This window comes from Triplophysa dalaica, chromosome 9 (genome assembly GCF_015846415.1).
Source record: "Triplophysa dalaica isolate WHDGS20190420 chromosome 9, ASM1584641v1, whole genome shotgun sequence".
Classification (NCBI taxonomy): Eukaryota; Metazoa; Chordata; class Actinopteri; order Cypriniformes; family Nemacheilidae; genus Triplophysa; species Triplophysa dalaica.
Genome location: NC_079550.1, coordinates 21251992 through 21396170, shown reverse-complemented (window position 1 = coordinate 21396170; position 144179 = coordinate 21251992). Strand labels below are relative to the sequence as shown.

Here is a 144179-nt window from a genome sequence, read left to right as displayed (position 1 = left end):
ACATGCACTGTAACTCATCTATTACATTATTCCATCTATCGCATAACTAACTGCATCTACTCATCTATTGCACTATAGCTTCAATAACCACATTAACTCATCTACTGCACTGTAACTTTAATAGCTAATGTCTGTAACTAAGTCACTTGCACTATTGTATAGTCTATATTGTTATCTGTTCATAACCTCCTGTACATTAATGTTCACAATATATAGCCTTCTGTATATATTGTTCATGGTACATACCGATTGTCATATTTTCATATTACATGCCCATCGTAAATTATTTTCCTAATATTGTATTCTGTATTTATTCACACTGTATATCTGCACTTGCTAATTGCACTTCTGGTTAGACCTAAACTACATTTCGTTACACTGTACTTGTATATGTGTAATATCAATAAAGTTGAATCTATCTATGAGTAGGAATGTAGATTGACCGGTACATCGAGAGCTTCGCCTTGCGGCTCAGCTCCTTCTTCACCACGACAGACAGGTACAGCGACCGCATTACTGCAGAAGCTGCACCGTCTGTCAATCTCCCGTTCCATCCTTCCCTGACTCGTGAACAAGACCCCCAGATACTTGAACTCCTCCACTTGAGCCAGGAACTCTCCACCTACCTGAAGTGAGCAAGCCACCCTTTTCCGACTGAGAACCATGGCCTCAGATTTGGAGGTGCTGATTCTCAACCCAGCCGCTTCACACTCCGCTGTAAACCATCCCAGTGCATGCTGAAGGTCCTGGTCTGATGGGGCCAGCACGATGACATCATCTGCAAAGAGCAGAGATGAAATCATGTGGTCCCCAAACCCAATGCCCTCTGGCCCCTGGCTGCGCCTTGAAATTCTGTCCATAAAAATTATGAACCGAACCGGAGACAAAGGGCAGCCCTGCCGGAGTCCAACATGCATCGGGAACAAGTCTGACTTACTGCCGGCAATGCGAACCAAGCTCCTGCTCCGGTCGTACAGGGACCGGATAGCCCTTAGCAAAGGGTCACGAATCCCATACTCCCGGAGCACCCTCCACAAGATGCCGCGAGGGACATAGTCGAATGCCTTATCCAAATCCGCAAAACACATGTGGATTGGTTGGGCAAACTCCCATGAACCCTCCAGTACCCTGGAGAGGGTAGAGAGCTGGTCCAGTGTTCCGCGACCGGGACAAAAAACACACTGTTCCTCCTGAATCTGAGGTTCTATGAGGCCTATTGTTGTATGATGTTTAATGACATATCACTGTACCTATCAGAATTTGAGACCCGCGATCGCGATCGAAATGTTGTTAGGTATCTGATGCGTAAAATTGACAGTTTAACTGGAAATCTGTGAAGATCATGGCCTGCAACTTTACAACCAATTATTCCTAAAACAATGGCAGAGCATATTTCTTATCAAGAAATGCATTTTAATACATACATTAATACATTTAATGTTGTATGACACTTGTTGTTGTGGCAAAGTAAGAATAAAAGATTATATGATTTGCATATATTGCTTTTTCTTTTTGAAAAGTAAAACATTAAGGGGTGAAACCACTAATCTAAATAAATGACTGGATTGCTAATGACGTCATTACACTGAAGCCGCGCCGCGCCGCCATGTTGGTGTTCTATTAAAATAATAGCGAGTTATCAATTATTATTGATAAAACGGTAACTTGCAGTCCCTGTTTTTACATCTAAAGTCTAATAGTACATTCTAACGGGAAATTTCCTGTCTTATTAAATTTAGAGTTATGTTCATTTTCATTACAGCAGCGTATATCAGATCAGCAGACTAACTTGACGCCTCAACAAATGACAAATCTACTCTTCCTGAAATCTAAATACAGGCTGTATTTGTTTCTTTTTGTCATGTAGATTTATGTCTAAACATTTACACATGTGCCATTTCAACAATGTGGTATAAAAAAATCTACAATCTGATTTCTATACGTCGCTATTCTGCCCAAAATAAAGATAAATATTGGAAAAACATCAGTAGTATTAATAAACTTAAAAGACACATGTGAATTTAAAATGTATTGCGCTGTTAAAAAAAAGTTTTTTTAGATCAAGTCAATGAAGTCAAATGGTGCTCTCTGTTAGTTGGGCATAACAAGATGGCGGCGCAATCGGCTCAGGTTGCTTCACCTCCTGATGTTGGTTAAGCCTTATAGGCACAATCCAGTCTTTTATGTAGATTATTAGGGGAAACATAACTGTGAAAAGTAATTGGAGATATCTTTGCCTGGACTTCCACAATGGATACATGTGCCTCCCACTGACGGGCCACACCTGTAAAGTGGCACATAATCAGCTAATTCCATTAGTTTCTCTTTTAGATCGTTTTTTAAGTGGTCTGCATCATATATGTGAGTAAAAACAAAAGCTTTCATCCCTGTATGTTCTTTCAATTTCTGAAGACCTGATATAATATTTGTATTTTTGAGACAGCCATCAATGCAGGGAGAGAGTAATGTGTAGAAAATCACACAACCGTCCTCTCTGTTTTTCAACAAGGATTCCAAGGCTGATTCTTCTCCATTACGGGCCATCAGCAGAAGCTCTGAATGTTCATCTTCAGTAGTACCTGCTGCAATAAGCTCTTTACCGTTATAGATGTTATTGTTATCCTTCCCTATCTTACCTTTCACTTCTTCCCCTTTGTAATCTTTGAGAAAGGATGACTCATCATAACCTTCCTTACATTGCTCCTTTGGGACATTGATGGCTACTGCAAACTACCCACCTTGTTCATAACTCATGTTAGTGAAGATAAATCACAAATCAGAAATTTACGACAGAAATGTCTTTAAGAGCGGAAGTATGTATACTTTACATTTGTTCATATTAAAGGGATAAAAATGAAAATTCTGTCATCATTTACTAAACTTCGAGTTGTTGCGAATCTGAATAAATTACTTTGTTCTGATGAACACACAGAAAGATATTTGGAAGAATGTTTACAGCATGACAGATCTCGCCCCCTTTGACTCCTTTAAGAAAATGACTTTATCATTTTCTTGTACTGTTGGACACAAAAAAGTCATTTTGTAGAATGTAGGACAGCAAACAGTTCTGGGGCACTTTTGACAACCATTGTATTTCTTCCTACTTAGTAGTCAATGGGGGGCAAAATCTGTCTTGTTATGAGCATTCTTCTATATATCTTCTTTCTCTGTGATCATTAGAACAAGAACATTTTAACAGATTTTGAACAACACGAAGGTCAGTAAATGATGACAGAATTGTAATTTTTGGGTGAAGTATCCCTCTACGTTGATGCAAACATTGAAAAGCAGCTCAAATAAATGTGTTAATCTTAAGTGATTCTATAATCTCTTCAACAAGGTTACAAATGATTTTTTTTTTTAGATTAGATTCAACTTTATTGTCATTACACATATACAAGTACAGTGTAACGAAATGTAGTTTAGGTCTAACCAGAAGTGCAATTAGCAAGTGCAGGATATACAGTGTGAATAAATACAGAATACAATATTAGGAAAATACTATACAATGGCCATGTACTATGAAAATGTGACAGTCGGTATGTACTATGAACAATATAGACAGAAGGCTATATACTGTGAACATTAATGTACAGGTGGTTATGAACAGATAACAATATAGACTATACAATAGTGCAAGTGACTTGAGTGTGCATTAGTTACAGACATTAGCTATTAAAGTTACAGTGCAGTAGATGAGTTGGTGCGGTTATTAAAGGTACAGTGCAGTACATGAGTTAATGCAGTTATTGAAGTTATAGTGCAATACATGAGTAGATGCAGTAATACATTTACACTGCAGTAGATGAGTTAGTGCAGTTATTGAAGTTACAGTGCAGTAGATGAGTTAATGCAGTTATTGAAGTTATAGTGCAATAGATGAGTAGATGCAGTTAGTTATGCAATAGATGCAGTTATGCAATAGATGAGTTACAGTGCAGTAGAGAAGTTGGTGCAGTAGAGAGGTTGGTGCAGTTATTGAAGTTACAGTGCAGTAGATGAGGTAATGCAGTTATGAAAGTTAGTTACAGTGCAGTAGATGAGGTAATGCAGTTATGAAAGTTACAGTGCACTAGATGATGTAATCTAGTTATGAGAGTAGTCCATTAGTGCAAATGAGCATTCAGTATTATATTCCTTGTGTGCAAGTGAGCAGTATAGAGTGCAAATGATGCTGTGTGTGTAAACAGTCCGATAGAGCAGATACATATGAAGTACTGGTGTGTACAGTTCAGTCATGCATGGCAGCCCTGTAGTGCAATGTAAACAATGTAATAGCAGCATTAAAGTTAAAGTTATGAGAGGTAGTGAAATCAGCGGGGAGCAGAGTTCAATAATGAAACAGCTCTGGGAAAAAAGCTGTTTCTTAGTCTGCTGGTTCTTGTCCGGAGGCACCTGAAGCGCCTGCCGGAAGGCAGGAGAGTAAACAGTCTATGAGCGGGGTGAGAGGAGTCCTTGAGAATGCTGCGAGCTCGACGCAGACAGCGTTTCTTTTGGATGTCCTCAATGGAAGAGAGTGTAGTCCCTGTGATGCGCTGGGCTGTTTTCACCACCCGCTGCAGTGCCTTGCGCTCAGCAACAGAACAGTTCCCGTACCAGACTGTGACACAGTTGGTTAGGATGCTCTCTATCGTGCAGCGATAGAAGTTCACCAGGATAGTTGAAGACAGTTGGTTCTTCTTCAGTGTCCTCAGAAAGAAGAGACGCTGGTGAGCCTTCTTGACCAGGCATGAGGTGTTGGTGGTCCAGGACAGGTCCTCCGAAATATGGGTCCCCAGGAACTTAAAACTGGAAACACGTTCAACAGCCAAATGATGTGATCATTGTGACATGTTTTGACATTAATTCAACTCATCAAAAAAAGGGATTTCAATATTTGTATAGGTTACAGCAACTTATCACTTGGAAGATTTAAAATCGGAAGTTGAAATCCATTATACTTTTTCATAGTGAATGCTGAGAAGTGGTATAAAATATGTAAACATTGATGGAGATAAAGTTTTACATATGGGGTAGTAAAGGGGTGGCCAAGGCTACTTCAGGGGGTCCACAGACCATGACAGAAAATGTGTGTGTGTAACCCTGACCTGCCATCGAATTATAAATAAATAAATCCTATGATTGCTTATTAGAGGTACAAGTGATAATTTACTTCCCAGAGTTTGTCACAAATGTTACATATGTATACAAAACAATTGCACAACGTAATTAGATAAATGTTATTCTACATCTATGTAGATAAAATAAATGATAAAATATAAATAATGAAAATATTGAAAACATAGTTTAACCCTGATAACTTGTTTGATTTAAACAGAAACAAAGCAGCATCATAGGTGTCTTTAAACTGATGTGGATCAGTGCAGCACATACAGTGTCTGATAAAACATATAGTACTCATTCCATAGGACTGCAAGATTAAAACTAATTTATTGATGCAGATTATTTCCCATGATGTTGAAATCTTGATGATTACTTTCAGATATTAGAATACATTAACACTTTTTATGCTACAAAACAAGCTAAGAAGCATGTATGAATTATTTTATTGCTATATTGATTCTCAGGAACATAAAAATCTGTTTTTCACACAATAAATTAACAGAAAACAAAGAGCATCCAGCATCACTAAAACACTCAATGGCTTTAGGTTATACAGTAAAGAGTCTGACAACTAATGAATCTCTTTCTTACACCGTATGGTATCTGTATTCGGTTTTTATTTATCCACTTTGTAAGCGTGGAGAACTTCTTTTGCTTCTTTTCTATCTTTCCTTAGTCTTTCAAAATAAATCTTTGATTTTGTGCTATACAATCCATCGCACAACAACTTTCTTCTGTTCTAAACAAAGTAAAGATGCTGACTCGCTTGACTTTCATGCGCGGTGACTTCAAGTACAAGCACTGCCGCCAAACGTCAAAAATAAATGCTTTGTTCAACGAGAGGTGAAATCAGATGTCAATCAACATAAGTAGCCAATCAAATTTTAGTGTGGCAATTGGATCTCAGGGATGTTCAGTGCAACCTTGGACCCCCCTCTGGCTCCACCACTGTATGTATACTTGCCTGTAGTGAATAAATGTTTGAATCTTATAAAGAGTTGTTATGTCCACAGTATCATCAGGCAGGCAGCCAGGAAGCAGACAGATCACAAGAAGGAGCAACAGCACAGTGCACCCCTAACAGACCATAAATGCAAAATGATCAATAGTTCCAATTTATCAGCAAAACAGCCAAGTAAATAAGTGAAAGAAATACAGACCAGTATGATACTCCAACAATGAATATAAAAACCTTTGAATTTACCAAGGATTAAACAAATATTTATATAATATATATTTATTATATATTTAAAATATTCCATGAATGTGTAGTCAGCAAATGAGAAGGGTCTACTATAGAAGCACCACTATCTGTGAAACCAGAAAACAATTGTTCTGAAATGTTTTCATTGGAAAACTGAACTACTATGTAATTTCAATTTGAGAAATATTCAATTTCAAGTTCAATTTGAACACTTATAATTTTAGTAATTTAGTAATTAGGAGGCCTTATTTATGTCACTTTTGTGCAATTGCAGGGAGGCCGTTTTGTAGGAAACCCATTGTGAGTACAACTCACAGCATCAGCATGGAATAGTCTACTGTTACTGTTGCTTGTTCTCGTGGGGTTGTGAAATCGTGTAGACACAGTCTTTAATTGATGAAATAACATTGAGGTATTAAAAACTGAATTGAGAAATTGATTTCAGAAGTTGAATATATTCATATGGGAATAAAGCCTAAAATCTGTTTACATTATAAACTTTTGCAATGGACAAAACTATGTATCCTCTCTGGGTACTTTTGTCACTGTTAGTAACAGTTTATTTTTGGGGAAATAAATGTTATTTATGTTTATTTGGGGGGAAAAATGTAACTTGTCTGTTGCTAAACTGGCCAGTAAAATTTGCAAATTGGGGCTTATAGTAGCGTCAATAGTTTTTCACATCAGCATTTATTATTATTGATGTGTAGATGGTTTTACACAAAAGTAAGACATTAGTTTTGAAAGTTATTACTATGTCTTTTTGAAAGAAATGTCTGCTGTAGCTTAGAAACACAGCAGTTATGATATTTACACGTAAAATTATTAATTACTCAATCAACAAATGGATAATGAGATAATATAGGTGATGTACTGACGGTTAGGTTTAGGATGACAACAGTGTTTCCTACTAGTCACAAGGTCTCATTATTGGATGGTCACCAAATTCAGTGTCACACTTGTTTACTTGTCTATGACTTTGACTCAGGAAAGATCGATCAACCCTGACCTCATGGACAGGCGCAATTTACTGCATGCACAAGATGCTTCCACTGAGAGAACTGCAGAGCTACCTTATGTGAAAACATAAAAACATACTTTAAAGTTTTTTCACAGCAGGAAATGTTATGAAAAGTGTCTTATATGAGCTAGCACTCATTTGGTGCCGTGATGCGAGATCCAAGGGGAGTGGCAGTCCAGTTTGACACCTTGTAGCACTTAGTTTTTACTTTCATTACTGATCATTTTGTTTTGAGATTGCAGAAGATAAAAGATTAATACTGATGTTTGCTGCATTGTAAAACTTTGACGTGACTCACAGACCATCTATAAACAAGTTAAATTTCTAGATTTTCAATAGAGAAAGAAGCATTTTTTGGCAAAAGGAACTTAGAAAGTAAAAAGTGCAACTTCAGAAAGGTTTAAATCCGAAAGAAAATATTAGTACAGGTGTGACGAGTCACCCCTTGCACAATCAGTGTCGCCACGGAAACGGAGGTAATTAGAGCGGCACACCTGCCGCTCATGAGGAGACAAACTCAGCAGCCTTTAAAAGAAGGCTGCTGAGAAGAGATGGGTGAGCACCAACTCCACTCGAACAATCCTTACTCCTTACTCCATGCTTATGGATATGCTTTGTCTTTCTTTCTGTCAAACTAGGATCCGAAGAATAGGACAATCAAGCTACACCATTACTGGAAGCTACGAGCCCGCTAGACGGACCCATCCGGCTAAATTCCGCAGTCTCTGGTTCAACGTGGATACACTCAGGATAACCTCCGTCCTCCCGGGCTCTGGGTTGCTCACTCTTGCTCGTTTGTGCTCCAACTTTGTTTTGTTAATAAACTTACCCTCCGGGGTTGTATCTGCCACTTCCGGGTGTGTTGTTGTTCTGCCTGTCACAACAGGTGTGAAGAGAGTTCCTGAAAAATTTGCATGATAAATAAAGATTTTCCTATTTAAAGAAAGTTTTCTGTTTACTGAAGGACTGTCTGATTCTTACTGCAGATAATCTGTTGAACAGCTGTTCTTTCCTCTTCCGTCTCTTTTTTAACAAAGGTGTGGAACACTTTTAATAATATCCATATCCTGTATGTATTCATGTAGATGTGAGGATGAAGGAATTGGTCCTTGGTATGCCATGTTTCAATTGAAACAGGCCTCACAACAGAAGGGGCCACTGCTTACACTCGAAAAGATTGTTTTCACCTGCTAATGCACCACAGGAATTGTTAACGGGACTTGAGGGAAAAGTGTGATGTCACAAATATAAAAAAAAAAGAAATCTTCCCAGAGCTTTTGCAGCAATATTCTAAATGTCATAAGCGGGGTAAGTGGGATGATATGCTATTTGTGTTGTTTAGGGATGAATATTTTCTCCACCCACATAACTTTGGACAACATTTTCGATCTTTATATCTTAAATTATTTTTTAACAAAATCATGGTCAAAATATTTGCTCGTTTTTTTCCTAACAAATCATCCATAAACAATAAAACAGCGCTATGACAAACCCGTTTATATTTAACCTGTAGTTAAGTTGAGGCTGAGACTAGTGTTTTGTTGGCAAACGGCGTGTACATGCATAATGTAAACAACTCAAACTTATAGTGAATCAATAAGATGATGTATTATTTGCTTGTGCTTTAGTTCCGTCCCCCCCCCCCTGCAGGCTCTCGTCATTTCCAGAAATAATCGTACAGCTGTATCTGTCTTTTATAAATTTGATGAAACTAAATACTGCATGTGTTACCTCATCTTTTAGTCTCCCCAACCAGAAACTGACGAGGGTTCTTCCTGTTAAATAGAGCCCAAAGGCTTTATTTCTAACTTCACAACATGGATAAAGTATCCCTTAAAGAACAGTGTGTAATAATGAAATAATGAAAACAATGGCAGAGCCTATTTCTTATCAAGAAATGCATTTTAATACATACATTAATACATTTAATGTTGTATGACACTTGTTGTTTTGGCAAAGTAAAAAATAAAAGTTTATATGATTTTGCATGTCATGATTTGCATGTCTGTAACCTATATTTGTATAGGTTACAGAAACTCATCACTGGTTGCCAAGATTTAAATATAGATCGTTAGGGGAAACATAACTGCGGAAAGACATGGGAGCTATCTATGCCTGGACTTCCACATGGGACACATGTGCCTCCCACTGACGGGCCACACCTGTAAAGTGGCACATAATCAGCTATTTTCATTAGTTCATCTCTTAGATTTTTTTTCCTTTCGTCATTATCATATATGTGAGTAAAAACAAAAGCTTTAATCCCTGTATGTTCTTTCAATTTCTGAAGACCTGATATAATATTTGTATTTTTGAGACAGCCATCAATGCAGGGAGAGAGTAATGTGTAGAAAATCACACAACCGTCCTCTCTGTTTTTCAACAAGGATTCCAAGGCTGATTCTTCTCCATTACGGGCCATCAGCAGAAGCTCTGAATGTTCATCTTCAGTAGTACCTGCTGCAATAAGCTCTTTACCGTTATAGATGTTATTGTTATCCTTCCCTATCTTACCTTTCACTTCTTGCCCTTTGTAATCTTTGAGAAAGGATGACTCATCATAACCTTCCTTACATTGCTCCTTTGGGACATTGATGGCAACTGCAAACTGCCCACCTTGTTCATAACTGAAAAAAAATATGTTAGTGAAAATAAATCAGAAATCAGACATTTACGACAGAAATGTCTTTAAGAGACTGGAGATGGTGGTCTAGTGGGTTAAACCACTGAAATGGTAAATCAAAGGTTGCTGGTTCGATCCCAGCAGCCACCACCAGTGTGTCCTTGAGCAAGACACTTTACTCCATGTTGCTCCAGGGGGATTGTCCCTGTAAATAGTGCACTGTAAGTCGCTTTGGATAAAAGCGTCTGCCAAATGACTAAATGTAAATGTAAGAGTGAAAGTATGTTTACTTTATATTTGTTCATATTAAAGGGATAAAAATGAAAATTCTGTCATCATTTACTAAACTTCGAGTTGTTGCGAATCTGAATAAATTACTTTGTTCTGATGAACACACAGAACGATATTTGGAAGAATGTTTACAGCATGACAGATCTCGCCCCCTTTGACTCCTATAGTAGGAAAAATGACTTTATCATTTTCTTGTACTGTTGGACACAAAAGAAGTTGTTTGGTAGAATGTAGGACAGCAAACAGTTCTGGGGCACTTTTGACAACCATTGTATTTTTTCCTACCATGGTAGTCAACGGGGGACAAAATCTGTCTTGTTATGAGCATTCTTCTATATATCTTCTTTCTCTGTGATCATTAGAACAAGGACATTTTAACAGATTTTGAACAACCCGAAGGTGAGTAAATGATGACAGAATTGTAACTTTGGAGATAAAGTTTTACATATGGGGTGGCAAGGGGTGGCCAAGGCTACTTCAATTGCACAACGTAATTAGATAAATGTTATTCTACATCTATGTAGATAAAATAAATGATAAAATATAAATAATGAAAATATTGAAAACATAGTTTAACCCTGATAACTTGTTTGATTTAAACAGAAACAAAGCAGCATCATAGGTGTCTTTAAACTGATGTGGATCAGTGCAGCACATACAGTGTCTGATAAAACATATAGTACTCATTCCATAGGACTGCAAGATTAAAACTAATTTATTGATGCAGATTATTTCCCATGATGTTGAAATCTTGATGATTACTTTCAGATATTAGAATACATTAACACTTTTTATGCTACAAAACAAGCTAAGAAGCATGTATGAATTATTTTATTGCTATATTGATTCTCAGGAACATAAAAATCTGTTTTTCACACAATAAATTAACAGAAAACAAAGAGCATCCAGCATCACTAAAACACTCAATGGCTTTAGGTTATACAGTAAAGAGTCTGACAACTAATGAATCTCTTTCTCTTTTCTTACACAACTTATTTATCAACTTTGTAAGCGTGGAGAACTTCTTTTGCTTCTTTTCTATCTTTACTTAGTCTTTCAAAATAAATCTTTGATTTTGTGCTATACAATCCATCGCACAACAACTTTTTTCTGTTCTAAATAAAGTAAAGATGCTGACTCGCTTGACTTTCATGCGCGGTGACTTCAAGTACAAGCACTGCCGCCAAACGTCAAAAATAAATGCTTTGTTCAACGAGAGGTGAAATCAGATGTCAATCAACATAAGTAGCCAATCAAATTTTAGTGTGGCAATTGGATCTCAGGGATGTTCAGTGCAACCTTGGACCCCCCTCTGGCTCCACCACTGTATGTATACTTGCCTGTAGTGAATAAATGTTTGAATCTTATAAAGAGTTGTTATGTCCACAGTATCATCAGGCAGGCAGCCAGGAAGCAGACAGATCACAAGAAGGAGCAACAGCACAGTGCACCCCTAACAGACCATAAATGCAAAATGATCAATAGTTCCAATTTATCAGCAAAACAGCCAAGTAAATAAGTGAATAACAACAATGAATAAACAAACCTTTGAATTTACCAAGGATTAAACAAATATTTATACAAAATATTCCATGAATGTGTAATCAGCAAATGAGAAGGGTCTACTACAGAAGCACCACTATTTGTGAAACCAAAAAACAATTGTTCTGGAATGTTTTCATTGGAAAGCTGAACTACTATGTTATTTCAATTTGAGAAATATTCAATTTCAAGTTCAATTTGAACACTTATAATTCTAGTAAGTGTCCAAATTGCCACTTTTGTGCAATTGCAGGGAGGCCGCTTTGTAGGAAACCCATTGTGAGCACAACTCACAGCATCAGCATAGAATAGTCTACTGTTACTGTTGCTTTTTCTTATAGGGTTGTGAAATCGTGCCGCGCCGCATAGTGTGGACAAAATGTAATATTATAAAGAGTTCTAATGCATTTTATTGCCTTTTGTCACATCGTGCTGCACCCGGTGTAGACTCAGTCTTTAATTGATGAAATAACATTGAGGTTTTAAAAATTGAATTGAACAAAATTGAATTCAGAAGTTGAATATATTCATATGGGAATAAGGCCTAAAATCAGTTTACAATATAAACTTTTGCAATGGACAAAACTATGTATCCTCTCTGGGTACTTTTGTCACTGTTAGTAACAGTTTAGTTTTGGGGAAATAAATGTTATTTATGTTTATTTGGGGGGAAAAATGTAACTTGTCTGTTGCTAAACTGGCCAGTAAAATTTGCAAATTGGGGCTTAGAGTCATGTCAATAGTTTTTCACATCAGCATTTATTATTATTGATTATAGATGGTTTTACAAAAAAGTAAGAAATTAGTTTTGAAAGTAAATACTATGTCTTTTGACAGAAATGTCAGCAGTTATGATATTTACACGTAAAATTTGTAATTACTTAGGCAATCAGCAAATGGATAATGAGGTGATAGATCAAAACATTCAACAAGCTTTTACTAATGTAGTCCCAATATGGATATAACACCACTGAATGTTGTTTCTGGAAGACAAAAATAATAATAACCTTCCCTCAACATCAGAATACAATCGGGTCACAATAAGAATATGAAGAATAAACATCCACAAAGAGATTAACAGGCAGACGTAGAGCTGTTACCTACCATGATGCTTGTTGTAGACCGTCTAGAGAAGATGTGATGTGGAAAGTTGGCTCCTATTCAGACAGTGTTTATTGGGAGAAGGAAATTAATCGTATTTATTGTGCCTTTATGCAAAAATGAAGGCGCGGTTCAGTGAAATAGTTCAACATTTGCAAATAATTTGATTGATTCAACAGTAGTAACTGCAATATATGCAAAAAGGATTAGATTACTTCAATCTTTTCAGTCTAAACCAAGCTACTTTCTATATTGTAGGAATATCATTAGCAAAGACTATTGGATTCATCAACAGACTATCAAAGTGGATATAACATGTATATTAAAACAGTCATTTATAGTTATATAAAGCTTATGAACGCTTCAGCTCACATTTACATGCCTTCTCTGCATGGTTGTCATACTGGGATGTATACAGTAACTAGCAATTTCTAACTGTTAAAAATCAAATTATTTGCAAATGTTAAACAGTTCACCAAACCGCATGAAAGATTAAAAGTACTCTATCAATCCTATTTGCATAAGAGCTATCCCACAAGACGAATAAATGTGATATACAACTTTGATAGTAGAATGAAACGTTTTATTATCGAGCAGCCTACTGATGTGTGCTGCAGTGCATATTTAAAGTAAGTGCACAAATAGAGAGGCAATCTTGGACCAAGTTAAAAAACAGACAAAAGGAACCAAGAAAGTCAAAAGTCTTAAGTGGTTAAAAATATATATCATTTACATTTAGGCATTTGGCAGACTCTTTCATGCAAAGCGACTTACATTGGTTTATTCTATAAATTTTACATAGGTATTTGCAATCCCCTCAAACCCACAACCTTGCTTTGTTAACGCTATGCTCTTACCACTAAGCTACAGGAAAGCCTACATCATAGCCAAATATATTAGTAGTAGATGTGACGAGAAGCTCCTTAGTCCTGACAAAAGGAAAGTTGCAATTCCAATAAAAAGAAAACATTTTCTTATTTAAAGAAAACTTTCTGCTACAGCCAAACTTGCAAATATCTGACTCTATATGATATGTATATATATGAATATATGACCTGTCTTTAACATCTGTTCTTTTCTCTTGAAATGATGCCTTTTTGTGAAAGTCATATCCTGTGTTATATTCATCCAAATGTGAGGATAAAGGAATGGGTTTCATTTTGAGGTTTTATCGGACGGCAAACCAAAACTATTTGCCACACTCAGATTATGTGGACACAAAAATGTATAGGCTACATGTGCATAATTCTGTTTTGTAGAATGATCATAGATATATCATTGTTATATTCCTGTGCAACCACTATGACTACAGACACACACTGATCAAACTTTTCCCTGGCAGTCTTGTCGAAGTACCACATGTGTTACAAGTCACTACAAATTATTACACATGTCACCAAAGATTTCCCCCAAGCAATGGCAAAAAACAATTTGTTTTAAATCGGAATAGTTTTAAGCTTAAAAAAGTCCAAGTCCTTAACCACATTTGTACCACAACAGCTCCAAAAGGAAATAATTTTAAATGTGTTCAGTGTTTTAAATCGGAATATTGTAATTGTTTAAATAACACAGGTTTAGTATCAACAACAGAAGAATATTTACTGTATCTCTCATGGCTATGTGGCATAAGATACTGAACATAAACATTTCCCTTTTGCTGGTTTACAAGTTGTCACGCTCCATGTTCGTTTGTACATTCGGTTTCAAACCAATTAAGCTCTTTGCGACTGTTATGTTTTGAGCCTAAACTAACTCAGATAGACATAAATATATGCCTTTACGTGCTTAATTTCTGGAAAAAAAACGATATGTAAATTAAACATTAAAATTGATTAAACAATTTAACTTAGTGACATTAACATATAAAAGCAGTACTAAAATGTTTAGAAAAACATGACTGGTATTGCACAAGGCTCCGTTTTTGGAAATAATGTTACCGGAACGAACCACACCTACACCAGGCGGGCATCGAACCGGGTCGGGCGCTCTAGCGAGGAGGCTAAAGACCGCAGTCTCTAGCGTCTGTCGCTAGATAGTCTTTGAGGTCGGGAAGTGAGGTTTACATACTGCACAGCTCTATACTAGCTTGCCTCCGTTACAATAACATGTTATGTATTTTATAATAATTGTATAACTTTTAATGTATTTAATTACATAAATCGATTAAACGACAACAGAATTTGAGATAAAGGTATAAAACCAACTGTAGTGTATTCAGAGCATTATTATCTATGATGCACATAGCTTTTTATACATGGTATACTGATTCCTTTTTATATACGTTTAACATATTTTACCTATTTAAATCCATTAAACTCTGACACAGTTTCAGGTAAAGGTATCAAACCAACTGTAATGTATTCAGAGCTTGTGTCTTAAACACTTGTGTCTGAAAGGAGGCTATTTCATTTTTTGTCCAGGGCCAGCAGGTGAGGAAAAAATCTCTGCTCTTCCGGACAGTGAGACTGTGTAGAGAGCTTTTGGTCGGACATCCTTCGTCTGTACTCTCTGTCCACTGCCCCATCAGACGCAGACACTCGGAGTGCTCTGCAGTTATACTTTTTTTTTTTCTGTTTCCTGCTTATAATAAATTATATTTTTTGCACTATCATGCATCTGAGGCCTGTCCCGTGACAGAACATACCCACACAGATACATAATACATATATACAATATGTATAAAGGTATTGTTAGCATAAATTTTGTTTTCCACTATTCTATTCATAATTGTACTAGTCACTGTTTCATAGAAGCACTTAACACTTAAACTTTCTCTAGCCTATATGCATGTTCATAACTCTCATCTTCGGTTGCCATGAGGATGTTTCTATATCTTCATTAATTTACATCATCTATGCTTTGTGCAGAATAGGGCAATATGCTATCAAGAGAGATTCAGAGTGAACAGAATCCCTTTTTATTGAATTACCTCGAGCTAATGTGTGTATGTGATAACACGTACGATACCACATTTCTTTTTTTGGATAAAATGTTTTATTTGGTAAGGCAGTAAGCAGTCTTGATGTCATAAACAAAGTTGTTAACAAAGCAGAAGTATTACAGTTTATGCATCTTTCATTCATTTTATTAAGCAAATAGAAATCAAGCATTTAAAGAAATTGTAATTGTCATGCATCTAAGACTCTTACAGGTCTTTCAGGAGAACACATTCAGCTTTGTTTTCCTCACACTAAAATGGCAATCTGTGTGCTATTGTTCTCAATCTTTTTCTCAGACATGTGATGTTTTCATGCCTCCAGACCTGTTTAAAAGCAAGGGCTTTAACTCCCCTGTAATTTTGCAACTTTGTGAGGCTGCTTTTAATTGTATATTCCCCATCCACTGCTAGACATGTTTTTAAACAGGGTGAATTTACGGTGAAATAAATCACACATCCATCTGTTACAGTCATGATCTCTTTCAGATAATTCATCAGGCGATACTCTGAATGCTCTGTCGTGTTTACACCCTTCAGAGGTTTCGCAGCTATGAGATTATCGCTTTTGTAAACCTCATTTTTCTTAATCGTTTTCTTCACGTCATCTGTTATTAAGTCTTGACCAGAATAGTTGGAATCTAAACATTTCTCCTTCTCGACTCTTAAGGCTACAGCGTGTTGTGCGGCTTTACCCAACCTAGAAACATAAAGCAGAGAGTATTAAGTTTGTGTGCAATTCTATTGTATTTCATAAATTTTTGCTTCAACTACTATCTTTTTGAGTGTATGGGGTGCTTACTTGGCCTGAATTGCTTTTACAATATTTGCAAGAGTTTTTGTGTTCACATGTTGCGCATTTAGAATACAGAGATGAAGCAGGACGATCAAGATGAGGCTCCTCTGTGCCACAGTGAGAAACTATAGACCAAACAGATGCAGAAAAACAGAAACAGGAAACCAATGTAGAAGTTTAAGATATCCTGGCTATAAGAGCTGATTTTTGGTATGTATTTAATGTATACTGATCTTAATAAACGCTTATTGTATTGCTGTTGCTCAAACGAATGCTGTGCTATGTCACGAATGCATGTTGTATAAAAGTGTTTACTAATGGTGCATATGAATATTACTGTCAGAAAGGTTTTGTGGAAGTTAACTTAAACAAATGTCTTAATTCTATAATATAAAATTACATGTATTGCATGAGGATTAACATTTCCACAGTTCTCTGAATGTGAAACAATTAACAAGTTTAAAGAATTTTCATGTAAATTTTGAATGTATAAATAAAATTAATTTGTTATCGTAAGTTGCTTCCCATTATGGTGTAGCAAAGTTCTTTGAAGATGTTAGAAGATGAGTTTCCTCTGGGATGATGAGAGACGGGGTTATTGATCCCACAGAAATCACGTGACTATATTACACAACTCGCAACATTCTTGAAAAAAATACATACCAATATATGAGGATATGTTATCAGTATACTGGATATTGCATTACTATAATAGCTTTCTCACATAGCTATTTTTATATTACTATGAATTTTAGCTTTTGCAGTGTTGCAAAAAGCACTGAATAATGTAGATCTAGATGTGAACAACTGTTAACATTTATGCATTTCAAAAACAGATGGGCAAAAGGACAGACAGTATTCTGTACAAAAAAAGGAGGAAACATTTAGAGGAGTTTATCATCTGTTTTTCACTTAGTTTGGCAGGTGTGAATGACCAGGTAGTTTTTAGGCAGTGGTTAGAGGAGTGTGAAGACACAAGCGCAAAAACACTGATACGCTTCAGGCGCCTTACGCAATATGTCATAACTTTTGGGTTTTTAATAACTTTATGGGTTTGAGTCAATAGTCCAATGTGTTGGCTAGCCAAAAATATCCAGCTCCTTTAAGCACATTAGCTGAGAGGAAGATTATGTGAAGTGTTTCAAATCTGAATATTGCTTAACTAATAAGAGTTATATCATCATCAAAAGCATTTTTACTGCATCTCTCATGTATGAAACATCAGAAACTGAAACCTAAGCATTGCATTTCTCTTGCCGGTTTATATATAATGCAATTGATTGTCTGATTTAAAGTTGTTGAACAAGAGCTTGACTCTCCATCCACAAACAGACAGTAGCTACCTGTAAATAGTTTCTAAAACAGTAATTAAAATTGTTTCTAATATTAAATGTTAAAAGGAAAGACTGATTAAAGTGTGAACATAATTTAAAGTGTGCAGAATCATGCACAAAACTGCTATTAACAGGAAAGGTTTATTGATGTTACACTTAAAAGTTGCAAAACAATACAACGTTTAGAAAATGTAACACATGCTATATTACGGGTAAATCCCAATATACCCATCCCTGTTAATTCTTTTGGGGCGCCTTAGTTAATTTAGCATATTTAAGTTGTGTTTAAAAACATACTTTACAAAAAACATTACTGGTGTGCATCTTTAGACAAAACAATTCCACTTATATATTTTAAGATATGCCAGTGTAAATTTTCTTCGTTTAAGACGCCTCTAACATTTCAGTTAGTCTGGGACTTAAGCACTGTCCGGGAAATTGCCCCATAATGTTATTAGCTCAAACAAGGCGAGATCTGACTCATCATGCTGGGTAACCAACAGTTTGCTGTGTCTGAAATGTGTTTTATTTTGATAACACTTTGTACAGCAATTTAGTGAACAATTGTTGGATTAAAGAAGTGCTCTGTAAATAAACTTTAATTTGATGTTTGAGAATAAAAAAAGGTGCAAAACAGTAACGCAATGTGCAAGTTTAAATGGTTGACAAGTTGCAACACAAAGCAGGGTGGTTAAAAAAGATTTGTTATAGAAATATAGTGAAGATTAAAAATGAACAAACTGCAGTTTTTAGGCGTGTTGATTAGCAAGCTAACGTATTAAATCCTGTTTAAAACACATCAGGAAGACAGTACCCATTCCTCACATTTATTTATTTATTCATTTATTATTTACTAAGCGTTGTGATGCGTTTTGTGTGTGGATTTTAGCTGGAGGAAGAAAGATCCCTCTGACCACATTATTAATGCTATGGACTTGAGCAGCACGTATTGTTCACTTGCTTTTTGAGAACGACTCGGAAAAATCTGAAATTTAACATGTAATGTCACTCGCTGTCTAAGACCATGATTGATTTGAACAAAAATTGACTATAACGCATGGAATCTGGCCGACCTGCACACGCTCACGCAATGGATCCAGAGACGAACTGACATGATTACCTCCAGTTAAGAGGCCTGAAATCTACACCAGCCAGAGAAACCAAGTGTTTATAGTAAAGATTGAACCGTGACCATATAGATCTATAGATGCCTGCATGTGGCGAACGTTAGCAAATGCATTTACTTGAACACAAACTTGAAGCATAAAATGATCCTTCTCAATGCTCCCTTTATACTAATGATCTTGCGACAACTAAAAACTATTTTATGTTTAGTTTCTGGCTGATAGTTAACTGCTAGTTGTATAACTAAAAAAGTAAGCTATCATACCCTATACATTCAAAAGTTAACGTTATGTGAAAAATAACTGTAGTCAAATAGTCCTGTTTTGTATGGAGGGAGCAAAATCTGACCGGGATGCAGGGCATCTGTAAGCATATGCCAGTCATGCTCGCAAGATTGCCGTATTTCTACCTAATTCACTGTACGCCAATGCCAATGCATGAATGTTTCAATAGCTGTACACTCCATTCCATTCCATTTTCTACCGCTTATCCGAACTATCTCGGGTCACGGGGAGCTTGTGCCTATATCAGGATTCGTCGGACATCAAGGCAGGATACACCCTGGATGGAGTGCCAACCCATCGCAGGGGCTGTACACTCATCTTCTGCAAAGTGAAACAATCATCTTGGGGGAAATTACCGATATCATTACCGATGCTTTACTATTTATCATTTATAAACTGAGTTTTTCTTGTGTTTGAATATCAGTATATTCGACCGGTGCTTAACAGCAAGATCTCCCTCGTCTCTCATCTGCCAACCTAAACAAAACTGTCAAGACTTCGTCACGATTGACGTGAACTCGTAATGGTTGTTTTAATCTTTGCAAATCAGACCTTAAGTGTTCACTGAAGTTTCAGTGACATTTATAAGCTCACTTCACATCATCGCATACCTGCTCTTGGGCGGTCCCTGGCCAGAAAGCGAACAAGTTCCCAGATTTCAGTATCAGGTTCTGGCTACACGAGACTACATTCGATCACAACCAGAACTTCCTTTTGCCCTTGCTCAAGGAGCCGACCTGAGCATGAGACTGCCTCTGTTCTCGGCTCCGCCGGCCACCTCCCTACACGATGGCATCTGCCGCTCCGACGGCATCCCACCAAACGCCCTGCTCTGGACCTCAGCTCCTCAGCACCACTTAAAACCTCCAGACAGCTTCATTAAAGGATACCTAAGCAGAAAATGCTAAACTTCACAAGCTCATGTATGGCTCACCAACCCCAGCAATAGCCAGCTCTCAGACATTGATACTCATCAAAGGCATTGAAAGAGCCCAGACCCTAGAAAATCAATCTGGAGTCATTAACTAAATGCATCTATACTGCAAGGTGTTGAAGATTTTAAAGCCACAATAATCCCTTATATGTATAAACTAGTGGTGGGCCGTTAACGCAGTGAGACTATTATCGCGCGATAAAAAAAATGTCGCCGTTAATCTATTCTCAAAGCTGGGTTGGGAGCTGGGTCTATACTACGCAAGCTATGATGACTTTCAGCTTGATATTTAGCGCGGATGTATACCAGCTTAACTGCACTGTACGGGGCGAGAACAGATTTTTCAACTCGCGTGATTCGCGTCATTCGCGGAAGCAGAAGCCGCCTCATCATCTCATAACCAGGGCTTCATTCGCGGGATTCGCGCAGCAAGTAGGTCTATTGGCTCTTTGCATTAACATATAAATCACTCGCGCTTGCCGCGCCATTCGCGTTTGTTCTGAACACAACATAACGTTACTGTGAAATGACCGCATCAAACGTGACGTGCTAACATGGATGCAGCTATGAAGCCGCCGGGTTTGCTTCAGGGAATATTAATTTTTAAGACGCTTCCCAATGGAAACATCGACAAGACTAAGGTTGTTTGCACCTTGTGCAATGCGGAATTGGTTTAAAAAAACACTTTCTCTCAACAGGTAGTGGTTTATCTTTAGTTGAAACCAGTAACTTTGTATTGAGATCTAATGTATTATGGCTCCTGTATGACATATCGCTTGTTGCTCCCTAACTCTTTGTAAGTCACTTTGGATAAAAGCGTCTGATAAATGACTAAATGTAAATGTACTGTAGGAGCTCTTCCAGTCTCAAGTACCACATAAACGCAAAGCATCCCTTAGCTAATGCGAAAGTAAACACAAGTACATCTTATTGAACATAATTTATTTTCATAACCAATTATCATAGTAGAACAGCTTTCTCAAGCAGTTTGTGATGCATTTTGGAAACAGGAGATGAGCCCCTGGTCTAATGCGCCACCTGGCTTGAGAAACCCGTTCTCAAAGACTTACTTTTAGTCATTATTTGGGTAGCACACATATTCTGAATGCCTTCGGCAGAATTCAAATGAGACATTTTAATCTAGATTAATTCCAAGATTAATCTAGATTAAAAAATAATAATCTATGCCCACCACTAGTATAAACTTATTCTACTTTTATGTATTTGAATAATTCTATGCAATGTAGTTTTCTATGGCTGCATGTATGGAGGATGGAAGAGAGAGAGTGTCAAACCAGGATGCGAAAGAATATGCCATTTAGAGTAATGGTACTATATAGAGTAGGCTGTAAGAGAATAGAACCCTTCTTCCTACTTCAACCCAAAACTCCACACAATCATCTGAGACCCTTAAATGTTACATCAAAACAATCTTCTATTAAGCTCTGCAGCAGCAGACACCAGCCCAGCCACTTCCCCAAGCCCATGCTCTGCCGCAGCAGACACTTACACAAGCCCATGCTCTGCCGCAGCAGCCACTTCCCCAAGCCCATGCTCTGCCGCAGCAGACACTTACACAAGCCCATACTCTGCCGCAGCAGCCACTTCCCCAAGCCCATACTCTGCCGCAGCAGACATCCCCTCATCCTCCACCACTTCCCCTTATTTCTACACTCCACCGCTCAGTAAGCACCAATTCAACAGGACTTTTCTCGGCCTCCTTTTGAAATCATCATGGCGGCAGGCTGAATAAGGTCTATACTGGTCCAAAGTGCAATTCTGCTCTACCAAGCTCTGGCATTTTTCAGACTTCTGACAGTCTTGTGCACTTACGTATTTTCATATGAATGATGAATGTATGAATGAGGCGTCTTTATAGTGCTTTATTATGTATTGCTGTACACCCAAAGAGGTTTACAATCATATGAGGGAGGTCTCTTGGATGCATCCACTTGGATGATTCGACTGCTGCCACAGCACAACGGCGGCAGTGGACTCACCAAACACCAGCTATCAGTGGAGAGGAGAGAGAGAGAGAGAGAGAGAGAGAGAGAGAGAGAGATAGAGCCAATTCAGAGGGTGGGAAACATTAGAAGGCCATGATTGACAAGGGCCATTGGAAGGAATCTGGCCAGGACACCGGGGTTACACCCCTACTCTATACGAGAAGTGCCACAGGATTTTTAATGACCACAGGGAGTCAGGACCTCGGTTTAACGTCCCATTCGAGAGTCATACACTTTCACAATGAATAAATAACATTAAAACTGTTATTTTAAAATGATTACTTTATATATTTTACATTTGGCATACAGACATTTTTTCCAAAGCGACTTGCAGTGCATTCAATCTAAACATTTACAAACTGTTAATTCATAGATTCTATATATTTAACACTGTTTCTTAGGGTAATTAAACTCATGACATTTGCATAATATAATGCTCTACCAAATAAACTACAGGAATTCATTGAGGAACCAAAAATTGTTCTTCTATTGGTATTGCGGTTTTAAAATGTTACAGTATAAAAACAAATTATCTTAAAAATTGGACTCATTTTAAAGACATTTTTTCTACAACCACAATTCATTAATTCATTTTTTGTACTCATTTATTTTCATTTATTCATTTGACAGACGCGTTTATTCAAAGCTATTTACAAGTAATAGAGCATGTGACATTTTGTTATTCTGTTAAGAGATTGTGGTGATTTGGAGGAGAACATGGATCACATTTATTCTGCTCGTGGACCAGTCGTTATGGAAAAATCTATATAGAGAACATACTTTTAATCTGTGTTTGGTAAACTGTTTAAAATGTGCAAATATTTGTTTTTACAGTTATAATTTGCAAATTACTATAATAAACCAAGTAACTTTCTATATCGGAGGAACATCATAAAAAGAGTATTTGTTGCAGTCCATCAACAGATTCTACACTATCAAAGCGGACATAAAGCATATTAAAAATGTTATTTAAAAAGTTCCAGGCTTAAATTGTAAAAAGCTTGAACATTTATGGACTATTATATATAATGACCTTTGCATTTCTAATTCAGTGCTGAACCAAATGCAAAACACAAGGGGGGTCAAGATGACACATATTTAATAAGATTTTTTATGATTTGGCCTTTTCTATGTTGAATAAACATTTTTAAGCTAGTGTTAAACTCTAAAAAAATGTGAAATTTTGTAGATGGGAGGGGGCCTTGGAGTATTTGTAAATACAATGGGTGCTCTTGCAGTAAAAAGGTTGAGAAACCCTGTTCTAAACAGTTAATTGTGAAATAAATAAATCTACGGCACCAATAATATAATGGGATGGTTAGGTATGAGAATGATATGGGAAGGCAAACATGACAAAGCCGACTGTTTAACAACAGAGTGGATAAAGATTTTAGAGATGCTCACTTCTTAACTTTGGTGAATTCTGCTGTTTTAAATGAAAACTTGTCACATAAGGTAAGATGTGAAGCATAATGTGCATTCAATTTAACATGCCTAAAAACACAGATAGCGTACTGTTAATATTCTATATAGTTTATTGAAGCATACTTATTGAATGTTTTCTCTTGCTAACTTTTGTTTAGACTTGCATGTTGACTCAAAATCTGATGTAAAGCAATAGTTTTTAGTAGAGTCTAGTCACATCTGTAACGAAAGAGCAGGCGAAGCAACAGATCCATGTGCAGTCAAGCTACTTTAATAAAAGACAAAGTAAAAATAATCTAAGAAGCAAGGAATTGAAATAATCCAAAAACCACTGGGACCAATACCAAACATACAACTCACACTAGACAAGGGAAACAGTGCTTTAAATACACAGAAATTAACAAGATCACAAGACACACCTGGAGGAACTAATAAACACTAAAAACTACAAAGGACTACAAAACATGGCACAGAACAGGAAGAAACAGAAACACAGGGGAAACACGGACTGGGATTGGGACAACACCTTGGCAGTATTTAATGCTCTTGTATAGGAAATCATTCATAAAAGTAGGAAGTCATCATCACCCACAGACTTAAAACAGGGTGAAACTTTAATCTTTGCCTCAGTTCATGATCAGTAAAGTGTCATTTACAAACAGTTCAAATAGATTACCCTACATTACTGACATGTTTAGGCAGGCTTTTATGAATAATTCTGATGTCTATTTGTTGCTTATACTGCACTGGCCTTTATTGTTTAATGTTTGTTGTTGAATTGGCTTTGCTGTGTGTCTTTAAAGGTCCTTCGAAACATTTGTTTCTAAATTGTGCCGTTATACGCCTTATTAAACCAGTTTAGACTGCAAAGAACACAATAGTGTAGCACAAAAATCTTAGTGAAGTTTCTCAAAACTTTGACGACATGATACAGTGAAGTCACAATGTTGGACGGAAATGCATTATAAATCGCAAATGATCTTGAAAATTGTTACAATGTTTCTGATCTCTGCCTTGTAAATGCCCCCTTATTAATATCATGACCATATAAAATTGCTCAAATTTAATGTCCTATGCTTGAAAATGACTTTTCAACACTATTTCACATAGGACATTTCACAACACAACCCGCACCAATGGTTAACATGTGGTCAGGGGCGGCGTATTCGCATTGCAAGTACGGTAAAAAAGTTAATGCATCTGGGATGTCCTCATGTAAAAATTGTATATGCTAAGTACATAAGGTGCATGGTGAGTTAGAGTGAAAACAGAATCATTTTAAATCATTTATAAATCATTTATAATAATCACTGCAACACTGTGTAAAACACTTAGAATTTTCCTGTTTGATTGCTTGGTGACTTAAAGGGTTTGAGTCAAAAGTCAAATGTGTTGGCTAGCCAAAAACATCCAACTCCTTTAAACTTATTATCTCCAGAGGAAGATTATGTGAAGTGTTTTAAATCTGAATATTGCTTTCCCAACGTAAGTTATATCATCAGGTAACACATATTTACTGCATCTCTCATGTATGAACCATCAGAAACTGAAACGTAAGCATTGCATTTCTCTTTGTCGGTTTATATATAATGCAATTGATTGTCTGATTTAAAGTTGTTGAACAAGAGCTTGACTCTCCATCCACAAACAGACAGTAGCTACCTGTAAATAGTTTCTAAAACAGTAATTAAAATAGTTTCTAATATGAAATGATTTTTCAAACTATGTTAAAAGGCTATTAACAGAAAAGTTTTATTGATGTTACACTTAAAAGTTGCAAAACAGGTCTACGCTTAGAAAGATAAACACATTTATTTTGAGAAAATCCCAACATATCCATCCCTGTTAATTCTTTAGGGGCGGTTTCCCGAACAAGGTTTAGTTTAAACCAAGACTAGGCCTTAGTAAGATTAGCATGTAAATTGTGTTAAAAACATACTTAACAAAAAACATTACTGGCGTGCATCTTGAGACAAAACAATTTGCACTTATATATTGTAAGATATGCCAGTGTACATTATTTTGTTGAAGACGAACAGGTGAGATCTGACTCATCATGCTGGGTAACCAACGTTGCCAAAAATAAAGAATACAAAAAGCTACAATGTGAACGTTTAAGAGGTTGATAAGTTGCAGCACAAAGCATGGTGCTTAAAAAAATATGTATTAAAGAAATACAGTGAAAATACAAAATAACATGCTGCAGTTTTATTCGCTTGTTGATTAGCAAGCGAAAGCATTTAAAACACATCAGGAAGATAGTGGCCATTCCTCACATTTATAACATTTTATATCAACTCCATAACACAGATAAAGAGGCACTATCCTATTCATCTTATGAATTTCATCTGAAATTTTGGCTTATTATACTACCATTGTCCCAGAATGGATCATTTTCATTGACAGAATGGTTTTACAGTATATCATACATATGTTAACATACAAACAAATTGTTTACGTATGGTTAATAGAAATGTTGTAAATGTTACAACAAATGGTGTTTACATATACCAGTTCATCCACATGAAGCCAAAGAAGAGCAGAACATTTTTTTTTTCCTTTATCTTGCATTCATATAAACAGCAAATATAAACTGATATGGTTTGATTGTACAGTTGTCTTTTAAGATCACTGAAACGACTAAAAAAACGACTACATGGAATTTGTTTGTTGTGGCTTGTATAATAATATTAAAGACTTGTGTAAGATACATAATGATTTACTCAGTATGAATTATGACGTGAAACTGAAACAAGAGAGAGAAACATTAGGACAGACAGTGATCATCGACTTTATTAACATTTGGTCCTCCACAGGCATAACACCGATTGTCATATATACAGTGGAAGAGGGGAACATATCTTGTAATATTCCTCAGTGCATTTTGTAAAACTTCTTATCTATTATCATGTCTCCAGATAGGAGGATCTTATAATTATTGGTACTATTGAGGCACATATGAGCACAGGGAGAGTAAAGGCTGTAAAGAACCGTGCAGCTATTTCTTCTTCTCCTCAGAAGGTTTTGTATAATGAGTCTTTCTTCGGTCAGAATAGATAGTGTATCTCCTCCGTTCAACTCCTGCTGCTATGAGCTCTGTACCTTCATAAACAGGACCTTGTGCCTTTGCAATGTCCCTTCTCACATCTTTTGCACCATCATTAGTTAGAAAGTTGTCCTGTGAAGGCTGGAATCCATCTTCATAATGAAGTTCATTTCTATTTTCATCAACCCTCTTATAACTGAAATACATTAAATTGCAGTTATAAGGCAATAACAGATAACAAATCGCTGATAATCTTTTGTGATGAATCAGAAAGACCAACAGGACGCCACTCAAAGATACTGTGAACTGTTAAAATCACAAAATAAAACACAATCAGGAACTCACATAAACTTGAATAATAGTGCAATGTACTGTGTATGTGAGGGTTGAACAAAACAGATCAAAAATATTTTTTTACCAATTAACGACTAAAGATTTTTCTGTAAAAAGTGCTACATTGCGTAATACAAAAAGAAAGTTGTTCATTTATAGTTTTGAATGTGACTTACCATGGTGTCTGTGTAAGATTAGTGTGTGAATCTCAACAGTAGCAATGTGGTTTAGGAAGCAGATGAGATGAAGTACTGTAAAGTGTTTAATACGTCAAGTATTTATACTGGTTTTGATCAGACTTCTTCTGGATTTTTATTTGCTGCAAATCATTGTTAAAAAACTCACTGTAAAAAAAATTCTGAAGGCTGACAGTCCTCCCTCACATATAATGTTATTAAACATTCTTCAGCTACATTAAAAGTTATAATACATTTACGTGTGTAGCATTTCTTGATACTTTGCATTGTTGTCATTATCCACTTAGATGAAACTTCAGATGTACCCTTATTAAAACACATTGTATATGTTCGCCAAAGCTATCACTTATTTTACAACAAAAAACGAATTTTTCGAGTAGTTGTTCACCCCCAAATGAAAATTCTGTCGTCATTTACTCACACCTTCTCATTTCAAACCTGTATGAGTTTCTTTCTTCTGCAGAACACAAAAGAAGAATGCTGGGGACAGACAACAGTGTGTCCATATTGACTTGCATTGGTTTTGTGTTCAAACAATAGAAGTTAATAGGGACTGATGATGTCACAGTCACCAGCTGGAGTGCCCTCTTAAATCCACTAGAGGGCACTCCCCTCATCCCCCGGACTGTCATTGCACACTACACTTCCCATAACCCACTGGCCGGACTCACTGAACACTGATCATTCTCACCTGTGTGTACTTATCTCATTACCTCTGTCATTATAAGCCTTGTCTGTACTCTCACTCATTGCAAAGTCTTGTTTTTGTGTTTCACTGAATTTCTGAGCACTCTAGTCTAGTGGATTACATGTGTTTGACCTTGTACTGTAGTCCTACTGCTGTTTTTGATGAACCTTTGCTGCCTGCTTCGACCATTGCCTGTGACCTCGTTTCTGCCTGTTTTCTGCCTGCCCTGACCAGGAAGAGTGTTTTTGCTTCCTACAATGATTATCAAAAGTACCTCTTGAAACATTGCAGCTAACAAAAAATCTGTTATTAAATGTTTATTATTTGCGTACTAAATGCTTTGACACCCAACTACAATAATATTTGAATGCTAAATTCAATTTCATCTATCCCACCTGATAAGAATCTTTGATGACAATGGGACACAGTACACTTTATAACACCTATAGAAGGGTTGTACTCCACTTCATGTCTTTTAACCTTTTATTTTAGGACACTAGAAAATAAAATTGTTCATCTGCTGTGTCACATCTGTGTAATGTTAATATCTTCATCCTTGAGGTTTGGTGGAGCATCCAAAGACCACTTGCTCTTTATGGATACACAGCTGGATCCAGGAGAGTTTGATCATACCGACTGGATGAAACTTTAGAAAACAAAAAATCCTTGTGTTTTAAATCCTGTGTTCACATCACAAAATAGTTTGCATTTGCAAATAAGGTAAACTACTCACCTCTTGAAGGCAGGATCATTATATTGATTATGATCAGTTTGTGTATGATGTGTTGTTGCTTTAGTCTCTTGTCTGCAGTGCATCTTCTCTGAATGTGAGACTGTCACAATGGACCCCTTTTATTGTCATAATGCTCCTCTGATAATCAAAGACATGTTTCCAAAATGCTCATACTTCATTTTTTTGAGCATTTCTCAGCAACACCCCCTCCAAAGGTTAATATGTGGTCAGGGCGTGTTATGGGTATTTCTAATAAAGTACAACTACGGTAAATAACCTTCCCCAGAAGTCAGTTGAAGCATCTGGGATGTCCTCATGTAAAAATGTTTATAGTTCAAGTAAATAAAGTGTTTTTTGCTATGGTTTGAGTGACAACAGTGGGAGTCTTTGCATTGTCTTCATTTATACCATAAAAAATGTGTGTGTTCATAAATGTTGGATTGTAGTCATCACATCTTCAGACAGAAGCTCAAAGTTTGCCAAGAAGATTTATTCAATTTGCTTTGAATACACTATTTGTTAAATTACCCAGCAAGCATATTGTTAGTCTTAAAATATAGCATTTTTCCAACTTTAAAGTGGGCAAAGTAATTCTGTATAAAAGCAATGCATCAGCCAGGAGTTCATATCTTTTAGTTTTGAACACAGTGATCATGAATAGGAAGATTATTTCTCCCACCACAGGGGCGACACTCAGTGTCACTACAGCGATATAGAGGAACATAGTTTGCAATCCTCTGCAGTGCACTTCTTAATGTATCTATCGATCCTTCACCTATGAAGATGTGTTTAAAGACAAGCGCTTTAATGCTGTTATGTGCACTCCAGGTTTCAATGTTGGGAAGGATTTTATTTGGGCTGTTCTCATTGAGGCAGGTTTTAGAACATGGAGAGTTAAGGCTGAAGAGAATAGTACAGCTGTTGTCTCTACTATTCAGAAGGTTCTGCATGGGTGTTGTGTGTATTTCTACAGTAGGGTTAAGCAGGAGACGCTCAGAGTGAATAAAGCTATTGGTACTAATTTTTTTAACTCCTGCTGCTATGAGCTCTGTACCTTTATAAACAGGGTATGCATTATTAGTAATGTCTCCTTTTACATCTGTTGGATTCTCTTCAGTTAGAAAGTTGACCAGTGAAGGATTGAATCCAGCTTCACACTGAACCGTCGGTACGTTGATGGCTACAGCATATTGAAGTTCCTGATTATTATTATATATCTTATACCTAAAAAACATTAAATAACATTTTTTAGAGCAAAAAGGAGTACATTTACAAAATCACTGATATTTTATTTCTTTAGTTTTTTTAACCATGCAAACTGATGGAATGTATAACACCAAAACCTACTTTTCCTCAATGAAGGTGATAATACGAGCAAGAGTATTACTGTCGATCTGTCCATCAACACTCTTCAGTGTCGAGTGATGCAGCAGAAAGAGCAACAGGACGCCACTCACAGATACTGTGAACTAGAATCACAAAATACATCACAAACACACATAAACATGAGTAACAAAGCATGTGCTGTGTATGTCAGGATTGATGTGATTCAAGAAAACAGAGCAAAAAAGTGTCTTTTTAACAATTAATGTCAAAACATTCTTCAGTAAAGAGTGCTCTGCTAAATCAATAAATCAATAATCTGTGTTGAGTTATAGTTGTGAATATGACTTACCATGGTGTGTGTGTCAGAGATGAGTTGTGTGTGAATCTTCACAGAAGTTTTGATCAATGAAGCAGATCAAGTAAAGTATTGTGTGTAATGATTGTGAAGTATTTATACTAGATTTGATCCGCCTTCTTCCTGGATTTTGTTTGCTGCAAATCATTGATGTAACCCCCAAAACTGCAGAAGTCTGCCAGTTCTCAATCAGATGTACAGTAGTTATAATAAACATTCTTTAGTTATATTGTAATTTCAATGACATTTAAAAGTTGTATCATTTCTTGATACTATACATTGTTGTCCATATCTGCCAGATGGATCTTCAGATGTACCTTTATTACAACATACTGAATACAAAGTCATTAAAACACATTTTTTTACGCAAGACATAAAATAATACAAAACTTCAATAGGCAAAAACTAAAATATGTTTAAATAGCAAAAAGTTATTATTCTTTGACCAAACAAAAATAATTAAAACATCCAGACGCATGGGATTATAGGATATTTTAGGTTTTGGGAATTTTAAGAGAACATTGTGTTTTAGGAGAGATTTTTGTCTCTTTGACGTTGTTGTTTACAACACCCTGTGATATTTATTTAAGGTTTAAAACAGACATCAGACATATTTGTGTGGAAAAGCTACTCAGCTCTCTAACTAATCTTGACACTTTTTTATGTTTCTGAGATTTGGGCGGCTGTGACTCTGCCTTGAACTTTGATAGTGTAAACGCTCATGACATGCTTGTTATTTCTCAACCATCTATGCACTTTATTCCTGTTCTCGTACCACTGAACATTAGCTTTGATAACTCAATATTTGTATTAAGTAATAATTATATAAGTTATAATTATAATTATCAAACATGTTATAATTATTTGTATTGGAATCTATTTGCAATTGGAGTTTGTATATGATTTCAGATGTTTTGTCTTCTCTTAACTTCTCAGACTTTATTCTGTATAAACATACGATAGACGGACAGGTTTTAACATTCGCGCACATCTCCTGTGTCTGCAGCTCCTACCCTGATAGCATCCAAATTTGGGCCATACGCGAAAATCATCCCTCACATCTAGCCTTGTTATGGCACGGCTGAACATATGTGGGCAATATTGGTTTTTCCATAACTTTTAAATTGAGGGAATATTCAATCAGTTCACATCTTGTTTTTGGGGTATATGAACACACGAGAACCACATATTTTTGAGACATGCCACACAGTGTGAAACATCAAGTTGTTGTACTTGGAAAAACAAATGAGATTTCTGCAGAAAATTAAGTACGTCCTGCAGTCCACACGGCAACTTTCTTTGCCTTCCTCATAACCTGTCATGTGATGATTTGACATTTTATTGAAATATGAAGCATTTTGTATCGCTATTGAATGTGATTGAGGATTTTTTAATTGTTTCATTGATAAAGCTATAAAATTCACAAAAAATCTGGGGTTTCCTCAGCGATAATGGTTTAATGATGATATAACATTCATTCGAATTTTTTTTCTAAAGATGGACTCTCCACTCTCCAGACAAATCAAACTAGGCTCAGTTGATTAATACATATTTTACCGAGCAGATTTAGTCTTTTAATTGTTGTTTAAATTCTTATGTGAATGTCTTTACCAACAAATTCAGTGTTCAAATGAAGTATGCAGCAATGTAAGAGATGTCTAATGTCAGTATATAATTTTCCCTACAGATTTTCCTTTAAATTATTATAGCCTTTGGAGAAACCTAAGAAGGAGAACTGTTAAAGGAGTACATGATGACTTTTAATCACACGATTAGTGATGTAACTAGTTAATTTACTCTTAGAATGTTAGTTTACCGGTCACATGTTTTCTTGTACAGAAATGCAAGAAACTCTTTGAATGTTACATATTATAAAAAAACTGTTAACAAATGAATACAGAGTACCCATAGATATTGATGTTACATGAACGAAACAAATGATTTTAGTGTAGTTGGGCATTTGGATAATCTGAAATTAAAAATCAAATGAGAATTAGTGTTTAATATTGTTTGATTGTGTTTATTGGAAATTTTTAATACAAAAATGTTGTGGTGTAAATATGGTAAAATTCTTGCTTTTGGTCTATTACCCACATGTGGCCCATATACTGTAAGTCCTTTACTGAACTCAGCCAAACCAAAATGACATATAAAGTCTACATATGGACCACATCATTCTTTATTATGTGGCTTACTTTTGCCTTTTGGCTCACAAATGGCACATCTTTGGTTGAATTGTGACTAAGAAGATGTTGACCAGATCTGGGCCTGGAAACACTTTCTTCACAAATTTGGTGACTGGTTAATGTTTACGGCGTTTCGTGCTGCCAGCTTTGGGCGCAGCTGAACAGCAGCTGAGCTAACTGTACAACAGTACAGTATAGAAATTGCAAGTACAAGCAGTCGGCTGTTATCATGAAATAAACCCCTTCATTGTGATCACACTGTCAGGGTTTATTTCTGCTATAACAACCGGCTGCCTGTACATTATCACCTAAATATAAAACATGTTTACAAAAGCATACAAAAATCTCATACATGCTTACATTTTGCATTTTTATCCATTTAATTTAAATAATTGCAATACAAATTGGCTGTTTTACAAATAAATCCCTTATTAGATGCAGTACCATTAGTCTTAAGAATGTGTGTCTGCTTCTTTAAGAGTTTGGGCCTCTGCTCTTTGACTTTTTATGAAATCCTGTGATGTCATATAATAGACACGAGAGAGTTGACTTCTATTGACATGATAGACATGAGACATGAGCAACATAGACATGAGAGAGTTGACCTCTATTGAGGTAAAACATATTAGAAGTGTGATTAATACTTGTTGTATTTATTTTTTCCCAAACACTTTTTCTAACCAATGTTTCTTGGTCAGAGTTGATTTGCTCATGACGTGCAGTTCTCAACCTCCTCTTTATTCAAACTTCTTCAAATCTTTCAAGTTTTGGGAAATTTAAATTTCCCGGATTTCATGTAAACCTACACATACCTTAAACTTAGCCTAGACATAAAGAGGTATATATCTCACATTATTCCTCAGTACATTTTTAAAACATTCTAGTCCTCATATTGCATCGTCTCTCCAGATATGTTTAAAGACAAGTGGTTCGGCATTCTTCCTGGATTTTGTTTCTACAAACCATTGATGCAACCCGCAACTCGTATAAAAAAAAATGCTGAAAGTAGACAGTCCTCACTCAGATTTAATATTATTAAACATTCTTAAGCTCAATTGTACATGAAGTAACATTGACATGTTTATCATTTCTTGATAGTATACTGTACATTGTTATGATTTTAGATGATCATTTATTAAAACATATTGAATATGTTCACCAAAAGCCAACACTGATCCCTTGAAAGACATCTTTACCAGGCCTACGTTTGACAACAAAACTTTAATATTAAAAACAAATAAAAACTTCATGACCTCTTATTAACAGTTGTTTCAATGCCAAACAAGGTTTTTTCTTTGACCAAACAAAAATGATTAAATTAGCCAGACACAAGGGAATATAATGTTTTGTGAATGTCAAGAGAACAACATGTTTTAAGACAGATTGTGTAAACTTTCTTGTTTATTTAAGGTGTGAAACACACATCATAGCAGAAGACATAAAAGATGCGAGGTGGACTATTCGTGTGGAAAAACTCAGCCATTCTCCAACTAATCTTGACACTTTTTTGATGTTTCTGAGAGTTTGGCAGCTGTGACTCTGCCTTGAACTTTGATAGTGTAAACGCTCATTACACGCAAACCAAAACTGTTTCCACATCTACTAAGATATAGCAGACACACAAACCCATGAGATCTGCCTTGCAGAAATATAGTTTAATCTCAAAATGTTTTGATGACATCAGTCGTGTTGAAGCTGGACACATTTGAAAAGCCAGTCCTAGATGTGGCCAATGTGTTTCACCGACAAACAGCAAAAAACATTCATTCATTCCCAGCCCTTGAGATCTCAAAGGATCAGACATTCTTTAAGTCTAGTATTCAACTGTATATCTTTGCTTTAAATGTATTATAATGTAATTCATTATAATTATAATATACATTTTATAATTTTTTGGGGGGATATGCTTAAAAAAAAGGCCAGACAGATGCAGAAAACCAAACCCCATATGTATTTATTTGGTCATGCAGTATAGCAGTTCTGATCATATTGAGGTTGTGAAAGCATTATCAGTGTTACAGGTTACTTTCACATACAATACTTGTATCCAATCATTAACTCATTGAATGTAACCCTTTTTTGCTACATTATAAACAATATATCATACTGCTTAATCCACTAAATTTTGTCAATACATGTTTTTTTACAATTTAATACTGATGTTCATTAAACTTCATTAAAATCGTGATGTTTTTATTTCAATTTTTTTATTCTTTGTGCCTAGAAAATATTACATTCACATTTACATTTAGTCATTTAGCAGATGCTTTTATCCAAAGCGACTTACAGGTGGGGTAAGCAATGGAAGCAATTGGGACGGCATAAGGACAACAAACCAGTGGTGGTCTTGTAGGCCAGGAGCAGAGTCAGAGTCTTTTCCCTTTTAAAATCAAAATGTTGGCAGGCTGAATAAGGTCTATACTGCTCCAAAGTGCGGTGTCTACAAAGCACTGGCATTTTTCTTATGTACTTACATATTGTCATACACTTTCAAAATGAAAAAACATCACAACTGTTATTTTAAAATGATTGCTTTATATATTTTACATTTGGCATGCAGACACTTTTTCCAAAGTTACTTGCAGTGCCTTCAATCTAAACATTTACAAACTGTTAATTCATAGATTCAATATATTTTATTTAGTTATTATTTTCCTCAGGGTAATTAAACTCATGACATCTCCATAATATAATGCTCTACCAAATAAACTACAGGAATATGTTCTAACAGGTTCATTAAGAAACCAAAAATGGTTATTCTATGACATTGCGGTTTTAAAATGTTATAAAAGCAAATGATCTTAACAATTGGATTCATTTTTAACACATTTCTTATACAACCACTATTTTTTAAAGACACTTGATAAATATTGCTGTCGTTTATTAACAAAATACATGATGGTATATACCACTTTATTCACATGCTTTAATCACTCACTCATTCATTTTATTTATTTTGTACTCTTTCATTTACATTTATTCATTTGGCACACACGTTTATCCAAAGCAACTTACAAGTAGGAGAGCATGTGACATTTTGTCATTCTTTATTTTATCTATAAAGTATTTTGTTAAAGTGCCACATAGAAAAAGATCATCAACAAGTATTGATGGTTGCTGCATTGCATATTTAAAGAAAAAAATTAACCTAACTTTAAAAACCATCCTTAAACACGTTTCTGTAGAACACAGAACAAGTGCACGAAAGTTTTCTCCTGTAATAAAATATATGAGGACTGGTGTGAAGACACAAAAAGGGCTGTTAGCAATTTAAGAAAGCTTTCTATTACAGTTAAATTTGCATGACTGTCTGATTTTTACTGTAGATAATCTCTGTTTAACAGTTCCTCCTCTTCTGTCTCGACTCTCTTTTGTAATGAAGCGCTTTGTGACAAGTTGTGCAAGACCTTAAAGATATTCTCAAGGACAAATATCCATACATTCATCCAAATGTGGATGGGTGTCAAAAGAAAACTATTTGCTAAGGTTTTGTTGGGACATAAACTCATGAAACTGTCATGCAGAATTGTCATATAACTTGTAGGAGAAACTTTAATGCTAAACTCTTTCATTTCATCAATTTCCTTTTAAGAATGTTTGACTACAAATAAGGAAAAATCCACGGCCGTGCATTAAAGGATTTTAACGCACAACGTTGAGGTCAAGAACAACTCGACACGAAGCCACTGCAAAGTGAATTAAAATTGCACCGCTAGCCGTGGATTATCACGCTTATACCATGGTCATTTGCCAAGTTAAAGCTGTTATTAACGTTTACAGTATCATTTTGTTCACACAGGTTCAAATGACATCTGTTTTCCTCAGTTCATTTCACATGTTGATCAAACTGACTGGAACTACCGGTTTATAATGGTTTTAATTCACACCTTCCAGCCAATCAAACAGACCATGGTGTAATTATTTTGTATTTCTTTGTAGTTAAATGCATCTCTCAGCTCTTCATTGACATTCATTCATCAATCTATCTTCAGTTTTTCCAGTTTATAATCTGAATGCTCTTGTAGGGCAGTGAGCAGCTTCTTTGCTGGACCCAGTTTGTTCCCGGAAAGGTCCAGTTCTCTGAGGTGGGCGGGGTTTAATCTGAGAGCTAAAGCCACATCAGCACCGCCCCTTTCTGTGACATCACAGAATGACAACCTGCAGAGAAATCAGGTGTAGAGCTATTTTTTGAATTTTTTGCACATATTGAGAAAACAACGTTTTGTTTTCCTTAAAATGAATTTAATGAGTCATAAATAACCAACATTTAATGTAAAGAGAAAGTGTGCATAAAAGATAACATGCATTACAACGAGCATAAATTACTTTTATTACATGGAAACAGTCATGGCTGCCAGGTTGTGAGGTTATTTCTATCATAAGAGGAAAAAGTGTAATTTAAAAATAGTATTGAGATTATTTATTGTATGTACTATTTTTGGACCCAAAAGATTTCAACTTGGAGCGTAAGTCTAAAGGCAATATGTGTTAAAAAGTGTTTATCATCTCTCAATAAAACACAACAAATATATTTCTGTTTTCTTATTCACTCACCTCAGTTTCTCTAGTTTACACTGTGGCTCCTTCAGTAAATTAGAGATCATCTTCACTCCTGAGTTTTGTATCTTGTTTCTGTTCAGACGGAGTTCAGTCAGATGAAGAGAGTTTGATCTCAGAGCTGAACACAGACCTCTACAGCCTTGTTCTGTGACACCACAGTCCTCTAAACTGCAGACAGGGGGCGACAGAGAGCCAAATAAGGCACATGTTAAAACCTAACCCTGCTTTAAACCCCTTTAAAGGTGCATTGAAATTCTTTCCTCCTTAACAGACTTTAACCCCTAAAGAAATGAACAGTCATTTTAAAATGTAATGTAAATTGAGCAGGTCAACCGATGTGGGTACGCCTGTTTAGATCGAGACCAGCCGGATTCCTTATCCACCTGTAATCACACTTGTTGAATTAACCGTGAGTACCTTAGAGTTTTCAGTTTACAGGAAGGACTCTTCAGTCCATCACATAGAAACCACAAGCCTGAATCCATCAAGTTATTTTTACTCAAGTCCAGATCCACGAGAGCGGAGTTTCTGCTCAGAGCTTCAGCCAAAGATTTACAGCTCTCTGCTTTAAGACCACAGCTCACCAGTCTGTGAAAAAAAACACTCAACCTGTCTTTAATATTTAAATGTTTTAAAACAGTATACCGAAGCTACTATGAGAGATGGGTACAAACATTAATTTCTGTAGTGCACAGTTTGGCTTCTTCAGTATTCGTGATAATGTTTTCACTCCTGCATCTCCAGTTTGATTGAAGGTCAGGTCCAGCTCCATCAGATGGGAAGGGTTTGAGTCAAGAGCCTTTGATAAAGATGAACAATCTCCAGGAGTTAAACCACACTCGGATAATCTGTGTTAGAAAAAGATGGAAGTGTATTAAAAACGTCACACAAATAAATCTAATGAACGTTGAAAACCAAGTTAACAAATTATTGAAACAATCGATCTTACTCCAGTGTCTCAAGTTTACAGTGCAACTGCTGCAACCCTTCCGAAAGAATCTTCATTCCTGGACCACTGAGTCTATTTCCACTGAGTTTCAGCTGTTTGAGAGAGGAGGACTTTGAGCCGAGCGCTGACCTCAGTGCCTGAAAACCTTTGGAGCGGAGATTGCAGTGTCTGAGTCTGAAGAAAGACAACAAAGTGAACTTCGGGGAACACTTTCACCTAAAACTGAGCCAGCCCTAAAAACGGATAGTTGACAAATAAAATGGTGTGGCAGCAAAAATTTAGAAAATAAATTATTACACGGTGTGTCCAAAAAAAGAGAGACACACTAATATTTTGTTGGACCACCTTGCCTTTAGCTTATTACAAAACGCATTCGTTAGGTATTGTTTCGATAAGCTTCTGCAAGTCCAGAATGTCCATCTTCATATTTTTTTTGCCAATATCTTGTATTGATGATGGGAAAATCAGTCTTCTCCGGCATGTCCAAAATATTCTCAATGGGGTTAAAGTGTGGACTCTATGGTGGCCAATCCATGTGTGAAAATAAGTCTCATGCCTGAACCACTCTTTAACAATTTGAGCCCGACCAATCCAGGCATTGTCATCTTGGAATAGTCCCGTGCCATCAGGGACGTAAGTACCCATAGATGGAATAACCTCATTCAGTATATTCAGATAGTCAGCTGACCTCATTCTTCGGGCACATTACAGTGCTTTACCTAGACCTCCAATCCAATGGGAGGCTCTTACCTATTTGCTGAGTTTAATTCAGATGGTGACTTTTTGGGGGATGTGCTGTGCACTGTATGTTATAGTATTTACATTTATAATAAAAAATACTAATAGAGAGATTTAACTTGATTGTACATTTCATCTTTAACTAAGTCAAACCAAAGAACACAACTGCGGTTTATTTGTCAACTTCCCAAGTATGTTTATTTCAAGAAGTGGTCATAATTGTAACACAACGGCTCGTTTGTATTCTCAAAATCTGTTTATGAGCAAATACTGTATCTACTAACTCAGCTGTTTTGGCTTCCATGACAACAGGTAACATCTTCTCCAGACATTCATCTGCATCGTTCTGACTGTATTTCCTGAGGTCAAACACATCCAGTGTGTTTTCAGACGACAGAAGGACAAACACAAGAGCCGCCCACTGCGAAGCAGACAGTTTGGTTTTCGAAAGTTTTCTGCTTTTTTGGAAATTTTGTATTTCCTCTACTAAAGAAAAGTCGTTGAGTTCGTTAAGGCAGTGAAACAGGCTGATATATTTTTCTGAGGGGAGATTCATCCTGATTCGAATCTTTATGTAGTCTGTGGTTTCTGTCACACTATCGGTAGGAACAGGTGATGTCTGTGGTAGTATGTGATGCAGAAGAGCCTGGTTTGAATCAAGTGAGAGACCCAAGAGGAAGCGGAGGAAAAGATCGAAATGCCCTTTCTTGCTTTGCAACATCTTGTCCACAGCAGTCTTGTGTAACTCAGAAATGGTAGAACATTTGAACAAGGTTGCAATGTTGGATGTTTTCCAGTAATAAAGAATGCCCGTGTCTCCACGACGGAAAGATGTGTGCACATAAAGAGCTGCGAGATGTTCTTGTATGGTCAGATGAACAAAGCAGTAAACTTTCCCCTGATACAAGCCAAACTCCTCTCTGAAGATCTGAGTGCACAATCCTGAGTACACTGATGCTTCTGCTACATCAATGCCACACTCTCTCAGGTCCTCATCATAGAAGATCAGGTTCCCTTTCACAAGCTGCTCAAAAGCCAGTTTGCCCAGTTTGAAGATCATGTCTTCATCATTCTTCACTTTCTTCTCATAGTCCTTCTGATGTTTGATGTTTGTCTGAATGATCAGGAAGTGTGTGTACATTTGAGTGAGAGTCTTGGGGATCTCTCCTTCACTCTCTGCTTCACTCAACATTCTCTCTAGAACAGTGGCTGAAATCCAGCAGAACACTGGGATGTGACACATGATGTAGAGGCTCCTGGATGACTTCAGGTGTGAGATGATTCTGTTGTTCAGACTCTCATCACTGATTCTCTTGCTGAAGTATTCCTCCTTCTGTTTGTCAGTGAAGCCTCGTACCTCTGTGACTCGATCAACACACTCAGAGGGGATGAGATCAGCTGCTGCTGGTCTGGAGGTGATCCAGATGAGAGCAGAGGGAAGCAGATTCCCCTTCATGAGGTTTGTCAGGATCACGTCCACTGAGGCTGATTCACTGACATCACACAACCTCACACTGCTGTGAAAATCCAGAGACACACGACACTCATCCAAACCATCAAAGATGAACAACACTTTATATTCACCGCTGGAGATTTCCATTTCTTTTGTCTCTGGGAAGAAAAGATGAAGAAGATCTAATAGACTGAGTGTTTGGTTCTTCATCAGGTTGATCTCTCTGAAAGGAAGTGGAAAAATGAGGTGGACGTCCTGATTCTCTTTCCCTTCAGCCCAGTCCAGAATGAACTTCTGCACAGAGACTGTTTTTCCAATGCCAGCGACTCCCTTTGTCAGCACACTTCTGATGGGTTTGTCTTGTGCAGGTAAAGCTTTAAAGATGTCGTTGCATTTGATTGGTGTGTCCTCTGTTGCTGTTCTCCTGGATTGTGTCTCAATCTGTCTCACCTCATGTTCATTACTGATCTCTCCACTTTCACTCTCTGTGATGTAGAGCTCTGTGTAGATCTCATTCAGCAGTGTTGGGTTTCTCTGCTGTGATGTTCCCTCATACAAACACTCAAACTTCTTCCTAAGATGTGATTTGTAGACCTCATTACACATTTGCCCCTGTAGAATCTCGGTGTCCTTATCTCCAACCCATGGTTGGTCTAAACTGTAAAATATTAATGATAATGTTCTTTAGTATTATTATGATCAGTTACTAGAAACAGTGTGATTTTGCTGCTTTGAATGGATCTCATTGAAATGCTTTAGACTGAGTTTTATGTTCTAAAGAATCAGCAAATACAGACATCTATAGTGACAGCAACACCTAGTGGTCAAATGTTATACATCAACAGTATTAAACAAAATGTTTAACTTATAAAAATAAATAAATATAAATATAAATTGTACATTGATATTATAAATTGATCAAAATAAGGTGCAGCAGGGATAAAATACTAATCTCATCTGAAACATGTTCAATGGCTCTCACACTGGTTCTGTTGGATGTTCTCCCTCAAATTTCAACGGGGGATCCATAGAATGGTTACTCTTCATGGACAAACAGCTAGGAACTGGTGAGAGTGAACCACTTCCCCCCGACAGGACTGAACTGAGATCAGAGAGGTAAAAACACAGTAAAACAGAGTTAACACAACTGTACTGGTGTAGGCTACATTTAAAAATCTGTTGCAACAAGCTCACAACAGTGTTGCTTTTGCCTAGGGTGGAGTTGTATTTAGGGATGCTCATTTCAGTTAATTTCCCTAACCGAGAACAAACGCTTGTTACCTGAACATTAATCGTTAACTAATACGATTTTAATATTAAATTGGAATGAAATAAAAATCATGCTGCGTTTCATTTCGAAGGCTGCGTCCTCGGAGGTCGCGTTTGTCCATCGCATACGCCTTCGCATGCAACATCTGGAGGACGCAGACTTCGAAATGGGAGACAGCTCGGTGTCCTCATCTTCAGCCTCTAGTTGGTCCAACGTGTCAAGTGTTAATGATAATGTTGGATTAATGAGAAGTTACTGTGAGTGTGATTAAGCTGCTCTGAATGGATCTCACTGTGTGAGTTTTATGATCTCATGAGCTTCCCAATCAGCAAATGCACACATCTAGAGTGACAGCAACACCTAGTGGTCAAATGTTACACAACAGAATTAAAAAAAAAACTTAACAACTCAACTCTACTTAACTTAACTTTAAATAAATATTAAATGTATACTGAAATTATAAATGAATCCAAATAAGGTGCAGCAGGCATCAAAAACTCTCGTCTGAAACATGTTCAATGGCTCTCACACTGGTTCTGGTGGACGTTCTCTCTCTAATTTCAACGGGGGATCCATAGAATGGTTACTCTTCATGGACAAACAGCTAGGAAACAGTAAAACAGAGTTAACACAACTGTACTGGTTTAGGCTACATTGGAAAATCTGTTGCAAAAAGCTATCAACAGTGTTGCTTTTGCCTGGCGTATAATATATCTGAACAATTGGCAGAACCTCTTCTAAATTAACACAGCCTTAACATATACATATAAGGGCATTCGAATGTACAAATAATTTCACCACTTAATGTTTTAAACCTAAAGGAATACATAATGTGGACTAATAGCTTTAAAATGATGTCGTCGTGTTGCATGCAGGTGTTTCGCCCTCATCTGCTGCCAACATTTTGAGATCACATGATCAGCAGAATAAAGCAGTCAAAGCACCTCTGGTATTTATAAAATGGCATCAATAATCAGAAACTTGGTTTTGTGTGATGCTCTATTCCTGTAGAATAGATGTTTGATGTTTTGTATTTTTCAGGGTATCCTAAAGGGGGCCCCGCCTTTAAAACAAACATGCTAGAAAGTCTAAGCTAATTATACACCAAAAAAGTAAAAGGATGTGCATTATTTTGCCAGAAAAGAGGGCCAGAAAATTGTGTCACCTGTGTGTACTGTTTCTATCTTTATCCTGGAGCTCTGGTGGTGTAGGCAAAGACCTATTGCTCTTCATGGATACACAGCTGGATCCAGGAGCGTCTCTTCGCATTGACTGAATACTACTTTAGAAAACAAAAGGACCCAAATAGTATTGAGTCCTTCCGTGTCAACTCAACCATAGGTCCCTTATTTTTCCTTATTACAGAAGCAAGACCGACATCATTAGAGATGGAAGCCAAAATATGATAGTTATTAAGTAATCACTTAGTTTGTAGAGGGAGGTACAAATGACAATTTTCACTCTAGATTTGGAGCCAAATTAGAGGAGGTGAAAAATGAGAAATATGCAAGCATCATTATTTTATTTTTACACAAAGATCAGTTTATTTGTTAGTAAATATGTTAATTATACAAATAATAGAGGCATTTTATGCCAATGTGACATTTAAAAAATGAAGAAAGGGCATTTTTGGACTATAAAGGGAATAGGGACTATAAAGGGTTCTTGCTAATTTATCTGAGACAGTATTTTCCTTTGAAACTATAATATCTTTTAAATTAACTATTGAGACCAAGTTATTGTTCCTCAGCTTCGCTAGTCCATTAGCAATTTCAGTTGTTTTGTAACAAGAAGTTGTTCAAATGTTTATGTTCAATGCAGTTGTTTTAAAAGAACGAAAAAACATATATTTCTAGATTCAAAACTATTTGTTCTTCAGACATTCCTCTTTAAAAGAAATGAAATACCAGATTTTTCAAAAGATGTCCCACATTTGGTTTTTGATGACTGAAAATGTGTGCATTTTAACCGTTTTCTCACGAAGCCACATTTAGATCCTCATATCTCTAGGACTGCACCTAACAGGGCTTTAAAAATGTAGTTCCCAAAAGAGAAGTTGGTCATGAACAAGAATCTAAAATGACATTAAGGTATCTCTAACGGTTCTTGAGTTAGAGGCACACATATTTAGTAAAAAGAACACCAAAATGACATTTCTTCGTTTTTGAGCTGTCACCATTGGCATTAAATGCATTCTTAAAATTAACAGATTTACTAACAGATAAACTGATCTTTGTGTAAAAAATAAATAATGATGCTGGCATATTTCTCATATTATTTTTCACCCCCCTGTCATTTTTACTTCCCTCTACAAATTAATTGATTACTTAATAACTCTTCACCGGTGGCATTTCATTATTATTGTTTACATCACACCAGATGTTGGTCTTGCCTCTGTAAAAATCAATCAATATTCAACATTTGATTGATTCAACAAGATGCAAAACTAAATTTCATGGTATCCTAAAGGTGGCCCAGCCTTTAAAACAAACATGCTAGAAAGTCTAAGCTTATGACACACCCAAAAAAAAAAGGATGTGCATTATTTTGCCAGAAAATTGTGTCACCTGTGTGTACTGTTTCTATCTTTATCCCGGAGGTTTGGTGGAGCATCTGCAGACAGATTGCTCTTCATGGATACACAGCTGGTTCCAGGAGCGTCTCTTCGCATTGACTGAATACAACTTTAAAAAACAAAAATCATTGAGGTTTAAATCCGGTGTTCATGTCACAAAAAGGACCCAAATAGTATGCATTTGCAAATAGGCAAACTACTCACTTCTTGGAGCCATGATCATGAAGATCATTATGATCGGTTGTGTTCTCTGATGTCACAGGATCAGTTTGTGTATGATGTGTTGTTGCTTTAGTGTCTTGTATGGAGTGCATCTTCTCTGAATGGGAGTATTGTATATTGGGTGTCACAACGGACCCCTTTGTATTCATGGTGCTCCTATGATAAACAAAGATATGTTTACAAAATGCTCAGTAGCCTACTTCAATTTTTAGTTTAGTGCATTGTAAAATACAACACAACACAACACAACACAACTCACCCCGCCCTACCAAAGGTTAACATAAGATTAGCTTGATATTAAATATTTTACCAAGTGTACACGGTGGCATTATTCAAAAACTCTACGTAATAGTTAGCTAGTAGGATCTAAACATTATACTTCATTATGACCATGATGTGTGTGAATAAAATGCGCAAAAACGATGTGCAACCGACAATTTTTGTCACAAAGTCTGAAAACAAAACGCAACACAGTAATCATCCGGGCTTTAAATCTATTTAAAGATGTTTATACTCTCAAGCAGTTTACTCACGTGTCCCTAATCCCTCGAGGGACAGAAATATTCACATTTCATTCTTGTTTTTGTGTTCGTGAAGCGACTTGAGTTTCGTTTCGTTTCCTGAGTTTGACTCCGCCCACAGCTACACGTCACGAGGCAGGTGCACTTCAGTCACGCTTTGAGAATGTGTTTCTGCTTAGATGCTTTTGTAATATTTTGTGTAAAAATCGCGCAACGTCAGTCATTTGAAACCCTGAGTCACGGAGAGATATGTGTTTGTGTCGTTTAATTGTTATTCCCTGCGTTGACTTCTCACCTTTGCCCTCAATGACCCCTGAGAAACGCAGTTCGCACGAGACGTTAACCAGCGGCGGCTCAAGGTGAGTTTGTGCTCCCAAAATAAACATATTTTAATATTTTACATAATATATAATATTTTAATACAATCTGTCCATGCATCCTACGTTTCTTGTGGACTTTTCAGTGTTGGACCGTGTTTAATCGATTTACGGGTCGCATTAAGGGACAAACAACATCAAAGTGATATTGAAATGCCTTCAACCTAACGTTACTGTAAAATAGCCTTGCTAGCAGTAACCAAACATTGCTTTATAATATTGTTCATTCAACGTATGTTTTTCAAACACTTTGATATCAAATCAACCTACCACAAGTGCACAAGATAATAATGTTGCAATAAATGACAATTTCCACAACAGAAATAAAGCACAGATACAGTAGAAGTAATGTTGAATATTGTTTAATAATACACTGCTTGTTGTGTTCCCGTGTTAGAGACATTGGTCTCCATTTCAGGGCCGTGAACAGTGTATTTTTGGTTAAATTTATGCTTCGTTATAATAATAATATATGCTGTGGTTGATAAAAAAAACTAATTTTATTCAATATCTTTTTTGGCTGATATGAGTTAACTTTGAATATCAGACAAAATCTGATATGTCCTTATGTAGAACACTAAGCAAGATGGTCCAGAAGCCATGGGCGAAACTAGTTGGTTGTATTTTGTTCAAACAGTCCTGTAGTGTTAAAAGTAGTTTGATTTATTGCCAAACAAACCGGATTTCTTAATGTAATGTTTGTTCAGTTAATACAAAAAATCTCAAAAAAAACAAAAAAATTCTACACTGCCATTAAATCATACAAAGACATAAAGAGAATGTGAGTCAGTGATTAGTTATCAGGCAAATTAACTACAACTCATTCCTCATTGTTGTTTTTGATGGGACACAGTTCTCATCAATGGCGGTGTTTTGTTCACCTTTACAAGCATAGCACACGGTGTCGCTCACACAACGATAGAGAGGCACACAAAATGCGATGAGCTTAAATCTGCTCTGCAGATCTTTTTTTGTGTCACGGAAATAGAAGTTTTTGAAAACAAACGCTTTAATTCCACTGAGTTTTCTCCAATCAAGAGCTTTGATTATATTGTATGGGCCTTTCTCATCCAGACACGTGCCAAAACAGGGAGAGTTAAAGGTGTAGAAAATACTGCAGTTTTGATTATTTCTGTGCAACAGGTTTTTCATGAGTGAGGTGTCAAGAGGGTATAATAAAAGACGTTCAGAATGTACAGTATAATTGTTTTTCTTCTTTTTCTTCTTTTCAGTTCCTGCCGCTATAAGCTGATGACCCTTGTAAATAGGGTGGGACTCATCAGCAATAGCGTTTTTCACCTTATTTGCATATTCCTGTGTCAGAAAGTTATCCTGTGAAGGATAAAAGCCCAGCAGACATTGAGATTTTGGTACGTTGATGGCTGTGGCGTACTGATGGGGTTGTCCATTAGCATCAATTCTGTTATAGCTGGAAAACAGGATCGGACAATTATTAAAAGAGTAAAGAAAACAAAATAGTTTGTATTTTGTGGCAGGTGTTGATGAAAGAGATGTGTCTTTAATCATCTGGTTGAAATGAAGTGATGGGAGTCATAGTAGTGATGGGAAAAGCAATGTTTGCGAATGACCGATCATAGGGAAGCCAGTAGTGGTCGAAGCACAGAGTAGTAACATAAAGTAGTAATGTATAGTGAAATACATAATTTCTATAGAATGAAAAGTATGCTTTTAAGGCACTGGCTGTCTCTACTCTTTATCCACTTTCCTTTAATGCAAAAAAATCATTCTTTACATTGCTACGATCCTTTTGTGTTTCTCAGAAGCAAGAAAATCAGGCTTGGAAGAATGTGATGACTTGTTTAAACGATGGAAGAATTTTAAGTTTTGTTTCCCAACCTGTTTACTTTAAGATGATAGTCAAATCCTAATGGTGAAATCATGTTTCTGTTAATGAACTTATTCTTTTGCATTATTGACTCAATCCATACTCACTTCTGCTCAAAGAAGTTTATAATGCGGGCGAGAGTATGAAGGTCCACTGACTCTCCCGAACTTTGTATCCAACGGGGAAGCAGAAAAATCAGCAGAAGACCACTCAGATACACAGTAAAATTCTACAGACACACAACACACACATTTCTATACTTGTCATCGCAGGAACTTTTCCATTTTTTTATTAGTTAATCTAAGATTGATGTTTTCTATTTGATTCAATTATTTCCATTACTAAAGTTTCATCAACAGAAATTCTGAGTAAATCATTCTAAAACGTGACTTACCATGTTATCTGTTGTCCTGAAACTGATGATGTGCGACTCTCCTCACAGACTTTACAGTAATGTTGAAAGTCTGGAATTGTGAGGTATAGTAGACGTGTCAGCTGTACATTACATGTTTTGTTATGCAAAACAATCATTCTGCATTTACGCAGAAGGTGTCTGTCATGTCTGTCCTGCTGTAATAATAGTGTCCAAAGGTTCTTTGCTTGAAATAGTATTAATTTATATTTATAAAACGTTCAGTTCTGGTGCTTGATTCTAATTGGTTGAGCCGAGTTCTAAGCCGTTATAAAATACTCAGATTCATAACTGCTTACCGCATTACATAGCCTAAATATTACTTTACTTTATTTTATGAAACCTTGCTACGCTTATGGAATGGCCGTTTTATAAAAGCAATAAGCCCTGCAAAGTTATGGATTACAAGTGCATTTTATAACACCTAATATGGCTTTAGGCACAACACGAAACACCCCACCTCTCATAAAATCTACTGTAACCCACTGCTTCTTCGGGCTCATTGCTTTATTAACTATAAAATATATATATGTAGTGGTGGGCCGTTAACGCAGTGAGACTCTTATCGCGCGATAAAAAAAATGTCGCCGTTAATCTATTCTCAAAGTTGGGTTGGGAGCTGGGTCTATACTACGCAAGCTATGATTTTTACCTTGATATTTTAGCGCGGATGTATACCACCTTAACTGCACTGTGCGGGGCGAGAACGAGATTTTTCAACTTGCGTGATTCGCGTCATTCGCGGAAGCAGAAGCCGCCTCATCATCTCATAACCAGGGCTTCATTCGCGCGATTGGCGCAGCAAGTAGGTCTATTGCCTCTTTGCATTAACACATAAATCACTCGCGCTTGACGCACCATTCGCGTTTGGTCTGAACACAACATAACGTCACTGTGAAATTACCGCATCAAACGTGACGTGCTAACATGGATGCAGCTATGAAGCCGCCGGGTTTGCTTCAGGGAATATTAATTTTTAAGAAGCTTCCCAATAGAAACATCGACAAGACTAAGGTTGTTTGCACCTTGTGCAATGCGGAATTGGTTTAAAAAAAAAAAAAACTTTCTCTCAACAGGTAGTGGTCTAGCTTTAGTTGAAACCAGTAACTTTGTATTGAGATCTAATGTATTATGGCTCCTGTATGACATATCGCTTGTTGCTCCCTCACTCTTTGTAAGTCACTTTGGATAAAAGCGTCTGCTAAATGACTAAATGTAAATGTACTGTAGGAGCTCTTTCAGTCTCAAGTACCACCTAAACGGAAATCTTCCCTTAGCTAATGCGGAAGTAAACACAAGAACATCTTATTGAACATAATTTAATTTTCATCACCAATTATCATAGTAGAACAGCTTTCTCAAGCAGTTTGAGATGCATTTTGGAAACAGGAGATGAGCCCCTGGTCTAATGCGCCACCTGGCTTGAGAAACCCGTTCTCAAAGACTTACTTTTAGTCATTATTTGGGTAGCACACATATTCTGAATGGCTTCGGCAGAATTCAAATGAGCCATTTTAATCTAGATTAAAAAAATTAATCTATGCCCACCACTAATATATATATATATATATCGTATAGTCTTTCTATTTTTAATTTAGCAGATGATTTTATCCAAAGCTACATTTTTTTTGAAGGAATAGAAAAGAGTAAAGAAGAGAAAATAGTTTGTATTATTTTGTCAGGTGTTGACAAAAGAGATGTGTCTTTAATCGTCTGGTTGAAATATAAAGGTACATCTGTATAGCAGTGATGGGAAAAGCCATGTTTCCTAATGACCGATCCTAGGGAAGCCATGGATATAGGGAAAAGTGTAGAGGTCCAAGCACAGACTAAAATAGTAACATAAAGTAATGTTTATATTACTTTTTATTTTATATAAAAATTATACTTGGTATAACACTGGTCTCTATGGACTTTCTTTTTACACAAAAAGCAGAAAAATCAGGCTTGGAACAATGTGATGATGACATGTTTAAATTATGGCAGAATTTTCAGTTTTGTTTCCCAACCGGTTTACTTTAAGATGATAGTTAAATCCTAATGGTGAAATCATGTTTCCGTTAATGACCTTATTCTTTAACATTATTGACTCCCTTTTTGTTCTCATTGCCAAGTTATTTTTTTGTAATCCATATCAATAAAGTTTCATCAACAAAATTCTGGGTAATTTATTATTCTAAAACATGACTTACCATGTTATCTGTTGTCCTGAAACTGATGATGTGCGACTCTCCTCACAGACCTATAGTATAGTAATGTTGAAAGTGTGGAATGGTGAGGTACAGTAGACGTGTCAGCTGAACATAACAAGTTTTGTCATGCAAAACAATCATTCTGGATTTAGGCAGAAGGTGTCTGTCATGTCCAAAAGTGCTTTACTTGTCATAGTATTTATTTATATTTATAAATGTTAAGTTCTGGTGCTTGATTCTGATTGGTTGAGCCGAGTTTGAAGCCTGCTAACCGCATTACATAGCCTAAATATAACTTTATTTACTTAATTTTAAGAAACCTTGCACACATATGGAATAAACGTTTCATAAAAAGCAATAAGGCCCATGAAGTTATGTGGTACAAGTGCATTTTATAACAGCTGGGGGGGTTTTAGCCACGACATGATACACCCTTAGCTGTTATAAAATGCACTGTATCCCATTGCTTTATTACCACTGTGATTTAATGAGTCTTGAGATTTTACTGAATCAGAGACAGAATGACATGTCATATATGTTTATATATACAGAGTGAACAAGGTTTGTAGAATGATATTAACCTTTAAAGATTTGTCTGTGGCTGTGGAGTAAAAAATAGGACTGTCTGAAAACAGGTTTTTATTCCACTATTCCACAAAAGAAGATCATTTGAAAAATGTTGGTCCCCATTGACTTCAAAACTAATGCAAGTCAATAGCGACCAACACTGTTCTGTTACCAACATTCGTTTTGTGTTGTGTTGTGCAGAAGAAAGAAAGTCATACAGGTTTGAAATGACAAGATGGTGAGTAAATAATGACAGAATTTAAATTTTTTAGGTAACTTTGTACTTTAACTGTGCATAACACCGTAATGTAGCCTTAAATGAGAATTTCCATAACAGGTTTTTCATTAGAACTAAATGTGAACAATTGTGTGCTTTTTGCTTTCACGCTTTGATATTTATAGCATGCACAATATATTTTATTCATTACGCTTTGTTATAATAACACTTGTCTGTTCAGAATTTTAAGGTACAATTAATCTGACAAAAATGTGCACGCTTTCCCACATAACCACTTTTGTCTTGTGGATAAATGAACTATAACTCTTGTTTTGTTGTTGGTGGAATACTGTTCCTATCAATGTTTTTTTTCCAGAGAAACATTCTTTACATTGTTTCTCTGTTTCACTAAAGCAGGAATAAAAGGCTTGGAAGAATGTGACAGTTTGTTGAAATGCTGAATTTAGATTTTTGTGTGGACTGTTTCCTTTAAGATTAAATCACATTTCTGTTGATGTCTTCCTGACCGATGCTTGTACATTATTCACTCTCTATCTGTTCTTATAGTAACATTATTAAACATACTTAATAGTTTATAATGCAAGGAAGAGCCTGAATGTCCAACACACACACGTTTGACGTTATCAAAAATGTTCCCAGGCAACGAACTACATCAAAATGTAATGGGCAAATATTTTATTTAATAATGTGCAATGTTACCTAACGTCATGCTCATATTGCTTTAAAGGATTCACAGGAAAAAATGTAAAAGCTTTACTGTAAATGACTGTAAAACCGCCACTGAAATGTATGACTGTTTGCAGATCTATGGAAATAGGTTCTACAGTAAGATTTGTTCATTTTGCAGTGATAATACTCTAAAAACGACCAAAAATTGTTACAGTTGAGCACTGAGAAGATCTGTCTGTCTATCGACATCAATATTTTTGTCAAGCAGGAAGGTTTCCTTGTTTTTGATTGGCTATATGTGTTAAAGTATTTAGGTTTGTTTTAATACTAAACATTTTTACCTTTAATATTTAAAAATCCTTGTTCTAAAACACATTAATTCAGGTGCAGTATGGCATGTTATGCTGGTTGGTGAATATTCAATGATGTCCCATTATTAACCCATAGGTAATAGAGGCAGTTCACAACAATCAACATTAATTCACAAAAAACGTTCTTCGTGTGACCATTTTTAATTCAGGTTCATTGAATGATGCAAAACGTCTTCAGTACAAAGTGATTTCAAGAAGATGTGAGTGAGGGAGATTTATTTACATCTCCGAATGAGAATCAACACAATGAAAATTATTTTGTTTCTTCGAGCTAAGCATAAACACATTTCCCCCATCAGCACTTTTCATTTTGCGGCAAATAAACTAGAGTTCACTGCGGTGTCTTATGATTGGTGGTGGTGGTGGGAGACAGTTCTCATTAATGGGGGCGTCTCCTTCCCCGTTACAAGCGTAGCACTCGGTCACGCTCACACAACGATAGAGAGGGACACGTGATGCGATGAGCTTAAATTTACTTTTAAGACCTTTCCTTGTGTCATGCTTCCAGAACTGCCTGAAAACAAAAGCTTTAATTCCATCGTGTATGCTCCACTTATCAAGAGCTTCCAGAATATTGTATGGACCTTGCTCATCCAGACACGTTCCGAGACACGGGGAGTTAAATGTGTAGAAAATACTGCAGTCTTGTTTATTTCTGTTTAACAGGTTTGTCATGAGTGAGTTGTCAGGAGGGTTCAGTAAAAGATACTCAGAATGAATATTGTACTTTCCAGTACGTATAGTTCCGGCTGCTATAAGCTGTTGACCCTGGTAAACTGGGTTGGACGCATTAGCAAGATAATTTTTCACATTATTTGCATTTTCATGAGTGAGGAAGTTGTTCTGATTAAAGCCGGCTTGACATTGAGCCTTTGGTACGTTGATGGCTGTCGCATATTGAAGGGGGTATCCTTTAGCATCAACTCTCTTATAGCTGGAAAACATTAAGCAAACTTTAGCAGACACTTAAAAGAGACTCATTGACTGATTTCTGTTTGTTTATTTCATTGCACACTTACTTTTGCTCAAAGAAGTTTATAATGCGGTCAAGAGTTTGAATGTCCACAGCTTCATTTTGCACACTTTCTGTCCAATGAGGAAGCAGAAAGATCAGCAGAAGACCATTTAGAGACATAATGAACTTCTGCAGAGACACAATATAACTCACAAACGAACACACAGTGATACACGTATAATTGCAGAGAATTTTTCATTTATAATATTGATATCATTAGACGACACAACTGATACAAGTTACAACAATAATCATTATGTGTACATATTCTTGAATGTGACTTACCATTGTATCTATTGTCCTGAAACTGTATGTTCGGAGATCTAGTAATGTTGACAGTCAGGAGGTGTCTGTATTTATTCTCTCAGTAAAAGGGATGGGCCTGTGTCGCAATCATATAGTACATATTTTTGTCATAAGCAGGAAGTTTACCTCATATTTGAGTGGCTATAAATACATACATGGAAATATTAGGGTAAAACTAAAAAGGGGATTTTGCTTGGTGATAGTATTTCTACGTACGTTTACTTAAATCTTCGTTCTAAAATTCAGAACGACAAATGGATGTTGGTGTATAATCTGTGTGTATATATATATATACCAACAAGTCTATGTACACTCATAGGACCACAATGGTTGTTTACAGCGTTCCCCAAATACGATCCCCTGGAGCGTTTCCTAAACAAGGTCCAATATTAACCTTAAAGTAATAATAAGACAGAACAATGAACATTACTTCACACAAAAAAAGAACATTTAGAATACGCCATTTTGATTCTTTAGTACTTGGATGCCTGTCACATACTGACCGGACGCCCATCACCATCAACTCTCTTATTGCTGGAAAACATTAAATAGGACAAAACAGGACTACGGTTTAGGTCACACAAAAATGACTTTTTACATTACATACGCACATCTCTTGACACGTTTTTTTTCATAGTAAACATTCCTAACATTCTTTCTTTGTTTCACAGAAGCAGGAATATCAGGATAGGAGCAATGTGACGGTTTGTTGAAATAACAGATTTTTGTGTTTCCTTTAAGATTAAATCACATTTCAGTTGATGGCTTCCTGACTGATGCTTGTACATTATTCACTCTGTTTCTTTTCTTCTTGAAACATTATAAAACATACTTTATAGTTTATAATACGGGCAAGAGCCTAAATATCCAACACATTTGATGTTATCAATAAAATGCTCCCAGGCAACGAATTACATAAAATTTCAAGAGAAAATATTTTATTTAATATTGTGCAATGTTACCTAACGTCATGGTCAAAATTGCTGTAAAAGTGTTCACAGGAAAAAAAATTAAAGTATGACTGTTTACAGATCTATAGCAACCTACTGTTGGTTCTACAGTAGAGATTTGTTCATTGTGCAGTAATAATACTGTAAAAACGACAGAAATGTGTTACAGGTAGAGCACTGAGAAGATCTGTCTGTCGCCATTGACGTATTTTTGTCAAGCAGAAAGGTTTCCTTATTTTTGATTGTCTATGCGTGTTGAAGTATGTGGATTTGTTTTAATACTAAACATTTTTACCTTTAATATTTAAAATCCTTGTTCTTAAACACACTGTAAAAATTTGCTGTAGTTTTTGCAGCAGGTTTGCCATTAACTTACTGTAGATTTAATTACTACTCACTATACTTTCCAATTTGTACTGTTTTCAATTACTTTAATAATAAAAAAATTACTTTGACTTTTGAGGCTCAAAATGAACAAGAAGAGACTGGCATTAGCACTGCAACACTGCAAAAAATACATTCTTCCTTAGTATTTTTCCCTTGTTTTCTGTAAAAATATTTAAAACTTTGTAAATTACGATACATTTACATAACAAGAAAAGTGACCCAAGATATTTAGTCTTGTTTTAGCAAAGATATATCTAAACTAGGTAAGTTTATGCTTAAAAAAAATTGCACATTAAATCTACAGTAGATTACTGGAAACCTTTTATAGTGCACATTTATTCAGGTGCAAAATGGTATGCTGGTTGGTGAATATTCACTGATGACCCATTATTAACCCTCAAGTAATAATCAGGCAGTTCACAACAATCAACATTAATTCACAAAAAAAACTTTCTTCATGTGATTATTTTTATGTGCATTCGATGATGCAAAACGCCTCGGTCTCGCTCACACAATGATAGAGAGGCACACGAGACGCGATGAGCTTACATTTGCTCTAAACATCTTTTTTTGTGTCAAACTTCCAGAAATCCTTAAAAACGAAAGCTTTAATTCCACGACGTGTGCTCCAGCCACCAAGAGCTTCCAGAATGTTGTGTTTGCCTTCTTCATCCAGACACGTGCCGAAACACGGAGAGTTAAAGGTGTAGAAAATACTGCAGTTTTGATTATTTCTGTTTAACAGGTTTGTCCTGAGTGAGGTGTCAGGAGTGTTCAGTAAAAGAGACTCGGAATGAATATTGTACTTTGTCATATTTCGGAGTCCTTCCGCAATGAGCTGTTGACCCTGGTAAATTGCACTGGAGTCATTAGCAATAGCAATTTTCACAATCCGTGCATTTTCCTCAGTTAGAAAGTTGTTCCTTGAAGGAATAAAGCCGGCTTGACATTGAATTTCTGGTACGTTGATGGCTGTGGCGTACTGACGGGGTTGTCCATCAGCATCAACTCTCTTATAACTGGAAAACATTAAGCACCCTTATATCATTGGATACATTTCTATTTGTTACAACACAAACCATCATCAAATCAATCTAAAATGCAGCTGTTCTCCATAGACTTTCTTTTTGTTGTAAAAATCACATTTGACACAAAGTTTCATGTAAAGGCGATTAATTGCGTTTTTAATCACGGTTCTGTTAAAAAATACTTGAACAATGCATTTGAAAGTCTTTACTCCCTCTGTTCTCAACGCATACTTACTTTAGCTCAAAGAAGTTTATGATGCGAGTCAGAGTATTGACGTCCACAGTCTCATCCACTCTTTGAGTCAAACCAGGAAGGAACCAGAAAGATCAGCAGTAGTCCACACAGATTCACAATCTAAACGGACACAACACATTCACACAGACTTTAAATTGTCTGTTTTGTACTGAATTGTAATTATATAAAGTTAACGATATTGATATTTTCTATGATTTATTATCACTTCTCTTTAAATGATCAAAATAATCAATGGTACCATAATTTCTGTTCTCCTAAGATTGTAAATTCAGAGTCAGAGATGATGTGCGGCTCTCTTCACAGAAGAAAGTCTGAGATGAAGTGTGTGCTATTATACCTTCACTGGCGGGGTCAGGTCAGTAACAGCTGTCACGTAAAGGCTTGGTCATGTAAAAGTGAATGCAGAAGTATTGAGAAATGTTTCTGATTGTAAAAACAAACCAGGAAAGTTTCATGTGATAAGCAGAAGTGCGTGTGAAATGTTTCCCAATGTGATTTTTTTTATTGTTTTGTGCACTCCATCAGAACTTTTTGTTGTGACCATCTTATTGAAATGATGGACGGAAGGGATACAAAATCCTACCACTTGAAGTTATCAGATGAACAAATAATCTAGCACTGACTTCATATGAAAAAGGAACAAACTCATGTAGTTCTATTTTCCTCATAATAAGGCCTATCTTGGACCATTAGATATTTTTAGATGATGTCCTTAAACAGAAAACTATTAAATTCAGCAGGGCCTGCCTTCCTTTTACGTGACTGTTAGCTTGTTCAGTTGGTCATACGTGCAATAATGGAATTTTTTCATTTGTAAATCCACTTCTGTAAAAGAACCTTATAAAAAAGTGCGTGTGAAGTAAACGTCAAAGATAGAAAGAACTAAGAAATAACTGTTCAATCTGTTGTCTTACGAAAATGAGTTTATATCAGCTGGTTTCTTTAAAAAAATATATACAAATAACTTCTATATATATTCCATTTTTTTTAATACATTATACAGATATATCTAAACTAAGAATTAGAGCTGAACATAATATTCTGATCAATTGAACATTAAATGACACATTAAACAAACGCACAGCAAGATAAAGGACCTTGACCCACTTTTGAGAACTCACAAATAAAAGATGTGGTTGATTCAATAAAACAGTAACTCAGCGAAATCATGTTCCTCATTATACGACAGACTGCAGTTATTTAAATTAAAGAAGAATCAACAACAATTTAATATGATTCCTTGATACAATATGTGCATCAAAACACGTGTTTGAAGACCAGATGAAAAACAGATCAGTCTGCAGATTTATTTTCATCTGTCTGAACCGTCTTTCTATTTCCTATTGTCAGGAACATGCGGGATAGTGAACTTTTAACTTTGACCCATCAGATGATGGAACAGGGGGAAGGTTGTGGGGAACGTTTACCAGCACATTCTGGGTGTTAAACAGAGCCTTGGAGAGAAAGAGAATCACAAAAAAATGCACAGCCTAAAATAAAACATTTTTTTTAGTTTTCTCAATATTCGTTATTTAAAAAACAAAGTCTATTTTCATACAATTGTTTTATTAAGAAAAATATCTGATACAAATATACACACAAGTACACAAAATAAATAATTCAAACATTTTGAGTCGTGTTCTTGCTTGAATTTCTGATGACTATAGGTAGAGCTGAAGAAAACCAACAAAATGGTTTTTGTAGGATGTTTTTTGAAAGCAAGCAATTTCAATTTCAGGCATACCTGAAAAATCAAACCATTATAAAAATATATATTTAAAAAAAATTAAAATAAAAATTGTGCCGCCTATCTACACCCACAAATTACATTTACACAACTATGGAATAAAGTTGATGAGAAAAGTAACATATTTAAAATGGTTTCGAAGTCCCTTGGAAATATTCTTCCAGGAATTTTTCCACCGTCCTTATTTATGAAAGCAAAAACATCCCTTACGCAATAGGGAATGTGCTGCGAAACAAAGCTGTATAAAAACACTCTGACTGACTCGTTGTCCTCCTACAAACATTTGTCTTTTATTTACAACATATGAGCAGAGAAAGATGTTTGCAGCCCAGCGCTTTGGTTTGCCTTCGTATGCACGCTCATGTTTCATGATGACACCGCTGATCCTGAAGATCAAACGTCTGGAAATGTTTCTAGCTCTTATATTGCACTTCAAGATATCAAAAAATGAAGATTTCATGAAATTATCTTTTTAAACATTTCATAAAAATCTTTTGGTTTTTATTCAGTATATTTTGTTGTGTTAGAAAGATTTTCGTTGAGCAGTTTATAGCAAAATGTGTTATTCTTCTGATCCATTTAAAGTATGTGAACATATTCCAACCATTTGCAATAACAAACATTTTGTAATGCCGTTTTTTACACTCTGTCATAGTTTTTCTCAAATCCACGTTTCTAAGAGAGGTGGGAAAACATCAGACTCTGGAATGACTTCAGGCGATTTCAGGTCTCAGATAATGAAAGGAATCTGTCAGAAAAGGAAGAGTAGTGTATTTAAGTCTTTCAAATATAACACAAAAAATGTAAATATAAATGTCAGAACAAAGAAATGAACATTTAATATATTCAATACATAATGAAGGAAATCCCTATTCAAACGTCAATCTAACAGTGTCTCATTTCTTCATAAAGGGTTAAATAACTTCTCACAAAGGTTGACATAACTTCTCAACATGATTGTAATATATGAGGCATTCAAACATCTCCATATGTATCTGCACCATGATTTCTGGAGTAATATGAAGCTTTTGTTGGAGTTGATTCAGCCGCTGAACTTTGCATGTGCCTTCCATTTGATACAGCAATCAGATTGAGAAGCGCTTGGTCTACCCTTAAGAGTCATTAAAGTGCGAGCCGCGGTCATTTCATCTCTGTGGAACTGTAGAGTCGACCGTGACCTGCTATAGTGAGCTAGACAAGCTCAGCTGTTTCTAATCCTAATACTGCCACAGGAGATTACCGTCCAACCGTAACATGCAAACACGGTCCACATATTAGACCTCTGAAAATCAAACATAGGCTTACTATAAACCAGAATCAATATCTTAAGTTTTTACACGCTGCAAAGTTATAGATGTGACGTGCAAAGTTGAATCCTCAGAATGTGTGTACAGCTATTAAAATTGTATTAACGTAGCGACATTTCACACATCTTACAATTCACACAGAGCTCAAAGTGCACTTGGAACTTGGGTTTATTGAGTCCAAGGAATGAACTTCAAGGTGAGACGGAATGGATTTACAATTGTGAAACCGGTAATACAGCTCTGGAAAAAATTAAGAGACTTTAAATTAAATTAAGAGTTTTTTTACTTGAATAATCTAGCATTTTTATTTGGAAGAAATTAAACAAAACAAAACAATAAATTTACCTAAACTAAAAATTTTGTATTAAAACGAAATTATTAAAATTCAGGTAAAGTGAAAGTTAGTTTATGCTCGAAACAAACAATAATATATTTTAGTGGGTTAATAAAAATATCTTATATGTTATTTATTATTAAATTAATTAAAGTTTCAACTTAATGCATTTTTTTACCCCACTAGCAGATATTTGTGCTGGTTTTAAGCAATAAGCATTTTCACATAAAAAAAGAAGAAAAATGGATCTTAATTTGAGAATATTACACGTGTTCTGTAAAACAACACAAAAACACTAAGAAAGAGATTTATTTTTGATGTGTAAATTTTTCATAGCTATAAATATAGCGAGATTTTCGGCATCTATGATTTAAAAAATTTCATTCCTACTATGGTTTCCCCACGGCCATATTTCGGTCGCCACTAATTTCACAAATGGAGCGAGATAACTAACCAGCAACCAAATACTGTATGTGTCCTTACTTTGTCCATACTGGGTGTAGTGGTAGGGGGCGCTGTGCTCCACGCTGTAGAAGGACGGGGGACCGTAAGACAGAGCTTCAACACGCTGGGAACAGGTACCGGGAGGGGAAGTGCCCGACTCCAGAGAGGACAGAGAAAACTCGGTCTGGTGTGGAACTCCACCTGGGGCTATCAGTCCCATAACCTGCAGAGAGAGAGAGAGAGAGAGAGAGAATATAGTCACCAAAATGTATGCAAGAAAGGGGGCGGGACTACCTGTTTGCTTAACTTATAGTAGATGCATTCAGAGATATTATTTTTGCATTTATTTAAGTTTGGTGAAATTTGTGACATGGTCTGCCTTTAAAAAATGCGCACCCTATGTGACCTGCAATTGTTCAGACGTGATATAATTGAATTCAGGGAATTGTTTAATCTGATTCTTTGAAAGAACTACGCCGCAAGGTAAACACAGTGTGTATATAGACAGCGTATGTTTGTTTGTCTACGTGCACTAAGGTGTGTGTGTGCTCATTGCTTTTTAACCTAGAAAACACTGCACTGCATTACAGGAAAGTTGCATGTGTGCTCGGGGGATAAAAGTTCCTAAACCATAATTTAATCTCCCAATAGAATAAACACATGCTTTGGTTGCCGTACCAAACAAGCACCTTAATATAGAACCAGAAAAGAGAAAAGCATGTCTCCAAGGCAACAAGATCTTATTACAACAGCAAATGCAGTCGAAACGATACAACACACATACAGAGCTCACGGTCACGCACATGGACTCGCTTAAACCTCTTTTACATAGAGCAGAGAGACATGTGCTGAATCCTGGAGAGATTCTGTTTCTGAATCTCTGGACAGAGCACTTACAGTTATACTTTTTATGAGCTCTCTGGACGGTCCATTTAAACTTGATTTATGAATTTTCCTAAAACACAACATCACAAAGGTATTTGGTAGTCGCAAACTTATCAACAGACATACGTGCAAAACATTGCAATAATAAAGTATTCTGAGAAGTGAACGTTAATGTGTGTGCCTTGAATCGGCGATAGTTCACACAAAAAAATGAAATTTCTATCATCATTGATAGAAATGACGATAGCCTGATAATCCAAACCTGTTTGACTTTCATTCATCAGCAGAACACAAAAGAGGATATTTTGAAGAACGTTGGAAAACAAACAACGCTGAACCCAATTGACTTCCATTGTATGAACACAACAACAACAAAAAATCTCAAAATTTGTTTTTGCAACAAATGCATTAACACTACAAAATCTTGACACCGAGCTGAGAATGTGAAAGTACAACACACACACACTTGTCAAACTTGTAATTTAGTGTGTCCTGTCAATGTGTTTGACAAACGCCCCCAGTTGAGGCATTGGTGTGCTCCTTTTACAAATGAGAAACATATGGGGGTCAGCCATACCATCTATCACACAGAGGGGGGTGATAGTATCGGTGCGTGTGTTCTGTTGTTGTTCCATTGGAAAGCATGAGATAACCGAGTGAAAAATGGCCCGTGGATGGCCTGAGATGGTGGAATTAATCCGTGTGATGTGACGTCTTGAAGTGTGTAATAGTTTCTACAGAAGCCAGAAGACATCCATTAAACTGACACTCAAACATGAGCCAACAGGTGCGAGTCACTTTGAACTAGACTGGATTTTATTTGTGACTATTTTTACTAATCCACGGTTTAAAAATCTGAACATGAAAGACGGCTATAAAAGATCAAAACCAGAAACGTGAGGCTTGTAATTCAGTTAAAGAACTAAACGAATTTTTAGATTTTCAAAGAAAGTTTACTTTGTTTTCTTAATAGTCTACGGCCCGGTTTCACAGACCAGGCTTAAGGCATGTTTTTCCATTCCATTTTCTACCGCTTGTCCGAACTACCTCGGGTCACGGGGAGCCTGTGCCTATCTCAGGAGTCATCGGGCATCAAGGCAGGATACACCCTGGATGGAGTGCCAACCCATCGCAGGGCACACACACTCACTCATTCACTCACGCACTCACACTCTACGGACAATTTTTTCCAGAGATGCCAATCAACCTGCCATGCATGTCTTTGGACCAGGGGAGGAAACCGGAGTACCCGGAGGAAACCCCCGAGGCACGGGGAGAACAGGCTTAAGGCATGTCTCAAACAAAAAGGAATGTGTGACCTCCTCAGCTGAATATAACTTGCCACGAAATATCTTAAAATATATTAGTGCCATTGTTTTGTGTCAAGATGCACACAAGTAATGTATTCTTCCAAGGCATTTTGAAAAAAAAATGTATATCTTACCTCAACGAAGGCATAGCCCTTGCTTAAACTAAGCCGTGTCTATGAAACCGACCCAATAATAATACTGTAGTAAACAGTAGTACAATTCTATAGTGTTTTTGAGCCTTACTTTAGTAGATAGTATACTATAAGTATACTACGATTTATCAAGTCACTGTAGTTAGAATTAGAAATGTCAAAATAAACCAGTTTTGACAATAGCCATGATATTAAAAACTGTGATTATCAATATCGTGTTAATTCTTCAAAATGTGTTCAACAAAACAGTATAATACAGTATACTCCAAATTGCTTCAGGATTTTTCCATGTGGCTATTTATGAAGAGATAACCCCACTCCAATTCCCACCATTGGTTTGGCCAAAAATTCACACTTCAACTTCTTAAACATGTTAAAAGAGATTTTTTACACAGCATTGAAACAAATATCCCATTTACCTGTGAAGATAAGCCATTATTAATGGTAGAGTGCGTGGGACTGTTATGAGGTCCAAAGCTCTCCGAGTATCCCGCGTAACCGTGCCGACTGGAGAGACAGTAAGAAGCCCCGCCCTCTTGCCCCGGCCCTCCAGAACTCTGATGGTTTGAAGGTGGTGGAAGGGGCTGCGGTCTGTGGACAGTACTTGAATCTATAAAACAAACACATTAATCCCATTAAATATTGTAAAATGCAATGTAAATGTAATTTTCAGACTTTAATTTACCTTGAGAAAGGCCAGCAGGTGAGTACGGGCTCTCTGACAGCGGATACGGGGACAGACTTGACATCGCCGGGTGGGAAAAACCAGCGGGAATCAGATGATTAAATGCCATGAGCTGATTGGCTCCCGCTTGTTTCCTCCAACGAGCTCGTCTGTTACTGAACCACACCTGAAATAGAGAGTTTAAAAGAAAGAGTGATCCTTCATATCATTATGAACAACTTGTGCTTTTGGAAACATTTTTGGTACTTCCAACATATAAAGATATTTAAATTGGCTGAAACATGTTTTTTCTTTAGTTCAATACCACGCACATGTTTCTGTGATGGTTAGGCATTAGCATGATATGAAATGAATGGAAGTGTATGAAATGATGTCAGTAGTGTTTACCTGTACTCGTGCCTCTGTGAGTTTAGCTCTCTGTGCGAGCTCTTCTCTGGTGTAGATATCTGGATAGTGAGTGCGTTCGAAAGCTCTCTCCAGCTCATCCAGTTGTTCTACGGTGAAGGTTGTGCGACTGCGTCGTTGTTTTCGTCTCAGCGGCAGGTCAGGTTCTGACTCCACGTCTGATCCTTCCCCAGACAGACTCGCTGAAACACAAACACCACAGAGACAAATTTACTGACAAATGTGTCGAAAAACCTTCACTTAAAAAAGAAGAAATAAACAACTGGGACCGGATTCACAAAACATTTTTAAGAAGAAAATTCTTCTTAACTGACATGATTTTTCTTATATTCGAATTGAAGAAAAAAAGTTTTGAATATTATGTATTTCCGAAAAAAACTGTTTAAGAGAGTTCTTAATAATTTGCTCAAAATTAAGAAGAATCCAAATTCTCGAAACAAACATATATTTAAACATACATCTTATGGGTCTATTCATAATCTGAAAGCTGAAAAAATAAGCTTTATATTGATGTATGAGTTGTTAGAATAGGACGAAGTATGTAGAAAATTGCTTTTGAAGTTGTAAATCAGGGCACTGTGGCAGGCCAACCACTCACAGAAATAAAGTTTTATATATTTAAGGTTATAAAGTTACAAAATATCATCACGGCACATTATCTTTCCTTAATATCCTAATGATTTTTGGCGTAAAAAAATCTATAATTTTGACCCATACAATGTGTTTTTGTCTTTTACAAAAAATGTTCCCGTGCTACTTAAGACTGGTTCTGTGATTCAGGGTCACATATTTGGTTGTTTCACTTGTGACGTGTATCGTTTTGAGCAAGAATCATAATTTTGACGTTTACTTGCCATTAAGGAATATTTATTTTATATAATAATGATAAGGTCTAGATACCCTTTCTGGGACAAAGTGACTCGTAACAGAGAGGTTCACAAGTATTATGCCGTAGTAACAATTCATTTTTGAAATGTATTTTAGACCTGTATTTTTCAATATTCAACGCTTGCGGACATATTACCTAACATGCGGTCGTAAATGCTGTTTTCTGATAATACAGTGTATGTATATATATATATATACAGTATATGGTATAGAAGTATGCAATGTGCTTGTTAATTACATAAAGTTTATTAGATAAACATCTATCTCACGATCATTCTTACAAACTTCCTATAATTTATCTTAAGAACCATCTTAGATTTTGTCTTAAGAACAGTCCGGCCCCTGATTCCTAAATAAACCACATTGTGTTTTTATTCTAACACATACATGCATACTCACACACTCAAAATCTGACTGCAGGAAATCATATAACACACAAGAGCAAATCAAGATACAGTAAACATGGTAACTAAAAGTAAACTACAAAAGTAAAAGCTGGTCATTATAAATTTCAGGTTACACTCATATTGTTATTTTATTATTATTGGTCTGTTTACATTTAGCTATATGTGCATCTCTCTCTCTCTCTCTCTCTCTCTCTCTTTCTCTCTTTGTTGGACTGATTTCTGATTTACATCCTCCATCTGTGGAATCCGTCATGTTGGCCAGGACCCTCAGTGGAGGCCGTCACCTGACCTGGAGGGGGTGTAGGGGGCATAAGGGCCAAAGGTGGGCGAGTGGCAGGGGGAAAATGAGAAAGAGAAAGGGACGGAGTAATTTAAGTCTATCTCTTCTAAACCCAGTAAAGAAACAGTTCACCCAAAAATTCTGGCTACATTTCCTCAATCTCAAGTTGTTCTAAATATGTTTACATTTCTTTGTTCGGATGAACAAAGATAAAGATATTTGGAAAAGCGCTTGTAAGCAAACAGTATTCTAAGTCACCATGGACTACCATAGTAGGAAAAATTTCCAGTAAATGTCTTTGTTCTGTTCTGTAAATGTCCTTAAAGGGACAGCTCACCCAAAAATAGAAATTCTGTCATCAATAACTGTGTAAATGTCTTTGTTCTGTTGAACGCAAAAGAAGATATTTTGAAGAATGTTTGTTACCTAATAGTTCAAATGTGCCCCAGAACCGTTTGCTCTCCTACATTCTTCAAAATATCTTCTTTTGTGTTCAACAGAACAAAGACATTTACACAGTTATTGATGACAGAATTTCTATTTTTGGGTGAGCTGTCCCTTTAAGGAAAGCCCAAGAAGTTATGAAACAACAAATTCAGCCTGGACAAGAATAATACAAAAAAATAAATTGTTTTAAGTTACCACAGTGCTACATAAATACAGACATACAACAATGGAGTACAACAAGAATAAACTATATAACTTACCTAATAATTTACTGAGAGAGTAAATTACTTAATCTAGCTGACTGATCTTGCTAAAAACATTTTACAACATTAAATTTCTCTCTCAAGTAACTTCACACAAATAATACATTTTATGCCGAACCACACATGACTCCATGCTTAACCATATGAGCTGCAGGGACACAAGAAACCGTGCATTTTCAATTTGTGCGTTAAATCTCATAAACCGTGCATTTTTACATTCTTGCTGACGAATGAGAAGCCATGCAAGTAAACTAAAAACACACAGACAGGCAGGATCTGGTCAGAAGACCCGGTCCACATGCTTCTAAACACACAATCTCAAAAAAATGAGCGTCTCAAGAATCTATTCAGGGTTGTTCTGCCTTCTGTAAATACACAGAGCGTGTGTTTGTGTGCTTTGCAGAATATAAATCACATGTTTGTGCGTGCTGATATTTAAGGTCTTTGGCATTCAAAGTTAGCGTGCGTTTTAAGGTCCTGCTCAGACACTTTAGCTCTCCGCTATGTAAACTGTGCGGTCACTAAAAGCATCTCTATCCGCCGGTTCTTTCAGCTCCGGGCCCTCGGCTCTTATTAAATCTTCCAATCCCAAATATCGCCGCGAGCACATTTACCTCATGCATTCGTGGACACAGAATCCACCTAAGACGTTTCATTAACACTGGGGGACAGCGTACATTCACACACTTTGGACTTTGGTTCAAGGTAAAACCATATGTGCATGTGTGCGTTTTGCAGCATGTGCGTGTGAGATCCGATTCTCTTGGGGGCAGGTATTGAAGAGGGCTAATTGAGCCAATGACGTGCCCCCTCGCCATCAAAAAACGGGAGAGAAGAATGACAAAGAATGGCACAAAAGAAAGCTCGGGAACAAATGCAGCGTTTCTGCGACGGGTTCTTTTCAGCGCCGGGTTTGGCTGAGTGACTGGCCGACTACATTAAGCAGTACATAGAGAGCTAACAGATGCTGGAGATAGAAAGGATGAGTGACAGCTCGTGGGCCCATCTGCCCCCCGGCGTTCAGGAGAAGAGAGAAACAGGGGGAGGACTTGACTTACTAAAGAGTGACTGTGACCCTCGCAGCTGCCCCAAACAGACTCGACTTCAAATGTGCTATTTATCTCCTGAGCCTCTTTTGAATCACTTGAAAACTGTTTTCACATCTAAAATGTTGCTGTCTGATTTTGGAAACGAACAGAGGCATGCTCACAGACAACTACTGTATGTCGAATAGTATACAGCGTCTATAACATTTCTTACAGTAACAAGCTACATTTGTAACATCATGTAACATTACTACATGCTATATTGTGAACATAGTGTCTTTATCCTGAAGGAAGCCGGTATCAAAACAGGAAGTGCTCACCTGCTCTAAACAAACATCAATGTGACCTTTGCTCACCGGAGGTCAAACACTAATGACCTCACACTGACCTGTTTAACAAGTGAAAACACATACATACAAACACATATAGGTGTTTGTTATCTACAGTATGACTGTTTTTTGTTTTTGCTGAAACATCCACACTGTAAACTGAAGTTAAACAGCTTCACTGTTTTCAAGTTAAATCAAATTAATTTAATGAGTCAATTAAACTTAAACTAGTTGTATTTTACAACTCGATTTTTTATGTCAGTTCAATATAATAAGATTTACATTTACATTATTATTTTTGTCATTTAGCAGACGCTTTTATCCAAAGCAACTTACAAGTAGAGTAACCATTGGAAGCAATTGGGTCAACATTAGGACAATAAAAAGTAAAAGTGCAGTAAAAAGTGTCTATACTACAGTGTACAGAGCTATTTATATATATATATATATAGAGTGGAAAAGATATAGAAATATTATATAATCAGATGATAATTAAGGTAAATTGACTCATAAAGCTAATTTTATTTCACTCAAAAATTTAAGGCAGCTGAAATTGGTGATTTTTTTACAGTTTAGTTGGAAAAAAATAAGTCTTTGTCATTTTTCTTATATAGCAATTTAAGTAAACAGAGAAAATTGAGCCTTTCACTCTTCTAGAGCTCAACAATGTTTCCAACTTTGTTCAGATTTTCCCAAGACACAAAATCAAAGATCTCAATGTGGTCTCATTAAATTCTGTCAAGAACACAAAGAACTAAAGCTTTTTGTATGTTATTAAAATCCATTTCCCACCACTTTACCAACAAAGGGCATTTCCCTCATTATTTTATTTTATCTTTTAATATTTTCCCCTCATGTCATTATAAACCTGTATGACTTTTTTGAAGAACACACAAGAAGGTCATTTAAAGAACAATGACCAGAATCGGTCCCCATTGATTTAAGACATTTCTCAAATTATCTTCTTTTGTGTTTAACAGAAGAAAGACAGGTGACTTAAGGGTGAATACATTTGTATTTTGGGATAAAGTATCCCTTTAAAAATTTGATGAGACTTAAAAGAGACATAACTGAGATCTATGCTAACTTGAATGCATGACAAAATATACGAAACATTGATTCATTGGCGCATTTATCAAAGAAGTCGTAAGGGTTCATTCATGAAGTATCATATAAATAACAGCTCTCCTGAACTCTCTCTGCCTTCTCTTCTCTCGCTATCTGACATGCACATTGAAATTTTGCCTTCAGGGCCGGAATGCAGGGGAACACAGATTTCTCAGTCTGCTGACCATCACGCTGCACGACGATGAGATGATGGTTCGGGGATTTCCCTCATTGTCAGTTTTACTGTCTCAATGTCTTAAGAAAGATGAAACGATTTTATTTTCACTTTTATTCTTGACAAAGCCAACATGCTCTTACTGTACAAGTTTAGATTTTCTTTCAAATTCTCAAAATTTCTTTTGTAATAAATTGCAACCACAACTGTGCTTTAATGACCTCTCAGAACACCATAGCAACCGCCAAGCATCACTACACTATGCCCTAACAACCACAATAAACCAAGCTCATCGTACAAGCGAACAGCCTTTCGAAACTACATCTCTCGGGCGACATAAGCTTCATTTTAAACACAAGTTTTGTCGTAGCTCGTCTTCAGTGCAACACTGCACAGCTTTTGCAACTTTCAACAGTTTTGTGCATGGGTCAGAGTTTTTTTCTAAACTTTCAGACAGGGCTTTGTCAAGCCAGCATTTGAACTGTGGCGGCACAAACATATGTTTGCATCGACTCTCAGAACAAATTAAGACCCGTTGACTGCACACTCCATGGTGCCACACAAACTCTGCCACACCAGGCCAGTTGGCACTTACCACTACTTGCGTATGCATGTGTGCGTGCATGCTTGTGCAAGTGCATATGTTTAACAGGGAGTCCATATGTGCATTCAAACGTATACATTTACTTTTTGTCTTTCATTATATTTCAGCAAGAAATAAATATGACTCACATCATTGTTTTGAAAGGGCAATTTCAGAGCACACCACACAGTCCAGTGAGATTTCATAAGCTACAGATTCCCCTCACAGTCGCCAGTATCTTTAAAGATGAAATATGGAGACAGTGTAAAGGAAGAGGTCAGGAATCAAGCCATGGCCAATTCAAAAGAAGGTTGTAAATACCGAACTCAACTTGCCTGTCTGTGTCTCCCAGAGAAGGAGGGGTGTGGGAATACGAGATTCGGACAACGGCCCACAGATATAAACCCCAAATGTGCCGCAGGCCAAGAGAGAAGGAGAGGTAGAGCAGGGCATAAGGAATGAAAAAGAGAGAGGCGTGTTTGACTCACTGGCTAGATGAAAGTGAAGTTCAAATAAAGAGCGTGATTTAATCGGCTCGGGGACTCGTTTTTTCTCGGATCGCGGGACGGGCAGAGCGTGACGGACAGGCTTTGTGGCTGCGCGCATGACAAGAGTCTAGCCCCCATTGTGACCGCCGCTCCAGGCCATGAAGGAACGGCCGAGGAGAACACTGGTCTCTATTGAAGGAAAGAGCCTTTAATAAACTCCTGTCGTCATTAAGTGTGACACTGCGCTGGGATCAGTATTATTGAGACGGCTCAAGTAGTGTTAGCTGGGCATCTGTGGCGGTCGTACAGCATTCACCTCAATTTGTCACGCAGGGACGAGCTGTTAGCTCATTACAGAACATCAAAACAGAGTCACTACAGATGTTAGCCTCTGGGCAGCAAGAGGGCAAAAACAACTTTTCAACTTCTATTGGGCCTCTTAGCACCAAAATAATACAGCAGTCACAAACTCCACATAACAACATGTCCCAAAACTGAACATAATGCAGCAATTAACATTAATAAATGCACCTTTGTTTAAACCCACATTAAATAATATATCTTATTTTTATATTTACTCTCCCTGTCCATCCGATGCAGTGCATGCTGGTTAATGGAAAATCTTTTCCTCAGGTATAGGCTTGAACAGAATGTGAAACTATATTGAATGTGAATTACTTTTTACAATTAACCAACACTACGTTTTACTTATTTTACCTAGTATTTTAATTAAACCCATATTTACATTAGCAATGACAAGAAAAAAAGTATATCAACATGTTGACAGAATTAAAAACTAGTGCTTTAATTTAGTCCATTTACATCTTTTTTAACAACTTACTCCAGGACCTTGTTGAATTGATCTAGGCCATGTTAACCCTAAACTCTTTTCCAAAAAATTCTGTCATCATTTGCTCACCTTCCAGTTGTTAAAAATCTTTATAAATGTCTTTGTTTTGATGAACACAGAGAAAAATATTTGGAAGAATGCTTATAACCAATAATCACGCCCCCCTTTGACTCATAGTAGGAAAAATTACTTAATCATTTTTTATTCTGTTGAACACAAAATAAGACATTTTGAAGAATGTAGGACAGCAAACAGTTCTGGGGCTATTTTGACTACCATTATATTTCTTCCCACTATGGCAGTGAATGGGTGGTAAAATCTGTCTGGTTATGCATTCTTCCAAATATCTTTCTCAGTGTTCATCAGAACAAACAAATTTATTCAGATTTGGGACAACAGGAAGGTGAGATAATGATGACAGAATTTCATTTTTGGGTGAAGTATCACTTACTGACATTTTAATGTTCTTCATGGCTGGACCGGTGGGAAGCAGTGCGCATTTGTCACTTAAATTCATACCCAAGCGCGCACCTGTGCGCTCGAACAAATGTTTATTTTGCTGCTTAAGTCTTGTGCTCGTGTGCGTTGTGCTATAATTTCTATCTCAAGACGTGTTTTATTAAGTGATAAATTGGAAGCTAAACTAGTAAATGAATGAAGAGAAACTGCCTTTAAGTTTAATTTAAATCGGAAATTTTGCCTGAATCTGTTTCATTCAAATTTCTGCTATTCATTCCCAGTCAAACATTTTGAAAAAACGCATATTTTATTGATCTTTATTAAATATTTACTGAAAATAACCCAAAGGAACACACATTCACTCGTTACCAGAATCATCTACAAATAACTTTCTGTCTGAACACTTGGTAACTACTTTCCTTATATCTTGTCCAGCTCGTCCATAAAAAATAAAATTATATATTGAGAATATTTTAAAGAAAAAGAAATTGGAGAGGCATCTTTCCAAGAACTTTAGATTACACGAACCACTTAATTCTGAACTCGATCAAATAGTTTGTATATATAGTAAAGTAGGCTTCACTTACATCTGTCTGCCAGAATCCCGTCGATGCTGTGTCCGCTCCTGTGCGCGTGCTCTTCTTGCTCGCACTTTTCCTCTTCGTCCTCATCCTCATCGTCACCTTTTGCGCCATATTTCCTCTCAAAGTGGCTTATTGAACTGACTAAATAAGAGGTGAACAGAACGCGTAAGTGCTCAACTCATCATTCCCATCAAAATCATTCCCATAATTTAAAATGAAAAACAAATGCAAAGTAACATAATTATAGTATAATTATATAAAAACTAGTAAAATGCAAATATTTTCCATTTATGTTCTATATACCCTACCTGATGGTACGTTGTTTCGGTCACAAATTCCCTCTTTAAGCAATTTATCCCGGATTTCCCAACTGAATATTCCTGGATTATCCCGTTTATATTCCTCAATGCGCTTCTCCACCACTGGAGATGAAGTCTGTTCAACATGTTAAAAAGTTGCAAAATAGTCAATAAGGTGGTTTCATTCAAAATACTCTATTTTAAATTCAGAGTGACATCTGACAGACAGTTCAGCGCTCACTGACATCGACCTGTTGCTTCGAGTTAACTCTCTTTTCCCACAAAATTCCTTGGAAATATCCGTGAGCACAGCAGTAATGGATGAATCCGTACTTTCATGCTTCCCCCAGAAGGCCTCACCTTGGTTTTCGTACCGCCGACAGCTCCGGGCCGAATGGATCCGGTCTCCTGATAGCGGCACAGGATTTTGGAGACGCAGCCGTGAGAGACTCTGAGCTGACGGGATATCATGCACGGTCGGATCCCGTGATGGGCCATCTCCACTATCTTGTGTCGAATATGATTGGGTAAAGGCCGACCGTTAATGAAAACTCCTCCGAGCTGGTTGACTCGACCCTGGCCCATTGGAGTGGAAACTGCATTAAAGAAAATCCAGTTATGAAGACAGTGAGGAGATTGTTATCAAAGCGTTGAATAAACTTGTTTAGATATTCGCAAGGCTGTGCAAACAAATCAAAAAACAAAAAGTGTAATCCTGAATTGGGTTTCTAATACAGGGCGAGACAGTTTACTTGGCCTTTAGGCTACATGTGCATCTCATTCCCGGACATATATCATGTGTTCCTGTGTTTATGCTTTTACGCATTATCTTTTTAAGTTCTCCTTAACGTTTAGGCTACAGACAAAATAAATAAAAACACATCTGATTAAATTATGCACATGCACTTTTAAAATAGATTAGATAGATAAGGTCCGAGCTCATTTACATTGCAAGTTTCAATACATTTTCAAGTTATGATTAGAAAACCATTCATGTAGTTTCAAAGAACCCAAACCAATACAATGACCTGAAGAATTTATAATTTAAATAATATATATTTTTAGATTTCATAAGTGAACAACCAAATCTATTGAAAATAATTAATCATATTATACAGTTCTTTGCAAAAACAGCTGAATAAATTGAAGTATTGAACAAATATTGAACAAAAACAAATGAAGTAAAAACATAATCAAAGCATGTTATTAAGCAAAAAGCTAATATGCCTATTTAAATTGTTTCTTAATTTGTTACTTTATGTAAAGTGAAGTTTAGTGCTGCATCCATCCAAACATTTGTCTCTTTGTCAAAGTTAAACGCAGTTCGGCTAGAACAAAGATTAGCCTAAACAACAGTACAAAAAGTTGACATTAAATGTTTTATATAATTAAATTATAGCCTATATTCTAATGTATATTTTAAACGTTTACCCTCCATTGGGAATCCGCCGACATAGTTGTGAGAGAGAGATGGACGCATCATCCTGGGAACGAGAACTAAACCATACAAACGCACAGACCAGCAGAGCTTTGTTAATGAAGAGAAATATTTCACGATATAAAACAAAACAAAATAAAGTTCCACAGGTTTTTATCCGCCAAGGAAAAAGTCGAGGATGAAATAAAAATGCTTCTTCTCTCACGTCTTTGTGATCTTTAGTTGTTCACATTACTAGCTCGAATTGATGCGACAAGAATTATCATCCTTATTGTTTTTAACATTCGTTAAGCACGAGCGCTTCTTCTCAAACTACTGAGACATTTAAGAGTTTGCAGATGCCTCCTTGTCTGTAACGCGAATGACGCGTTCTGATTGGTCCAAGGGATCTTGTAACCGAACTCTGATTGGTCAAAGCAGTGAACTTTTGCTTTCAGACGTGAAGGCTGACTCCAAGACATGTAGCAACTTTTTAAAAACGAGAATGAAGTGTCTGTTTTCTAGCAAACGACTAAGTGCTCGTTTAATGTAATTTATACAGCGCAGAAAAGGTTAATACACTTTGTATTGAAGAGTGAATTAAGGTGACGTTTTGAAATTGGGATGATTGTAAAAAAGTTATCCAATTTATATAAATCAATACTTTTTCGGTGGAGCGTAATATAAAAAGAACAATAAAATAAAGTATACTACTTATATATTTGTAGTCCATGCATCCAAAAAACAACAATAGAATTGAATAATATGCATATAGCCTATATAGTATCAAAGTCACATGCACCCACGAGAAAGAAAACTGTTTAAATGGACAACTGTTCACTTATAGGATTATATTGACCTATTAACTACCACAGTGCTCTAGTAACTATTCTCTCTCTCTCTCTCACACACACACACACACACACACACTGACTTCAATGACATGTGGCTCTTTTGTTGGTCTAAAAAGAAACTTCAAATGTTTTCTTTTTGCCTGCGCGCGGGGACAATGGCGCGCACGCGGGGGAAGCACGCGGGGGAAACGGGGGTCTTTCACGTGCAAAACACTTGATTATCCTCTCTTACTTAAAAAGTTAAATCAACGCCTTTAAAAGCCCGGATCCTTTCATACAGCCATGAGATGTTAACAATGCATCTGTGTGCGTGCGTGTGTTTAATAAACATATTTAAATAATTTTTAGTTCACATTTTGTAACCACTACGCATTGACTTGAATTCTTTATGTGGGGTTTTTAACAGCAAATGTTACATTTATTTTTCTATAGTGGGTGTCACACCCCTTTAAAGTGCAAATGTCAAGAATTGAAAGAATTGTATTCTTATTGTTGTAGAAAGTGTTGTTGAACATTTCCCTTATTATTATCATCAACAAAATCTCAATACATTTTTAAATCAAAGTTATGGATAAAATATATATATATTTGAGTATTGTTTCATCTTTGCGTTACTTTCTGTTGGATTCGTTAAGAGGCCCATTCAGCATTAAACTTCAAAAACAGACGCCGGTTGGTGAAAAGGTAAAGACTGATGCATGATGTATGTTTCGGCCTTTTTGAAGCACCAGATCTGCGTGTCGAATCCATTATAGAGAAGAGATCTGAACACACAAGGGGGCTTAATTAACTACACTGACAAAGGGTCAAATATCAATATTTTCCAAGCAAACAGTGTCAAACTGATTTGACTAAGATGTAGAAAAAAATATGTTTCAAAATATATACATTTGCAGGATGATAAGCAATCTGATTTCTCTCTTTCACACAAACACACACACACACACACACATATAATTGACCATTTACCTTCCAACAGTGCATGTTTTGTTTGTGTCATTTGTCTTGTGATGTGTCTTGTCTAGCCTGCAAAAGGTCACCATCCTTTTAACCTCAATTAGATTGGGTTCAGTTAGAGAAAACTTAAATCCCCCCGCAGACAACTTCAGAACAAAATCATCTGTCCCACATTCCACAAGCATCCCTCAACTCCAGGCTTCAGCTATCTTAGAGAACCTAGCAAAGTTATAAGGCATTAATGTCGTAAATGCTCTAGAAACAGCAAGGAACTGTGAAATTCAGTGTTATATTTAAAAAAAAAAAAACAGGTACATCACTGTTCTTCAGACTTCAACAATAATTCTTGTCAAAACTAATTTTTTTAAATAATTTATTAGCCAACCAAAAGGTGTGTTTTTATATGTAAACAGAACAATTTCAATGTGCAAATACAGTTGAAACAAGTTTCACAACAATTATTAAGCCATAATATTAAAAAGACACATTTTATAATTTCTAATCTAAACATATGACAGCAGAGTATAAGGGCTGTTTATAAAGCCCGTGACCCTTTAGTTACTAACAGGAGTGCATTAAGGGAAACATCTCATTCCAGACAGTCCCTGGGTCAATGCATGATCCAAACACTTACAGCTACAGTTTCATGAAAAAGGGAGAAGGTCACATAGAGCAGCATTGTAAATATGAATAATTTTTATGAGAACATTACAAGTGTATGTAGTATGTGTGTTATACCATTAGGACTGGATCATACCCTGTTCATTATAGTTTGGTCCTTATTGAGTTAATGTTTTGGGTTTACACCAATTCTCACTTTCTGAGAATCTAAACCAGAACAGAAGACAAGTACAAGGATTCAGACTGACCAGCGTTTTTTAGCTGGTGAACAACACAGCTATACTTGTTTACCACCATAAACCAGAATATTCATATTAAGGATCAAGCAGGGCAGTAAACCAAAGTCCTGGTATAGAATAATATCATGACATAGATGTTGTCTAATCTGGCAGGAGAAGCTGTAAAGCTGGTGACTACATAACACCGCTGCACTACACTAATTCCTGTACAAGTGCTGCTTTGTACCATTTATTTTCTTACCGACAACAGCATCAAACAGTCTACATTTTAGCACGTTCCCCGGCTGTCAAAATCACCATTGCATTAGTTCAAATACCCCTCACACACACACATTTTCAGTTTTTATACCTTCGTTACAAAAATGTAAGCAATAGCCCACAACACACAAATGATTGCACTACACAAGCACCACCAGCAGGGGGCCGACTTGAGTTGATCATCACATTTCCTTACAACAACAACAACAACAACAGCCTAAAATACTAAACGGTAAACCCATATAAAATCCCATCGATCATTTCTAATAAAATGTCTGTTTCCTCCATAAACAGACGAATAAATAAAAAGGAAAGGCACATAAGAGCTAATTTCAGAGAGCAGTTCACCCCAAAATGAAACTTCTGTCATTTAAAAACTTATTTGCCATGGAAAAGAGATTTTTTTTTTGAGTTTTTGAATGTCTCATTTTGGGTTTTTCAGATATGCGAGGGTTTCGGGTTGACTTAAGTAATGCAGAATTACATTTTTTAGGTGAAATGTTCCCTCAAGAGATACGGATCAAGTTTGGTTACCATTCCAGAGAATGACTTTTACACTACAAAGGGAAAAATAAAGGCTATCAAGTGTCTCAGCTATCATTGTAACAAAACTCCAAAACAGATAATCTGAATAGTATATATTTATTAATACTGCCAGATGGCTACTAAGAACGTGTGATTGCAAGTTAACCAGACACGTTTGGCTTCATGAATAAGTTTTGCACATTCGGGACAAATGACTAAAGGGAAACTTATGATTTCATAAGTGGGTCAGTAAACACTGGACAGTGCTAGACACTGACTTCCAAGTGTGAGTCTTTATCATTGATTTTTGCTGCTGCATCCCATCAGAACGAGGACACTGCAAAACTCGAACTGCTTCTAGGATATCACATTTCTCCTTGCTTCACCTCTGTGCATTTTTTTCTTAACAAATCTTTAACAGCGATCTGTTTCAGTAACTTCAGTATCTGTGGAGCTCTGCACCAACACTCGTTCTCATTCATGTGCACATGCACGAAAACCCAGATCTGTGTGAAGTTCCCAGCGCAATCAACTACAGATTAGACAATCCTTGATGATAAAAACAGCAAGTATGATTTAAGAAGCTCTCAAGCAAGGAAGGAAGGTCTCTAACATACCGAATTGGCTCCTACATCTACTCTGTATCATGCAGGTTTTTTTTTCTAAACTAGGTACCCAGGTAGACTGCTTCACAGGTTTGTGTCATACACAAATTCGATCAATGACTAAAAGATGAAGTGAGCACTAAGGTTAATGTATCGTGATGCAGTGCATGTCAAAGCACACAAAGACGACAGCAAAAAGAGATTGTCAGTTGGTTGTCAGATGACACGGTTTCACCGTGACAGATGCATAGGTGAATTGGAGAACAAGGAGGTGGTATAAAACACAATTTCATATTAAAGCTATTGCTCCATATGAAGAAAAGCGTCTCTCTGTCACAGGCTGAATGGCATATAATACAGCGAGAGGATATACCCATCGGGTGAGAGACCCATTCATCAGCCGTTATATGGCCGTTTGGAGATTATCAGCCTATTTTCTGCCTTTTTAAGTATATGGGTGTAAAATAATTATTTCCTTTCAGTTCAGGAATTTTGCATACTGCATGATATACAGTGGCAACCAAAAGTCGGAGACCTCGAAACAGATAAGTCAAGACATAAAACGTACAAAAATATTCATAATATGCACTACTTCTGGAATGTGAGCAAATATGTGAAATTGAGTAAAACGTTTCTGTAGTTTTGCTACAGGTTTGTAACTTACTGTAGATTTAATTTACAATTTTGTCTTAAACATAAACTTACATATTTATTTTATTTTATAAAATTTTACATTTTATCTTAGGTTATACCGTATTATGACGTTTCAAATATTTTTACTAAAAAACAAGACAAAAATGCTTAGGAAGAATGTATTTTTTTGCAGTGCTGCTGTGCTAGTATTTTCTTGCTCTTTTTGAATCTCAAAAGCCAAAGTGTTTTAATTATTAATTTAGTTTAACTCAAATTGAAAACAGTACTAATAGGAAAATAATTCAATCTACAGTAAGTTACTGGCAACCTGCTGCTCAACTACAGCTAAAAGTTAAGATTACCTTTCTTCAACTGATGCACGAAAGATGCTCTTTGAAACAATCTCAAAACATCATAAAAATGATAAATGCTTTAATTTAAATTAACACTTAGATGGTATTCATTTTCTGATTCATATGTGAAGAAAACTGCCTTATGGAATTACTAAAAATACTACAAAAAGGGTGCATCCGTGGTCTCAGATTTCTGGCTCCAACTGTATATCGCATCCTCACAAAATATTTGAACATATTTTGACGTGGACTTGTTAAGTTCACACAGGTTTCCAGCAGAGTAACATGGCTATATCCACTAACATTTGACAAATACTGTATTCTTAACATTTTACATGTTTCTTTTTTTATATATATATTTAAATTCGAACTAATATCAGTTCTGAAATGTTTTGCTTGAAAAGTGCTTCCTTTAAAACAAATGCTTGCTCACATTTTTTGAAAATTGGACTAAAGTGCACAAATACATTGTTTATCTGCATTGTGTGCGCGACCCTGCTGTCTAGACATCGGTTTTGTCATCAGCCATTGCAAAACTCAAACACACACGCACACATGAACAACAATAATTTCTGTCACGCGTTTCTCCTGTTCGCGTTGGCAGTGGCCGATGCGCGGCCGGTCTCGTGCTCCGGTCTGTATTTGAGCCAGCAGAGGAGCCACGTAACCACCACGGAGACCATGGCGAGGATGCTCGCGACAGACAAGCACAGAGGTCCCGCGGGCGAGGGCGGCCCGCCGTGGCTGTGCACGAATATCAGGCCCATGAACAAGAGCACGAGCATGGAAAGGAAAGAGAAGATGACGCACACGCATCCAGCGGTCAGCGCGACCCGCCTACAGTTGTGGCAACTCTCGTAGCGCGAGACGGAGTCTTGGGACAGCGTCGTCGCGGTGGACAGCGTCGTGGTCGACGGTGTCGCGTGTCCCGCCATGGACGCACCGGACGCGTCCTCTTCGCGTCTGAGCGCCACGAGCGCCGGATGCAGGGGAGGCGGGTGGGGCGGCAGCGCATCTTGAGGCAAAGGGTCCAAGTCGATATAGAGAGGGAAGTCCTCGGTGACCTTGGTGTTGTTGGGCAGGTTCTGTAACCGATAGTCTGGCACGGGCGTCCGGTGACGGCACACCGGGCAGCTGATACGCCACGGCCGCTCCTCGCGCAAGTGCAGCGCGTGCAGGCACTCCTCGCAAAACGTGTGCAGGCACTCCAAAATTTTCGGCGCCCTACGGTCGAGGTCGAAATAGTTGTAGCAGATTTTACACTCGTACTCCTCGTAGGGAAAGACCGCGGACGCCGGTGTTCCGGGCGGCTCTGGCCCGTTAGCTGCTACATCCGCCGCTGCCATGGCATCCCGCCTCACATCATCACCGACAACACAATGAGCGCGAGCCAGTCACCCACCTTTCTCTTTATCCTCTCGGTAAAAAACACGTGCTTCCGTTAAACCTGGTGCCTACGGGCATGTTTGTGTCAGGCCTTCAAAACGCGTTTCGGTCGGTCCATAAAGTAAATAATTAACCGATATCTTTGTCAGCCAAGGAGGTGATGTAATGACAATCGCGTGGACTGCTGCTGATGCAGCCGACCTCACAGAATCCCGGTTGCTTCCCAGATACGTTGACGGGGACGCGGGAATCACGCCGTGGCCGCGTCATCATCCTTGCACGGCACGATCAAAGCATCGCTAAATCAATGGGTCAGGCGCGCGTCCGGGTCAAACGACACGCGCCGTTCACAAATCTGCGGCGCGGCTGGAGGACGCAGTGAATGTGTAAGTCAGATTTAACTCTTCTTTTGCTGTCCAGATTTATTTATTCATTGGTCCTTCTTTAAAACATACCGGACTCTGTGTGGGTTAATGTTGGTCATTTAGTCATACAGCTCTTCTCGTCTGTTGTCTATTCTGAGTCAATACCTTTCGTTACCATGAAACTAATATCATAGAAACCTGATGACTTCAGGAAGGTGCTATTGTATTGTAAAGGTGCCTTTGAGTAGTCCACATTCCTCATAAACAATATAAATACTGTTTGGACTCAAATAATAGGCTTATTGACCTGGATTTCTATGACGTACATTTTTTACTTCCTATCACTCTATATGTAGCCTAGCTATTAAATGAAAATATGAAATGAAAATGCATCACACATTTGAAAGATGAAAATGTATTTAATTTATTTGAAATCAACAATAAACAATAACAAGTTACTTTGTAATATTTTATTTAAATATTAATGTTTTATATACGTATTAGTGTACATTTTATATATAGTGTCATATTATTATATGAATCATACCACTTTTCATTGGTTTCGTTTTTTGTAACATCCATTTACCAAAAGACTAAAATGACGTCATGCGACAGAAAAGGACAACACAACTGTCACTAGGCTACTACAAAATGCTTTTTAATTTGGTTTGCAGACACAAGATACCCTGCGATGGGTTGGCACTCCATCCAGGGTGTATCCTGCCTTGATGCCCGATGACTCCTGAGATAGGCGCAGGCTCCCCGTGACCCGAGGTTGTTCGGATAAGCGGTAGAAAATGGATGGATGGACACAAGATACATTATATAATTGTACAATGAACTAACTGGTGGCCTTAACATTTTAGACTTTAAAACGTTAAACAATACATTAAAAGTTTAGTAGATTGGGCAACTTCTTAGAAATCCTCTCCCTCCATATTTTCACTCAGTTTGGTAGCATACATTTCTTTCTTGTTTGTAACTATGGTATCAACAAAAAACAAGCACTTTTTCTTGGAAATTAATTAACAAACATCATTTTTTACCACAGGTATTTTACATGAAACAATAAGGACATTTTAAATAAACAAAAAACAGTTTTCTTTAGGAACTGGTTTCAGAATAATATTGTTCTGGGTAACCAGTTATTTGACAATTATGGTTATCTCTTATTAGATAGCCTACATTTTTGAAGCAACAGCCCTGTTCCACCTTGAGGATTTGCAAAAGTCTTTGGTGCGATCCCTGCAGGTGTTTGTATGCGATCTAAACAAAAGAGAAGACTCAACAACCCCCCACCTTTATACCCAAACACCCCTTTTGGGCAACATGTTTCCTTCTCATGGACATAATAATAATAAATCAATAAGAACTATATTCCAAAAGGACATTGTTTCACGTTAAATTGTGAATGATGTCAATTGGAAGAAAGTTTAGCTTTTGGCTAACTGTTATTTTGTTACAAACAAAGATAAATAGGTGACCCTTAAAAGTATTCACAGAATATTCCCGGTTAAGTGTTTTCTATTTTAAAAGTTGAAAAAAGATAGGCTATAGATGTTCAGTATGTACTGTAATTCCTGTAAAGAGGCCGCTGTTCATTTATTTTGGTGATGCGCTCTGGTTGCTGTTTTATGGCAAAATGTAGTTGACTTTCTGGTTGAAAATATTGATAGAAGATTCATTTTACAATGGAAACATGTATTGTTAGGTCTGTTTGTCAATTAGAAAGACAAACAAATCTATACCTATTTGATTAATTTTATTATTTTAAGTATTCAATATTCATAAATGAATATTTTCTTTGCTTTAACCATGCTTTTAGGAAGAAAAAGTGTACCATGTTAACTTAATCTTACCGTCCAAAAACCAGAAAGCTTGTCATATTCTGCAGGCAACTATTTTCATGGATTTATATAACTTTGCTTGTTCCCTAGTAAAATACGTTATAAAAAATATAGGTATATATGTTTTTATTATATTTTTATCTTTATATATGGTTACACTTAGTGTGGTTACAAAAATAATGTTATTCAATAAAAAAATGCAATTATTTATGAATTCTGTGATATTTTATGGTCATCTTCCTACACTCAGATCTACATAATTATATAACTAAATAAGCTTAATAAGGCATAGATTTTCTGAAATTAGTGAATCACTCCATATAGTATAATCTAGCTTTAAATAGTTTATTTGTTTTATTTACTAACACTTCTTTAAATTAAAACATATTCATTTTTCGAGTTAGCGTCAACCCGTATAACAGGAAAGACTCACCTGGGACAGTAATTTTCCGCAAACAGACCTCAGGTACACACAGCCAATCAAAACGAGCAAAAAATCATTACGTCAGCATTGACTGAATGAACGTGCATGTTCACGCTCTGTCACCTCCCGCTGGAAGCACACCTGTGCGCGTTGGCCGGGCAGGTGCAGAACAAGTCAAAGCTCGCGCGGCCATGTGGGGGGTCATCTCGTACCTGCAGAGTCCGGAGCTCGTGGCCGGTTTCCAGCGGTTATGCGGACTGGTCCCGGTTCCGACAGAGACGTGCTCGAGCCCGACTCGAAACGGATTCGTGGAGGCCAATGATGACTCAATGGAGACTCGTCGGCGCAAAGCGGAGCATGTGAACGGGAAGCCCGCCTCACATGACAGTAACTCCAACTATAAGATCGACACTTCACAATGTGACAACAAAACCAGAGTAAGTAATTAAGGTTTCATTTAAACGACTTGTCGGGTTTTTCCTAAAGCAAAGCAATTGAGTTTCTGCTTTTTACAACAGTAATACCAGATGACAGGAATTTCCCGTTCTTCGGGTTGGTGTACTTTTGGGAATCGTGTTTCAAAACCTAACCACAGCCTATAAAACTAGCTTTCCACATGAATGTTTGTATTGTCTGGGTTAATATTTACACTTACATATTATTTATAGGAGCTGTAAAATATTGTAATGTCTAGTTACAGATGAAAGTTGTCTTTATAGTATTGCAAAATCTTACTTTCATGTGTTTAATAGTAAATAGGTACACTGACTGGCCCCACTTAAATACATTAAAAGTGAATATATGTCATGAGGTTAGATAAAAATTAAGTTAAAGATAAGACAATCAAACAAAAAAGTTTGCTAGTTTTTGAACCATAAAACGTTTTATTTATAGCCTACTACACTAAATAGGTATTTGGACATGCTTTGTGTTGTCTATGGCTTAAAGTGTCAACACACTTGAAAAAGTGACTAGGTTACTATTTACAAGTCATATTAATTGAGGGTTCACACGGTCTTAATGTAAACCACCTAAACAAGAAAACAACATTCCTTATCAGCGCCAAGTCATGCCAATTATGAGGGCAGAGAAAGTACAACTAGTTCCGTCCATTATCAGATGGCTTAATACCTGCTCACTCATGCAAAAAATAGATCATCAGACCTTCTCAAACGCTGAATGTCATCTTGATTTCACACATAATAGACTAGAGTGATAGAAATACAAGCCACACAGAACTATAGGAGGAGAAAATCAGATTTTTTAAATGATGGATGATAGTTGAATTCGTGTCATAGTGAAAATAAGAGGCCTCTTTGCCCCAACAAGATCTCTTAATCTCTTAAACATTTGAACTGTACAAGGTTTAAACTAAGGCTTAATTGTAATTTAGAATTGAAGTAAATCATTTTATACAGCTTCGTCTATTTTCTGTGTACAGGAGCATCCTCTGCCTCATTATGAGGTGAAAAACAGGATTCTCTATTTCCTGTTTCTGTCGTCAGCCATGCTGGGGCATGAAGTGTTTTACATCACTTGTCTGCCCTGCATCCACTGGAACCTCGACACGTTTCTGTGTAGGCGCCTTGTCAATGTGTGGGCTGTGAGTATCTCTCTCTCTCACACACACACACACACACTATGCAAATTAATGTATACACATGCAAATGAAAACTAACATGTATGGGTCGTGTTTTAAAGTCTTCATACTGGGCTTCAATATGTAAAAAAAAAAAATTAGAACTACTGTAGAGTAAGAGTTATTGTAATTCATTGTAACGCTATTCTATTTTAATACATTTAGTGTAATATTCCTTTCTGAATTATTCTGTAAACTTATTACTGATATTTTTACTGTAACATAGTGTCAGTCGGTGTACCATGGTATTACCTTCTTTGCACTATTTTTGTTTTAGGGTACAACTCCAGCAAATTTTCCTCATTTAAAAAAAATCATTATTCTGTCCATGTCTGCAGGTTGTGATGTATATTGGTCAGGCCATGAAGGATATTTTAAAGCTCCCTCGGCCTCCAGCTCCCCCTGTGGTCAAACTGGAGACGCGCGTGGACGCTGAGTACGGGATGCCGTCCACGCATGCCATGGCGGCCACTGCCATCTTCTTTGAGCTCCTGCTCAGTGCTCAGGAAAGAGTGAAGGTGAGGTGCTTAACAAACTGAAGGGGGCGGGGGATCAGCGTCCATCAGTCACTGGAAGTCCCTCCCACACATCTGCTCTTTGGCTTTATAATGAACTCTCAGTTAATGATTGTCAATCAATGTCGGCTGTAGATGGATGCATTTGTCGATCAGTAAGTCCAGCTTGGATGTCATCAATGTTATCGATTAATAATAGACTATATAAAATATTTCAAAATATCTGCCAGCTTCCTTATAAACACCCCGTAAATACTTTTGTTTATTACCTCAGTGCCAGCTTACAGTTGGACTCTTCTCAGAAATATATTCCATTTTGTCATCGTAAACACAGACCTATACTAACAAATTTCCCTTTATTACAAGATGTTAAAATGATAAACATTATAGAAAATAATTTTTAATTTTAGCTGAAGTATCCCTTTAAGGGTGAACTGATTTGTAAGAGATCACAGTAGCTAAACGATTTGTTTGTAAAGGATCGCCCATCACCCTGTATATGTGATTTATGGAGAATTCAATTATACATGAGGTCAAGTGACCCGGAATCCTTTGAGCTTATTCAGGAAGCGTTCTTCATTAACTTCCTGTGAAAGACCTCCGGCTGATAGAGGCGGAGAGTGAGAGATGGACAGATGGAGGGAGGAGGAGATGGAGAGGACGAGATAGAAAAGAGGAGGCGTGGCCACTCATGAATGCGTAAAGATGCTTCCAATGTTGTCAGTGATTAACAGAGTCCCGAATTAACCCTGTGGGAAGAGAACACGTCAGGGAGGAGATGAGAGGATGTTGTTAGAGAAGCATCTATACGTCATGTGTGACAGACAGAGTGGATGGAGACTACAGTACAGATGGTTCCTCGTAGGGAGAGAGAGAAGATGGATGGGAGGGTGTTTTTTGATGAATGAATGAAACCCTGGAAGGAAGACGGTCATATAATTTTTTATCATAACTGTGATTTTAAAAACTAATAATTCTGTGGAACATTGAAGCAGTGTTTCTCCCCCAAAAAATGTCCTGGCGGTTTTTTAAGTCAAATCCCAAAAGGAATATGATGAAATAATAATATAATTTGATCATTTTGTTCTTGGACCTCAGGAACAGTTATACTCTTAAAATAAAGGTACTTAAAAGGTTTGTTACAGCGACACCATAGAAGAACCATTTTTGGTTCCACAAAGAACCATCTCTTTCTTACTTTTTTTATAATCTAAAGAACCTTTTTTTCAGACGTTAAAGGTTCTTTATGGAACTAAAAGTTCTATGGCATCAAAGAACCTTTGAAAGCACCTTTTTGAAAGAGTGAAGATAAAAAATATTTGAATTCACTGTATATTGCGAAGATAAAAGCATCAGATTCATAAATATAGCAAACCATACAACTATTTTCTTTCCGGAAAAGTTAATATTTGCAAAAACACATCTCAGTCTCGAGACATGAAACGGCAGAAGTGTTTAAATGATGTCAACATTTTGCTGTGAACTATTCTTTTTAAAGGTGTTTTTTCCTTTCACATTAGTTTCAGTTTGAAGTTGGATTGACTGTTGCCGCGGTTCTGTCTGCACTCGTGTGCTTGAGTCGTCTTTACACTGGCATGCACTCGGCTCTGGTAAGTCTACAGTATGTTTTTCGTGATTCTGTAGACAAGCTAGAATAAAAGAGGAAGGCTCTAAAAGCTACTTATAAAAATAAAACATTCACGCTCCTGTATAATGCATGCAGACTGGCTTATCTCCATAGATCTTCCCATAGATTGTTCCTTTAACACGGCATAGTTTTACTGATGTTTGCTTAGGCAAGGCACCTTCAGCATTAAACTTGTAATTCAACCTGTGCCATCTGTGTGGCTCTTAAAGATTGGACTTGAAATATTACCCTGGTAAGCAGTGCAATGAGTCCGAAAAATCACACTTTCATTGAAGGTGGTACTCTATATGTAGTTTATCATTTCTATCATGTTTTTCAATCAAAATCAAGGTTTATCTTATCGCAACAAAGATATAAATTCTTTACCGCATTTCTTATGAGGTAAATTAGTACATTTACATTTACATTTACATAGTACAAATGACAGGAATGTGAACTGAAGGACTCTCGGTATGTTCCCTCCTCTCAGGATGTGATTTGTGGAGCTCTTATTTCAGCCGGCATCATAGTCGTGTCGCACCCTTTCTGGGAAACATTCGACCGAGTGCAGCTCCACAACCCCATCTCCCCTGCAGTGGCGCTGATACTGCCACTTTTCCTGTGTTACAAATACCCCGAACTGGACCATTACAGCACCACTCGAGGAGACACCACCATTATTTTAGGATGCGCGGCTGGAAGTTCCGTCGGATACTGGGTGAATGAGAGATTGGGGCAGACCTTCGAACTAGTCGGGCCTTTTCCGGTCACTCTTTCACCTCTGACTCCTACAGCGTTGGGCCACGGTGTCGCACGTTTCCTGGTTGGGGTTGGGATGCTGGTGCTGACCCGGCAGGTGTTCCGCTGGGCGAGCCTGCGGGCGCTCTGTCTCGTGTACGGAGCATCTTTGAGTGATATTGATGCTCGCAGAAAGAAGGAGATCGAGGTGCCGTATAAATTCATCACGTACACGGCCATCGGCCTGGTGAATAGCATGCTGGTGAGTAGAGTGTTTGGAATGATGGGACTGCTGTGATTTCTGTGGAGTTTTACAGGAGATTCATGCACCGATGTGCCTTTTAAAGAGAATCCCTCCCCATCGGTCCTTGTCAAGGGATTCATTCGCTTTTGTCTGTTTTTACAACCTGTTAAGTAAAAAACTGCATTCCACCAAATCAAATTGAGATATTTAAGGTGTGTAGATGACTTGTTTCATGAGCACCCGCTGTGTGCCATCAGTGGAGTTGCAAACAGTCCCACCTTCATTTTTCTCCACCTCTATTTTGGGCTGATCAGAATGTTTATGTAGCACTAAAGGGTTTGTTTGGCTTACGGAGGATTTATAGTTGTTTCTGTGTAAATAAAGCTGGGATATGAGAAAGTAATACCGTTTACTTTGGAACTCAGTTCAGGGCAACAGATTAATGATGTTTCAAAAATGCCATGTGAACATATAACCTTTAAAGTGGTAGTACGGCCAAATATAATTTTTTTCACCCCCATGTCATTCCAAACCTATATGACTTGCGTTCCTCTGCAGAACAAAAAGAAGATATTTTGAAGAACGTCGGTGACCAAACACTGGTCCCATAAGCTTCCATTGTATGAACGCAAAACCACTCAGGCTCAGAATATCTTCTTTTGTGTCCCACACATGAAAGAGTCATACAGGTTTTTATTTACATGGGAGTAAATGAATGACAGATTTTTTTAAATGAGAGTGTACTGTCCCTTTAATGTGTAATCCATCTGATCCCATTATTAGAACGGCCTATCCCCATCTCAAATGCTATGACTACCTTCTCTGTTAATATTACACCATGTTTTTTATCATGCAGATATTAAAATAATTATTTATTACAACTACAAAAAAACATTTTGTTCTACGAGGTTCGTGTACAACATACATATACATTTGTTTGTGAGCCATTTCTGCTGCTGTATAAGGAATAAACCAGGTCAAATGAACTCCTCTCCTATTTTTCCTTGTCCATCTGTTTGTTTTAAAGTGTTGGTTTAGAGTTTGCTCTGTGGTTAAATGGTACCTTATGACTCCACAGTATCTACAAACATTACAAAACCACAAACACGCCTCTCTTGTAGCTACAAAGCCTCACACATCAGCCTGAGCTCCAGTGAATCCACAGACCATCCTTAACCAAACACCTTTACAGGCAGACCATAAAAACCTCAGATAAACACACACCAAAAACAACCACTGCGTGTCATATGGTTAAACAAATACTACAACTCAGATTTTACAACGTTAGTATTCATTCAAACTATGATAAAACACACTCAAGTATAGAAATGGTGTAGTGGCATTTCAGCTTCTTTAAAGGGATAGTTAACCCAAAAATTGTAATCCTGTTATCATTTACTCGCATGACTTCCTTTCTTCAGAACCCAAAAGAAGATACTTGTTGATAACCGAACAGCGGTGGCACACATTGACCTCTATCGTATGGACACAAAACCAATACAAGTGAATGGCTGTCGTCGCTGTTCGGCCAACTACATTTCCCTAATTATTTTCTTTTGTTGTTCTGCGGAAGATGATGACTAAATGATGACAGAATTTTCTTTTTTGGGTGGACTGTCACTTTAAAGTAAGGAAGTACATCATGGGATTCCTTGTATAATACACTTGAAGCATCTATGTACGCTGGAAACCTGCTTCTTTCACTAGCTGATCCATTTAGTGTTACGCTTTAATATGGTGAGTTTATTTTTGTCTGGAAAAAAATGTAAGGAATTCAAGCACATGAGAAACACAATCAGTCTGTTTGAGATGTTGTCTCTGATGGAATTTAGTTTGTGTCAGCCCTGACCTGTCAAATAACCTGTTAAACCAGTGACTTTCTCACACATTGTGTCATGTTTAACCGATAACAAAGGTCCTTGTCGTAGTAGTCTAATATACTCACATACACTGGTTACTTGTCATTTATTTGATCACTTCTTCAAGACCGCACATGTGAGTCACACACAGACAGCTGAAGCTGTTGAACTTGCTAACACACCTCGACGTCATATTCAACCTTTAAACCCGCTTCCGTTTTGAACAGACATAAACCACTCCTGAAACCGCACCTTCATTTCAGCCATAAGAAGAATTATTACTGAAGACAATAGGGCTGTGCGATATACCGGTTCATACCGAATACGGACCACGCACCTCAGTTAGCAATTGCAACTAACCTTATATTAAATATACTCACGAACAAACATTTTCAAAAAACTATCGTGTTCCCCTCATACCTGCTCGATATAAGCATATAATATGATGTGTTTTTAGTTGGAACTGTTTCTCTATATGCTATGATGAGAAACAAGGGTCAGTAGCTATAAGGAGGACTGACAGCATGGTCCGATTGCTTTCCTCTCACATATCTAATTTGAGCATTTGTTTTATGATTAAAAAATATGATTTCAGGAAATCATGAATTCATTGTGACTATGTAAAGCACAAAAGACATCACATGCATGTTTAAATGGTACAATCGTTGCTATCTTGCTTTAAACTGTTAATTTCTGGGTGGATGCTACCAACTCTTGAAGTTGAGAGCACCAGTGCTTCTAAGGAGCCCTGGGCCTCATTTATCAAAAGTGCGATGAAAAGGTTCAATATTTTGTTTAGCAGATGAAAATTAGAATGTGTGTAAGTACCAAAAAAATCTGTATTTATCAAACCTGCGCACGCACTTTTCTTGCACATGAGTAAGCATTTATTGTTGATAGTCCCATATGTGCGCATGTACCGTGCTCGTTCACGGTCGTTAGCATTCAAAACGTCCCCAATTTACCATATATGGTGACAACACCTCCCTTTTATAAATCACGTGAGTGTATACTATGCGGTCATTAAACACATCACCGCAGTCTTTTGACTTGTTCGACGTAATGCATCAAGTCGAACAAGCCTTTTGTAAACAAATTCTTTGCGCAATGCATGGTTTCCTCAATTTGGGTTTTATTATATATTTTTTAATTATTTATAGTAGATTTATTTTCCATAACCTAAATTAAACTACTCGGAAAAAGAAACAATATTTCCAGTCATTTTTGGTGGAATAGGTTACATTTTATTCTGATTGGGTTATGCGATGTAGTCATAGAAAAGCAATATGATGTTACACATTTTTATTTATATAATTTATTAAAATGATTAATGTGCAAACCTCTTTTTAATCTTTTTCAATTAGTTTCAATGTTTTTTTTTCAAATATTAATGTTTTCATATATTGTTCTGTTAAGTGTGTCTTTACATTGTGCTTTCAATAAAAAAAGGCTTACCAAATTATCCAGCAAAGCGAGATCAGCCAAGACACTAACTACATTTCAAATTAGATAAGATTAAATTAGATTCAATTTTATTGTCATTACACATATACAAGTACAGTGTAACGAAATGTAGTTTAGGTCTAACCAGAAGTGCAATTAGCAAGTGCAGGATATACAGTATTAATAAATACAGAATACAATATTAGGAAAATACTATACAGTGGGCATGTACTATGAAAAAAAAACTTTACAGAAGGAATGTACTATGAAAATATGACAGTCGGTATGTACTATGAACAATACATACAGAAGGCTATATACTGTGAACATTAATGTACAAGTGGTTGTGAACAGATAACAATTTAGACTATACAATAGTGCAAGTAAGTAAAGTGTGCATTAATTATAGACATTAGCTTTTAAAGTTGCAGTGCAATAGATGAGTCAATGCGGTTATTAAAGATACAGTGCAGTAGATGAGTAGATGCAGTTAACAGAGTTACAGTGCAGTAGATGAGTTAGTGCAGTTATTAAAGTTACAGTGCAGTAGATGAGTTAGTGCAGTTATTGAAGTTATAGTGCAATAGATGAGTAGATGCAGTCAATAGAGTTATAGTGCAATAGATAAGTTAGTGCGGTTATTGAAGTTACAGTGCAGTAGATGAGTTAGTGCAGTTATTGAAGTTATAGTGCAATAGATGAGTAGATGCAGTCAATAGAGTTATAGTGCAATAGATAAGTTAGTGCAGTTATTGAAGTTACAGTGCAGTAGATGAGTTAGTGCAGTTATTGAAGTTATAGTGCAGTAGGTGAGTAGATGCAGTTAATAGGGTTACAGTGGGGCAGATAAGTTAGTGCAGTTATTGAGGTTAAAGTGCAGTAGGTGAGTAGATGCAGTTAATAGAGTTACAGTAGAGTAGATGAGTTAGTGCAGTTATTGAAGTTATAGTGCAATAGAGGAGTAGATGCAGTTAATATAGTTATAGTGCAATAGATAAGTTAGAGCAGTTATTGAAGTTATAGTGCAGTAGATGAGTTAATGCAGTTATTGAAGTTATAGTGCAGTAGATGAGTATATGCAGTTAATAGAGTTATAGTGCAATAGATAAGTTAGTGCAGTTATTGAAGTTACAGTGCAGTAGATGAGTATATGCAGTTAATAGAGTTATAGTGCAATAGATAAGTTAGTGCAGTTATTGAAGTAACAGTGCAGTAGATGAGTAGATGCAGTTAATAGAGTTATAGTGCAATAGATAAGTTAGTGCAGTTATTGAAGTTACAGTGCAGTAGATGAGTTAGTGCAGTTATTGAAGTTATAGTGCAGTAGGTGAGTAGATGCAGTTAATAGGGTTACAGTGGGGCAGATAAGTTAGTGCAGTTATTGAAGTTATAGTGCTGTAGATGAGTAGATGCAGTTAATAGAGTTACAGTGGGGTAGGTAAGTTAGTGCAGTTATTGAAGTTACAGTGCAGTAGATGAGTTAATGCAGTTATTGAAGTTATAGTGCAGTAGATGAGTTAGTGCAGTTATTGAAGTTAAAGTGCAGTAGATAAGTAGATGCATTTAATAGAGTTACAGTGGGGTAGATAAGTTAGTGCAGTTATTGAAGTTATAGTGCAGTAGATGAGTAAATGCAGTTATTGAAGTTATAGTGCAATAGATGAGTTAGTGCAGTTATTGAAGTTATAGTTCAGTAGATGAGTAGATGCAGTTAATAGAGTTACAGTGGGGTAGATAAGTTAGTGCAGTTATTGAAGTTACAGTGCAGTAGATGATTAGATGCAGTTAATAGAGTTACAGTAGAGTAGATGAGTTAGTGCAGTTATTGAAGTTATAGTGCAATAGAGGAGTAGATGCAGTTAATATAGTTATAGTGCAATAGATAAGTTAGTGCAGTTATTGAAGTTATAGTGAAATAGAGGAGTAGATGCAGTTAATAGAGTTACAGTGGGCTAGATAAGTTAGTGCAGTTATTTAAGTTATAGTGCAGTAGGTGAGTAGATGCAGTTAATAGAGTTACAGTGCAGTAGATGAGTAGGTGCAGTTATTGAAGTTACAATGCAGTAGATGAGTAGATGCAGTTAATAGAGTTACAGTGGGGTAGATAAGTTAGTGCAGTTATTGAAGTTACAGTGCAGTAGATGAGTAGATGCAGTTAATAGAGTTACAGTGGGGAAGATAAATTAGTGCAGTTATTGAAGTTATAGTGCAGTAGATGAGTAGATGCAGTTAATATAGTTACATTGGGGTAGATAAGTTAGTGCAGTTATTGAAGTTATAGTGCAGTAGATGAGTAGATGCAGTTAATAGTGTTGCAGTGGAGTAGATGAGTTAGTGCAGTTATTGTAGATACAGTGCAGTAGATGAGTAGATGCAGTTAATAGAGTTGCAGTGGAGTAGATGAGTTAGTGCAGTTTTTGAAGTTATAGTGCAGTAGATGAGTAGATGCAGTTAATAGAGTTATAGTGCAATAGATAAGTTAGTGCAGTTATTGAAGTTATAGTGCAATAGAGGAGTAGATGCAGTTAATAGAGTTATATTGCAGTGGATAAGTTAGTGCAGTTATTGAAGTTATAGTGAAATAGAGGAGTAGATGCAGTTAATAGAGTTACAGTGGGGTAGATAAGTTAGTGCAGTTATTGAAGTTATAGTGCAATAGATGAGTAGATGCAGTCAATAGAGTTATAGTGCAATAGATAAGTTAGTGCAGTTATTGAAGTTACAGTGCAGTAGATGAGTTAGTGCAGTTATTGAAGTTATAGTGCAGTAGGTGAGTAGATGCAGTTAATAGGGTTACAGTGGGGCAGATAAGTTAGTGCAGTTATTGAGGTTAAAGTGCAGTAGGTGAGTAGATGCAGTTAATAGAGTTACAGTAGAGTAGATGAGTTAGTGCAGTTATTGAAGTTATAGTGCAATAGAGGAGTAGATGCAGTTAATATAGTTATAGTGCAATAGATAAGTTAGAGCAGTTATTGAAGTTATAGTGCAGTAGATGAGTTAATGCAGTTATTGAAGTTATAGTGCAGTAGATGAGTATATGCAGTTAATAGAGTTATAGTGCAATAGATAAGTTAGTGCAGTTATTGAAGTTACAGTGCAGTAGATGAGTATATGCAGTTAATAGAGTTATAGTGCAATAGATAAGTTAGTGCAGTTATTGAAGTAACAGTGCAGTAGATGAGTAGATGCAGTTAATAGAGTTATAGTGCAATAGATAAGTTAGTGCAGTTATTGAAGTTACAGTGCAGTAGATGAGTTAGTGCAGTTATTGAAGTTATAGTGCAGTAGGTGAGTAGATGCAGTTAATAGGGTTACAGTGGGGCAGATAAGTTAGTGCAGTTATTGAAGTTATAGTGCTGTAGATGAGTAGATGCAGTTAATAGAGTTACAGTGGGGTAGGTAAGTTAGTGCAGTTATTGAAGTTATAGTGCAGTAGGTGAGTAGATGCAGTTAATAGAGTTACAGTGCAGTAGAAGAATAGGTGCAGTTATTGATGTTATAGTGCAGTAGATAAGTAGATGCAGTTAATAGAGTTACAGTGGGGTAGGTAAGTTAGTGCAGTTATTGAAGTTATAGTGCAGTAGGTGAGTAGATGCAGTTAATAGAGTTACAGTGCAGTAGAAGAATAGGTGCAGTTATTGATGTTATAGTGCAGTAGATAAGTAGATGCAGTTAATAGAGTTACAGTGGGGTAGATAAGTTAGTGCAGTTATTGAAGTTACAGTGCAGTAGATGAGTTAATGCAGTTATTGAAGTTATAGTGCAGTAGATGAGTTAGTGCAGTTATTGAAGTTAAAGTGCAGTAGATAAGTAGATGCATTTAATAGAGTTACAGTGGGGTAGATAAGTTAGTGCAGTTATTGAAGTTATAGTGCAGTAGATGAGTAAATGCAGTTATTGAAGTTATAGTGCAATAGATGAGTTAGTGCAGTTATTGAAGTTATAGTTCAGTAGATAAGTAGATGCATTTAATAGAGTTACAGTGGGGTAGATAAGTTAGTGCAGTTATTGAAGTTATAGTGCAATAGATGAGTTAGTGCAGTTATTGAAGTTATAGTTCAGTAGATGAGTAGATGCAGTTAATAGAGTTACAGTGGGGTAGATAAGTTAGTGCAGTTATTGAAGTTATAGTGCAGTAGATGAGTAGATGCAGTTAATATAGTTATAGTGCAATAGATGAGTTAGTGCAGTTATTGAAGTTATAGTTCAGTAGATGAGTAGATGCAGTTAATAGAGTTACAGTGGGGTAGATAAGTTAGTGCAGTTATTGAAGTTACAGTGCAGTAGATGATTAGATGCAGTTAATAGAGTTACAGTAGAGTAGATGAGTTAGTGCAGTTATTGAAGTTATAGTGCAATAGAGGAGTAGATGCAGTTAATATAGTTATAGTGCAATAGATAAGTTAGTGCAGTTATTTAAGTTATAGTGAAATAGAGGAGTAGATGCAGTTAATAGAGTTACAGTGGGCTAGATAAGTTAGTGCAGTTATTTAAGTTATAGTGCAGTAGGTGAGTAGATGCAGTTAATAGAGTTACAGTGCAGTAGATGAGTAGGTGCAGTTATTGAAGTTACAATGCAGTAGATGAGTAGATGCAGTTAATAGAGTTACAGTGGGGTAGATAAGTTAGTGCAGTTATTGAAGTTACAGTGCAGTAGATGAGTAGATGCAGTTAATAGAGTTACAGTGGGGAAGATAAATTAGTGCAGTTATTGAAGTTATAGTGCTGTAGATGAGTAGATGCAGTTAATATAGTTACATTGGGGTAGATAAGTTAGTGCAGTTATTGAAGTTATAGTGCAGTAGATGAGTAGATGCAGTTAATAGTGTTGCAGTGGAGTAGATGAGTTAGTGCAGTTATTGAAGATACAGTGCAGTAGATGAGTAGATGCAGTTAATAGAGTTGCAGTGGAGTAGATGAGTTAGTGCAGTTTTTGAAGTTATAGTGCAGTAGATGAGTAGATGCAGTTAATAGAGTTATAGTGCAATAGATAAGTTAGTGCAGTTATTGAAGTTATAGTGCAATAGAGGAGTAGATGCAGTTAATAGAGTTATATTGCAGTGGATAAGTTAGTGCAGTTATTGAAGTTATAGTGAAATAGAGGAGTAGATGCAGTTAATAGAGTTACAGTGGGGTAGGTAAGTTAGTGCAGTTATTGAAATTATAGTGCAGTAGGTGAGTAGATGCAGTTAATAGAGTTACAGTGCAGTAGATGAGTAGGTGCAGTTATTGAAGTTATAGTGCAGTAGATGAGTAGATGCAGTTAATAGAGTTACAGTGGGGTAGATAAGTTAGTGCAGTTATTGAAGTTACAGTGCATCAGATGAGTTAATGCAGTTGAAAGTAGTGCATTAGTGCAAATGAGCATTCAGTATAATATTCCTGGTGTGCAAGTGAGCAGTATAGAGTGAAAATGATCCTATGTGTGTGTAAACAGTCCGGTGGAGCAGATAACATGAAGTACTGGTGTGTACAGTTCAGTCATGCATGCAGCCCTGTAGTGCAATGTAAACAATATAATAGCATTATTGAAATTAAAGTTATGAGGGGTAGTGGAATCAGTGGGGAGCAGAGTTCAATAATGAAACAGCTCTGGGAAAAAAGCTGTTTCTTAGTCTGCTGATTCTTGTCCGGAGGCACCCGAAGTGCCCACCGGAAGGCAGGAGAGTAAACAGTCTATGAGCGGGGTGAGAGGAGTCCTTGAGAATGCTGCGAGCTCGACGCAGACAGCGTTTCTTCTGGATGTCCTCAATGGAAGAGAGTGTAGTCCCTGTGATGCGCTGGGCTGTTTTCACCACCCGCTGCAGTGCCTTGCTCTCAGCAACAGAACAGGTCCCGTACCAGACTGTGACACAGTTGGTTAGGATGCTCTCTATCGTGCAGCGATAGAAGTTCACCAGAATAGTTGAAGATAGTTGGTTCTGCCTGGTGAGCCTTCTTGACCAGGCATGAGGTGTTGGTGGTCCAGGACAGGTCCTCCGAAATATGGGTCCCAAGCAGTGGCGGTTCTACATTGAATCACTCCCCGGGCGAGATCCGCTCTGGGTGCCCCCCCATCTACTCCCACCCATCCGAGAGAAAAAAAGCCATGTTTTACCATAACTATATAAGTGTAAGACGAACCTTATATTTCTCAATTGCACAAATCCTTCAACAGAACATTTTAAAAACACAATTCTGCACAAATCAGTATAAGTTATCAGAACTTAAATATACTCTATGTACATAAATGTTGCAACATATGTACATGATGTACATATGTATCATGATGTAACACGACCAGAGAACAACAACATTAAAATATTAAGAATAATATACAAATAAAATATAGAAAAAATATTCTAAATAGCACAAATCCTTCATCACACAAAAGCAAATCTAATTATTACACTATTGCACTAAGAACAGAAAACACAAACTAAAACCTGACCTTTCTGGCCTTCCTTAATGCAAAATCATCAATAATGTCATCATACCAAATCTGCCCCCTATTGAGTTATTGATACTGATGATAGGAAGGCCAGTGAGCTGTTCTTGAGACATGGTTGACCTCAGGTATGACTTGATCAACTTTTGAAAAGCTCCTCTCTGCTTGAGCCACAGTGACTGGCAGAGTAAGTGTAATCCTGAGAGCAGTCCAAAAGTTGGGGTAGATCTCTGATAGATCCTTATCATGCATAAAAGTGATAAAATTCAAGGAGGCTGATGGTTTTTGATGGCTGACCAGTGACAGAGGATTCTCCAAAATACTTTAGAAGTGCCCATGAATTTGCAATTGAAATTGACATCAAAAGACAGTAGGCTACAGTATAACTCTTATGAATTGCAAATTTAAATAAACATGCCCTTACATGCCAAATGTCTGTCATGACTCATTAGACGCTTTATTAATCTAATCTAAGGGAGGAACAATTAGCTCCTTGGTTACTGCCTCAAATTATATTCTTTGTCACGCAACAGAGTTATAGCAAATGTTTGCCTTTGAACACATCCAGACATATGTTAATTTCGTTGGCTAATTACAGGGCCCAACATTAACCCCAATGATGGAAATAAATAATAACTTTACTTGTAACAGTTTTGTTGCAAAGCACAATCTTATGGTGAAATTAGATCTCGTGTTTGTTGAGTTAAGACCGAATTATTGTTGTATAAGCATCATAGCAAGAAGGCTAACAAACGTAAGAGTTAACGTTACCACCCATTAACATTAGCCCTTCATTGATGATGGATAACGTCACCGTAATCATACAGAGAGAACGTAGTTACATACCTTTATCTTTTGCTCCTTTCTCCGCTTCTACTTTGATTTTTTCTTATATTGGGCACCTGACGGCTTAAACCTTTTTCTCTCCATCGCTTTCATGTTTATCTGGCACTCGACAATCAAGACTAAACCACTTCACCTCCACATAATCGTTTTGGATTAACTTTTTTTATTAGCCATTTCACACACAATGCAGAAAAAAAACGTGGAAAAATAGGCCTGTGCTTTAAAATTATGAATGAAATGTGCGTTATTTAGAAGAAAGTCAAGGTGTGACTGATTTTAGCCCACTAAATGGGCCCCCCTCCTTGTCCGCTCCATTTGGGAGAGGTGAACTGTCCATCAGGGGATCAGCCCCTCCCCTTTACAGTTTTCACACAGCTTCTGCGCTTCTCAGCAAGCAGGGGCGGCGATTTGCCAATTCCCCACACAGACAGTTATATTATACATAATAGAAACCTGCTTTGCGGCGCGGATTATTTTTCTTTTTCAAGTGCTTGTGCCGCCCCCCACGTGTCGTGAAAATTTGGCGCCCCGGGCGGCTGCCCGGTTCGCCCGTGCCTAAAACCGCCACTGGTCCCAAGGTACTTAAAACTGGAAACACGTTCAACTGATTTCCTGTTGATAAAGGAGGTCCCTGGTCTCTATTTATTTGCTTGAATATTATGTATAAAAGTTACCTTTGCCCGCTATTCACTTGTTAAAGAATTCTAAACTTTGCAGTTAGAAAGGGGATACTGTTACCATGACAGTATAAAAGGGCATTTTAGGTCAATCAACAGCACTATTTCATCTCTCAATCAGCCTCAACAAACTGCATCAGGACACTTTCTTTTCTTTTATGGGCAAGTATGATAATGAGGCTTATTAAACAGTTCATCATGAATCCTTTTCACAAAGATGTCTTAGAATGAAGATTGATGACTGATGGTCTGGTTCAGGCTGTTGATCTGCTGAATTTCAAATGCTGCCAACTTCAACCTCTACCAATGCTAAACTGTATGTGTGCATATGTATGTTATATTAGTATGTGTCTTATCTATAGTCAATAAAGTCTTGTTTCACATTGTCTGTTGTTCATGCTCATAATCCGTAAGCACTGTTCTCTATGGAATCATCACAACAGAATTCTATATTGTTTCTAAGTGAGGAGACTGGTGGACACATTCTCACTCTAGGTCCAATATCTGCAGAATCACAGATCATGTTGCATATTGTGTATTATATTTTTTCAGATTTTTTTCTAATTCATGAATATTCTTTTGACAGAAGTTTCCACTTTTTGGTTTTCTTTAATGTCTACACATACATCAGAATCACCAACTGTCCACTTCTTATGTCATTATGTCTTATTATCAGGAACACCATACTAATACTGTGTTTGACCCCCTTTCGCCTTCATAACTGCCTTAATTCTACGTGGCATTGATTCAACAAGGAGCTGAAAGCATTCTTTAGAAATGTTGGCCCATATTGATAGGATAGCATATTGCAGTTGATGGAGATTTGTGGGATGCACAAAGCTCCCGTTCCACCACATCCCAAAGAGATCTGGTGACTGTGGGGGCCATTTTAGTACAGTGAACTCATTGTCATGTTCAAGAAACCAATTTGAAATGATTGGAGCTTTGTGACATGGTGCATTATCTGCTGGAAGTAGCCATCAGAGGATGGGTACATGGTGGTCATAAAGGGATGGACATGGTCAGAAACAATGCTCAGGTAGGCCGTGGCATTTCAACGATGCCCAATTGGCACTTAGGGGCCTAAAGTGTGCCAAGAAAACATCCCCCACACCATTACACCACCACCATAATTGTATTAATGAGAAATTGAACAGGTGTTCCTAATAATCCTTAAGGTGAGTGTATGTCAATAACACATAAGAGACTGTGGGCGTGTTTATGACCCTTCAAATTTCACTACAGTGACAACAATGTTATTAGATCACATCAATATGTAGTGTAATGACACAGTACAGTTACACATTACTTCTTTAAGTATAAAAATGAAACCAATAATGTAATTTAAGTATCACAGTATTAAAGTAATGTAGTCGGATGTAATAAAATCAAGAGAAAAGCCAAATGGTTTAACCCTTGCATCAATTTAAAAAACTCACACTTTGACTGAAAATGGACAAATATGTCTGAGACAGAAAACAAGAGTTTAAAATGTGTTTTTCTTTACACAGAAGCAAAGCAGCATCAGAATTGTCTTTAGAAGGCTAAATGCACAATATCAGATGAAAAAGATATAAAAAACAGGAACATTTTGAAGAGATCATTATTAAAATGAAATCATTATTGGTGATGATTGACTTTGATATTGTAATCATGATAACAAATGTCAATTAACGTTATTTACAATTACTTAGTTTTGAAATAATTGTAATCCTGATTGTAAACAAATCTTTTACTATTGTTTGTAACCGTAATCTTATTATTTAGTTATTTTCATTTAACTGTAAAGGATTCAAGTCACCAAATGTGTAAATCTGATTACTGTAGTTCAGTTACATGTGATCAGTTTCTCCACAACACTGGTAATGATGAACAGAATGTAAAATGATCTCGATGATGAATTTAGTGGCGAGTGTCTTGTGTCTCCAGTCCAGCAGGAGTCGCTCTGCAGCTCTTTAGTCCGCCGATAAACCCACTAAAGAACGAAAGAAAGAAAGTCAAACATCAAGCGCTGCGTGTAACGTTATAAATAACTGTGATTTCGACTCTTTTGTGTTATATTTACAGTTCATGAAAGTTTTCTCGATTTTTTGCGTTGGATTCTTCAAGTCATTCACAGTTTCAAAGCAAACGAGAAGAAATGTGAGAATATCGTGTTTAAATCAGAGGTGTGTAATCTGTCTGTTAAATGAAGATGTTCATATTGTAGTACGTAGTCTAACATCTGATTATTTACATGCTTATTTTTTTTATATTTTGTCGTAAGTTATCCATTGTCATTCATAATTATAATAAAATAATAGTTTTAGGGTTTTTTTGTTCAGATATTGAGGATGACGTCACAGATGGATGTGATGTGCTGTAAATCAGTAGGAACTGATCTGTCCATGCTGGATATTGATGATTTCATCACAGAAATCTGTAAGATGAAGAAAGAGGTGGAGTTACTGGAGGAAAAGCTGAGAACAAGAGAGATGAACTCAACTCAGAGGTTTGGACACATTCAACATCATTTACCTCAATTACTCTGACTGTTTTTATACCGTTATTACTGTCAAACTAAATTAAAATAACATATCACACATATATTATATATAAGTGTCCAGTGTTGTGTTGTGTGTTTGTCAGGATGTGTCTGCGGTTTTGTGGAGTCAATCTTCAGTGCGTGTGAATGATGAGAGCTTCAAAGAATCTCTGTATTCAGTGTGGAGGAGCGGAGATCAGATCACACCACAGCCACTGCTGGACAAACTCTCTGAACAGAAATCCAGCCTCACTTTACTCTGTTATACTGACACAAACCCCACAGACGCTCAGGACACTGCGTGTGACAGTAATCACAACTTGAATCAGGATGAATCTACTGATCAAACCTCCACAGAGTCTCTGGGTTCTGTCTGTAACGCTGGAGAACAGCAGACCCTGAACACCATACCACTGAAGATGTGTTCTGTCAAACTGATGGACTGCAGGAAACTGATGGAGATGAAAACAGAACCCACACCAGAGAAAGATCAAACTGATGAAGAGGAGAATCATGAGGATTTTGTTCCTTCAGTCAGTCTGGAAATAAAAACAGAACCTAAATCAGAGGAAGAACAGACTGAAGAACATGAGAATGATGATTTTATTCCTTCAGGTATGTTTCATCTGTCATGTTAGATGCTTATTCATAAAATATGTTTTTTGGTAACTTGAGAAAACCACAATGAAGTTAGTTTCTCATTCTCAATAAACACTGATGTAGCTTCATATCTGAGTGAGTGCGTGAGTGAATGAGTGAGTGTGTGTGCCCTGCGATGGGTTGGCACTCCATCCAGGGTGTATCCTGCCTTGATGCCCGATGACTCCTGAGATAGGCGCAGGCTCCCCGTGACCCGAGGTAGTTCGGATAAGCGGTAGAAAATGGAATGGAATGTTTTTGGTTACTTAAGAAAACCACAATGAAGTTAGTTTCTCATTCTCAATAAACACTGATGTAGTTTCATATTTGCTGTCGTGTTTGTTTCAGATGAGAGGATTGATTCATGTTGTGATGGAGAAATGGCCTCTACGTCTAAACAGCGACTGACAGCACAAACTCTTTCTCGCATCACCTGTGGGAAGACATTCAGTTCACAGAGACATTTCAAGACACTTGAGAGAAAACACACAGAACAGAAACTCTTCACCTGCACCAGATGTGACATCAGCTTTCCTACCTCACAAGAGAAGAAACTTCATTCACAAGAGCACAGAGACAAGAAACACTTTCACTGTGAGCAGTGTGGGAAGAATTTTCTCTCGTCTTCTCGTCTGAAAGTTCACGTTCGGACACACAGCGGTGAAAAGTCTTTCCACTGCAGTGAATGTGACAAATATTTCAGCACCAAAGCAAATCTTGTTCTTCATCAGAGAATTCACACTGGAGAAAAACAGTCTGAGAAGAGATCTGTAAGTCTTCAGACTCATCAGAAGAAACACGCTGAAGAACAAACTCATCTAAAGTCACACAAAACTACACATACCAAGGAGAAACGCTTTCAGTGTTCACAATGTGAGAAACGCTTCCGTCATAAATCTCATCAGATAATTCATGAGAGAATTCACACCGGTGAAAGACCTTACCACTGCCCTCACTGTGGAAGGAGCTTTACTGATCCAAGTGCTTTAAGAGTTCATCTGAGTATTCACTCTGGAGAGAAACCTTATCAGTGCAGTGTTTGTTGGAAGAGTTTTAATCGTAATACTTATTTAGTGAGACACAAGAGAGTTCACACTGGAGAAAGACCTTATCTCTGTAATCTTTGTGGGAAGGGTTTCATTGATCGATCTGGCCTACGAACGCATCAGAGAATTCATACAGGTGAAAGACCCTTTAAATGCTCTTATTGTGACAAGTCGTTTGCTCAAACGAGTGCCTTGAAAAACCACAAGAGAATTCACACCGGAGAGAAACCTTATCAGTGCTCGAGCTGCGGAGAGAGATTCACTTATTCAAAAAGTCATCAGAGTCATCAGAAGAAACACGCTGAAGATCAAACTGATCTAAAGTCACACAAAACTACACATATCGAGGAGAAACTCTTTCAATGTTCACACTGTGAGAAACGCTTCCGTCATAAAGCTCAAATGATAATACATGAGAGAGTTCACACAGGAGAGAAACCTTACCACTGCCCTCACTGTGGAAAGAGCTTTTCTCAGCAAAGTTCTTTTGGAGTTCATCTGAGAATTCACACTGGAGAGAAACCTTATCAGTGCTCGAGCTGCGGAGAGAGATTCACTTATTCAAAAAGTCTTCAGACTCATCAGAAGAAACACGCTGAAGAACAAACTGCTCTGGAATCATCGTAGCGTCTAAAACCTGGAATAATTTTACTCGCAGTATTTTTCTGTGTACTTTGTGCCAATTAAAATGATTCTTAATGTCTTTTCTCATGTAAGAATAAAATGAATCTGTTTTATTTTGTTTGTCTGATTATTAACTTCTTGTGCTTATGACAGTTTGTAGTTAATATGAGGATGATGACACAAGGTGGTTTAACTTGAGCGGCATAATCTGTGGTTGCCTCGGGATAGGGGAGGAGAGCAGAAAGAGAATCATCTGCGTAGCTGCTGTTCATTACTTTTCATGATAATACTGGCATGCATCATATGTAGACTTTACTGAAAAGATGTGTTTTTAATCTAGATTTAAACTGGGAGAGTTTGTTTGACCCTCGAATAGTATCAGGAAGAGTATTCCAGAGATCAGGTGCTACAAATGAGAATGCTCTACACACTTTGGTGGATTTAGTTATCCTGAGGAATAGCACACACCAGACCTGAATGAACTGAACTAATCAATCAGGCCTAAATGGGTTTCATAAAGTTTAGTTTTAGTTAACATGATCATACTGATTCGAAACGAAGCTCAGTTAGTCAAGATAATAGCACACACAAGCTAAAGACTGAGAAAGTGCGAACCAGGTCTTTTCAGGTATGGGACTTTTATTCCACTGAAACATCGAAAGGATATTTCGAAGTTACATAATGGAATTAATTTTTAAAGAACTGTGGAAATTATGTTGATATGTTAAATGCTTCCATTTCTGGTTGTGTGGATTTTTCTTTATGGATTTTTCTTCAGCTTTTAATACTGTGAATTTAAATATTCAAATGTGGTGGCTTGAGGATTTGCAGGTGCACTAAACTCTTATTTTATGGATTCACAGTTTTAAAAGGACCGTCCACAGCATGTAGTGGTAAATGGCAGAAAAAGTCTGAGAATGTGGTTTCAAACACGGGTGTGTTCTATCAGCAATTTAATTTTCTATTTATATAAATGAAATGACGTGGGATCATGATAATCTGATGTTTATCAAATATGCAGATGATATGGCATTAGTGGGATGTGTAAAGGATATTTATTTAGATACTTAGCTTAATTTTGTTAACTATATCACAATAAGGACAGATGAGAGTTCTTTGCAGCTTAATATTAATAAAACCAAAGATATGTGTTGTGGGGAAAATAGTGTACTAGCACTTTGTGAATCTTTGTTAATTGATGGTGACGAAGTTGAACAGGTGGGGTCTTTTGAATATTTAGGCACAGAGATTGATTCACAATTTTCATTTGATAAGCATAATGTTTTTAAAAAGGCGTATCAACGTTTGTATATAAATCACTAATTGAATCTGTTCTTACTTTTAATATTGTATCCTGGTTCAACTCTCTCTCTCTGTTAAAGCAAAAACTAACTTTTGAGGATTATAAATGTGGCGAGTAAGATAATTGGTGAGAGTCAAACCCCTCTTTCTTATCTTTTTACTGTGACATTTAAAAAGAAAAGCCTTAAATATAGTGGGAGACTCTTCTCATCCTCTCTATAGATCCTTCCAGTTACTTCCTCCTGGCAGACTGTAAAAAGTGTCTTTAGTGAAAAGTATAATAAGACCTTTATCCCAACTACAATTGGTATTTAAAATAGGACCTTAAATAACTTTTTATATATATGTATAGGCATGTAAGTAATGATTACTAGTACTGTTTGTATCTGAGCCTTTTGTCTAAAGACAATTTTCTACCCCGTTGGGGATGGATAACAAAGCTTTTTGAATTTGAATTAATGTAACTGTGAAGGATTCGAGTTTCCAACTTTGTTTATTCTGATTACTGTAGTTCAGTTACATGTGATCAGTTTCTCCACAACACTGGTAATGATGAACAGAATGTAAAATGATCTCGATGATGAATTTAGTGGCGAGTGTCTTGTGTCTCCAGTCCAGCAGGAGTCGCTCTGCAGCTCTTTAGTCCGCCGATAAACCCACTAAAGAACGAAAGAAAGAAAGTCAAACATCAAGCGCTGCGTGTAACGTTATAAATAACTGTGATTTAGACTCTTTTGTGTTATATTTACAGTTCATGAAGGTTTTCTCGATTTTTTGGCTTTGGATTCTTTGAGTGATTGACAGTTTCAAAACACACGAGAATAAATGTGAGAATATCGCGTTTAAATCTGAGGTGTGTAAATCTGTAAATGTTCATATTGTAGTACGTAGTCTAACATCTGATTATACACATGATTATTTTTTTAATATTTTGTCGTAAGTTAACCCCAGTCATTTATAATCATAATTAAAAAAAATGAGCTTTTTTGTGTTCAGATGTTGAGGATGACGTCACGGGTGGATGTGACGTGCTGTAAATCAGTAGGAACTGATCTGTCCATGCTGGATATTGATGATATCATCACAGAAATCTGTCAGCTGAAGAAAGAGGTGGAGTTACTGGAGGAAAAGCTGAGAACAAGAGGAGATGAACTCAACACAGAGGTTTGGACACATTCAACATCATTTACCTCAATTACTCTGACTGTTTTTATACTGTCAAAGGAAATAAAATTACATATCACACAGATATGATATATAAAGCTCCAGTGTTGTTGTTGTGTGTTTGTCAGGATGTGTCGGCGGTTTTGTGGAGTCAATCTTCAGTGTGTGTGAGTTCATTGCTGGACAAACTCTCTGAACAGAAATCCAGCCTCACTTTACTCTGTTATACTGACACAAACCCCACAGACGCTCAGGACACTGCGTGTGACAGTAATCACACATTGAATCAGGATGAATCTACTGATCAAACCTCCACAGAGTCTCTGGGTTCTGTCTGTAACGCTGGAGAACAGCAGACCCTGAACACCATACCACTGAAGATGTGTTCTGTCAAACTGATGGACTGCAGGAAACTGATGGAGATGAAAACAGAACCCACACCAGAGAAAGATCAAACTGATGAAGAGGAGAACCATGAGGATTTTGTTCCTTCAGTCAATCTGGAAATAAAAACAGAACCCAAATCAGAGGAAGAACCGACTGAAGAACATGAGAATGATGATTTTATTCCTTCAGGTATGTTTAATCTGTCATGTTAGATGCTTATTCATAAAATATGTTTTGGTTACTTGAGAGAACCACAATGAAGTTAGTTTCTCATTCTCAATAAACACTGATGTAGTTTCATATTTGCTGTCGTGTTTGTTTCAGATGAGAGGATTGATTCATGTGTTGATGGAGAAATGGCCTCTACGTCAAAACAGCGACTGACAGCACAAACTCTTTCCCGCATCACCTGTGGGAAGATATTCAGTTCACAGAGACATTTCAAGACACGTGAGAGAAAACACACAGAACAGAAACTCTTCACCTGCACCAGATGTGACATCAGCTTTCCTACATCACAAGAGAAGAAACTTCATTCACAAGAGCACAGAGACAAGAAACACTTTCACTGTGAGCAGTGTGGGAAGAATTTTCTCTCGTCTTCTCGTCTGAAAGTTCACGTGTGGACACACAGCGGTGAAAAGTCTTTGCACTGCAGTGAATGTGACAAATATTTCAGCACCAAAGCAAATCTTGTTCTTCATCAGAGAATTCACACTGGAGAAAAACGCTGTGAGAAGAGATTCGTAAGTCTTCAGACTCATCAGAAGAAACACGCTGAAGAACAAACTGATCTAAAGTCACACAAAACAACACATACCAAGGAGAAACTCTTTCAATGTTCACAATGTAACAAACACTTCCGTTATAAAGCTGAACTGATTATTCATGAGAGAATTCACACTGGAGAGAAACCTCACCACTGCCCTCACTGTGGAAAGAGCTTTACTCATCCAAGTACTTTAAGAGTTCATCTGAGAATTCATTCTGGAGAGAAACCTTACCAGTGCCCTCACTGTGGAAAGAGCTTTACTCATCCAAATGCTTTAAGAGTTCATCTGAGAATTCACACTGGAGAGAAACCTTATCAGTGCAGTGTTTGTGGGAAGAGTTTTAATCAACATAATAATTTAGTGAGACACCAGAGAATTCACACCGGAGAGAAACCTTATCAGTGCTCGAGCTGCGGAGAGAGATTCACTTATTCAAAAAGTCTTCGGACTCATCAGAAGAGACACGCTGAAGAACAAACTGATCTTAAGTCACAACAAACAACACATACACAATATACAACAACACAGAAACGCTTTCAGTGTTCACACTGTGAGAAACGCTTCACTTATAAAACTCATCTGATAACTCATGAGAGGGTTCACACTGGAGAGAAACCTTACCACTGCCCGCACTGTGGAAAGAGCTTTACTGATTCAAGTGCTTTAAGAGTTCATCTGAGAATTCACACTGGAGAGAAACCTTATCAGTGCAGTGTTTGTGAGAAGAGTTTGAATCAACATAATAATTTAGTGAGACACCAGAGAATTCACACTGGAGAGAAACCTCACCACTGCCCTCACTGTGGAAAGAGCTTTTCTCAGCAAAGTTCTTTAAGAGTTCATCTGAGAATTCACACTGGAGAGAAACCTTATCAGTGCAGTGTTTGTGGGAAGAGTTTTAATCAACATAATAATTTAGTGACACACCAGAGAATTCACACTGGACAGAGACCTTATCAGTCCAGTGTTTGTGGAAAGGGTTTCACTCATCAAAATGACCTAGTAAAGCATCAGAGAATTCATACAGGTGAAAGACCCTTTAAATGTTCTCATTGTGACAAGTCTTTTAATCGAATGAGTGTCTTGAAAATGCACGAGAGAATTCACACCGGAGAGAAACCTTATCAGTGCTCGAGCTGCGGAGAGAGATTCACTTATTTAAGACATCTTCAGACTCATCAGTAGAAACACACTGAAGAACAAACTGCTCTGGAATCATCATAGCGTCTATAACCTGGAATAATTTTACTCGCAGTATTTTTCTTTGTACTATGTGCCAATTCAAATTATTCTTAATGTCTTTTCTCATGTAAGAATAAAAATGAATCTGTTTTATGTTGTTTGTCTGATTATTAACTTCTTTTGTTTATGACAGTTTGTAGTTAAAATGAGGAGGATGACACAAGGTGGTTGTACTTGAGCAGCATAATCTGTGGTTGCCTCGGGATAGGGGAGGAGGACAGAAAGAGAATCATCACTGTTCATTACTTTTAAAGATAATACTGGCATGCATCATGTGTCGGGATGGGTATCGTTAAGATTTTATCGATACGATACTGCTTATCAATACCGCTACGTATCAATACTGTTATCGATACTACACTATAATTTGATGCAAAAACACTTGATGTGAAAAGATGTTAAACATTTCAAGTTTCTTTATTACAGCTGAGCTTTAGAACTGAAGTTTACAAATGCTTTTAAGCAAACAGAAAAGGTCACACAACAAAATGTGGTGTTCCTTAGCATACGCCACTTAGCATGTAGGGAGCACATCATAATGTAATTCAGCAAAATTACATAACATCACTATTGTTATTTGGCTGGTAGACCTTATTTCTTTTTCCATTCTGGTTTTAGGTCTACATCAATTTAAGTATACTTTTCTAAGCAAGTAATATTTTTAAAATTATATGTATAAAAATATAATTTTACTAGCACATTTACTTGAATTTACTAAAGTAGGTCAATATACTCCATATACTCCGAATTATTAAAAACAATGTTAAAACTTGTTCTCAAATAAAGGACTTTTTTTTAAAGGACGGGTTTCCGCAAAATGGTGTTTGACGGAAGCTTCCTCGTTGTGAAACGCGGAGGCTGAAAGCTCCACAAGCCCAACAATGCCACTCTTTCACTCATAAACACGATAAACAAGCAGATTAGAAACACATTGGCGGGAATCATATGGCCCTAGATATCACACATACGTTGAGCAAAATTCGGCCATTCGTACATTATTCATGAATGGAAAATGAACGGAAGCAGCAGCCTTTAATTCGCCATTTAACACCCTAACACACAGAGATAAAACAACGCAAGCATCGATAACAGTTTCGTTTGTCCTGAAGCTGAAGCGATACTCTGGTATCCACTTATACTAATCCCTATGTGTAGGCTTTACTGAAAAGATGTGTTTTAATCTAGATTTAAATTGGGAGAGTTTGTCTGACCCTCGATTATTCTCAGGAAGACTATTCCAGAGGCCACGTCCCACACATGAAAATGATCTACGATAAATCATACTGATTCGAATGAGGCTCAGTTAGTCAAGATATTAGCACACACGAGATATTTAAGGGATAGTTCACCCAAACATGAAAATTCTGTCATCATTTACTCACATTCGAGTTGTTCCAAATCTTTATAAATGTTTTTGTTCTGATGAACACAGAAAGATATTTGGATGAATGCTTATAACAGACAGACTTTGCCCCTCATTGACTGCCATAGTAGGAAAAAATACAATGGTTGTCAAAAGTGCCCCTGGACGGTTTGCTAGCTACATTCTTCCAAATATCTTTCTCTCTGGTATCAGAATAAAGATATTTATACACATTTGGCACAACTAGAAGGTGAATAAATGATGACAGAATTTTCCTCAGTCCGAATTATCCTCATGCAGATAATCTACAACACACACAAGACGTCTCATTTTACTTGTCATTTTTGGAAACTAGGTCAATGTACATTTTTGGGATTTAGATACTAGATCTTTATGGCCAGTGTTATTGTTTGAAGTTGTTATGTTTCTAGCTTTTATCGATTTATTGGGAAATGTTTTAATTCAAACTTCATTGACATTAGTTTAAACATCTATATCAAATTGATATAATCTAATAGATACAGTATTTGTCCACACACAGTATATTCATTTATTACGGCGGTCTATGATTTATTTAATCAATTTCTTTACATTTTTATTTATAATGTTCAATAAAGTGATATAATATTGCATCATGACAGACTCAGTGTTAATATCATCACATTACGGTGGTTAAGTGTGTACTGTCCTCTAGTTAACCAACAACTACACAGATAGTTGTTTGTCTCAAACAGGTTTCTTGTCTTTTATTTGATCACTTCTTCAAGACCACACATGTGAATCTCACACACAGACAGCCGAAGCTGTAAACTTCCTAACACACCCCTGACAGATCAAAGCATGAAAAAAGGTCACATTCAACCTTTTGAACAGACATAAACCACACCTGTAACCGCACCTTCATTTCACCCACAATAATTATTGCTGAAGACAATAAACGCTGTCTGACTGCCCTTAATGGTGTTTGCTCAGGAAATGAAAACTATTATGCTCATTATGTCTCCAGGTATCAAATATCCATGATGCTTTTGATCACATGATTTACACCTGATGTCATATATAAATATGAGAATCCCTTGTATAACTGGCTAACAGATTTGTTTTCTAATTCATGAATATTATTTTTACAGAAGTTTCCACTTTCTTGTTTTCTATAATGTCTACATACATCAGAATTACCCGACTGTCCACTTCTGATGCCATAATTATGAGAATGTTACATTTCTTGTAGTAATGTATATATGTCAATAACATATAAGAGACGGAGGGTGTGTTTATGAACCTTTTAATTTCACTACAGTGACAGCAATGTTATTAGATTAAATTTAATGAAACATCAATCTGTAGTGTAATGATATAACCAGTCTCAGGGTTGTGAGGGTGACTTAAATATGTATTCCAGTACAGTAACATTTTTTTTACACGCTTTACTTCTTCAACTCTTCCGGACAAAAAAAGGATTTTTCAAACTCTGCTGTTTTGTGTTTTGTCACATTGGCTCCATTGTTAAAAAAGCCCTGCAGATGTAGTACTTCTCACATCAGCTGAAGAAGTAAGTTCATACCACAAACTCAGTTAAAACAGTTTTACTCACCAGAGTCTGTCCTCTGCACATCCGTCACTGTCTGGTTTGGCTCAGCCACAAAGTTAGACTTCAGAAGACTACAGAGGACGGTTCGGACTGCTGAGAAGATCATTGGTGCTCCTCTGTCCACACTCCAAGAACTCTATACATCCAGAGTGAGAAAAAGAGCTCAGACAATCACCCTGGACCTCTCACATCCAAGCCATCATCTCTTCACAATGCTGCCGTCTGGTTGGCTCTATAGCAGCAAAACAACCAGACACAAAAACAGCTTTTTGCCCCAGGCCATCTACCTCTTGAACAGTTAAATGTTTTTACCCACCGTGCAACATTAATTATATCCTCCAGATAATACACTATATATTTTTATACAACTTTTTCTGTAAATGATATCATTCTGCTGTGTACAGCACATACCTTGTACATACAATATTTTTTACTTGTACATATTTGCATACACACAGAGCTTTACTCTCTATATCTTGTGTTTATTGGATGGTATTTCTTAATTTTGTTAACACATAACCCCTCATTTAAATCATCTGTGTATTGTCCATTGTGTTATGGTCTCTGTGTACTATTGTTGCTGTTTCTGTGTACTGGATGGTCCTGTCTGAACAAATTTCTTGTATGTGCAAACATACTTATATCCTGATTACTGTAGTTCAGTTACATGTGATCAGTTTCTCCACAACACTGGTAATGATGAACAGAATGTAAAATGATCTCGATGATGAATTTAGTGGCGAGTGTCTTGTGTCTCCAGTCCAGCAGGAGTCGCTCTGCAGCTCTTTAGTCCGCCGATAAACCCACTAAAGAACAAAAGAAAGAAAGTCAAACATCAAGCGCTGCGTGTAACGTTATAAATAACTGTGATTTCGACTCTTTTGTGTTATATTTACGGTACATGAAGGTTTTCTCGATTTTTTGCGTTGGATTCTTCAAGTCATTCACAGTTTCAAAGCAAACGTGAATAAATGTGAGAATATCGTGTTTAAATCTGAGGTGTGTAAATCTGTCTGTTAAATGAAGATGTTCATAGATTGTAGTACGTAGACTAACATCCGATTATAAACATGATTATTTTTTCTAATCTTTTGTCGTAAGTTAACCTCTGTCATTTATAATTATAATAAAATAATGATTTTAGTTTTTATTTGTTCAGATATTGAGGATGACGTCACGGGTGGATGTGATGTGCTGTAAATCAGTAGGAACTGATCTGTCCATGCTGGATATTGATGATTTCATCACAGAAATCTGTAAGATGAAGAAAGAGGTGGAGTTACTGGAGGAAAAGCTGAGAACAAGAGATGAACTCAAGTCTGAGGTTTGGACACATTCAACATCATTTACCTCAATTACTCTGACTGTTTTTATACCGTCATTGCTGTCAAACGAAATTAAAATGAAATATCACACATATATGAAATATAAAGCTCCAGTGTTGTGTTGTGTGTTTGTCAGGATGTGTCTGCGGTTTTGTGGAGTCAATCTTCAGTGCGTGTGAATGATGGGAGCTTCAAAGAATCTCTGTATTCAGTGTGGAGCAGCGGAGATCAGATCACACCACAGCCACTGCTGGACAAACTCTCTGAACAGAAATCAAGCCTCACTTTACTCTGTTATACTGACACAAATCCCACAGACGCTCAGGACACTGCGTGTGACATTAATCACACCTTGAATCAGGATGAATCTACTGATCAAACCTCCACAGAGTCTCTGGGTTCTGTCTGTAACGCTGGAGAACAGCAGAACCTGAACACCATACCACTGAAGATGTGTTCTGTCAAACTGATGGACTGCAGGAAACTGATGGAGATGAAAACAGAACTCACACCAGAGAAAGATCAAACTGATGAAGAGGAGAACCATGAGGATTTTGTTCCTTCAGTCAATCTGGAAATAAAAACAGAACCCAAATCAGAGGAAGAACCAACTGAAGAACATGAGAATGATGATTTTATACCTTCAGGTATGTTTAATCTGTTATGCGAGATGCTTATTCATAAAATATATTTTTGGTTTATTGAGAAAACTCGGACGAAGTTAGTTTCTCATGCTCAATAAGCTCTGATGTAGTTTCATATTTTCTTGAGCTTCTTCTTAATGCTGTCATGTTTGTTTCAGATGAGAGGATTGATTCATGTTGTGATGGAGAAATGGCCTCTACGTCAAAACAGCGACAGACAGCACAAACTCTTTCCCGCATCACCTGTGGGAAGACATTCAGTTCACAGAGACATTTCGAGACACACGAGAGAAAACACACAGAACAGAAACTCTTCACCTGCACCAGATGTGACATCAGCTTTCCTACCTCACAAGAGAAGAAACTTCATTCACAAGAGCACAGAGACAAGAAACACTTTCACTGTGAGCAGTGTGGGAAGAATTTTCTCTCGTCTTCGCGTCTGAAAGTTCACGTGCGGACACACAGCGGTGAAAAGTCTTTCCACTGCAGTGAATGTGATAAATATTTCACCACCAAAGCAAATCTTGTTCTTCATCAGAGAATTCACACTGGAGTAAAACGCAGTGAGAAGAGATTCGTAAGTCTTCAGACTCATCAGAAGAAACACGCTGAAGATCAAACTGATCTAAAGTCACACCAAACTGGAGAGAAACCTTACCAGTGCAGTGTTTGTGGGAAGAGTTTTAATAGTCAACACAATTTAGTGAGACACCAGATAGTTCACACTGGAGAAAGACCTTATCTCTGTATAGTTTGTGGAAAGGGTTTCACTCAACAAACTGGCCTACTAAATCATCAGAGACTTCATACAGGTGAAAGACCCTTTAAATGTTCTCATTGTGACAAGTCGTTTGCTCGAATGAGTGTCTTGAAAACCCACGAGAGAATTCACACTGGAGAGAAACCTTACCAGTGCTCGAGCTGCGGAGAGAGATTCACTTATTTTGGAAGTCTTCACACTCATCAGAAGACTCACGCTGAAGAACAAACTGATCTAAAGTCGCACCAAACTACACATACCGAGGAGAAACGCTTTCAGTGTTCACACTGTGAGAAAAGCTTATGTCATCAATCTCATCTGATAATTCATGAGAGAACTCACACTGGAGAGAAACCTTACCAGTGCTCAAGCTGTGGAGAGAGATTCACTTATTTTGGAAATTTTCAGACTCATCAGAAGAAACACGCTGAAGATCAAACTGATCTAAAGTCACACAAAACGACACATATCGAGGAGAAACTCTTTCATTGTTCACACTGTGTGAAACGCTTCCGTCATAAAGCTAGTCTGATAACTCATGAGAGAATTCACACTGGAGAAAGACCTTACCACTGCCCTCACTGTGGAAAGAGCTTTACTGATCCAAGTACTTTAAGAATTCATCTGAGAATTCACTCTGGAAAGAAACCTTATCAGTGCAGTGTTTGTGGAAAGAGTTTTAATAGTCAAAACCATTTAGTAAGACACCAGAGAGTTCACACTGGAGAAAGACCTTATCTCTGTAATGTTTGTGGGAAGAGTTTCACTCAACAAATTGGCCTGGTACGGCATCAGAGACTTCATACAGGTGAAAGACCCTTTAAATGTTCTCACTGTGACAAGTCGTTTACTCGAATGGGTGTCTTGAAAAACCACGAGAGAATTCACACTGGAGAGAAACCTTACCAGTGCTCGAGCTGTGGAGAAAGGTTCAGTGATCCAAGTGCTTTAAGAGTTCATCTGAGAATTCACACTGGAGAGAAACCTTATCACTGCAGTGTTTGTGGGAAGGGTTTTAATAGTCAAAATCATTTAGTAAGACACCAGAGAGTTCACACTGGAGAAAGACCTTATCTCTGTAATGTTTGTGGGAAGAGTTTCACTCAACAAGCTGGCCTAGTAAGACATCAGAGAATTCATACAGGTGAAAGACCCTTTAAATGTTCTCATTGTGACAAGTCATTTGCTCGAATGGGTGTTTTGAAAAACCACGAGAGAATTCATACCGGAGAGAAACCCTACCAGTGCTTAAACTGCGGAGAGAGATTCACTTATTCAAAAAGTCTTCAGACTCATCAGAAGAAACACGCTGAAGAACAAACTGATCTGGAAACATCATAGCGTCTATAACCCGGAATAATTTTACTTGCAGTATTTTTCTGTGTACTATGTTCCAATAAAAATTGTTCTGCATGTCTTTCCTCATGTACGAATGAAAATGAATCTGATTTATGTGGGGGTGAGATCTGTCTTGTTATTGCAAAACATTTAGCTTGAAATAGCCCAAAAAATAGCAGCATTAATTTTAAACCTGAATAGACTAATGGCAACTGAACAATGTAGACAACTGACAACTCTCTACTCTCTATGCCCGAGCTTAGAGTGTGACCAAATGGTTGCATTTTGCAACTATATTTTCATTGAATGCGACCAGTTTTTCTTAATGGTTGCACTGGTGCAGCTGCCAAAATTATGAATATGTATTTAAACTTCGATGCGTAATAATGTTATATTGTTCAAGCAGAGCATCCAGCCACTCCCTTTCACCAGCCCTCCCTTTTCCATTTGTTTATCTATCACCAAAGCCGGGTGCGAGGTGCGCATTCAATGCTAATGATGAAGTGGTCATCGACTACTGAAGAGAATATCTCTACTAAAGGATCAACAGAACAGACGAGTAAAGCGCTCACTTTCGCAACTACAATAAATATGTTTTGACTGCAGAATGCAAGAATTTCACTAGAAACCATCATTGTAAAAGCAGTGTGTTTTGTGAACGTAAACAGTTGGGAAACAAGAACAAGAGAATGAGATGGGGTGGACGGGGTGACAACATTGCAAATGCATCCAATAGCATCTGGCTGCAGACGAGATGCACTGTCAGACACATGCACTCGTCACATGCACGCTCTAACTTATTTCACGAGGTGAACAGTAAGATTCTATTAATAAAATGTTAAGGTTACTGCTTTTTAAGAGTACCGTGAATACTGGTGGTTCGGTTCAAGGCCAGGTATTTATTATAGTTATAGCTGAAATACATTAATGAGCATCTACACTAATAATGAAAATACATAACTAAATAAAACCTCTTCTTGTACAGTATTCTTCCGGCCTAAAAATATAAACAAACTCACATATATACATAAATGTCTCATTCTACAATAAACAGGTGCTTGTTAATCAATGGTTTACTGATAAAGTTTTATTTTATAGACATACTATATATATATGTATATATATATATATATATATATAAAGAGCAGGACGGGTCATATGTGGCATTGTGAAAAAATTTAACATAAAATCATAACACAAAACAAAAATGGACAACCCTGTTCAATTTTGCACTCAACAAAAGACTCTTAGATGCATTTAGGCCACCACATTCTCTTAAAATGTACGCATGTCCTGCATAAAAGTAAAAACAAACATCAGAGGCTCTACACTATCATGTTCTATGACATCTGTAGTGAAGAACTGTTCCAAGAACTCTGCAGCTTCATCATCCTCCATGCACATTATAAGTGGAAGCTGAACTGAGTCAAGAAGATCCCCAGAGTTCTCCAAGTACCACTGACTGGCAGTTTGTAAGATCCGTCATGACACGCTCTTAAGAAACAACAATGCAGAAGATGATAAATAAAAATATGCTGAACATTAACGGCCACAACCTCTCTAACAAAACCTACTTTTCGTGAAGACTGAATCACCTGCTTCTTCGATGCAAACTCACAGATGAAAAGATTGGTTTCATCTAGCTAAAAAGCAAATATAAATTTTACTTACCTTTACGACTACCTTTTTAAGGTTGCTGGTACTTTTCCTGAGGAGTTACCTGAGAAGTTACCTGTCCGTCAAAAGGCTCTTCCTGTTAGTTGAGAAAATACAGCACAAGTGTCATGACAACCGTTAAAGACATATTTCAAACTTTCCTCTCATACATGCAATCGAACTCTCTCTCATACACCACTACTATACTATCCCTCACACACTGTCAAAGCAACTCATTAACACAACCACTATAAAAAACTCTCAGACCTACACAAATATTGGATAATTTTTTGTTTTTTTATTCAGGGGTAAAGGTATATATAAACATCTTAATTATTAAATTAGAAAGAAAATGATCTAATGACACAAGGATTGAAAGATTTTTGGTAGTTTGCGCAATAGTACGTTTTAAATGCCTTGAACAGCCTCTCATATATTTTTGTACCTGTTTCAGTACTTCAAACAGACAAATTCAAACCATTTTGAAATACATTAATCTTACCTTGAAAAATGATTGCACTTTTTAAGTGGACTTCCCAATGAGCCTGAACTTTCGTTTTCGTCATTGGCTTCAGTGAAGGGCACAAAGGGCAATGAAACGATCGATGTGCAACAAGAAGTGCACTGTGGTATCAGGTGCTTTACACCTGATAGGACTATTGTCTGATGCATCTGTAAGCAAAAATTTAGATAGAATTGAAAATCATTCTGATATGTATAATATTCTTTTGTTTTTGTTTAGCTATTTTATAGGGTTAGGGTTCCAACGATTCACTGTGAGCCGATTGAAAATCGATTATAATGTGTGACGATTCAAATCGGTTGAGGTGTGAATAGAAATACATTTTTAACCCTAACATTTTTAAACAGCAGGGGCCACACTGCAAAACTGCCTTAAAATGCCAAAAATGCCTTAAAATCCAAGAAAGGCCCAGACAGTTTTAGTTTGTTTATATAAAAATAATAGTTCTAATATTAATTTGTTTTAAAATTGCAGTTTAGTTTTGTTGTTTGAAATAAAACATAATTTATTATACAAAGGAACGTGAAGCATTTTAGAAATAATACTAGGGAAGTTGTTCATTTTGTAAAAATAAATCTTGAATAAATCGCATCGTGAGCTGAGTGAAACGTTATATCCCTATATTTGATAGATTTCAACGTCATATTCAATAATTTTGAGAAACACATTGTCTAAAAAATAACTATATAGTGCAGGTCACCTACAAACTTTCCTGTGAGTTTTCAAGCAACGCTTCAAAATTAATTTAGATAACGTTAGTTCTTCAATAAATTACTGTATGAAGAACAGGATTCGTTAAGTATCATATATGCGATATATCTACCATTGATAATAAGGATTAAGTTAGGTTTCGAAATCATTATGTTATATATTAAAACGATACTTTACATCTATCTAATACTGTATGAATGAAATCAATATACTTACAACATTCGTCTGATAATGTTAAAGAACGTTTTCGATTACATTTGTCAAATAATTCATAATAACACTTTTACTTCAACTTAATCTTGTATGAGAATAAATAAATAAATAAAATGAATATTTAATAAATATACTTATAATTGGCCTGTATGTGCATTTAATTCACACACGTGTGACAGTGCGTTTTTTTGAGTGCGCATGCGCGGCTAAGACTGCATGCGTAAAACGCTTTCTGTTTGTTTCTGAGTTACTTTTGCAAAAAAGGTTGCATTTTTTCCTAAAACGCTCGATTTGTTTGTTAAGTTTTAGCACCGTTTCTCTCCATAAAATGATGACTGCATTTTCATTTTGAAGGTGAAATTTTCCTTTCATATTAATGTGTGTCAGGTTAATGTAACTCTTTTCCAAATTACTATTAGTTTCTTAGTGAACATCTAATCAGCTTCCACGTCCAAACCGTATTGCTGGAAGACAAAGACAGTTCATGTTTCTTCCAAAAGTGCCTTCCATTGATTGGGTCATCCTAACAGTTTAAAGAGACATTAGTCTCTTCTGACCTATGGTCCTCTTTTTCTGTTTCCATCTCTGGCCTGTGTCGCTTCTACAAGGACCCGGACCCCTAAGTCTGTGCCAGGCTACAACCTCTGTAGAAGATTTTATACCCAACGAGATAAATAATGAGAAGATTTGTATTATGCCCTTGGTGTCCCTGATAATAAAGTCCAGCTTTTGGCATCAAAACCTGTGACCAAAGAGTACATTTACATTTAGTCATTAAGCATATGCTTTTATCCAAAGCGACTTACAGATGAGGGAAACAATGGAAGCAATTGGAACAACCTAAGGACAACCAAAAGCATTAGTGCAATAAAAGAAAACCAATTCTTAGTTTTTTTATTTAGAGAAATTGATTGTGCAAAAAAGAAAACATAATACCTCTACATTTTAAAACAAATATTTAGTTATGATTGGAATCCTGATAGTTATCAAATTTTTAATTTTGTTTAATCGTAATCTTATTTTTTAGTATTTTTCATGTAACTGAAAAGGATTCAAGTTACCAAATGTGTAAATCTGATTACTGTAGTTCAGTTACATGTGATCAGTTTCTCCACAACACTGGTAATGATGAACAGAATGTAAAATGATCTCGATGATGAATTTAGTGGCGAGTGTCTTGTGTCTCCAGTCCAGCAGGAGTCGCTCTGCAGCTCTTTAGTCCGCCGATAAACCCACTAAAGAACGAAAGAAAGAAAGTCAAACATCAAGCGCTGCGTGTAACGTTATAAATAACTGTGATTTCGACTCTTTTGTGTTATATTTACGGTACATGAAGGTTTTCTCGATTTTTTGCGTTGGATTCATCAAGTCATTCACAGTTTCAAAGCAAACGAGAAGAAATGTAAGAATATCGTGTTTAAATCTGAGGTGTGTAACTCTGTTAAATGAAGATGTTCATAGATTGTAGTACGTAGTCTAGCATCCGATTATAAACATGCTTATTTTTTCTAATATTTTGTCGTAAGTTAACCCCTGTCATTTTTAATCATGATAAAACAATGTTTTAGTTTTTTGTGTTCAGATGTTGAGGATGACGTCACGGGTGGATGTGATGTGCTGTAAATCAGTAGGAACTGATCTGTCCATGCTGGATATTGATGATTTCATCATAGAAATCTGTCAGCTGAAGAAAGAGGTGGAGTTACTGGAGGAAAAGCTGAGAACAAGAGGAGATGAACTCAACACTGAGGTTTGGAAACATTCAACATCATTTACCTCAATTACTCTGACTGTTTTTATACCGTCATTAATGTAACACTAAATTTTTATTATATATGAAATATAAAGCTCCAGTGTTGTGTTGTTTGTTGTTCAGGATGTGTCGGAGGTTTTGTGGAGTCAATCTTCAGTCTGTGTGAATGATGGGAGCTTCAAAGAATCTCTGTATTCAGTGTGGAGCAGCGGAGATCAGATCACACCACAGCCACTGCTGGACAAACTCTCTGAAAAGAAATCCAGCCTCACTTTACTCTGTTATACTGACACAAACCCCACAGACGCTCAGGACACTGCGTGTGACAGTAATCACACATTGAATCAGGATGAATCTACTGATCAAACCTCCACAGAGTCTCTGGGTTCTGTCTGTAACGCTGGAGAACAGCAGACCCTGAACACCATACAACTGAAGATGTGTTCTGTCAAACTGATGGACTGCAGGAAACTGATGGAGATGAAAACAGAACTCACACCAGAGAAAGATCAAACTGATGAAGAGGAGAATCATGAGGATTTTGTTCCTTCAGTCAGTCTTGAAATAAAAACAGAACCCAAATCAGAGGAAGAACCAACTGAAGAACATGAGAATGATGATTTTATTCCTTCAGGTATGTTTCATCTGTCATGTTAGATGCTTTTTCATAAAATATGTTTTTGGTTAACTCCAGTTTCCTCCCCTGGTCTAAAGACATGCATGGTAGGTTGATTGGCATCTCCGGAAAAAATTGTCCGTAGGGTCTGAGTGAGTGCGTGAGTGAATGAGTGAGTGTGTGTGCCCTGCGATGGGTTGGCACTCCATCCAGGGTGTATCCTGCCTTGATGCCCGATGACTCCTGAGATAGGCGCAGGCTCCCCGTGACCCGAGGTAGTTCGGATAAGCGGTAGAAAATGGAATGGAATGTTTTTGGTTACTTAAGAAAACCACAATGAAGTTAGTTTCTCATTCTCAATAAACACTGATGTAGTTTCATATTTGCTGTCGTGTTTGTTTCAGATGAGAGGATTGATTCATGTGTTGATGGAGAAATGGCCTCTACGTCAAAACAGCGACTGACAGCACAAACTCTTTCCCGCATCACCTGTGGGAAGACATTCAGTTCACAGAGACATTTCAAGACACTTGAGAGAAAACACACAGAACAGAAACTCTTCACCTGCACCAGATGTGACATCAGCTTTCCTACCTCACAAGAGAAGAAACTTCATTCACAAGAGCACAGAGACAAGAAACACTTTCACTGTGAGCAGTGTGGGAAGAATTTTCTCTCGTCTTCTCGTCTGAAAGTTCATGTGCGGACACACAGCGGTGAAAAGTCTTTGCACTGCAGTGAATGTGACAAATATTTCAGCACCAAAGCAAATCTTGTTCTTCATCAGAGAATTCACACTGGAGAAAAACGCTGTGAGAAGAGATTCGTAAGTCTTCAGACTCATCAGAAGAAACACGCTGAAGAACAAACTGATCTAAAGTCAAACCAAACTACACATACCAAGGAGAAACTCTTTCAATGTTCAAAATGTGAGAAACGCTTCCGTCATAAATCTCATCAGATAACTCATGAGAGAACTCACACTGGAGAAAGACCTTACCACTGCCCTCACTGTGGAAAGAGCTTTTCCTATCAATATTCTTTAAGAGTTCATCTGAGAATTCACACTGGTGAGAATCCTTATCAGTGCAGTGTTTGTGGGAAGAGTTTTAATCAACATAATAATTTAGTGAGACACCAGAGAATTCACACTGGAGAGAAACCTTATCACTGCAGTGTTTGTGGAAAGGGTTTTACTCAACAAACTGGCCTAGTAAATCATCAGAGAATTCATACAGGTGAAAGACCCTTTAAATGTTCTCAGTGTGACAAGTCATTTGATCAAGTGAGTTCCTTGAAAACCCACGAGGAAACTCACACCGGAGAGAAACCTTATCAGTGCTCGAGGTGCGGAGAGAGCTTCACTTATTTAAGACATCTTCAGACTCATCAGAAGAAACACGCTGAAGAACAAACTGATCTAAAGTCACACAAAACAACACATACCCAGGAGAAACGCTTTCAGTGTTCACACTGTGAGAAACGCTTCCGTCGTAAAGCTAATCGGATAATTCATGAGAGAGTTCACACTGGAGAGAAACCGCATGTCTGCCCTCAATGTGGAAAGAGCTTTTCCAATCAAAGTACTTTAAGAGTTCATCTGAGAATTCACACCGGAGAGAAACCTTATCAGTGCAGTGTTTGTGGGAAGAGTTTTAATAGTCATCACAATTTAATGAGACACCAGATAATTCACACTGGAGAAAGACCTTATCTCTGTAAAGTTTGTGGAAAGGGTTTCACTCAACAAGCTGGACTAGTAAGACATCAGAGACTTCATACAGGTGAAAGACCCTTTAAATGTTCTCACTGTGACAAGTCATTTGCTCAAATGAGTGCCTTGAAAAACCACGAGAGAATTCATATTGGAGAGAAACCTTATCAGTGCTCGAGCTGCGGAGAGAGATTCACTTATTTAAGACATCTTCAGACTCATCAGAAGAAACACGCTAAAGAACAAACTGATCTAAAGTCACACCAAACTACACATATCGAGGAGAAACGCTTTCAGTGTTCATACTGTGAGAAACTGTTCCGTCATAAAGCTAATCGGATAATTCATGAGAGAACTCACACCGGAGAGAAACCTCACCAGTGCTCGAGCTGTGGAAAGAGCTTTTCTCATCCAAGTTCTCTTAGAGTTCATCTGAGAATTCACACTGGAGAGAGACCATATCAGTGCAGTGTTTGTGGAAAGGGTTTCACTCATCAAACTGGCCTAGTAAATCATCAGAGAATTCATACAGGTGAAAGACCCTTTAAATGTTCTCATTGTGACAAGTCGTTTGCTCGAATGAGTGCCTTGAAAAACCATGAGAGAATTCATACTGGAGAGAAACCTTATCAGTGCTCGAGCTGCGGAGAGAGATTCACTTATTTAAGAAGTCTTCAGACTCATCAGGAGAAACACGCTGAAGAACAAACTGATCTGAAGTCACACCAAACAACACATACAGAGGAGAAACTCTTTCAATGTTCACACTGTGAGAAACGCTTCCGTCAAAAAGCTAATCAGATAATTCATGAGAGAACTCACACTGGAGAAAGACCTTTTCTCTGCCCTTACTGTGGAAAGAGCTTTACTCAGCCAAGTTCTTTTAGAGTTCATCAGAGAATTCACACTGGAGAGAAACCTTATCAGTGCTCGAGCTGCGGAGAGAGATTCACTTATTTAAAAAGTCTTCAGACTCATCAGAAGAAACACGCTGAAGAACAAACAGCTCTGGAAATATTATAGCTTCTATAACCTGGAATAATTTTACTCTCAGTATTTTTCTGTGATATACGTTCAAATAAAAATTATTCTGCATGTCTTTCCTCATGTACGAATGAAAATGAATCTGTTTAATGTTATTTGTATGATTAGTAGCGTCTTTTGCTTATGACAGTTTGTAGTTTAGATGAGGATGATGACACAAGGTGGTTTAACTTGAGCGGCATAATCTGTGGTTGTCTCGGGATAGGGGAGGAGGGCAGAAAGAGAATCATCAGCATAGCCGTAGCTGCTGTTCATTACTTTTAATGATAATACTGGCCTGACCTGAATGAACTAAACTAATCAATCAGGCTTAAATGGGTTTCATAACATTTAACTTTAGTTCATGTGATCATACTGATTCAATCAAGGCTCAGTTAGTCAAGATAATAGCACACACAAGATATTAAAGGGATAGTTCACCCAAACGTGAAAATTCTGTCATCATTTACTCACATTCGAGTTGTTCCAAATCTGTACAAACCACCAAGCTGGAAGACAAAGACAGTTCACTTTTCTTCCCAAAAGTGACATCCCCTGATTGAGTCATCGTTACAGTTTAAAGAGATCATAGTCTCTATAGTTTCGGGTCCTCTTTTTCTGTTCCATCTCTTCCGCTTCACTCGGCCTTTGTCGTTTCTACAAGGACCCTGACCCCTAAATCTGTGCCAGGCTACAAGCTCTGTAGAAGATTTTATACCTAAAGAGATAAATAATGAGAAGTTGTGTATTTAAGATGGCTCAAAGGAAGAGAAGTTCCTTTGCAAACCAACTCAACTGCCAACGGCATCAAAACTTGTGACTGAAGATTATTTTCTACAAACAAAGAAAAAGGCACAACACCTCCACCCAAGATCAGCTGAAGCCTCAACAAACTGCATCAGGACACTTTCTTTCCTTTTATGGGCAAGTATCATAATGAGGCTTATTAAACAGTTCATCATAAATCCATTTCACAAAGATGTCTTCGAATGAAGAAACTGATGGTCTGGTTCAGGCTGTTGATCTGCTGAATTTCAAATGCTGCCAACTTCAACCTCTACCAATGCTAAGCTCTGTGTGTGCGTGTGTATGGTATATTAGTATGTGTCTGGTCTAAAGTCAATAAAGTCTTGTTTTAGATTGTCTGTTGTTCATGCTCATAATCCGTAAGCACTGTTCTCTATGGAATCATCACAACAGAATTCTTTATTGTTTCTAAGTGACGTGACTTATGGACACATTCTCACTCTAGGTCCAATATTTCCAAAAGTATATGGAGAATTTGTGAAAGCCTCAAATTATGATGCACTTGAAGTAATGAAATACGTTCGTCTGGAAGTGTGTGGATGACATCAGAACTACTCGACTGTCCACTTCTGATGTCGTTATTATGAGAATGTTACATTTCTTGTAATTATGTATATATGTCAATAACACATAAGAGACTGTGGGCGTGTTTATGACCCTTTAAATTTCACTACAGTGAATACAATGTTATTAGATCACATCAATCTGTACTGTGATGACATTAACAGTGTCAGGGTTGGGAGGGTGACTTTAAAAATGTATTCCAGTAAATTTATAAATTACTTCTATATATAAAAAAATGCAATCAATAACTTAATTCAAGTATCACAGTATGAAGTAATGTTGTCTGATAGCTTTTGTGTCACTTGTGTAAATAAAATCAAGAGAAAAGCAAAATGGTTTAAACCTTGTGCAATTGAAGAGACAATTGTAATCCTGTTTATAATCAAATCTTTTACTATTGTTTTTAACCGTAATCTTATTATTTAGTTTTTTTCATGTAACTGTAAAGGATTCAAGTTACCAAATGTGTAAATCTGATTACTGTAGTTCAGTTACATGTGATCAGTTTCTCCACAACACTGGTAATGATGAACAGAATGTAAAATGATCTCGATGATGAATTTAGTGGCGAGTGTCTTGTGTCTCCAGTCCAGCAGGAGTCGCTCTGCAGCTCTTTAGTCCGCCGATAAACCCACTAAAGAACGAAAGAAAGAAAGTCAAACATCAAGCGCTGCGTGTAACGTTATAAATAACTGTGATTTCGACTCTTTTGTGTTATATTTACGGTACATGAAAGTTTTCTCGATTTTTTGCGTTCGACGCTTTGAGTGATTGACAGTTTCAAAACACACGAGAATAAATGTGAGAATATCGTGTTTAAATCAGAGGTGTGTAAATCTGTCTGTTAAATGAAGATGTTCATATATTGAAGTACGTAGTCTAACATCTGATTATTTACATGCTTATTTTTTATATTTTGCCGCTGTCAATTATAATTGTAATAAAATAATGATTTTAGTTTTTATTTGTTCAGATATTGAGGATGACGTCACGGATGGATGTGATGTGCTGTAAATCAGTAGGAACTGATCTGTCCATGCTGGATATTGATGATTTGATGACAGAAATCTGTCAGCTGAAGAAAGAGGTGGAGTTACTGGAGGAAAAGCTGAGAACAAGAGATGAACTCAAGTCTGAGGTTTGGAAACATTCAACATCATTTACCTCAATCACTCTTACTGTTTATATACTGTCAAACTAAATTTTTATTATATATGAAATATAAAGCTCCAGTGTTGTGTTGTGTGTTTGTCAGGATGTGTCTGCGGTTTTGTGGAGTCAATCTTCAGTGTGTGTGAATGATGGGAGCTTCAAAGAATCTCTGTATTCAGTGTGGAGCAGCGGAGATCAGATCACACCACAGCCACTGCTGGACAAACTCTCTGAACAGAAATCCAGCCTCACTTTACTCTGTTATACTGACACAAATCCCACAGACGCTCAGGACACTGCGTGTGACAGTAATCACACATTGAATCAGGATGAATCTACTGATCAAACCTCCACAGAGTCTCTGGGTTCTGTCTGTAACGCTGGAGAACAGCAGACCCTGAACACCATACAACTGAAGATGTGTTCTGTCAAACTGATGGACTGCAGGAAACTGATGGAGATGAAAACAGAACCCACACCAGAGAAAGATCAAACTGATGAAGAGGAGAATCATGAGGATTTTGTTCCTTCAGTCAATCTGGAAATAAAAACAGAACCCAAATCAGAGGAAGAACCGAATGAAGAACATGAGGATGATGATTTTATTCCTTCAGGTATGTTTAATCTGTCATGTTAGATGCTTATTCATAAAATATGTTTTTGGTTACTTGAGAAAACCACAATGAAGTTAGTTTCTCATTCTCAATAAACACTGATGTAGTTTCATATTTTCTTGAGCTTCTTCTTAATGCTGTCGTGTTTGTTTCAGATGAGAGGATTGATTCATGTGTTGATGGAGAAATGGCCTCTACGTCAAAACAGCGACTGACAGCACAAACTCTTTCCCGCATCACCTGTGGGAAGACATTCAGTTCACAGAGACATTTGAAGACACGTGAGAGAAAACACACAGAACAGAAACTCTTCACCTGCACCAGATGTGACATCAGCTTTCCTACCTCACAAGAGAAGAAACTTCATTCACAAGAGCACAGAGACAAGAAACACTTTCACTGTGAGCAGTGTGGGAAGAATTTTCTCTCGTCTTCGCGTCTGAAAGTTCACGTGCGGACACACAGCGGTGAAAAGTCTTTCCACTGCAGTGAATGTGACAAATATTTCAGCACCAAAGCAAATCTTGTTCTTCATCAGAGAATTCACACTGGAGAAAAACCTTATCAGTGCAGTGTTTGTGGAAAGAGTTTTAATCAACATAATAATTTACTGAGACACCAGATAATTCACACTGGACAGAGACCTTATCAATGCAGTGTTTGTGGAAAGGGTTTTACTCAACAAACTGGCCTAGTAAATCATCGGAGAATTCATACAGGTGAAAGACCCTTTAAATGTTCTCACTGTAACAAGTCATTTGCTCAAATGAGTGCCTTGAAAAACCACGAGAGAATTCATATTGGAGAGAAACCTCACCAGTGCTCGAGCTGCGGTGAGAGATTTTCTTATTTTAAAAGTCTTCAGACTCATCAGAAGAAACACCCTGAAGAACAAACTGATCTAAAGTCACACCAAACTACACATATCGAGGAGAAACGCTTTCAGTGTTCATACTGTGAGAAACTCTTCAGTCATAAAGCTAATCGGAAAATTCATGAGAGAACTCACACTGGAGAGAAACCTTATCAGTGCTCGAGCTGTGGAAAGAGCTTTTCTCATCCAAGTTCTTTTAGAGTTCACCAGAGAATTCACACTGGAGAGAGACCATATCACTGCAGTGTTTGTGGAAATTGTTTCAGTCATCAAACTGGCCTAGTAAATCATCAGAGACTTCATACAGGTGAAAGACCCTTTAAATGTTCTCACTGTGACAAGTCATTTGCTCAAATGAGTGCCTTGAAAAACCACGAGAGAATTCATATTGGAGAGAAACCTTACCAGTGCTCGAGCTGCGGTGAGAGATTTTCTTATTTTAAAAGTCTTCAGACTCATCAGAAGAAACACGCTGAAGAACAAACTGATCTAAAGTCACACAAAACTACACATATCGAGGAGAAACGCTTTCAGTGTTCACACTGTGAGAAACTCTTCAGTCATAAAGCTAATCGCAAAATTCATGAGAGAATTCACACTGGAGAGAAACCTTACCAGTGCTCGAGCTGTGGAAAGAGCTTTTCTCATCCAAGTTCTTTTAGAGTTCATCAGAGAATTCACACTGGAGAGAAACCTTATCACTGCTGAAGAACAAACTGATCTGAAAACATTATAGCGTCTATAACCTGGAATAATTTTACTCGCAGTATTTGTCTGTTATATTTTCAAAAAAAAATGATACTGCATGTCTTTCCTCATGTACGAATGAAAATGAATCTGTTTAATGTCATTTGTATGATTAGTAGCGTCTTTTGCTTATGACAGTTTGTAGTTTAGATGAGGATGATGACACAAGGTGGTTTAACTTGAGCGGCATAATCTGTGGTTGTCTCGGGATAGGGGAGGAGGGCAGAAAGAGAATCATCAGCATAGCCGTAACTGCTGTTCATTACTTTTAATGATAATACTGGCCTGACCTGAATGAACTAAACTAATCAATCAGGCTTAAATGGGTTTCATAACATTTAACTTTAGTTCATGTGATCATACTGATTCAATCAAGGCTCAGTTAGTCAAGATAATAGCACACACAAGATATTAAAGGGATAGTTCACCCAAACGTGAAAATTCTGTCATCATTTACTCACATTCGAGTTGTTCCAAATCTGTACAAACCACCACGCTGGAAAACAAAGACAATTCACTTCTCCCCCCAAAGTGACATCCCCTGATTGGGTCATCTTTACAGTTTAAAGAGACATTAGTGTCCGATCCTCTTTTTCTGTTCCATCTCTTCCGCTTCACTCGGCCTGTGTCGCTTCTATAAGGACCCGGACCCCTAAATCTGTGCCAGGCTACAAGCTCTGTAGAAGATTTGATACCCAATGAGATTAATAATCAGAAGATGAGTATTTAAGATGGCTCAAAGGAAGAGAAGTCTGTTCCTTTGCAAACCAACTCAACTGCCCTTGGTGTCCCTGATAATAAAGTCCATCTTTTGGCATCAAAACTTGTGACTGAAGATTATTTTCTACAAACAAAGAAAAAAGCACAACACCTCCACCCAAGATCAGCTGAAGCCTCAACAAACTGCATCAGGACACTTTCTTTCCTTTTATGGGCAAGTATCATAATGAGGCTTATTAAACAGTTCATCATGAATCCTTTTCACAAAGATGTCTTCGAATGAAGAAACTGATGGTCTGGTTCAGGCTGTTGATCTGCTGAATTTCAAATGATGCCAACTTCAACCTCTACCAATGCTAAGCTCTGTGTGTGCGTGTGTATGGTATATTAGTATGTGTTTGGTCTATAGTCAATAAAGTCTTGTTTTAAGTTGCATGTTGTTCATGCTCATAACCCGTAAACTCTGTTCTCTATGGAATCATCACAACAGAATTCTTTATTGTATCTAAGTGAGGTGACTGGTGGACACATGTTCACTCTAGGTCCAATATTAGCAGATTTAACTGGAGAATCTGTGAAAGCCTCAAATTAGGATAAACTTGAAGTAATTAAATACTTTTGTCTGGAAGTGTGTGGGTGTTTGTTTGTTATGCGTGTAGTTGAGCAGAATCACATGTAGATCATGTTGCATGTTGTGTATTTTATTTTGACAGATTTTTTTCTAATTCATAAATGTTCTTTTTTTACAGAAGTTTCCAATTATTTTATTTACTATAATGTCTATACATGCATCAGAATAACCAGACTGTGCACTTCTGATGTCATAATTATGAGAATGTTATAATTCTTGTAGTTATGTATATATGTCAATAACACATAAGAGACTGAGGGCGTGTTTATGACCCTTTAAATTTCACTACAGTGAATACAATGTTATTAGATCACATCAATCTGTACTGTGATGACATTACCAGTGTCAGGGTTGGGAGGGTGACTTTAAAAATGTATTCCAGTACAGTTACAAATGAGTTATTCATATTAAAATAATGCAATCAATAACTTAATTCAAGTATCACAGTATGAAGTAATGTAGTCTGATAGCTTTTGTGTCACGTGTGTAAATAAAATCAAGAGAAAAGCTAAATGGTTTAACCCTTGTGCAATTGAAGAGACAATCGTAATCCTGTTTATAATCAAACCTTTTACTATTGTTTTTAACCGTAATCTTATTATTTAGTTTTTTTCATGTAACTGCAAAGGATTCAAGTCACCAAATGTCTAAATCTGATTACTGTAGTTCAGTTACATGTGATCAGTTTCTCCACAACACTGGTAATGATGAACAGAATGTAAAATGATCTCGATGATGAATTTAGTGGCGAGTGTCTTGTGTCTCCAGTCCAGCAGGAGTCGCTCTGCAGCTCTTTAGTCCGCCGATAAACCCACTAAAGAACAAAAGAAAGAAAGTCAAACATCAAGCGCTGCGTGTAACGTTATAAATAACTGTGATTTTGACTCTTTTGTGTTATATTTACGGTACATGAAAGTTTTCTCGATTTTTTGCTTTGGATTCTTCAAGTCATTCACAGTTTCAAAGCAAACGTGAAGAAATGTAAGAATATCGTGTTTAAATCAGAGGTGTGTAACTCTGTTAAATGAAGATGTTCATAGATTGTAGTACGTACTCTAACATCTGATTATTTACAGGCTTATTTTTTTAATATTTTGTCGTAAGTTAGCCCCTATAATTTATAATTATAATAAAACAATGTTTTTAGTGTTCAGATGTTGAGGATGACGTCACGGGTGGATGTGATGTGCTGTAAATCAGTAGGAACTGATCTGTCCATGCTGGATATTGATGATATCATCACAGAAATCTGTAAGATGAAGAAAGAGGTGGAGTTACTGGAGGAAAAGCTGAGAACAAGAGATGAACTCAAGTCTGAGGTTTGGACACATTCAACATCATTAACCTCAATCACTCTGACTGTTTTATACCATCAAACTAAATTTTTATTATATACGAAATATAAAGCTCCAGTGTTGTGTTGTGTGTTCGTCAGGATGTGTCGGCGGTTTTGTGGAGTCAATCTTCAGTGTGTGTGAGTTCATTGCTGGACAAACTCTCTGAACAGAAATCCAGCCTCACTTTACTCTGTTATACTGACACAAACCCCACAGACGCTCAGGACACTGCGTGTGACAGTAATCACACCTTGAATCAGGATGAATCTACTGATCAAACCTCCACAGAGTCTCTGGGTTCTGTCTGTAACGCTGGAGAACAGCAGAACCTGAACACCATACCACTGAAGATGTGTTCTGTCAAACTGATGGACTGCAGGAAACTGATCGAGATGAAAACAGAACCCACACCAGAGAAAGATCAAACTGATGAAGAGGAGAATCATGAGGATTTTGTTCCTTCAGTCAGTCTGGAAATAAAAACAGAACCAAAATCAGAGGAAGAACCGAATGAAGAACATGAGAATGATGATTTTATTCCTTCAGGTATGTTTCATCTGTCATGTTAGATGCTTATTCATAAAATATGTTTTTGGTTACTTGAGAAAACCACAATGAAGTTAGTTTCTCATTCTCAATAAACACTGATGTAGTTTCATATTTGCTGTCGTGTTTGTTTCAGATGAGAGGATTGATTCATGTGTTGATGGAGAAATGGCCTCTACGTCAAAACAGCGACTGACAGCACAAACTCTTTCCCGCATCACCTGTGGGAAGACATTCAGTTCACAGAGACATTTGAAGACACGTGAGAGAAAACACACAGAACAGAAACTCTTCACCTGCACCAGATGTGACATCAGCTTTCCTACCTCACAAGAGAAGAAACTTCATTCACAAGAGCACAGAGACAAGAAACACTTTCACTGTGAGCAGTGTGGGAAGAATTTTCTCTCGTCTTCTCGTCTGAAAGTTCATGTGCGGACACACAGCGGTGAAAAGTCTTTGCACTGCAGTGAATGTGACAAATATTTCAGCACCAAAGCAAATCTTGTTCTTCATCAGAGAATTCACACTGGAGACAAACGCTGTGAGAAGAGATTCGTAAGTCTTCAGACTCATCAGAAGAAACAGGCTGAAGAACAAACTCATCTAAAGTCACACAAAACAACACATACCAAGGAGAAACTCTTTCAGTGTTCACACTGTGAGAAACGCTTCCGTCATAAAGCTAATCGGATGATTCATGAGAGAACTCACACTGGAGAGAAACCTTACCAGTGCTCGAGCTGTGGAAAGAGCTTTGCTGATCCAAGTGTTTTCAGAGTTCATCTGAGAATTCACACTGGAGAGAAACCTTACCAGTGCTCGAGCTGTGGAAAGAGCTTTGCTGATCCAAGTGTTTTCAGAGTTCATCTGAGAATTCACACTGGAGAGAAACCTTATCATTGCCCTCACTGTGGAAAGAGCTTTCCTGATCCAAGTACTTTAAGAGTTCATCTAAGAATTCACACCGAAGAGAAACCTTATCAGTGCTCGAGCTGCGGTGAGAGATTCGCTTATTTAAGAAGTCTTCGGACCCATCAAAAGAAACACAGTGAAATGCAATCTGATATAAAGTCACACAAAACGACACATATCGAGGAGAAACTCTTTCAGTGTTCACACTGTGAGAAACGCTTCCGTCATGAAGCTTATCGGATAATTCATGAGAGAACTCATACTGGAGAGAAACCTTACCAGTGCTCGAGCTGTGGAAAGAGCTTTACTGATCAAAGTGCTTTAAGAGTTCATCTGAGAATTCACACTGGAGAGAAACCTTATCAGTGCAGTGTTTGTGGAAAGGGTTTCACTCATCAAAATGACCTAGTAAATCATCAAAGAATTCATACAGGTGAAAGACCCTTTAAATGTTCTCATTGTGACAATTCGTTCGCTCGAATGAGTACCTTGAAAAACCACGAGAGAATTCATACTGGAGAGAAACCTTACCAGTGCTCGAGCTGTGGAAAGAGCTTTACTGATCAAAGTGCTTTAAGAGTTCATCTGAGAATTCACACTGGAGAGAAACCTTACCAGTGTTCGAGCTGTGGAAAGAGCTTTACTGATCAAAGTACTTTAAGAGTTCATCTGAGAATTCACACTGGACAGAGACCTTATCAGTGCAGTGTTTGTGAAAAGGGTTTCACTCAACAAATTGGCCTAGTAAATCATCAGAGAATTCATACAGGTGAAAGACCCTTTAAATGTTCTCATTGTGACACTTCGTTCGCTCGAATGAGTGCCTTGAAAAACCACGAGAGAATTCATACTGGAGAGAAACCTTATCAGTGCTCGAGCTGCGGAGAGAGATTCAATCATTTAAGAAGTCTTCAGAATCATCAGAAGAAACACACTGAAGATCAAACTGATCTTAAGTCACACCGAACAACACAACTCTTATCCTAACTCTTGTCCTAATTTTACTCGCAGTATTTTTCTGTGTATTATGTGCCAAGTGAAATTATTTTTTATGTCTTTTCTCATGTACGAATTAAAATGAATCTGTTTTATGTTGTTTGTGTGATTATTAACTTCTTGTGCTTATGACAGTTTGTAGTTTAGATGAGGATGATGACACAAGGTGGTTTAACTTGAGCGGCATAATCTGTGATTGTCTCAGGATAGGGGAGGAGGGCAGAAAGAGAATCATCTGCGTAGCTGCTCTTATCCTGAGTAGGCCCCGGGAATCCATTCCAAAAATAATAGATTCCAAGGTGTTGAGAATTGAGAGTCGATTCCAATGGTTGGAGTCCTCTTTAAGAGCCTTCATAAACTGAAGCCCAACTCCTTAGCTGATGTCATTGCTCAACTAAATCACATTTAATTCTTGTCTAAATTCTTAAACACATTAGACTTTTTAATAAACTGAGGGATGAAGTCTAGAGCTGTGTAAATGACATTAAATGTTCTGCATCCGTAAAAGCAAAAGCTTTGTTTGAACACACATTGCAGTTACATGTATCCACACATTTAAAAAATCCTATAAATACGTTTATGTTTTCACACGGACAGTCTTCTCTTACCCTCGATGAGCTCAGTATGTGCGTGAAGAGCATTAAATGTATATAAAGCACAGTCTCACAACATGATCTTTACTTGAACGTCTGTTTAAAGCTGGACAGAACATTTTCAAAACATGTCTGCACTACTTGAATTTAACAGTAATATTACAGTATTCTTACATATTTTAATACAATTAACTGATTATCAATCTGTCTGTCTATATTCCTAAAGTATGAAATCAAAAAAATAGTCATCTGAGAGGTGCTTTAGTTTTGAAAACAGCTAGTAAATTAGATTATTAATAATATATTGGAAATAGAGTTAGGATTTTTTATAGAAACAATAAACAATGAACTGATATAAAAAGTGATAGCTTAGAAAATTGTAATGCATTAAAAATGTGTATTTTTTAATAATAAATAAACATCTGTACTAAAACAGGGAATTGAGCAGGAATCGAAAAGTCAAGGCGAAAAGGCACGAGTTTCACGTAAGTCAAGATAATAGCACACACAAGATATTAAAGGGATAGTTCACCCAAACGTGAAAATTCTGTCATCATTTACTCACATTCGAGTTGTTCCAAATCTGTACAAACCACCACGCTGGAAGACAAAGACAGTTCACTTTTCTTCCCAAAAGTGACATCCCCTGAATGGGTCATCCTTACAGTTTAAAGAGACATTAGTGTCCGATCCTCTTTTTCTGTTCCATCTCTTCCGCTTCACTCGGCCTGTGTCGCTTCTAGGACCAGGACCCCTAAATCTGTGCCAGGCTACAAGCTCTGTAGAAGATTTTATACCTAAAGAGATAAATAATGAGAAGTTGTGTATTTAAGATGGCTCAAAGGAAGAGAAGTTCCTTTGCAAACCAACTCAACTGCCAACGGCATCAAAACTTGTGACTGAAGAGTATTTTCTACAAACAAAGAAAAAGGCACAACACCTCCACCCAAGATCAGCTGAAGCCTCAACAAACTGCATCAGGACACTTTCTTTCCTTTTATGGGCAAGTATCATAATGAGGCTTATTAAACAGTTCATCATAAATCCTTTTCACAAAGATGTCTTCGAATGAAGAAACTGATGGTCTGGTTCAGGCTGTTGATCTGCTGAATTTCAAATGCTGCCAACTTCAACCTCTACCAATGCTAAGCTCTGTGTGTGCGTGTGTATGGTATATTAGTATGTGTCTGGTCTAAAGTCAATAAAGTCTTGTTTTAGATTGTCTGTTGTTCATGCTCATAATCCGTAAGCACTGTTCTCTATGGAATCATCACAACAGAATTCTTTATTGTTTCTAAGTGAGGTGACTGATGGACACATTCTCACTCTAGGTCCAATATTTCCAAAAGTATATGGAGAATTTGTGAAAGCCTCAAATTATGATGCACTTGAAGTAATGAAATACGTTCGTCTGGAAGTGTGTGGATGACATCAGAACTACTCGACTGTCCACTTCTGATGTCGTTATTATAAGAATGTTACATTTCTTGTAATTATGTATATATGTCAATAACACATAAGAGACTGTGGGCGTGTTTATGACCCTTTAAATTTCACTACAGTGAATACAATGTTATTAGATCACATCAATCTGTAGTGTGATGACATTACCAGTGTCAGGGTTGGGAGGGTGACTTTAAAAATGTATTCCAGTAAATTTATAAATTACTTCTATATATATAAAAATGCAATCAATAACTTAATTCAAGTATCACAGTATGAAGTAATGTTGTCTGATAGCTTTTGTGTCACTTGTGTAAATAAAATCAAGAGAAAAGCAAAATGGTTTAACGCTTGTGCAATTGAAGAGACAATCGTAATCCTGTTTATAATCAAATCTTTTACTATTGTTTTTAACCGTAATCTTATTATTTAGTTTTTTTCATGTAACTGTAAAGGATTCAAGTCACCAAATGTCTAAATCTGATTACTGTAGTTCAGTTACATGTGATCAGTTTCTCCACAACCAGTGTTGGGTAAGTTACTCTGAAAAAGTAATTAATTACTAGTTACTCATTACATATTCCATAGTGTAATTAGATTACTGTCCAAATTACTCTGTCCAAAAAGTATTTAGTTACTCATTACTAATTACTTTCTATATCCTACATCAACCTTGATTAGATAAGTGATTCAAGAATATACATGAAACGGCTTATTTAATTCATTCAAATAATATTATTAACTGACCAAAGTATTACAAATGTGAGAATTATACATTAAAGCACAGATTTTAAAGTAAGACTTTGAATTTTGAAGTCAATTACGCTATTGCACACGCATATATTTCACAAAGTATTTAGTTTAATTAAATCAAAAGTAACTGTATTTAAATTACAGAAAACATATGAGTAATCCCTTACTTTACTTTTTCAAGGGAAAAGTAATTAAATTACAGTAACTAATTACTTAGTAACTAGTTACACCCAACACTGTCCACAACACTGGTAATGATGAACAGAATGTAAAATGATCTCGATGATGAATTTAGTGGCGAGTGTCTTGTGTCTCCAGTCCAGCAGGAGTCGCTCTGCAGCTCTTTAGTCCGCCGATAAACCCACTAAAGAACGAAAGAAAGAAAGTCAAACATCAAGCGCTGCGTGTAACGTTATAAATAACTGTGATTTCGACTCTTTTGTGTTATATTTACAGTTCATGAAGGTTTTCTCGATTTTTGCGTTCGACGCTTTGAGTGATTGACAGTTTCAAAACACACGAGAATAAATGTAAGAATATCGTGTTTAAATCAGAGGTGTGTAAATCTGTCTGTTAAATGAAGATGTTCATATATTGAAGTACGTAGTCTAACATCCGATTATAAACATGCTTATTTTTTCTAATCTTTTGTCGTAAGTTAACCTCTGTCATTTATAATTATAATAAAATAATGTTTTTAGTTTTTATTTGTGCAGATGTTGAGGATGACGTCACGGGTGGATGTGATGTGCTGTAAATCAGTAGGAACTGATCTGTCCATGCTGGATATTGATGATTTCATCACAGAAATCTGTAAGATGAAGAAAGAGGTGGAGTTACTGGAGGAAAAGCTGCGGACAAGAGGAGATGAACTCAACTCTGAGGTTTGGAAACATTCAACATCATTTACCTCAATTACTCTGACTGTTTTTATACCGTCATTCATTTCAAACGAAATTAAAATAACATATCAAACATATATTATATATAAAGCTCTAGTGTTGTGTTGTGTGTTTGTCAGGATGTGTCTGCGGTTTTGTGGAGTCAATCTTCAGTGTGTGTGAGTTCACTGCTGGACAAACTCTCTGAACAGAAATCCAGCCTCACTTTACTCTGTTATACTGACACAAACCCCACAGACGCTCAGGACACTGCGTGTGACAGTAATCACACCTTGAATCAGGATGAATCTACTGATCAAACCTCCACAGAGTCTCTGGGTTCTGTCTGTAACGCTGGAGAACAGCAGACCCTGAACACCATACAACTGAAGATGTGTTCTGTCAAACTGATGGACTGCAGGAAACTGATGGAGATGAAAACTGAACCCACACCAGAGAAAGATCAAACTGATGAAGAGGAGAATCATGAGGATTTTGTTCCTTCAGTCAGTCTGGAAATAAAAACAGAACCTAAATCAGAGGAAGAACAGACTGAAGAACATGAGAATGATGATTTTATTCCTTCAGGTATGTTTCATCTGTCATGCGAGTTGCTTATTCATAAAATATGTTTTTGGTTACTTGAGAAAACCACAATGAAGTTAGTTTCTCATTCTCAATAAACACTGATGTAGTTTCATATTTGCTGTCGTGTTTGTTTCAGATGAGAGGATTGATTCATGTTGTGATGGAGAAATGGCCTCTACGTCAAAACAGCGACTGACAGCACAAACTCTTTCTCGCATCACCTGTGGGAAGACATTCGGTTCACAGAGACATTTGAAGACACGTGAGAGAAAACACACAGAACAGAAACTCTTCACCTGCACCAGATGTGACATCAGCTTTCCTACATCACAAGAGAAGAAACTTCATTCACAAGAGCACAGAGACAAGAAACACTTTCACTGTGAGCAGTGTGGGAAGAATTTTCTCTCGTCTTCTCGTCTGAAAGTTCACGTGCGGACACACAGCGGTGAAAAGTCTTTGCACTGCAGTGAATGTGACAAATATTTCAGCACCAAAGCAAATCTTGTTCTTCATCAGAGAATTCACACTGGAGACAAACGGTGTGAGAAGAGATTCGTAAGTCTTCAGACTCATCAGAAGAAACACGCTGAAGAACAAACTGATCTAAAGTCACACAAAACAACACATACCAAGGAGAAACTCTTTCAGTGTTCACACTGTGAGAAACGCTTCCATCAAAAAGCTAATCAGATAATTCATGAGAGAATTCATACTGGAGAGAAACCTTATCAGTGCAGTGTTTGTGGAAAGGGTTTCACTCAACAATCTGGCCTTGTAAGACATCAGAGAATTCATACAGGTGAAAGACCCTTTAAATGTTCTCATTGTGACAAGTCGTTTGCTCGAATGAGTGCCTTGAAAAACCACGAGAGAATTCACACTGGAGAGAAACCTTACCAGTGCTCGAGGTGTGGAAAGAGCTTTACTGATCCAAGTACTTTAAGAGTTCATCTAAGAATTCACACCGAAGAGAAACCTTATCAGTGCTCGAGCTGCGGTGAGAGATTCGCTTATTTAAGAAGTCTTCAGACTCATCACAAGAAACACAGTGAAAGACAAACTGATCTAAAGTCACACAAAACTACACATATCGAGGAGAAACGCTTTCAGTGTTCACACTGTGAGAAACTCTTCCGTCATAAAGTTAATCAGATAATACATGAGAGAGTTCACACCGGAGAGAAACCTTACCAGTGCCCTCACTGTGGGAAGAGCTTTACTGATCGAAGAAATTTAAGAGTTCATCTGAGAATTCACACTGGAGAGAAACTTTATCAGTGCAGTGTTTGTTGGAAGAGTTTTAATAGTCAGAACAATTTAGTGACACACCAGAGAGTTCACACTGGAGAAAGACCTTATCTCTGTAAAGTTTGTGGAAAGGCTTTCACTCAACAAGCTGCCCTAGTAAATCATCAGAGAATTCATACAGGTGAAAGACCCTTTAAATGTTCTCACTGTGACAAGTCATTTGCTCAAATGGGTGCCTTGAAAAACCACGAAAGAATTCACACCGGAGAGAAACCTTATCAGTGCTCGAGCTGTGGGAAGAGTTTTAATAGTCAACACAATTTAGTGAGACACCAGAGATTTCACACTGGAGAGAAACCTTATCACTGCAGTGTTTGTGGGAAGGGTTTCACTCAACAAGCTGGCCTAGTAAATCATCAGAGACTTCATACAGGTGAAAGACCCTTTAAATGTTCTCATTGTGACAAGTCGTTTACTCGAATGAGTGTCTTGAAAACCCACGAGAGAATTCACACTGGAGAGAAACCTTATCAGTGCTCGAGCTGTGGAGAGAGATTTACTTATTCAAAAAGTCTTCAGACTCATCAGAAGAAACACGCTGAAGAACAAACTGATCTGGAATCATTGTAGCGTCTCTATCTCTTGCCCTAATTTTTCTCACAGTATTTTCTGTGTACTATGTTCAAAGAGAAATGTTGCTTAATATCATTTCTCATGTACGAATGAAAATGAATCAGTTTAATGTTTTTGTTAATTAAAGGGATAGTTCACCCAAAAATTAAAATTCTGCCATCATTTACTCACCTTCCACACAAAATAAACAACAAGAGATATTTGGAAGAATGCTTATAACAGACAGATTTTGCCCCCCATTGACTCCCATAGTATGAAAAAATACAATGGTAGTCAAAATTGCTTTCCTACATTCTTCAAAATGTCTTCTTTTGTGTTTAACAGAAGCAAAGATATGATGAAGTAATTTTTCATGGAGTAGTAAGCAAATCCAATATAAACTATTTAGAACATCTACAACTACTGAATAGCAGGAAAGCTGTGAAACATTTAAGATTTATGTCCACATTTACTGTACTCTTTTATTGTAGCTTGTTGGTCCACTTTCAACATACATTTTAATGATAATTTAATCATTTACTGTAGGGGTCATTGTGGGCATTTACCAAGGAAGACAGTCTCCATACATTCGGCATCATTTCAGGGAGCACATTTCAAAGTTGCATGTTGGGAAGGGGTATGTCATTGGGGAAGGGGGCAATGAATGCTGGCAGGGTCCCACTAGGAGGTGTGGCAGAAGGGGTAGGGGACCCAGCAGGCTCCTGGAGGGACTCAGCGGTGGACCTCCTGTCAGGTCCGTGTGAGTCATACAGGTGATGTTTGAAGGGACTTCCACTGGGTGTTGGGGAAAAACAAAACAATGTTAGATACAAAAGATTTAAATTGTTCTCGAATTGAAATCCATTTTGTTCTGTTTGCTGGCTTTATTTGAAACACAGATATTGCAAGACAGGAGCACATTCAGATTATTTTACAAATCTCAGACAAAAATAAAATACTGTGTGTTGTTGCTAATAAGTGCCTCATAAAAAGCTGAATATGTTCCTGCAGCTCAACAGGTTGAGCATTGCTTTAGGGCTGCACAGGTCATGGGTTTATATCCAGAGAACATAAATTTGTATGTATACCATAAATGCACTTCACTGTAAATTCACTCTAAAAAATATAGGTGCTTAACGATGCCATATAGAAGAACCTTTTTTGTCAAAAAGGTTCCATAAAGAATCTTTTGCTTCTGAAGACCTTCAGTTTCAGAACAAAAATTTGACTTATAAGTGCACTGTAAGTCGCTTTGGATAAAAGCGTCTGCCAAAAATGAAAAAGAAAAAGCTCTTCAGGTTATAAAAAGGTAAAACAAGATGGTGCTTAAAAGAACCTTTGACTGAATGGTTCTTTTTGGTACCAAAAGTGGCTCTTCTATGGCATCGCAGTGGAGAACCTTTTAAGCAGCTTTATCTTAAAGATCGTTGCTTGGGATAAAAGCATCTGCCAAATCCATAAATTAATAATTTTTATAAACGACTCCAAGGAAAAAACAATATTTGCATTGCCATTGTAACCACCACACTGCAAAGGTCATTTTGGTGTTTGTGTGTAAGGTAAGGGGACCCCGTGACTTAATCCAAAAGTTGAAGGTTTTAATTGTACCTGGTCATTTAATTATAGCTTAGACACAATCCCACATTTGACCCCAAATCATACGCCTATTGTAGTTTGTTAAGAATTAATGATTTTTTTCTAAAGTGCATCTTATTGTATATATTCCATATACAATCATTCCATATAGGCAAATAGTGGGAGGTCAATTTACACTAGGATGTTAAACGACATCGTTGACTAATGGGGATATGCACGTTTTCGTGTAAATGGTTTGAGGATAAAGAGTTGGAACCATGGCTGAGGTGCGTCTCTGGGAATAACATCCTTAAATAGTATTAATTTTAGCTTCATGATTCCAGGAAAATACAATGTGACGCAAATATATGATGCTGCAGAACGACGCCATCTAGTGGCAGATGTTCACTATGACAGTGTCCAGATGTCAAATATGAGATAAATCCGTTTAAAAAAAAAAATCAAAAATCGTGTTTTTTTATTAATCAATCCAATTAATATCAATCAAAATGCAGTTGGTTTGTTTTGATTTAGGCTACAAACAAAAAATACAGCTAACACAATAAAAGCATTTCAATATAATGAAATACTTTTTGATTTTGTTTAAAAACGGAGTTATCTCATTTTGTTACCAACTCATCATTTACTTGAGAGATGAATTTAGGATTCAGCGATAGCCCAAATTACAGGATTTTCCCCTTTAATCTGGTCAATTTTTTTGAGAAATGCACCAAATAAACTGATCAGACAATAATTACAAACACACAAACATTGTTGTCATGTTAAACAGCCTAAAATTTAATAAAACAATTTTATTTGGCATCGTTGGATTGCACAAAAATAAGGTTGTATTTGTTAACATTCAAATGCATTCGCTAACAGCATTTCTATTTCTACAGCATTTATTAATGTTCATTTTAGTTTCAGCATTTACTAATGCATTTTTATTTATTTAAAACATTGTAACTTCACATTATTTAATGCTGTTTTCTTTTATTTTGTAAAAGGTCTTATTTTGAAATTTTCGTGCGGCGCTCGGGTCTTCGGGACGGGGCGATCAGCTGCGACCATGCCGACTGTCAGCGTGAAGAGAGATCTGCTCTTTGAAGCCCTGGGGAAAACATACAGTACGTGTTTTATCATAATAAATACCTAATAAACCGGACACAATCGAAATTTCCAGAGAAATTAATCATGTTTTGGTGTGTGATCGCGTTTCCATATAAAGTAATGATGGATGAGTACGTTCATAACGTATATAATAAGTCGTAAATCGTTTGTTTCGACCGTTATCGTCTTTACATTGCTTAACAAGTCAGTAATGTGACTCAAAATAAATGAACATTATGTGCGTGTAACGCTATTTGATCCTCCAGTGTGTCGCAGCGATTGCATCAGATTCGATTATTATGAGATTCATAGGACTAAAGTTTATGATTTTGTGTTGTATTTAAATTGAATGGTTCTCCTGTAAGTTGTTGCTTGAATGCATGACGTTGTGTGTTTGAAAATGTAGTAAATATTATACCTCATTCATTTGAAAACCGCTGTTTCACCGAAAGCACGTTGATGACGTAATCACAACGCGCCACAAACACTGCTCTAACAAATTCGTTTTTTTTAGCCGATGAAGAGTTTGATGAACTATGTTTCGAGTTTGGACTCGAGCTGGACGAGATCGTAAGTCGAATTTTATATTTTTATATCACATAAGGGAAGTGACATAACATTAAAAAAAAAGATTTTTTTATTTACAATACATTTAAAAATATTTTTTTAACAATTATTGAGCTATAAAAAAGTTACTTATTCATGTAAACCGTATTTATTTAACAGACAACTATTTACCTTTGTACAAATGTATGTATCCATTAACATTGACCTGTCTTGTTGTCATGTGCATTTGTCTATACTTTATCCGAATTTGAATGTCTAGACGTCAGAGAAGGATATCATAAGCCGAGAACAGGGCGATCAGAAGGCAGAGGGAGCGTCTGATGTTGTTCTGTATAAGATCGACGTACCAGCCAACCGCTATGATCTGCTGTGTCTGGAGGGTCTGGTCAGGGGTCTGCAGGTCTTCAAAGAGAAGTACGACCAAGTGCTCATTAATGTGATTTTGAATCTCAATTCTAGTCATTTTTAGTCAAATTGTGTGACCATACCGCTAAACAAGATGATTGTGTGTGTGTTTATAGGATTGAAGCTCCCCGGTACAGGCGAGTTAGTCCCGCCAATGGGGGAGAGCCTCAGCGTCTGGTCATAACGGAGGAGGTGAATGATTTACATTTCCATATAGAAGTGCGTTAAATAATTCGATACTATCAGAGAAAACCTCATCAGCTGTATCGAAGCATGGAGAGAGATCTCTCAGAATATTGGGACTGATTTACTGCTGATTCTTACGTCATGTGTTCTTCATGTGTCTGTGTAGACGGCATCTGTGAGGCCACACGCGGTAGCAGCTGTCCTGCGCAACATCACGTTCAATCAGGAGCGATACGAGAGCTTCATAGAGCTGCAGGAGAAACTTCACCAGAACATCTGCAGGTGTGTGAATAATTGCTCACGATCTCCTTCTATTTGTGTTAGATTATTCTCCAGGTGGATGACTCATAGCCACGCCTCTTCTCCTTTTCAGGAAGAGAACTCTGGTTGCCATAGGAACACATGATTTGGATACCATCTCCGGTCCATTCACCTACACCGCCAAACCGCCCGGAGAGATCCGCTTCAAACCGCTCAATCAGAGCAAAGAGTACACCGCCACAGAACTCATGAGTTTCTATAAGGTGAGCTCTGATTGGCTGCTGTTAGATGATGAATACGTATTTGTCAGCTCGCCAAATTGAATATGTTGAATTTATTTCAGACCGACAGTCATTTGAGACACTACCTGCACATCATAGAGAACGAGCCTCTGTATCCCATCATATACGACAGCAACGGAATCGTCCTATCAATGCCTCCCATTATTAACGGTGAGTCGGATACACAGATCTATGAAAGCAGACATGACAAACACAGTTTAGGTTTGATTTAGGATGTACGATTATTTTCCTTGTTCTGTATCTCAGGAGACCACAGCAAGATTTCATTAAACACGAAGAACATTTTTATTGAGTGCACAGCTATGGACCTAACAAAGGTAAGTGTTTTCAGATCCGATCGCATACATGTTGATCGTGATAATGATGGTTTGTGTGTGTTTTCAGGCAAAGATTGTGCTGGATATGGTAGTGACCATGTTTAGTGAGTACTGTGAGGAGCCGTTCACGTGAGTACCACACACACACACACACCTGTAGTGTCAACACTTGAATTCATTTAGAAATGATTGTTTACTTTTGTATATGCATTATTTAGAAGCATTCATAACATGTTATTATCCCCATAGATTGTGTTATTTGTGTATTTACAATGTAGTAAGTGAACTAAACAGATCTCCATTTTCTCTTTTATATTCAGGGTGGAGGAAGCAGAGGTTGTTTGTCCAGATGGAAGATCATGTTTGTATCCTGTATGTATTCAACTTCAGTTTTTGCTCTAAATGTTATCACAACGAAGTATAAAAATCTAGAATAATTCATTTACAAGTACATAACCTAAAGAAATGTGAAAACTTATATGGTTGACATCCCCAAGCACTCTTCTCTTCAACCTCTCCCCCTTTAACCACCTGCCTTGACAGTTTAATCCTAATAAAATTAATTAAACATTTTCCGAAACAAAGAATCTAGTCACTAGAAAGAGTAATGTTATCTCATTTAAAACAAAGCCAAAGTTTTGGTCATTTTCTGACGGTCGACATTTGTTGGTAGGAGCTGGCTTACAGGACAGAGACGCTCTCTGCAGACTTCATCAACAAACAAGTCGGGATCAAGTAGGTCTGACACACGAAGCGTGATATAAATGATCCATATCATTCCTTCAATGTATAAGCTTGAACTTGTGCTTTTGTTTGTGTACAGCGAGTCAGCTGAAAGTGTAGCTCAGCTCCTGACCAAGATGTGTTTGAGGTCAGAGGTCAGCGGTGAGGACGATCGGATCCAGGTTGAGATCCCACCCACACGCTCTGATGTCATCCACGCCTGTGACATAATGGAGGACGCTGCCATTTCTTATGGCTTTAACAACATTGTCAGGACCACGCCCCGTACTTACACAGTAGCCAATCAGGTTG

General features: G+C 37.1%; 12 protein-coding genes across 23 annotated transcripts in view; 7 read left to right on the top strand and 5 right to left on the bottom strand.

The window, feature by feature from the left end:
* Positions 1-26722: 26722 nt before the first annotated feature.
* Positions 26723-30452, bottom strand: LOC130428217 (uncharacterized). The gene is made up of 5 exons (XM_056756069.1): positions 30397-30452; positions 30069-30190; positions 29401-29945; positions 28156-28240; positions 26723-26966 (listed from the first exon to the last, which is right to left on the bottom strand). The coding sequence occupies exons 1-5, from the start codon at positions 30397-30399 to the stop codon at positions 26723-26725; spliced, it is 999 nt and encodes a 332-aa protein (XP_056612047.1). The 5' UTR covers positions 30400-30452.
* A 5166-nt stretch (positions 30453-35618) lies between these two features.
* On the bottom strand, positions 35619-45003 carry LOC130428595 (NACHT, LRR and PYD domains-containing protein 12-like). 3 transcript variants are annotated; one of them, XM_056756753.1, is made up of 12 exons: positions 44889-45003; positions 44338-44511; positions 44126-44242; positions 42724-42840; positions 42088-42162; positions 41271-41390; positions 39120-40946; positions 38098-38271; positions 37823-37996; positions 37566-37736; positions 37143-37316; positions 35619-36746 (listed from the first exon to the last, which is right to left on the bottom strand). In XM_056756753.1, the coding sequence occupies exons 2-12, from the start codon at positions 44502-44504 to the stop codon at positions 36566-36568; spliced, it is 3297 nt and encodes a 1098-aa protein (XP_056612731.1). In that variant the 5' UTR covers positions 44505-44511; positions 44889-45003; the 3' UTR covers positions 35619-36565. The 3 variants fall into 3 exon arrangements, with proteins under 3 accessions (XP_056612731.1, XP_056612732.1, XP_056612733.1); XM_056756754.1 differs by having other exon boundaries at positions 42724-42837; XM_056756755.1 differs by lacking the exon at positions 42724-42840 and having other exon boundaries at positions 44889-45002.
* A 6765-nt stretch (positions 45004-51768) lies between these two features.
* On the bottom strand, positions 51769-53000 carry LOC130428215 (uncharacterized). The gene is made up of 4 exons (XM_056756068.1): positions 52996-53000; positions 52849-52886; positions 52568-52634; positions 51769-52482 (listed from the first exon to the last, which is right to left on the bottom strand). The coding sequence occupies exons 1-4, from the start codon at positions 52998-53000 to the stop codon at positions 51873-51875; spliced, it is 720 nt and encodes a 239-aa protein (XP_056612046.1). The 3' UTR covers positions 51769-51872.
* A 4154-nt stretch (positions 53001-57154) lies between these two features.
* On the bottom strand, positions 57155-72682 carry pax3b (paired box 3b). Its single transcript, XM_056756782.1, has 9 exons — positions 72396-72682; positions 71325-71560; positions 70974-71100; positions 70669-70806; positions 62742-62941; positions 62355-62520; positions 62089-62279; positions 59362-59545; positions 57155-57985 (listed from the first exon to the last, which is right to left on the bottom strand). The coding sequence occupies exons 1-9, from the start codon at positions 72445-72447 to the stop codon at positions 57951-57953; spliced, it is 1329 nt and encodes a 442-aa protein (XP_056612760.1). The 5' UTR covers positions 72448-72682; the 3' UTR covers positions 57155-57950.
* Positions 72683-74568: 1886 nt separating this feature from the next.
* Positions 74569-81215, bottom strand: LOC130428616 (E3 ubiquitin-protein ligase RNF186). Its single transcript, XM_056756792.1, has one exon. It carries the CDS (start codon positions 78770-78772, stop codon positions 78002-78004), a length of 771 nt encoding a protein of 256 aa, XP_056612770.1. The 5' UTR covers positions 78773-81215; the 3' UTR covers positions 74569-78001.
* Positions 81216-81407: 192 nt separating this feature from the next.
* Positions 81408-87197, top strand: sgpp2 (sphingosine-1-phosphate phosphatase 2). Its single transcript, XM_056756783.1, has 5 exons — positions 81408-81885; positions 82890-83051; positions 83426-83605; positions 85123-85212; positions 85720-87197. Exons 1-5 carry the CDS (start codon positions 81544-81546, stop codon positions 86263-86265), a joined length of 1320 nt encoding a protein of 439 aa, XP_056612761.1. The 5' UTR covers positions 81408-81543; the 3' UTR covers positions 86266-87197.
* Positions 87198-99459: 12262 nt separating this feature from the next.
* LOC130428214 (uncharacterized) lies at positions 99460-114270 on the top strand. The gene is given in 10 exon segments (XM_056756067.1): positions 99460-99631; positions 99788-100602; positions 100975-102295; positions 104110-104161; positions 104595-104762; positions 104891-105338; positions 105474-107128; positions 111278-111442; positions 111580-112090; positions 112246-114270. Coding segments are annotated over 9 exon segments (6462 nt in total). The 5' UTR covers positions 99460-99631; positions 99788-100406; the 3' UTR covers positions 114192-114270.
* Positions 114271-118548: 4278 nt separating this feature from the next.
* On the top strand, positions 118549-123435 carry LOC130428598 (zinc finger protein 271-like). 4 transcript variants are annotated; one of them, XM_056756758.1, is made up of 4 exons: positions 118549-118693; positions 118874-119041; positions 119168-119678; positions 120065-123435. In XM_056756758.1, exons 1-4 carry the CDS (start codon positions 118622-118624, stop codon positions 122395-122397), a joined length of 3084 nt encoding a protein of 1027 aa, XP_056612736.1. In that variant the 5' UTR covers positions 118549-118621; the 3' UTR covers positions 122398-123435. The 4 variants fall into 4 exon arrangements, with proteins under 4 accessions (XP_056612736.1, XP_056612737.1, XP_056612739.1 ...); XM_056756759.1 differs by having other exon boundaries at positions 118553-118719; XM_056756761.1 differs by having other exon boundaries at positions 118553-118719; positions 118860-119041.
* A 989-nt stretch (positions 123436-124424) lies between these two features.
* LOC130428604 (zinc finger protein 883-like) lies at positions 124425-128304 on the top strand. 2 transcript variants are annotated; one of them, XM_056756776.1, is made up of 4 exons: positions 124425-124595; positions 124742-124906; positions 125024-125534; positions 125690-128304. In XM_056756776.1, the coding sequence occupies exons 2-4, from the start codon at positions 124751-124753 to the stop codon at positions 127114-127116; spliced, it is 2094 nt and encodes a 697-aa protein (XP_056612754.1). In that variant the 5' UTR covers positions 124425-124595; positions 124742-124750; the 3' UTR covers positions 127117-128304. The 2 variants fall into 2 exon arrangements, with proteins under 2 accessions (XP_056612754.1, XP_056612753.1); XM_056756775.1 differs by having other exon boundaries at positions 124425-124638.
* Positions 128305-129337: 1033 nt separating this feature from the next.
* LOC130428601 (zinc finger protein ZFP2-like) lies at positions 129338-132395 on the top strand. Of its 3 annotated transcripts, none has more exons than XM_056756768.1 (4): positions 129338-129411; positions 129661-129825; positions 129942-130389; positions 130526-132395. In XM_056756768.1, the coding sequence occupies exons 2-4, from the start codon at positions 129661-129663 to the stop codon at positions 132289-132291; spliced, it is 2379 nt and encodes a 792-aa protein (XP_056612746.1). In that variant the 5' UTR covers positions 129338-129411; the 3' UTR covers positions 132292-132395. The 3 variants fall into 3 exon arrangements, with proteins under 3 accessions (XP_056612746.1, XP_056612745.1, XP_056612744.1); XM_056756767.1 differs by having other exon boundaries at positions 129340-129487; positions 129654-129825; XM_056756766.1 differs by having other exon boundaries at positions 129340-129513; positions 129654-129825.
* A 3085-nt stretch (positions 132396-135480) lies between these two features.
* On the top strand, positions 135481-138574 carry LOC130428603 (zinc finger protein 271-like). Of its 4 annotated transcripts, none has more exons than XM_056756771.1 (4): positions 135481-135619; positions 135806-135973; positions 136111-136558; positions 136695-138574. In XM_056756771.1, the coding sequence occupies exons 2-4, from the start codon at positions 135806-135808 to the stop codon at positions 138437-138439; spliced, it is 2361 nt and encodes a 786-aa protein (XP_056612749.1). In that variant the 5' UTR covers positions 135481-135619; the 3' UTR covers positions 138440-138574. The 4 variants fall into 4 exon arrangements, with proteins under 4 accessions (XP_056612749.1, XP_056612751.1, XP_056612748.1 ...); XM_056756773.1 differs by having other exon boundaries at positions 135791-135973; XM_056756770.1 differs by having other exon boundaries at positions 135481-135645.
* A 2457-nt stretch (positions 138575-141031) lies between these two features.
* The window catches only part of farsb (phenylalanyl-tRNA synthetase subunit beta), a 5922-nt gene continuing 2774 nt past the window's right edge, over positions 141032-144179 (top strand). The window contains exons 1-12 of the mRNA XM_056756749.1: positions 141032-141123; positions 141621-141676; positions 141933-142087; positions 142195-142270; positions 142431-142546; positions 142638-142788; positions 142869-142977; positions 143074-143144; positions 143212-143273; positions 143465-143516; positions 143818-143879; positions 143968-144175. Of these exons, the coding sequence (XP_056612727.1) occupies positions 141066-141123; positions 141621-141676; positions 141933-142087; positions 142195-142270; positions 142431-142546; positions 142638-142788; positions 142869-142977; positions 143074-143144; positions 143212-143273; positions 143465-143516; positions 143818-143879; positions 143968-144175 (1176 nt within the window). The 5' untranslated portion in view covers positions 141032-141065. The remainder of the gene's footprint in view (positions 141124-141620; positions 141677-141932; positions 142088-142194; positions 142271-142430; positions 142547-142637; positions 142789-142868; positions 142978-143073; positions 143145-143211; positions 143274-143464; positions 143517-143817; positions 143880-143967; positions 144176-144179) is intronic.

Coding starts and splice junctions, on each gene's coding strand:
- pax3b (XM_056756782.1), bottom strand. CDS start 72,447: ATGATGCGTCCATCTCTCTCTCACAACTATGTCGGCGGATTCCCAATG. Junction 71,561..72,395: donor CGGCGGATTCCCAATGGAGG/GTAAACGTTTAA, acceptor TCTTTAATGCAG/TTTCCACTCCAATGGGCCAG. Junction 70,807..70,973: donor CCGAAACAACGTACCATCAG/GTAGGGTATATA, acceptor CCTCTTATTTAG/TCAGTTCAATAAGCCACTTT.
- LOC130428598 (XM_056756758.1), top strand. CDS start 118,622: ATGAAGGTTTTCTCGATTTTTTGCGTTGGATTCATCAAGTCATTCACA. Junction 118,694..118,873: donor CAAAGCAAACGAGAAGAAAT/GTAAGAATATCG, acceptor TTTTGTGTTCAG/ATGTTGAGGATGACGTCACG. Junction 119,679..120,064: donor TGATGATTTTATTCCTTCAG/GTATGTTTCATC, acceptor TGTTTGTTTCAG/ATGAGAGGATTGATTCATGT.
- LOC130428604 (XM_056756776.1), top strand. CDS start 124,751: ATGACGTCACGGATGGATGTGATGTGCTGTAAATCAGTAGGAACTGAT. Junction 124,907..125,023: donor GAGATGAACTCAAGTCTGAG/GTTTGGAAACAT, acceptor TGTGTTTGTCAG/GATGTGTCTGCGGTTTTGTG. Junction 125,535..125,689: donor TGATGATTTTATTCCTTCAG/GTATGTTTAATC, acceptor TGTTTGTTTCAG/ATGAGAGGATTGATTCATGT.
- LOC130428603 (XM_056756771.1), top strand. CDS start 135,806: ATGTTGAGGATGACGTCACGGGTGGATGTGATGTGCTGTAAATCAGTA. Junction 135,974..136,110: donor GAGATGAACTCAACTCTGAG/GTTTGGAAACAT, acceptor TGTGTTTGTCAG/GATGTGTCTGCGGTTTTGTG. Junction 136,559..136,694: donor TGATGATTTTATTCCTTCAG/GTATGTTTCATC, acceptor TGTTTGTTTCAG/ATGAGAGGATTGATTCATGT.
- LOC130428215 (XM_056756068.1), bottom strand. Junction 52,635..52,848: donor TCAGGACAATAGATACAATG/GTAAGTCACATT, acceptor CTCATTGGACAG/AAAGTGTGCAAAATGAAGCT. Junction 52,483..52,567: donor ATAAACTTCTTTGAGCAAAA/GTAAGTGTGCAA, acceptor AATGTTTTCCAG/CTATAAGAGAGTTGATGCTA.
- sgpp2 (XM_056756783.1), top strand. CDS start 81,544: ATGAACGTGCATGTTCACGCTCTGTCACCTCCCGCTGGAAGCACACCT. Junction 81,886..82,889: donor AATGTGACAACAAAACCAGA/GTAAGTAATTAA, acceptor TTCTGTGTACAG/GAGCATCCTCTGCCTCATTA. Junction 83,606..85,122: donor GTGCTCAGGAAAGAGTGAAG/GTGAGGTGCTTA, acceptor CTTTCACATTAG/TTTCAGTTTGAAGTTGGATT.
- LOC130428616 (XM_056756792.1), bottom strand. CDS start 78,772: ATGGCAGCGGCGGATGTAGCAGCTAACGGGCCAGAGCCGCCCGGAACA.
- LOC130428601 (XM_056756768.1), top strand. CDS start 129,661: ATGTTGAGGATGACGTCACGGGTGGATGTGATGTGCTGTAAATCAGTA. Junction 129,826..129,941: donor GAGATGAACTCAAGTCTGAG/GTTTGGACACAT, acceptor TGTGTTCGTCAG/GATGTGTCGGCGGTTTTGTG. Junction 130,390..130,525: donor TGATGATTTTATTCCTTCAG/GTATGTTTCATC, acceptor TGTTTGTTTCAG/ATGAGAGGATTGATTCATGT.
- LOC130428217 (XM_056756069.1), bottom strand. Junction 28,241..29,400: donor CACTGAGTGTCGCCCCTGTG/GTGGGAGAAATA, acceptor TAATCATTGTAG/GAAGCAAAAACACTCTTCCT. Junction 26,967..28,155: donor GGTCGAAGCAGGCAGCAAAG/GTTCATCAAAAA, acceptor AATGTATTTCAG/TTATAAGAGGGTTGATGAAA.
- LOC130428595 (XM_056756753.1), bottom strand. CDS start 44,504: ATGAATACAAAGGGGTCCGTTGTGACACCCAATATACAATACTCCCAT. Junction 38,272..39,119: donor ATGGAAGCCAAAACAGCTGA/GTTAGTAGATAC, acceptor GTCTTTCTTCAG/ACTCAGACACTGCAATCTCC. Junction 37,737..37,822: donor TGTGCACTACAGAAATTAAT/GTTTGTACCCAT, acceptor TTTTTTTCACAG/ACTGGTGAGCTGTGGTCTTA.